The following is a 144,179-nucleotide window of genomic DNA, read 5'->3' as shown; positions in this document are numbered from 1 at the left end:
GCGCGGTAGAAAACAATATGCCACATTGAACGAACAAGTACAACTTGACCAGGCTTTGATGCCACGCTATTGTTATTATATTCTGGTATAAAATAATCTAAAGGGTTACTTACATTATAATTGCATTTTCCATTGTTCAAGTGTAGTGCAGTCCCAAAATACAACTCTGCGTGTGCCAACGATCTTTCTCAAAGTGATATGATATACAAAAGTGGTTTTGTTTCAGAAATTTGATCTTTATCGTGTCTTACGTTTTTGCTACACTTCTTCAAAAGAAGTCTTTCAGCACAATCTCTGTCTGTCAAGGTAAAAAAAATAATAGAACCTTATACTGGGAGTCGTGGGCCTCTCCGGGCCGCGAGAAAAAAATGGAAGCAGCTGACCTTCACTGTGAATGAGCATAAATGCTTACTTTGCAACATTCTGTGTAAAGCCATCTTTGAGAACTTGCTGTTTACACTACATCTTTGTATATTGTTTGCGTGCTAATAAAAAAAAGTTTGTTTAAGGGACGTTATGGTTCCAAGTAAAGCCGAAAAACCCCTGAAATTCGCCAGTTATGGTAAGCTAAGCAACCATAACTCGCGCCACCACCTGTTAGAGGATTCAATTCAACACTACAGCTAAGTCAAGCCTAGTCTGGGATACTGAATGGAAACCCTTATTGATATATCTTTATGTCCAGTTCATGCGTTCTGGATGACTACCCCTATATAACACCCCTCTCTTGGAATCCCCCTGACCCCACTGAGCCAAGAAGTAGTTCTGTTTTGCAAGTTAAAAGCTTTATTTGATAATTTAAACAATAGATATATATATCACACTTCATAATAATTTAATAATTGAATATCACACTGATTCTGAGCATTAATCAATAATGGATAGTCTGGCACTAGCACACTTCTTTATAACCAATGATGAGTGGTTATAGGATGGATAAGATAGCAACAATACTGTATGGTTTCAAATGGATGCAAGGTGGAATGAAAATGCAGTACAGAAAATACTCAATATGCTTTCAACAAAACAATGTAATCACTTTTCTCTGGCAATCCCCTCCCCCCTTTATGCAATGCAAGGAAATGGAAGGGAAGCACACAGTTCTCAGAAATGCAATCAAATGTAATTCAGTTCACCCCAGCAACTTAGACTACAGAAGTTTACAACACAGGCCCAAAATGCTTTTATATGTGCTGGCAATGAAGTGAAAAATACGCTAAAATGCTTTTACTTCCCTCTAGAGGTTCAGGGTGAGTGGTATCAAGTTAATATTAGTCCAGGCTCACTTTAGCAAGGATCTAGGAGTAACTAGCAGGTTAAACGAATTTTTGGCAACTGAAAGCAAGAAAACTGCTGTTTTCACACGTTGAGAAATTTGCAAATCGCGGCAAATTCGCGAGTGCGTTTTTCGCGATTGCGGCAAAAGTATCGGGGTTCGTACAAAAGCCACGATTCCCAGCTTTCAGAGGAAAGTTACTGCAAGTCTCTAAGACAAACGGTCACGGAGATATGAGCGATTAAATAAAGGTAGTTTTTCGGATTTGGAATGTTAAAATTCAAAGTGACAAATGACAGCTAGCAACTAGAAATGACAGGTGACAGCTTTACAAATGACAGGTGACAGTTAGGAGGCAGTTCTACTTAGATTAAAATAGATTGAATTATATTATTTTAACTAAGAGATTGGTTCTACACAGTCTGCTGGGTACTCACAATATATTTTTGAAATAGATGGGCCTCGCCACGGATCTGGTCAGGTTTTAGACTGTACTCTGGTCTGGTCTCTGCACTTCACAGTGATCTGGGTCAGCTCTCTGGTTCTGCTAACAGTGGTCTGGGTCAGCTCTGCTCTCTCTCTAGCCTCTCTGGATTCTGGAGATTGATGGATTTGAAGTCTGGATCTCTGGATGTGGTATGGTCCGGCAGAGCGCGTTGCAGCAAATGGAATTGAATGTCCCTATCTGTCCTGTCTGTCTGCTTTTATGTGTTTTGAAAATGGGTGTGTGTGCAGCATCACTAGGCTCTACCCCTCTCCACTTGTCATTGGCCACTTCATCCTCTTCCCCTTCATTGGGGGAATGAAATGAAGTGTCATCATGATGAGGTCTGTTTATGATACAGAGAACCCACCCCTGTCAAATTACACACAATCTATATTTTGACCCAAAAGACATATTTGCACAGGTACACATTTGTTTAAACTTACATGCACCCATCACATATCACAGGAGGTATACCCTGTCCAAATCTGCTCTTCCTGGGAGCTTGCATTCAGAAATGGCGACATTTGCACTTTTTAACTGGTTTCGCAATATCGGACATTACCCCAAATTTACACACATGTGCGCAAGGAGTATGGACATTAATTGATGAAGTGTCAGATTTTTAACTTGCATACATTTTAAGTAATACCCTCTTAACTGCTAGTTTGCCCCCAGATCATGCCACCGGTTCTAAAAACCTCTTAAAATGTGGGCAGAACAATCACAAGAATTCTGGTATCATTTAAATAATTATGACAAGTCCGTACTATGAGTTATTCATCTTTTTCTAAAACAATATTCTGGCTACAGGGGTGTGGTTTCCCCCCAGCACAAGGTTGAATTTCTGGTTTTTCCAGTTCTGCCAAGCCAGCTTGCTCTCACAGGCAGTGCTCCTCCCCTTTACTTCCAGGAGGAAGCCACTTTTTACGGTCCCCATAATAAAACATTTGCCTGAGTCAGGACAGGGCTTTGTTCAATTTCCTGCAGAGCCCAGGCAATTCAATCAGAGAAGTGTCATATCCCTTTTGGTGGGAGCAGCAAAAGGCAGATAGGCCTGGGAACACAGCTGTTGTGCAAGTCTCATCTCCTGTCGGGGGTAGCTGGTGGGCAGAATTCAGTTCCTTAAGCCAGGCCCCAGCTAATGTCACTTTTGTTCCCCAGTTTAAGTCAAGACAATTTTTTACATATGCAGCTAGGATGCTGATTCTAAGTTTAAAACTATGACATTTAAACAATTGCAACCTATGTGACACTCAAATGTAGGTCACTCAGTTAATTTAAACATTTTCGATTTTTGGTAGTTTTAAATCCAGTTTCAGTTAGGCTGCTGCAAACCTGCAGAGCTCAGCCAGTCTTGTTATGAACATTCAAGTCACTTCAGAATATAACTTTACATTGGATCCACCTCTCGGTAAGTCTTTCTTTGGCTTGCCTTGGGTTCATTTATTCAGTTTTAAACAAAATCTGGTGGTTTTAAAACGCCGGCTTTCTGATAGTGGTGAGTACTGGTACTGCACCCCTTTTTGGGATTTAAGAAAATGAATTCCCCACAATTCTAGGTTGCTTTTGGCAATCAGCATTGCCATTCCCAATGGTTTCAGACTACTGTGTGGGTAGTCCAATGGTGGTTTTAGGCAGTGCCCTTATGTGCCCATAACATCGGCAAAATGGGTGGCAGCCTATTCTTCATGGACTTCCCTGGGCATTTTCTGGGAAGCTCTGGCCATCATGATGTTTTCAATGCCAGTACTGCACAGTTTTTGAGGTAGGGCTCGGATGTATGGGTAAAAACATCCCACACACCGTGCACTGCTAAGACTAACACCCAGGACATCAAAGATGACATCGCAAATGTCATTGGTGACATCACTGATGAGATCACATGTGCATTGACTTTTCGTGAAATTTGTGTACTAGGGATTTTTATTATAATGTTGCGAAAAAAGTGTCAAGGATCATTGCAATAAATATCATACCTTAATTAGTGCTTTGAATGATGCATTGATATAAATAGCATTGTATTATGGGGTTCTATCTAGTATACTGAGCTACTAATGGAGAAACATAGCATGGTGTGCAGCGTACAAGATGAAAGTATAATATTTGTAATGTTAATATGTTGAATAATGAAATGATAATTGTCCTGAAATGTTCGAAAATAAACAAAATGGGGGTGTTCTGAGGACGTTCTTCGTATTGTGTGACTGCTTAGCTGTATGCAATGAGGGAATGGCACAGAGAGTAAAGTGGAAATGGTAGAAGGGGTGTCGAAGACATTTGTGATGTCATCTTTGATGTCCTAGGTGTTAGTGTTGGCAGTGCACGGTGGCGCGAGTTATGGTTGCTTATCTTACCATAACTGCCGAATTTCAGGGGTTTTTCGGTTTTACTTTGAACCATAACGTCCCTTTAACAAAGTTTTTTTCACTGAATATATACATATATATATTCAGTCTCTTTGCATACAACAACAGAAGTGAAATTATAGTCCCTTCAGAGGGATTAGCTGCGTGGGTGAGACAGGTTGGTACACGGGCTTGGCATATGTGTCTGGCACTTCAAACGGGGAACAAGGTTGGGGGGTTATCCACAACATGTGTAATAAATGTGGGGTCTGCGAGGAGACAAGACATGTTTATGAAGGTAACTTGTTTTTTTCATGCTTCAGCTTTGGGCCGATCATTTGCAGGTCACTGACGGACTGCAGAAGGTGAAAGGTACAGTGTTTGTCATGTAACTTGCTCACGCCTAATCTCCCATGGGAACAGGCCTGCAGCACGGCCGCTGAGGTGAGGGGGCCGAGGTAAGTGCTTGGCTTGTTGTGCGCGATCAGCAAGGGAGAGCTGCAACCATGCAGGCCACCTCTGTTTATGAGGCATGAGTTGTTGTGTTCAAAATGGAGTCTGGGCGTGTCACAAAATGGAGTCTGGTGCCCTGCTACGGGGTGTGCACTGCCGCCACATGTGTCGATCCGCAGCCGTCCCGTATCCCTGGCCATAGGTGCGGTGATGGCTGCTGGACGAGTCATAGGCTGCATGCTGGTTGGAAGGGAGGGGAGGGGGGCTTTGAAGACCTTTCCTTCCATTCAATATTTGCCATGTCAAAACATGTTTAAGGTGGAATGTACGCTTTTCTCACATCATATGCATATATATATATAGCACGCCTTTGTCAAACATTGTAACATAACTAGCTAACCTTTTCCCCCATTGACTTTTGTTATGAGTGGTTAAGTCTTGAAAGTACGTTTTCAAAATCCACAGGCAATTGTTTGCCTTCTACTGAATTGCATTCTGGTATTTATAGTCTTCCATTCAAGGTGGGGGGAGTAATGCCGCAATTGTAAACTTTTTTACAAGCATATTTCTATACGTATTTATATACTTGTGTGTACTTTACTATGGTTTGTGTACTTTTCAAGTTCTCTTTATAAAACAGAGTATTGTTGAAAGCCAAACGTGGGCGTGGGAAGGGTAAGGATGGGAGGGCTAGTGATTTGTAACTCTATGCCCATGAGGTGGCAAGAGGGGTTGCAAACCTAAAGATTGGGGGTGTTATAGTCCTGTGCTGATTTTCAGGGCACAAGTCGAAGATACATGTGGGTTGGCAGCGTCTACCAACTTTGTTCGGGGGCGGACACAAACCCGTTGTAGGTATTTAGTCCAGCATTAAAAAAAGGTTTGCGCGCTCCAGTGTTTGGCTACTAGGATTTCACCCAAGGTTGTCAGGTTTGCAGTGCAGATGCTTACCCACAAGACCACATAAAAGTGTCATCAATGCAAACATCTTTTGTTTGGATTGTGTTTTCCTTGGAATATTTCATTATGCATTGTTGGGTTTAAAAGGTGGGCCCCTTTTATACTTTGCCAGCATAGTTATTGGACATTCTCCTCTCTCAGGTCATTTATCAGTGTTGATTACTTTTTTTTGAAAGGCAAATACTCTTGTGCACTTTCTGCCAATTGAACTAACTATGAATATTTCACTTCAAGATACGTTAACTTAGTCTGCATATAATGGGTGGCAGCTGTAGATTGTTGCAGCAGGAATAGGAAAAGCATATGATTTACCAGAAGGTCTAAATATATAGCAAAGCAACAGTCACCTAACCTGCTGAGTTGTATTTGCAGCATTCTGCTTCACAATCCCGTGCTGCACCCACAAAGCAGATTTGGCCTGCCCATCCACTCCGATTAAAGCTCAGATGGTCCAATAATGAGACTCCTTTCCAATTTTGAAGAGAGCTGCACTTGCTAAATTTGCAAGATGCATGCTAACACGTCAGCAAGCCTGAACCCAGCAGGAGAAGAGAAATAACCCCTGTGATTTATATGAGTATGCCAAGGAGAACAGGTGCACCTAAGCCCTTTGCCCCATGTACTCAGTGCCTATGCATATATTTTGGAGCCCCCCCCGAAGCCCCCCACTTTTTTTTTATTTAGGACTTGAGCCCTGTTAATTTTGTTAAAATTTGAAGACCTGAAAAATGCTTAATTGCCTGCCTCAGACCTCCCAGGTAAATAGGCACTATTGCACTATAAGGCAATTCTCCTGTCTATGCAACCTGTCGTGACTGCCATCTGGTGGCCAATCCTTGCCCTGACATGACATCCTTAGAACCTGCTTGGAGTTGATTTCTTTTGACAGGAAAAATAAACCATATCTGTAGTTTTTGAAATAAAAGCATATTTCTAGTTTGGACAACATGGTCAAATTTATACACAATAAACATATAAACAATTTGGAAACGCCTGCAAAAACAGCAGTGAACTTTGGTTAGCAAAGTGCAATCGCCATATCTGTTCAATGCCTTCCTTAGGCAGATGCTGTTTTCAAACAAATGTTTCAAAAATTCCTTTTACAAATAATATTTTTACCAATTACATCTGGGAAGAGACGCGTTCAAGTTCCTGAATTACAGACTGTTCACAAATCCCGGCTTCTCCACTTAGCTAAAGTGTGTGCTCCTGGCCAAACACGTTTATCTCACTAGCCCTTGTCTGCCAAAATTAAAAGTCTGTTTTAGGTATTCAGCTCACACTGTCTACTACTTCAAAAAAAGCCCCACTCCTGATATGTCCACATAGGTAAACATTAACAGTGGCAATTCCCCTTCTGGAGCTCACATTTTATTTATCTCTTGTCCTACTCATGGCATTTTTTTTTATTTAACTTCAAATGATATGTTGTTTATTGAAGACTCAGTCTATAATATTTTCTGTAGTATCATTGATGTCACCATTTATGCAAATAAAGGGGGGCCCACACACTTCTGTCGCCCCAGGCCCAGCAAATCCTAGGGCCGTCCCTGCGTGGCGAGTTCTGCACATCATTAAAGAACTGACTGTCCTAGCCCTGGGAGCTGCTGCCGTCAGAGGTGAGGCGAAGCTTCTGCATTGGGCGCCATTTTATGAGGAGGGCACGCAGGGATTTACGCTGCTGCTGACAGCCATCACCGGTTACAACTGTAACTCAATTTACAAAAGGGCACCCCTTCAAGAAACAGCGCCGCCTCCAACTCCATGAAAGTGCGGAATCTGATTTCCATTCACGCTTTAAACGCAGATCTTGGTGCCAAACGCCCTTCCGGAGCCTTCTTCTTTAAGAGCTTATAAAAGGATTCCGATATTTAATGAGGACTCGTGAAATGTTATATGTCCTTGACTTGGTGCCCAGCAGCTCCTCAAGGTAGAATGACCGTGTGGCTGTCATTGAAAAGGAAGTTTCCTATACTGAATACATTGCATAGGCGGACAGATATGGCACAGCATACTGCTTGAAAACCAGGCGTTATTTTGTAGGGGATGCAGATCAGGGGTCCACTACCTTTTAAGGAAATCGGGGCGTCCGTTGATAGGCCAGTGATGCTAAAGAACTATTGGACTGAGGGATAGTCAGTTATATCAATGGGTGAGAATCTAGCTGGAGCACGGCAATAAGCCTTGGCCCCAATCCAGCAATGAGTTGATAATGAAAGCTACGTGAAGAGGGTGTGGCCACATTTATGTACAAAAAATCAGAATAAATCAAATATTATTTTGACCACATGATGGGGATGCCAGGACATCACCCTAGATCAGAGCCGATGGCCTGGAAGCATTTCCCAGGACCAGAAAGCCCTTATCCATGACCCCATAAACTTGAGATCTAGGTAGGATAGGCTTCCGCCCATTTAGGAATTCATCAAAGTAGTGTTTGCTTGAGGGTTATGGTCGACACTCAGGCTCCCCAATCCCTTGCGTCCACCATTGGGAAAACTTAGGGAATTGCCCAAAAGTCCTTGCCTGGTGGTTTTATGAAAAGGAAATCTCTTCTCACCCACAGATGGCACAGTTGGATGACTTGCATGGCTTAGGGTTGATGTCGGGCACCTAGCGGAGAGGCAACTAAGTAACGTACTTCCCGGGGATGCAGTCAGAGAATACAATCACGTGGATGCAGTTACAAGTCTAGAATTATATATAACACAACTGTTCAAGGGATGTGGAGAGAGGGGATACAAAGGGCCTGATTCACAGAACGTTTTCCTGTGGGATTGCGCCATTATAAAACACTTCCATGAATCAGGCTCAGAGTGTCACGGGCAGTGGACACTGCCGGGGTGAGGGAGGCTTTGAAGCTCTGCTCCCATTATAGGTGCATTTCTGTAAACATCAACAACCTGACTTTCCTAATGTGACTATGACTTCCATGGGTCTACATCAGCAATTCGCTCCCACCCCTTTTTCTCCAATGAAAGAGGAAGTCGAGGTGTTCCTTTTAAATTCCCTCAGTGTTCGTCGGCTTTATAAAAGCACTGCTCAATTAAATGGTTGACCTTTTCTCTCCAGGATTTTACACCTTGAAATATTGACAATTACCTCAATATGTTATTAAATTTTGATGTATATTACCAGGAGCAAATATCCACTCAATATAGAAGCGCACACACTGGGGATCCACTGTATAAATAGATCAAATGGGAAGTTTCAATCAAGGACTAAACCATACATGAAAACAAACCATACACAACTTCACCTCAACAGCGCATGACGCCTACGAACTGAACACGTACCTACGCTCAGTGACCGGTTTCTCTGAACTGAAGCTGCCAACAGCACATGACACCTACGAATCGAACACGTACCTACGCTCAGTGACCGGTTTCTCTGAACTGAAGCTGCCAACAGCACAGGTCAGCTCCATTGCTCGTCTCCCGCTCAATGCGACTAACACTTCCCACCACCCTCCTTGCATTTCGGATCCACCGTAGCACCAAGAGGCAACAGAGGTTGCAACAGTGTGCGGTACGAGAACCGTTAACATAACATAACTAAGCATCAAGGTAAGAAGGCCATTACAGGGGTGGACAAACAGAAGGTTATCAATATGGAGATTTTAGAGGGAGCTCAGTACATTTTGGAGTTTACCACCGGAACAGGTGTAGAGGAGCAGATAGACACTTTATCACTATTTCCCACTCCATAACCGCCATCATACTGGAATATTCAGAGAAGAGCAGTAAATGGAGCCCCCCTGTATTGCCCCCATACCGCATTGAGTGTGTGAGAGACGTTATGCACTCAGGCAGTCATACAGAATGTACCCTCACACTAAAAGTGTGGCAGGATGCCACATGGTAGGATCCCGCATGCCAGGGTGTCAGAACACACCTATGGTATATAGACAATTGATCAGGGCGGTCCGGCTTTCTAACAGAACACACTGACAATTTGACAGTGTTGAGAGCAAAAGGTGCCCTCTTGTGTATTAATACAGACACGTTGGTGAATCTAGTTTACAGGACAGCATAGTGAACCTAGCATATTCCTAACAAAAACAAAAAGATGTGCCAAACAGATTCATACATTTTTTTAACAGTACAGTGATTGAAAACATATAGCCCCTTGCATCTCAAAGGGAATATAATAGAGCAGTCTTGAATTAAACATACAATTTATTATGCCCAATGGGCATAATTAAACATTAAGAGTCGACAAAATAGTGTTTCAGCCTATAGCAATTTGAGAAGCTTTAAGTATCACACGCTTCATTAGGACAGGAATTGTGGTATTGGTTCTTCAAAGATTGCAGTGTAGATTGTGCTCAATTGTAGTAGCATGGGATGTTCAATGAAGCCACCATGCAGGCGGCGGTTACACTGGCACAGCCAAAGTAAGTGCACGTATAGGCACTTGTGATTAAGTGAATGACCCCCACTGAATGAAGATTGAAGCACCCAGCTAATCATCGTGCCATCAGAGAATCCTTCCGGGTGGCTGTCAAAACGGCCCATAAATGTGCCCGAATCCAACTAATGCCGGATGATTACAAATCCGTGTGGTGCACCTGTGCGTTGCTGAATAGCAGATCTTTTGCCAAACTTCTGTGCCATGGTTACTCCACGCTCGTTACCACAAGACACATTTAGGGATACATTTACTAAGATAGTAAAGGAAGGAGTACACAGTAACAATTAAAATAGTGCACAGTGGGGTTATAAAAATATCATTATAAATGTTTTGTTGTGTCTAGACTATTAATATAATACAATAGTAAAATAATTAAAGAGATTGACGTCAACCAGGAAGAGAAAAATCAAAGGAAAGTAAGATTTAAATAAAGAAGAGACTCTTAAAGTACTAAAACTAAAATAATGAGATAATAAAACTGTATAGAAAATGTAAACAAACAGGCAAACAGAATATCATCAGATAGATTTTTAAAATAAAAAGTGGGCAGTTAAAATGTATTTGGGATCATAAACAGTGATTGATGTTGTCTGTGCAAATTGACCGACGTGGTATATTTGATAAAATAGAGAATCAAATAAAACAAAACGGAGAAATATTGATGATCAAAACCGATCTGTCATCATGGGGGACACACCAATTTTATATCTGTGTAGGACATTGCCGAGAAACACAGCAAAGATACGGAAATATCATTCGGAATGGGTTTGAGGCACAAACAATTAGACACTCATGCCGTGGCCTCAGGAGTGTTCACTGTCAAAAAATGTATTGTGCCATATGTAAGTGAAAAAAGTTGCAGAAAGGGCTAGCCGTTATAGAACTTTAGAAAATTTACCAGAATAAGAAAAAAGATGCAGGCTATAGGGAGTGGATGTTTAATCAGCATAAAGGGGATGCTAAAAGTCTTTTGTTCCCCCTATCCCCTCCTGAAGAGAAGAGCGTAGATAAGGAGGAGAAGGGATTTTACCCTTTAAAGGAATTAAAAGCAGTGGTAAGGTATATTAATCCAACGTTTGCGCCAACCACTTACAGCAGTTTGGATAATGTGGAAGAGAGCAAGAGCAGAGAACATAAAGATATATCAGCACCCAATGATGAGAGAAAGGAGAGGCAATAAAGACAAATGGAGATAGAGGAAGAAGCAAAGAAACAGAAATAAATAAAGGATAACACTAAGGGAATAGCAATAGCAGAGAATTAATGGATGGGAGGTCAAATATTGCTTAAGCTAGATAATAAGGCCATTGACGGAGCTCGAGAAAGAGAGGAGAGAGAAGGACGGGAAAAGAAAGAGAAGGAAGAGAAAAGAATATACACAAAAGAGAGGGATACAGAATGCAAGCAAAGGGAAGAATGACAAAGATATGATGCAAGAAAAGGAGAGATTTGTAGAGAAGAAACGAGAAGAGAAAGAAGCCCAAAGAATGAAAGTATGTAGGTTTCATTGGGGGAGATTAAGACAAGAGAAGAATAAATCAACAGCAGTAGAGGATGAAATAGAATATTTATGCCATAGGAGCATAATGCCGATCGAAGCACGAGAACGATTGAAGAAAGAGACAGGGTCAAAACAGCCCTGCGGGGAGCTGCAAGGAATGCCGAGATCAGCATGAACGGATGGGCAGGGTACAACAGAAGACATAGCGCAAAGGCTGGGGAATGTATAACGGCAAACAAGGGACATGGAGAGGTACACAACCCAAGCGAATGCAGAGGGATCCCTATTGAAGGAATAGCGTGCTCTACTCCACGGATACACTGTGTGGAGCTGGAATCAATTACCCCCACCAAAAGCTCAGCCCCCATGCTGCCCATATGATGGGAGCTGGAAATTGCAACACATGAAAGAGAAGACTGGTGACGTCATGTGGAGCAGATGATGACGCACCTGGAAAAGATGCACGAGGCAGATGAACATAGACGTTTTATAAGCTCTGAAGAGGAGGTGGTAAAGATGAGCAATATTTCGGGCTCGAGATGACAATGCTCACGCTACAGAAACGATGAAGAATATGTAAATGAGTTTACACTCATACAGACGCAGTAATGCAAGTGGACAAAGTAATCTTAAGGCTGGCTTCGTAGTGAATAGTTTTGCGGCAAAGAACCATTGTATAATACATTGGAAAGTATAGAACTTGATTATTCCACAGGGCACATTAAGCAAGGCTGGAACCCTGTGGTTGGAAAGAGTTTTCAGGGTTGCACAGTTGGAAAATAAATAAAGGCGATGGAGAAATTCAAGAAAGCATTGGCTGGCCCAGCACCAAGAAGACAAGGCCACCGTGAGCCTGGGTGTCCATCCAGTAGTTACATGAACGTGAGAAAGAAACACACTTCTATTTGAAATGGAATGGAAAAACACAGAAGGCATCAAGATTTCACCATTTAATAGAATTAAATAGAATTAAATGCTACAAAAGGCTTGAAAATGCGGTCTCCAGTCACGTGGTCAGATACAAATAGACATTGGGTCGAGCTACACTGTAACCAAAAAGATACTCCCTTTATTTCCCAGGCACAGAGAGCTTCTACAAGGCCAAGCCCAAAGCCTAATTGACTAGCAGACTGCAAGAGTGATGATACATGTGGGGATAATTGTAAGGGGAGGCATGACCACACAACATTCCATGCACCTGGTAAGGTAGCCTGCGTGCTGCTAGCGTGTGGAATATTCCAGAAGGGTGCAAAGGTGTCAAACCAATGGTGGAGGGCCGTGTATCAAAGAGCCCTATAGTTTGTACAACCAATGAAGTGTCGAGTATTAGAGTGACACGAAAGATGATTTGCCCTAGGGATGGGCTTAGTTGCACCCGTCAGTATGGAACCTATACACAGATGTCCCCTGTAATGCTATTACACCCCCAAGTAGTTTTTTGTAGTTTGCCACGTAGGGTGAGGTCACTTATGATGAATCTTGATTATAAAAGTTGTGTTTTTTATGAGATGCGCTGAGAGAAATTGACCGAACATCCTTTGATGTTCATTGTAACTCCCTGTTTTAGACAACTGCAAATAAAAAAGCATTGAGTTTTTCCAACTTCCTGAGTCAGTTTGATTATAGATGTTTGAGTAACTTCTGCATCCCCATTGATCTCAAAGTAATGCTACCTCATCTTAAAAGGCCCTGGTCTATGGGTTCACGTGGTAGGAGATGATGCTTCGTGGTCTGTCAACCCAGTAGGCTTTTAAGGGTCTCGGAAATATCGGATGTTCTCCGCCATTTAGCTGGACGACCACGAGGATTCCTGTAGATAGCGGCCACAACAAAATCTTGCAAAAAAACGAAGCAAGTAGGACAGGTCCCTCTTTCATGGAAATCCCCTCCCGGTTTTTACTGGGAGCTAAGTGGACTGAAGGCTAAGGTTGCCGGTTGAGGAGGAGACGATCCTGAGGGTCAGGAGCTGTAAAGCGAATGGTGAGTAGATTAAGAGAGCTGGCAAAGCATAACTGTGTATTAAATGGGGAAAGTGATAATGGGGAAAGAGTAAGAGAGGATTGGAAGGGTATTTGAGGGTTGCAAGGGTATTTGAGGTAATGATGGAGAGCATCAAGTAGAAGTGTTCAGTTGTGGACGAGGAACGTTCCATAAAGATAAGCCCAGAATCTTACGTCCAGGGATGTCTAGGAGACATTTGGCTTAAAACCTGAGCCAGTGAAACTAGGTTGCGCACAAATAGTTTTTTGAGAGAAGACAATTCACACTCCGATAAGAGTCATTATTAGGGACAAGAGAAGCCACAAGGAGCATTGGCGGAGGTATATGTTGGCTGGCCAGTCTGTATGTCTGTGTAATTTTATATATTATATGTGATAAAGAAATGATGAAATGTTGAAAAGCGACAACCCACAGAGTGTGGTAAAAGGCTGAGAGTAGGTTATTTATTTATTTAGTTGATAAAGGTATTGACCAAAATAGGTAGACTGAAGTAAAGTGAGACATAGAGGATTGGAGCTGTGACGATTGGTGCACGCTCATATTGTGATATTTTTCTGAAAAAGTATTTTTTGTGTAAACCGACGGTAAATATTGACAGTCAACTGTGACTTGTCATGATGGAAGATGTTACTCCACTTATACACCTGTGAAAACAGATGCCAAACTACGCACCCAGGCTTAAACAAAATAGTACAGATTGGGTGAAGGGCATGGCAGATAAGAGGTTTGTGCCATGGCCACAAGGGGGATCACTGGCAAAAGCAGTTTTGCAACACATGACCACATACCTGCACGCAGCATAGACGGAAAGAAGTTAGAAAAAAGGTTAGCTAGTTTAGAGCTTTGGTAGATGAACCAGGAGGAAAGGGAAGACCCGTCACCTGAAAAATGGATGCATATTCAGTGTAAAGAGGGGGTGACAAGCCTTCTACACCCCCTTCCGCACCTGAAGAAAACAATGACAGTACAAAAGATGAAGGAGCATATCCATTAAGAAAGCTTAAGACAGCTGCAGGAGGATATAGTAATCCGACGCATGAGCCGTCTTCGTATACTAGTGATGAAAGTCCAGAAAAAACTCCAGAAAGGGATGTGATCTCTAAAGTCCCACGGGACAAAGAGAGAAGTGAACGACCGGCTTTGACTCTAGATATAGAATGGGAAATAAAGAGATGGAAAGGAGAAAAAGATAAAGCTGACCAGATAGCGCTCATTACAATATGATAGGCAGATGATGGTAGCCCATTGCGATTTTGGGATTTTGCAGTTTCCCTTGATAGAAAAAGGCGAGACCAGACCGCAGTATATCCCGTGGCCCCAGCTGGACAACGATAATCTAAGGTGCAATCTTCTGAGTTTGACTTCGGGTGCCGGAAAATTAATCTATGAATTAGAAAAAATGTCAGGGGAAACATAATGGCTATAGGGGACATCAAGGGTCTTCTAGCAGCTATCCTTAGAGACGGGGCTGATGACATTTGGACGAGAGCAGGGTACACAAGTTTGAAAGCACAGAACACAGTGCATGATGGTGCACCATTTAATAATTGTAGAGCAGCAGTCTGGAAAGCGCTACGAGTACAATATCCTGATACGTTGAATATGGGCGCTATAATGGCACGTAAGATGCAGGAATGGAAAGATCCACTTGCTACATTAAAAATGTTCAAGAGCGGTGGTCTTTGGAAACTCGGGAGCCGTGGGGAAAATTGATACATCTATGCTATCATATTTTCTGTCAGGGGTTGCCATACCAGGTACAGAGATAGCTCAAGAAGCTGGTGGGTATAGAAGCGAAACCATGGCCAGAAATACAACTGAGCGTCGAACAACATTGCTGATTGTTGCAAGAGAAAAATCGAAAGAGAGAGGATGCTAAGAAGCTCGAGGAAGCTAAGTTAGTGCAGAAGAAACTGTCAAAGTATGCTATAGAAGGGGCGATGCTTACCAGTGGAGAAGGGACAGGATCACAGCAACTATCATGTGTGCCGCAAGTGAATAACCAGCAGCAGTTTAATCAAGGAGGGAACAGATTTATACCGAGAGGCAGGGGTGGCTTCCGCGAAAGAGGAGGCTTTAAAAAAAATCAGGGAAACTCAGAGTCACCGGGAGCCAATGTCGTTTTCCCAGAATCGCTGTGGTAGTACAGAACCCGGAAGCACCCACTGCAGTCGGGTTGCCGACTTTTGCAGTACCTGATTCAAGACTTTACTTTTCTTTATGAACACTTGAAGAGATTGACTTCGGACAATCCTGAGAAAGGGATATACCCTGGACAGGTGAGGGTTTTCCAAGGTACTGGTTGTTTGGTAATTTCTTATTTGTGTTGTTTATAATTTACTTTGAATGTTTTTTTGTTTAGTGTGAAGACCAGCTTTGTGTATACTAGTAGATTTCCCCTCTGACAGACGGCGGCCCTGGCCATGAACATGAACAGATCCAACTTTGACTAACTTGCCACACGGCCGCAATTGAAGAACCTCTGGGACAACATAACCCCCCGATTACCATATTTTACCTGCCTTGAGAAAGACCCTCCGGGGTCGAAACACATGTTGGCTGACTACTTTTAAACCATGTGTCTACACTACGGAGAATAAAAGAAACACACTTTGAAACATTGCATCCAGCGAGAGAATCTTTATATTCACAAGATTCACCAATACTTTTATTTGCAAGGTAACCAGGACTTTCCACTGCAGATGACTTAACCCTCATGTAAACCGAATGTCAGTCAAATATAAATGATAACAATAGATCGTATTTATTGAAAATCACCATAAGTGGGTGCATATAAATATTGAACAGCAATGGAGAAAGCGTAAAACCTTGAAGTGTGGAATCAGAAAAATACAATATTAAGGCTGTTACACCTTTACCTTAACCTTAAGATTCCCAGAATCTTTATTACAAAAATGAACAGTATTGGACAATGTACACAAATAGCTATTTGGCTGTCAATATATCACAGAGACCACAAGCAGGGTTCAATGCGAGCAGTGAGCAGAATTTGCTAGCTGGACATCAGCGTATTTATACAGTTTGTTAAAATGATGTCCAGCCTCTTTAATTATACATTGGGCTAGGGTCATGTCAGGTTAATTTTCCTAATTTACATATCTCGTGCATGCGGTTTACTTTTGAATACATTTACTAACACACTCTATTATTCTTTAATTTAACGTTACACTCTTTACGTATTGTTTTAATACAGATAAAACAAATGTTTCGAATTTCGTATTTGGATAGCATTACTGTTCTTGTATACTTGTAGTTTAACATTGCTAATTCAAGTAATCCCCTGATCCCGAGGTCAACAAAGGACAAGGTCTACATGACCCTAACATGTAGCCTGAAGGCAGGTTGGACATTAACCCTCCTACAGAGGTTGAAGAGGTTAAGGCAAGTACAAGAGCACACGATACGGCCATTTTAGACTACAGGGTAACTTTGTACAATAAACTAAAATGGCGGTTCTAACCTAAAATGGAGGCTTGATTCACTTGAGGTCACGACCTTGTAATACGGGTTTCCTCACAAAGCGACTGGGCATAGCCCAACATATACGATGAGGACGAAACAATATTATATCAGTTCTAACAAACCTTTGTTTTGGCCTATGCCAAGCGCTAAACTACCTTCAATCACTTTGCGACTAACTCCACATTTCAACATCTATACATCCCAAATCATTGTCTGACATATCTATTGCCATTAGATCTGACACCAGAGTTTCTTTCAACACATACTCTTTGGAAACCTTCTCTGGGGCGTATATTTTATGCCATAATACACTTGTTGCTTGTGCGCAACATCCCCCTAATACTGAGCATATACCAGGGAGACACTGTATACAACAGCAAAGAAACAGAAAACCTCCCAAGATAATCAGCAGGGCCGAGAACAACTTCCATCCCCATGACCGTAGGAGGTCCCAAAACCATGCACTAAGTTCCCAGTTCCCCTCAGGAACATGTACTTCTGAACAAAGAACATGTAGATTTTGGATAGCCCTAAAGATCGTCGGAGAGGAATCTGGTACGTAAACGCCGCAAGCGGACACCACTAATTTACATACTCCTCCACGCTCGGCCAGAATGACATCTAATGCCATCCGGTTCTGAAGAGCCACTAATCTTATTGCTTTCTGTTCTAACGTCATATTATAGAGTATGTCAGTGGTCCGATTGATGGTTCTCTCCAATACTCTCGCTAGTCCCCTGATATCTTCTGAATTCGTAATTTGCCCAAAAAATGGCACAAAGGATTTCATGATATCTCCTAGAGTCTGCGCTGGAGTATCCCCTTTCACACCTCGTCATGGACAAGTTTTCGAAACATCTGCAGTACTGGCAATAAATACCCCAAGTAGTAGAATCCCTAAATAGCAGGTTCCTTGCCAATCCCTGGGCAACCATGGAAATGCCACATTACCGCAAACAAAATAGACAGGTTCGCCTGCGTACAGAGGTCTGTTCTCACTAGTCAAATTCGCAACGTTGGCACACTTCCTAAAATTAACCATTGACCGTGTTCCATTCCTCTGTATGCAGAAGGATACTAAATCGGGGCTATGGTTAACAGAATAAGATGGAGGCGTGTCATCCTTATTGCCTATAGGAGCCATTTTGAAAGAGATAAAAGACTGAAAAGGACGAGACAATCTATCAGAGGCCTATCAGAAGCAATGTTTGGCTTACTTCTATTTGCAAAAAGCGAGCATCCCAGGGGCATCAAAACATGCTTTTCAAAGCTATTTAAATTTGTACCATCAAAGTTCCCTGAGATGCTGTCATTCCATCTGCCAAAACATAGTGCTCAAAGAGAAGCGTAACAGGCTGTTGTCAAAGGTAAAGGACGCATATACCAACCTAGCCCCTTATCCCCATGTTGCGGTAGATGTGAACAGATCCAACAATTGGTCTTATTTAAAATTGCATGAGTGGCATTCATAATTAACAAAAGGGTATTATTCTGATAGTTCCGTCTATGCAAAGAATCTCTGGGTGATAAAGTATGCAATTGCACGGAAGGAGTGGGGACAACAGATACATTTTCAATAGGTAAAAAGTCCTCTAGCGGATATGCTTCCTCCAGATACCATAACCCAAAACCAACAGTTACTAAAAATCCAGTAATTATCACAAAAAGGCAACAATACACTTTGGGGGTCCCTTTACATGCTTGATTATTGTCTCTGCTAGTCACATTTTTATCTAAAAGTTCTGTACGAGCGGTAGTGGGTGCAGGCATTGTGGTCTTCAACCGAAAAAACACCAATTGTTTGTTTGCTGGCAACTCCAGACGCGCGTCTTCTTAATGTCTTTCCCACAACCCTAAGCCAACAGAATCTTCCCGTACAGTCGGGTCAAAAGACGAGCCCTCAAATTATTTTTTTTCCAATCACACAGACCATGCTGTACGTTTACTTCCTTGGATGCAAATTATATTTCACAGTTTCTGGTGAGGACAAAGTGTCGTCACTTCCTCCTGGAAGTGGCAAATGAACGGAAAGGGGATCAGAAAAGGATTGATCTGGAAGTTCCACTGTTGGGGAGTACGGAGACAAGATGGCCATTTTATCTGGCCTTGCAGATTCCGGAGTGGTCTCCGATTCTCCCTTGTTGGTTGTTGCTGTTTCAGCCACACTAGTTACAGCAGTGGGAAGCGATTTTGTATCTTCTGTATCATATGCCACAGGCTGTGGGATCCATTTGATGTGCGTCACATGGATCCAGTTCTTACGACCCGCTACCCGCACGGCAGTCTGAGTGACTAGCAGGTCTTGGTAGGGACCCCTCCACCGAGGTGCAAGGCAAGATGACCTCTCAAAAACCTTTGTGAGAATCCAGTCCCCCGGTCGTAGACTGTGACCGGGACCCTCGTAGTGTACAGGTAATGCCTCTCGCACCTGGTGATTAATTGAAAACAGATTTTTAGTCAACTGGTTACAGTAATCTGAAAGAAGCACATTTTCTACGTCCCGCAGTGAACTGCTTTTTGGCAAACCCCAAATATTAGCAGGTCTCCCCATTACCACCTCAAAGGGAGAGAGCCCAGTCTTAGTTTGAGGGATTGTTCTACAGGATCAAGGGTGGAGGAGTAGTAGCCGCACGGCCTATTCTTCCCTCCATGTTCCTGCGTTAATACAGCCAAAGCACATCCATCACGTTCATGCACAAACAATACAAAGGCCTTGTCATAATTCGGAGTTCCTAAAACCGGCGCTGAACACAGCGTGGGTTTGAGCAAATCAAATGCTATCTGGTGTTCCAAAGTCCATGGCAATGGCAAAGAAGTGCCCTTCTTTGTCAAAGCCAGCATTGGTTTAATCGTTAACGAAAAGTTAGGAACCATTATCTACAGTAAGAAGCCATACCTATCAGGGCTCTAACTTCCTTCTGCGTATTTGGGACAGACATGCCAGAAATAGTCTTTATTCGTTCAGGTGTCAACCGTCTTCCCTCCTTTGACAGAAGGTAGCCTAAATAGGCCCCCTCCTGACAACAATATTGGAATTTTTTAAGTGAAGCTTTGTGGCCATGTTTCGCTAGATGACAAAGCAACAACACGGTGCCTTCTTTACAGGCGCTCTCAGAATCAGCAGCCAAGAGGAGGTCATCTACATTCTGTAGTAATGTGCAAGTAGTAGGCAACTTGAGAGTATCGAGCTGCTCTTTCAATGCCCTACTATAAATACTTGGACATTCAGTGTACCCTTGTGGTGCACGAGTGAACGTAAACGAGCGTCCACCTAGGGTAAACGAGAACAAATACCTCCTATCCGTGTGTATGGGAATACTGAAAAACGCGTTTTTAAGAGCAACAACGCTAAAATGAGTGGCAGAAGCCGGAATCATGGTCAGTATCATTGTAACATCAGGTACAATAGGAAATTGAGGAGCCACAATTTTGTTAATAGCACGTAAATCAATTATAAAACGAAAGGGAATCACATTATCACCTTTTTTGTATACTAGCAAAATGGGGCTGTTACATAGGCTACCCGTAATCTCCTCAATTACTCCACGACGTACAAAATCAGAAACTATACATTTCAAAGCCTGTTCGCCTTCAACTGAGATCTTATATTGCAAGATGCGTGGCAATTTTACTCCATGTTTCAAAATAATTTTAACAGGTTCAATTTGAAGAACGCCCACATCATTATCATCAATTGCCCATAAGCATTCTGGAACATTACTGAATTCTGACGGTAAAGGTCGAGTCAAAAACTGAGAGGCGAGTGATTGCTGAGGTGAAATCGTTAACCGAACACCGTCCGGACAACAATGTATTATTGCATGCAATGCCTTCAACAAATTTAGCCCCAGCAAGTTCTCCCCACAGTTTGTAGTAAGTAGAAATGGACACTGTTCTGTGAAGGGACCCAGTGTTATCGGTACAAACTACAGGTGTGCCTGAAAACCCTATGGAAAGGTTGGACTGCCCTGGCAGGGGAATATTTGGAACCCGTGAATGATCAATGGAACATTTCTGTGCTCCCGCATCTACTAAAAATAGATGCTTCCTATTTCCCACCGCCATCTCAACGTAGGGGCCTTTCTGATGAATGGGAATAGGCGTAGGTTCCAAATCCTGCTTCGGGCAATCCTAGCGAAACAGAATATTATCAAAAGGAAGCTCTTCAGAGAGATACGCGGCAGAAGGGTGATTAAAAATGTTTCAATTATCAACATTCAAAACTTGCTTATCTTGTGAGGGAGGTTGCTGTGGTTCTGGTGCGAACTGACCTCTGCCAGGGCCCCCTGCACCTGGGCGACCTCTGGATCGTCTACCCATGTTCCCAAATGACCTTTGCTGCAAGGTCGGACATTGTGCGCACCAGTGGCCTTCCTGCCGACAATAGGCATACTGGTTAATGGTTACCGGAACCAAGGGCGCACTTCCCTGTGGAATGTACTGACCTCTAAATTGGTTACCCCCTCTAGGGCTTTTAACAATCTGTTGCAATAAAACTTTTGTTTTCAGGTCACCCTTTTTTTCTCTAGTTTTTCCTTTTCAATATTTACACGATTTACATAGTACTGAGCCATATGCAGTACTTCTGATTGAGACTTCGCCTGCCAAGCGCTTTCAGAAGACATAATATGTAACTGGATGTCAGGCAGCAATCCACGTACAAATTTGTCGACAAACAGCCTTTTCCCTGACTCTGTGCCTAAGTCTTGTCCACTGAAATCTGATAATACCTGCTCGAACTGATTAAAGAAATCGGTAGCACCCTCAGACTTTCCTTGGACACAGGCCGTAAGCTTGTCCCAAATGATTCTTTTTTCAGGAACTATAGTTTTCAATTTTACAATGATTCTATCAGGCAAGGTTAATATCACTTGAGGTGGTCGTTCGCCAGCTGGTCTTTCTCTATCTAGCCTAACCATGTTATCCCATGTATCTCCCAACCCAGGTATGTCATCTATAGTCCTAATATGTTTCCACAAATCGACTGGCAGGAGTACGGGAAATAATAGGTCAATATCACTTAAGGTGAATACCGACGACTGTAAGACCGACTCTATTTCTTTATAGAACCCGGTCGGATTCTTTCTTATATCGGGAATATATTGCTTTATGGTGTTCACTTCCTGTCTTGAAAACAGGACCTGAACAAACTGTGATACATAATGTGCGGGAATGTTCACAGCGAGTATACCCTGTGCAGCATTGGCCGCAACCTCAACCTTCGGGTCAAATGTCGGGGGAACCTCTCTCATAGGCAACTGAGATGTAGGCAACTCTGAATGTTTACTAAGCAACAGAGCCAAGTCGAGCGCTAAAGCAGTCGAAGAAGTATCAACCGAAAAAGTTCTCTTATAAACACTCAACAATTCTGCCGGACAACAAATCTTCCTATTTACGCACTCATTCTGCAGGTACTCTACCATTGCATTTCTAACGTATACTGACTATATGTGTCATATACTTCATCTGGAGTTATCGACATATCCGAAATCCAGCTTATCGCATCCTTTATACAAATTTGCACTTCCTCACCTTTTAATTCACGGCCAGGAGAAAACCGTTTCTGTAAGTACATAATACCTAAACTACCACCATCTGCTTCCTCATTCTGTACCCCTTCCAACTCCTTCCTATACTCAAAAATCCTCTCAACATGCTCATATACCTTCTCCGCAGTATCTCTGGACAACGCTAAGGCGTTCAAATCCCGTAACCCTTGTGGGAAATCTACATGATTTAATCTATTCCACATTATACTCAAATGAGTCCCTATTCCTTCAATAAAAACATTTTTCTCAGGAATACCTTTTAGATTTTCAAGTATGGAAAAAACATCAGCTTGTTCACCCTTCTCCATACAATGTTTAGCCCAAGCAATCAATTCACTCTTTTTGTCTGGGGACACAGTATTACGAGTCACAACCCTTGGTCTCGCTCCCTGGTCTACTACAAGCGATGCAGAATCAAATGGAAGAAGAAGAGTAAGCACATTCTGAATATCAACAGGTGGAGGCAAGGGGGCAGGCAAAGGAGCAACGGCTGGGAGAACAACAGGAAGAACAGCAGGGAGGACGGAGGAACTATAGGAGGGGAAACAACAACGGGAAGGGGCAAAGCGCCGGGAGGAGGGACACACGGGGGTGGCGCAGAGGCATCGGGCCTTGGTTCATGCAAAAGTTTATTATTCAATTCATCTGACGTATGAAAATCTTTTGAAGGGTAGATTTTCTGAATGCCTAATTGAAACGCCCTGTCCGTGTTCCTAACTGACTCCAATTGTCTATTTTGATCATATAACCGTGCCTTTTCGAAGCTTGTCATATGTCTACGCATATGTTTCTCTCTACTCTTTTGTTGCTGCAAAGCTTCTGTTTTCCAACTGTACAATGCGTCAAATGCTTCAGGTCTAGCCTTTTTCTTTACTAATACAGACTCTAAATATTCTATACGAGGGATTTCAAAACTACCATTGGTTGGCCACCGAAGATTAGAATTAGGTCTGGTCTATCTGTGCCAAATGTCATTAAATGCTATACTACCAAAGCCTTTCTTACAGTACATAGTACATGCCGGCGACCCCTCCTGTGGTGCGGGACAGCTATCTTCCAAAGATTGTCTGTCACTGCGGAATAATGCCCTAAAGCAGGCAATTTCCCAGGCATATCAAAGTTCTGGTGTTACCTGGTTAAATAATTGTGCTCGCGAGTACAATGCTCCAAATTCAAATTGTCAGGGTTAGATTAAGAATAGAGGCACGATTCACCTGACCAAAGGACTGGGAGGCCCGATCGGGTTACTAAGGACAATGCTAAGGACCCACGTGTCTGGTGATTTTCGGCAAATTTACCCACCTCGATGTATGGACCCTCATCAAGACGTCGTCTCGGGCTACAGCTCACCGTTCAGGGATCGGATCGTGCAGTTTCGTCGAGGAATTTGCTTCTCGTCTAGAGTGGCCATTTCTGTTGGCACCGTCCAATCCCGGTCCGATAGCCGAGCCAACCTTCAACGAGACAAAGTCAATCTTGAGGGTCCCTATTCGGGCGCCATCTGTGGAATCAGAAAAATACAATATTAAGGCTGTTACAGCAAGCAAAGGAAAATACACCGACACGGGCTTGTAAAGATTCCCAGAATCTTTATTACAAAACTGAACAGTATTGGACAAAGTACACAAATAGCTATTTGGCTGTCCATATATCACAGAGACCACCAGCAGGGTTCAATGTGAGTAGTGAGCAGAATTTTCTAGCCGGACATCAGCGTATTTATACAATTTGTAAAAATGATGTCCAGCCTCTTACAAGTTAATTATACATTGGGCTAGGGTCGCGCCAGGTTCACTTTCCTAATTTACATATCTCATGCATGCGGTTTACTTTTGAATACATTTACTAACACACTCTATTATTCTTTAATTTAACGTTACACTCTTTACGTATCATTTTAATATAGATCAAACAAATGTTTCGCATTTTGTATTTGGATAGCATTACTGTTCTTGTATACTTGTAGTTTAACATTGCTAATTCAAGTAATCCCCTGATCCCGAGGTCAAAAAAGGACAAGGTCTACATGACCCTAACATGTAGCCTGAAGGCAGGTTGGACATTAACCCTCCTGCAGAGGTTGAAGAAGTTAAGGCAAGAACAAGAGCACACAAGACGGCCATTTTAGACTACAGGGTGACTTTGTACAATAAACCAAAAAGGCCGTTCGAACCTAAAATGGAGGCATGATTCACTTGAGGTCACAACCTTGTAATGCGGGTTTCGTCACAAAGCGACTGGGCATAGGCCAACATATACGATGAGGACGAAACAATATTATATCAGTTCTAACAGAAGAACTCTGCAGAGAACTGGGATGGAATTCGAGGCGTGGCTCCCAATGTTAACACCTCGAGAGCGATTGATCCAAAAACACTGCAAGCACTTCAGTGCATGTTCAGAGACTCCAGCAAGCTCTGCCAGTCTAGAAACATAATATCTGAAGCTATGGTATGGAAGGCGAAGGATACTCCTAGCGTGATCACCAGCGTTGTGTCACCTTCATCTTAAGGCTGTCTTCCCACATCACAATCACTGCTCCCGGAAAAGGACGCTAGCCAGACTGAAACAGGTCCTGTGTCCATATTAAGATCGTGTTTATAGAACTAGTGCTAATACAGTGCAACTTTGCACTTCCACCAGTGCAAAGTCTCTGTAATCTGGCTGAAGTGCATACTATTAGAATGATATGATAGATTATGTATAACGCGCTTAATACCCAGAGGTTTCTAAGCACAGACCCGGGGATCCGTGTTGTTTTGCTTCCAAGACGAGCACATTGCCCCTGAGCTATCCTCCCAGGACAACAGGATGGGACTTGTGTGCAACTCGCCGAGTGATGGGATGTGTTGTACTCTGGATACATTATTTAAATGCTTTGAATTAAAGATGAAATCTCATATATAAATGTGTCTTACATTGTTGCATTTGGTCTAGGAACCTGTAAATAACTAAAGTTTGAACTGAACTAAAAGCAAGCTATTTTATATGTATTTTATTGGGCATTCTAAGGCGCTTATACATCAAGAAATTATGTATTCATGCAATAAAACATGCTGTTTGGCGTACCAACCCCCACCACTGGAGCTTGGCTCTGCAGTTGTAGTTTTCTTTTGAAAATTAAAAACAAATGGAATTCCGCAAGTGAAGTCAGCAGGCATGGATGGAGCAGTCCTCTCTCGGTGCAATTTCCATTCCGTGCTAGAGGCGGCGAACGGCCTCTGTGGCACCTGTGCCACTTGTTTTTTTTTAGAAAGTTGCACAATCTCTCCCGCTGTAATGGATGGTTACATCTGATATGCAAAATAGCGAAATTTGTTCCTGGTGCATTTCGAGCTGTCAGCGCAGTGGTGGAGAGATGCAAATATTTGCATATACATTAAAAACGGTGATAGGTAGGTTCCTTGATACATTGCAGATACATTCTGCACTGATTACGTGTCGGCCAAAGGGCTGACTTTGTGTTCTCGCGCCGCCTCCATTACTCAGCCTAACAGTATCGTGCGTTATTAGTTTAATGCACGGCGTGTAACACAGTGTGACAGATGGGCCCTCGAGATGCAGCTTCGATTCTCTGAAGAAGTCCCGCTCCCACGTTGATGCACGAACACCCATTTATTGAGGCTGGTTAATGCCAGTTTGCTTTCCCTAAGCTCACCCTGCGACCACTCTCCCATTGGCAAATATACTCTGGTTCAATAGAGCGTCTTGTGAGACGGGGTCATCTTCAAGGTGCTTGAGAAGAGGAGGCCAGTTCATCATCCAAGGATTGGTGGACGGGCACTGTGTTCTCTACGGCTATTGATGGGAGTGTGTGGGGTGTGGGTACTAACAAGTAAAGAGATGCCCACAGATGCCAAGGGTTAGCAATTGCCTTTCATTTTACCCCTAGTGTGTAACCCCTCTCCTCCATAGCGAGGTCGGTCCATTGTGGACGTTATGTTACCCTCACCGTCTGTTCTCATGTGGGTATTTTCGAAAGACTTTAATCTCCATTCTGAACACGTATGGGCAGTCAGATATGATATGATATGATATTTTATTAATATTGTGCCCATTCACAAGTGTTTCAGGGTGCGACGAGGCAACGTAGGGGTAGAGGGGAGGAGAAAACAACAGTCTTACTAGACCCAGTGACATTGAGAACGCGCAAATGCAGGGGAGTGGGGGGGGGGGGGGTGCAAGGAGAAGGAGAGAATTGGAAAGTTGAACACGTGATCTACAACACAGGTAGTGCAGCCAGCAGGTGGCAAGTGCAAGAAAAAGGCGTAGACAACGGGTGTCTGATAAGTGCAGGAAAGGGACTGTACGGTGGCAGATACAGATCCAAGTGCAAGGGTTGCCAGGAGGCAGTACGGGTGCGCGGCAGTGTAGGCAGGGATCTGGGCACGAAATCAGTGGGGAGCCAGGTGCCTGGTGCCGACACAGACAGAGAGGAGCAGGGTGGACGAAGAGAGAAGGCAGAAGCAAAGAGGAAGGTCTTGAGGTGCTTCCAGAACCAGAGATGGTTCTCAAGTTTCAGGGAGGCAGGGAGGCTGTTCCAGAAGGAAGCCCCCGCCGAAGACAGAGATCTACCCACAACTTGTTACTTGGAGAAGCAACTGACCGTGAGGGAGTTGGAGGTGGAGGAGCAAAGAGCTCGAGTAGGAATGTACTTCCGAAAGGGAGAGTTGAAGGTATTGCGACCCCAGGCCCCAGATGGACTTGTGGACAATGCAGCGGTATTGAACTTGATACTTACAGCAACTGGGAGCCAGTGAAGAGATTTCAGGACTGGAGAGATATGATCCTGGGGCTTGAGGCCAAGGACAAGTCTTGCATTCCGGTTCTGGATGAGTTGCAGAGGGCTGAGAGTAAAAGAGCACCAGAGCTCTGGAGACAGTGAGCTTCTGGATTAAGGAGAGGAAAGGAAGAATATTTCTGTGGAGGTGCAGTTGGTAGTTTGACTTCTTAGAGACATCAGAGATGTGTGAAGAAAATGAAAGCATGGAGTCGAAGATGACTCTGAGGTTCTTAACCTCACGGGTGGGTGCAGGGAGAGGGGGCCAAGGGAGGCCGGCCAGAGAGTGACAGGAAAGAAAGGTGGAGGAGTGCTGACAAGGAGGATCTCTGTCTTATTGACATTAAGGCAGAGGTAATTGCAGGCACACCACTCCTGGATTGCAGAAAGACAGTCAGAGATGAGAGAGAGAAGAGGTGGCAGAGGGGAGCCCGAAATCTAGCTAAGTATGATCCACATTGCACTGAAAATTGGAGCAGAGAGGAGCAATGCAGTGGGCGAGGGGTGCCAGGTATTGGTTGGAAAGCCAGGGAGAGATGTTAGACCCCTTGGGAACACCTCAAGTGGAGAGTGACATAGTCGAAAGGAAGGACCCAAGTTGGACCTGGGAGGGTCGGTTGGAGAGGAAGGAGGTCAGCCAGGCCAAGGTCTGATCAGTGATACCCAGATTATCACAGAGGCGGTTGAGAAGGATGGCATGGTGGACCGTATCAAAGGAAGACAAGAGATTGAGTAGGATGTGGACAGAGGGGAGATTAGAATCAAGGTTGGAGAGCAGGTCTTCACACATGCGCGGAGAGCAGTGCCTGTACATCTGGCTGCTCTGAAACAAGAGTGATCTTCATGGAGACAACCTGCAGAATCAGTGTGAAGATTAAGCTGGGAGATGGCCAGCTTTTCCCGGAGTTTGCCCAGGAAAGGAGTGATGGAGATTGGGCGATAGTTAGCCGGGCAGGAGGGGTCGGCAGTGGGTTTCTTTAGAAGAGGGTGCACAAGAGTGATTCAAAGGGGAGAGGAAGGCACCAGTGGAGAAGGAGTGGTTGCAGAAGTCAGCCAGGACAGGAGCGAGGGTGTCAATATGGTCCTTGAAGGTTTTGGACGAACAGGGAAGAACCTGTTTTGAAGAGACTTTCATAGATCAGACTTGTCTGGAAATCCCATTGGGGAGAACAGAGGAAAGGAAGAGAAAGAAGGAGGAGAGGGGGCTACAGTAGGGCCGGAGGTAGTGGAGAGAGCGGAGGGTAGAGGCGGAGAGGAGGGGAAGGTGGACAGGAGATCCTGGGTTTTAGAAATGAAATGAGAAGCCAGGGCCTGGGAGGGGACAGGAGAAGCAGAGACTGCAGCAGGATTGGCCAGCTCCTTGCAGATTTTAAAGATTTCGGCAGAGTTGTTAGATGCCGAAGAGACATGGGCTTGGATGTAGGCTCTCCACTCTGTGCAGACAGAGAGCCGGTATTGCCTTTGGAGCAGGCATCAGGCCAATTTGTCAGAGGATGCGCACGATACCACCATTGAGTGATGAAGGCCATCCATCCATGTTCTCCACAGACTGTTGACCTCAGGGCCTCAGGAATGGGTTTCCACTCACAAGTGTCCTCCTTTGTCCACCCTTCATACTTGACTAAGTACCCGCCTCCTCCCAATAGTAGAACTGCGTCATTTGGTGCACCCTATTGTGTGGCTATGACATTGACCGCTTGATGTCTGGCAACAACCTTGCAAATTACAGGACAGGTCACCCCTATAGAACAGGAACTGGGGTAGGGAAAACCTTAGACTACAAAGAGGGTGTACCTGTTCAGAAGCTATCTTTAGAAGGTTTGAGACCAGCAATTTGAATGTCAATTAATGAGCATAATTCATACCAACATCATCAGCCATGGTCATGTATTTAGAGATCATAACAATGTAATCAACAGAAGATATATTGAATCTATTGACGTCAAAGACATTTAGGCACCAAGTTGTTCATGCGCCATCCTCAGCCCCGGGCATTAGGCAATATAGACCCTGTGTGGGCAAGGGGGGAGCATGGGTCTATGAGAGGATGGTGTGGAGCAAAGCCAGAAGATTTAAGGAAATATTAAAATGGAAGTAACAATCGAAAGAAGCATGGGGCTCACCTCTAAAGAGGGTAGAAATCCATCTCGTTATGCAATGTCTGGATGACCAGTCAAACGGCTCAACAAGAGAATACTGGGAATTGGCAAAAACCCTTGCCCCAACAGCTGAAATCTATATTGAAGGGCCTTCAACTATTCCACTGACAATTTATTTCCTGCCATTAGGTAGTTCCTGTAATCGAGGGATTCACCAATTCATGATGGGTGTGAATGTCCCAAATAAAGTGGGGTGGACCCAGCTGATGTCACCAAGAACACTCACCACTCTGAACTCAATGGGAAATCCTATCTTCAACTGGCTGTTCCAATGAAGAGCAGACTTCCTCCCTTTAGAGAGATCAGGTATTTGACCGATTTGACTGATTTCCAACCATGCTTAGGAACATCAGGCTCGTCCAATGGTGATGATCTAGTAGCTAATGAGTATCCTACCATGCCATGCTCAGTGGAATGGTGCTGTAGCATCTTGGAGTGTATTTTACATTAGATGGAATTACAATAATGATCACAAATCCAGTAACCGGACAGACTCAAGGATTGTGGCAACATACTACTATATTCTCAGCTTAATAAAGCAGGGAGACCTAACAAACATTGGGCTAATGCATCCACACTCACATCTAGGTTTGAGTAAGCGAAGGTCTTATACCCCAATGTACGTCATTTATGATGTCATACTAGGTGACAAAATACAAAACCTATGAAGGGTAGGGATTGGTAAAAGGAACATATCTACTTATAGAACATTTAAGGATTAAAGCTTCATTGGGTTCCCCTTGTCTGTAGGGCTCACATTGAACTACCTCTCAATGCATACAGTAGTGATTATAGTGGACAAAACATCAGGGTATTGGCTCTTGCAATGATATGTGTTAGGTTGTCCCACAAACCCACTGGTTGGTTAGCATACTATCCCAAACTTGGACTTACAGCTGCTTAGCAGCACATACGTGAAACAAAACTTAGGTGTTTGAATCCCATCAGACTACTCCCAATTTTCTCTTCATCTTTCATTGGTAGGCCACAAGCCAAAGTCTTTTCTTTGTAGTCTGACCTTGTTGCTTGGTCACTGTCTTGGAGCACTCAATGGCAGTGTGAGCACACCAGTATCTCAACTTGAGAGTCTAATGAATAGTCTTTGTTTTTCGACTTCTGAGTCACTTGTGAGTGGACCACGACTTTTTCAATTTCTGCCTTCCATTTACTGCTATTTGATTTCATTATGCAGGGTGCCATTGCTCCCTCTGCCCTCTGCCCTCTAGGGACTTGCTCACGGTATCTTATATGAACTTGGCATGCTTTTAATTGACCAGCAGTTTGGCTCTCACAGATGTTTTCATCTTCCTTCATCTAAGAAGAATGGCCTACATTCAGAGAGTACTCTCCTTGTGCTCTGCTCTTATCCCTCAAAATAGCATCTTCATTCTGGGCTAACCCTGACTCATCATCGGGTCTGCTCAGAGCGGTTGTTTTTTCCACGTCTCCTGATTCTTAAAGACTCTGCCTGTTTCTGAGGTAGCTTGTTTACATTCACAGGAACTGTCATTCATTTTCCTGTTATGGCCATCCTTGCCACGTTATATATTCCTCTGTAGTAGGCTTCTAGACGTTGTCTTTCTACCTTGCGTTACTATTTATTTATAGTTATTGGTTAGTAAGTTACTTCATCTTCTTTTATATTCATGTTTACTTTATCTTCAGGTTCATGTTCACTTTATATTCAGGTTCATGTTACACTTAGTGCATCAGTTACTTCATTACTGAGTATTTTCATTAATTTCAGCATAGGTTGATATATCTTTTTCATGACATCACTTTGTCCTTGTCAGATTTAATTTAAAGTTTATCCACAATATTTGCAGATGAATTCTGACATATTGGCGAAAGATATCCTTTCATGCAACTTTCTTCCATGCAATATGCTTCCACACTTTCGATGTGGGGGTACATTCTGTATGGCTGCCTGAGTGCATAACTTCTCTCATACACTCAATGCAGTATCATAACGATACAGGAGGTCCCTATATAGCTCTTCTCCGACTGTTCCAATAGGACAGTGGTGAGGGGAGAGGGACTACTTGCTCCTCTACATTCCCCCCACTAGTCAAACCTTCAATCAAATTCACTTTTCCAATGGTCCTTGTCTCCTTGTCATTATTTATCAGAATTTTTTCTTCATCCTGCTTTTTTTGCGATCCAAATCTTTCTCGGCCCTGTAGAAGAGCAGCCGAATGCCTCTGCAGGAAGAGCCGCCCCCCTACTGCCTTTATGTTGGAGGCCTGATACTGCACCATGCTTGACACCAGTAGTTGTGACCATACAGCGATGAATATTCCAGAAAAGGTATCCATTAAGAAAGACATACCAGATGTATGCCCAAAGAGATGACAATCTCTTGGAAGAGGTCCCCAAAGGAATATGAAAACAAGAGAAACAGAAGCTGGTTATGTCACAAGAAGTAAGAGTGATGCAGTGAGAAGATAAGAAGATTTACAGACCTTATATAAACTGAGGACGAAATAAGGAATCAAGTGAACATTCTTATGCAGAAAAGAAGATTGCACGTGTGGTGTGCCACATATTGCAGAAAATTGAAACCGTTCATTGAATGTACAGGCACAGCAATGCAAGTAGACTTAGTAATCATAGAAGCTAGCTATGCATAGTGAATAGACTGCAGGCAAAGCTGCCATTGTATAGTGTCTGGACATCGGTGTCACAATTTTTGTAAGTTCAAACCCACAGAGAAGAAAGGATTGAGAGCTGTGTGTTGCAACATAGAATTAGCTTGAAATTGCGGACTTGAAGGGTGAAGCTGTTTAGCTTGATATCAAAGCTGGAGCAAGCCAAGGCCGGTTATCTATCCATGAAGAACAGAAACCGTGAGACACTGAATCATCCCTTGTTAAGGTGCAAAGAAAGAACACCATGAGTGCCAAGTTTATTAATTCAAGACAATTAATTACTGCAAAACAGGCTGATTTGCAGTCTCCTGTCACGTGAGCCAAGGATGGAAATAGGAGTTGGGTATTCAGATCAGAACTATGATAAGCGCATGCCTGTACTCCATTGTATTCCCGATAGAAGAGAATCTACTGTAAGACCAAGTTCAAAGACAGCTTTCGTGGCTTAAGGAATGGGCGATGAGAGATGTGGGACTAATTGGGTGGGAAGCAAAGTCATGTCCACCTCCAGGGAACCTGGGCATGAGTTTATATGCTGCTAAGGAGCCAAATGTTACAGACATGGCACAAACGTGCCAACCAGTTATAGAGGGCCATATAATGAAGGGTTTTATAGTTTAAGAACCAATATATTCTGTGTACTTAATCAATGTTGACGATGACTTGCACTAGATGCAGGTCTAAGTTGTCCACCTGACAGTAGATAGCCAATAACAATCCCAGCCCTTATAGAATAGAAATTATATGTAGATGTTCCCCTTGAGCCAACCACAATCCCTTGTAGGTTTTTATTATTTGCTATGTATTATGACATCACTTATGACAAATTTCTAGTATTTAAGTGTGTTTTTAGGTAAAATGTATTGAGAGCTCGAGCGAATGTCTGTAGATGTCTGTTGTAACTCTGTGTTTTAGACAATTGATATTAAAACAGCCAAAGTGGACTTTGCCAACTTCCTGAGTTGGTCTGATTATTTGGTGTAAGAGTTACTCTGCATCTCATCCTTTGCATAACAGGTTACTAATTAAAAACCATATGTTCATCCCTCACTGATGACCCGCATTCTTCATATGTTCATCCACACTCCAGGTCATTCGACAGCATGCTCCAGATGGTGAACATAATATCCAATGTCCCACATATCTTGTCCAATCCTTAGGATAATACAACTTGGTTCCTGGAGGTGCAATAGTACTTTTCTTTATATTCTCATGGGTACTGACTTCATTTATCATCTGCTCTCCTTTTCCAGTGTCAATGTCAATCAGTATCTCCATCCCAATAGCTTTTTGGCTGTCTTCTTACATTGTCCCAAGATGATCCTTATGAGACAGAATCCTAGCAACGCAAACACTAGTATTGCTCTAAGCATTTTGAAAGCATTTGCTTGCCAAGTTGCAATCCATGAGAACAGGGATGTAAACCAAACATCATTTTTAATTGTGTGTACTTTCTCCACCATCTTTGTGTGCAACATTGGCAACATAGGTATTGCTTCTGTCAGGGTTCAATTCTCATTATTATGGGCAGAAATAATCTACAGCAAGAAGTCCCCATCTTGGCGCACACACCTCTTTCCATTGCTGTCATCAAGTTCAGAATGTATCTGTTCTGGAGGGTCATGAGCCTTATCGCCCTCATTTCTTCTCAAATTGCATTAAATCCTTTTATTGTTGTGTTTATCATTTGCAGAAGCTCACAGCTGGTTATTTGTAACCATTTGGCATTTGTTGCAGCCTGGAGAACTGTCATAAAGTTAGATGTAAATATCAGTACTGTTCTGCTAAACAGTGTATGCACCTCTGGAATGTCATAGTATGCATCTCCTGGTTTTTCTGAAAAGTAATTATTTGTGACCTTTTCTTTCTCAGGTGTGCATCCATTTTTGGGAAATATATTGGGAAATATATTGTCTGCAAGTCACTTTGTGGTACTACCAAGGCTAGTATACTTATTAGTACCAATGAACACACTCCTCCCCACTTTGGCAATAGCTTCCTATATGCTCTAGATCCGCAGACCCAATAGTGATCCATTAGTACTGCTGTTCCCTCCTTCATGTCTGTGACGTGAAAAACTCAACCACACTTGAGATGTTCTCTTACTTTCATTGTGCCATAGTTTCTGAAACATTAGGATGCTTCTTTCAGACGTAGTATTTGCAGGGGTCCTCCCTCATCATCAACCCATGTCAGTAATCCTGCAGTTTTAGGCCGCTGGTCTTTTTTTATATTCTTTTTCTGCATTCATCACAATTGCGTTCCATTGTCCTTTTAAAGAGAATCTGAGAAAACACCTTCAACATGCTTTTGAGTATGCTCAGCGGAATCTAAAAAGATCTGCAGACAGCATGAAGACCTACTATGATCTAAAGACAACCAAAAAGGAATACCAAGTAGGAGAAAGCATCTATTTGTACAATTTCCAAAGGAACCAGACCAAAGAGCGCACATGTTTGCCTACCTGGAGGGGACCTTTTGAAATTGTGGACAAAATCTTACCAATCGCCTACAGAATCTGCATCCCCAAGGGTGAATTGACAGAAGAGAAGAGGGTCCACATCAATCAGCTAAAGAGTTGCCACCCCAGGCACACTTTGCAGCGGATAGAGGAGTCCATAGAAAACCCAATAGGGGATCCATCTGAAGCAGAGGAATATTTCATTTGTCACTGAATACATGTGTATCCCACTGCTGTCATCCCGATTGGAGGACAGTTTGTTTGAAATTGTCATAACCGGTTTGTGTTCTCTTTTATAGATTTGCACTAATTGCATCATCATTGCCAAGGAAGACCTCCTCGGGGACCCGGAAAAGAAAACCCAAGGAAATCCAGGGTGTCTTTCCACACCAGAATAGAAAACCTAAGAGAAGGCTGCGGTTATCATTCCACATTCCAACCAGAGGCAGTGAGGAGAGCGTATCGCATCATTCACTGATGGAAGAAGGACTCATACCCGACTGAACGTGCTTTTTTAAAGATAAAAAATCCCACTTTCCCGACTCCTCCACGACTGGAAGTCCAGACGAAGTCGGGGGGAATCTGTGGGATATTTTCATCCACACAGCTGTGCTATGCTACATCACTTTGCTGCAGTGGTGCAAGAAACAGCAAAATGGCTTCGCCGACTCCTGGACACACCAAGATCTCTAAACTGTGTTTTTGCAACAACCAAAAAATGGCTGCACCACCCTGCCAAACACATTCCAAGTGGGGTGGAACAGAGTACTCACTGCAGGATTGTGCCAGTGTGCTCTGCAAAATTAAACATGGAGTCAAGTGAAAGAGGCAGTATTACTTTGCTGAAAACCCAAAATGCCTCTTTACAATGACACCTTTTTCAATATTAAAAGTGCTGCTTGGCGCTAAATTCATCAACTTCTCATGAACCACTGTGGTTAAAAAAGCCCTGCAATGTCCTGGATCATTCATTATGCCTCAGAGGATCGGGCCTCATTTGAATGCCAGCTCCAGTAAAAAGTATCTTTGAAGAATCAACCATGGGCTTTGTTTACATTTCACATGGGAAACACGTCTATTTTCTTGGCAAAAGTATCAGAAATCTGCTGTTCAGAGAAAGACTCTAAATAGATGCCTGCAAATGTATCCATGCTGCAAAAGCACTCCAGCACTCAAGAAAATACCTATAGCTGCAGAAGGTGTGTATTTACTGGAGATCAAAACCGAATTTAAAGAAATACTAAAATGTGCTTTTTCTGACTGAAGAGAGAAAATCAATTATTTTAAAGTGCATTGTTGTGTAAAGGCCTGCTAATTTAGCAATGTAAAAGGATATGTTGCTGGTAAAAGTGCACCTATAAACTGTTTTGATTCCATAGGTTTAAATCAAGATGTAAAATGTAAGTTGGCAAACTATATATATAAAAAAACTTGCTCAGCCAGTTGCTAGCCCTGAGAAAGGGTGACACCTCATACGCTTCTGGAACAGGAAAGCGCTAATTGCTAGATTGGAGGACTTTGAATGCACCGGGACAAAGGAACTTCCCCAGCTCATCAGAAATTCATCTTTGCTCCAGGCTGGGACAATAGCAGGCTGAGACTCTCACCTGTCAAGTGTGAGGGGCAATAAAATCTTCAATCCACAGAGAGGCCCCTCATCCTGCTTCAAAGGAATTGACAGCTGCTTGCATTTGGGGGAAAGAAAAAAAAACTGATCAAGTGACATTTGGTTTTAAAGGTTATTTTGTAAATGAATTTTAGAGACATTTAACTTTACAGCAAGAATGAGGAAAAATATGAAACGTTTGAAGTTCTAAATCTAATTGTGTGCTATTTCTTTGTAAACTTGATAGAACTCATTACTACACAAGGAACAAAAGTCATAATAATTGACCGCTTACGGGAAAAGTATTGATGTTGCGAACATAACATTTTGTACATACATCCCAGCGCTAAACGCGCAACTGTGTATAAAAGTGGGGAATTTTAGGCCACATCTTTCATGGTTAAAACTGCCAAAATGCAGCAGAAAGGCAAAACCAAGTCCCAGAGACTTGGGATTTGGATTGAAATATTACGCACACAATATGTAACCTGGATTTCTGATTTTCCCAGAGGTTATAACTGCATAAATATGTATTTGTGGCAATATTAGATTTTGGATCCAGTAGCTATGGGAGGTTTCTGGACACTGTAAAAGTATCCCCATAAACATGACACCCATTTTCTGTGATCCAATCAGCTGTAGGCAAGGCGGAAACTATGCTCTGGCCCAATCCTAGAATTATAGGTGTGGGTAGTAAGCCTGCCCTACCATATACTGTAGTGATGTCATCTGGCAGGATAAATAAAGGCACTTGACAGTTCACAAAAAAGAAACTGATTCCTGATTTTCTTCCTGAATTCCTGCATGGCGTCCTGTTCCTGATTTCTTCATCCTGCTTGATCCTGATTCCAGATTTTCATTGCAAAGCCAAGGCCTATGCATTGCTGACACCATTTTCAGCTAAGCCTCAAATTCCAAAAATCCCCAAAACCCTAAAAACCAAAAAGAAGCATCCTGATCCAGCCTGGCTTGCTACTTTTAGATGCATGCCTGCTCCAAACTTGCCATCCCAGTGATCTGTAGTATCCAGTAACCAGAAGTGCAGTCCAGTGCAGTCCTGTGACCAGAACGGCCCAGCTGATCCTGTTCTGCCAGATTTGCCCAGCTGTCCTTGGTTAGACCCGATACGTGTGATGACCAGAACTCTTGACAGTCTAAAATCCTAAATTAAAGTGGACTGTAGGTATTTATAGGAATAATAGAAAACCATAGCATACCTTGCCTTGCCTTGTCCTATCCCAATCTCTAAACCATCCTATCCTTACCTTAATAACTTATAACAGTGTCAGAATCCTTATTGCCATCCTGTTTTGACTTATTTTGCTAAGCACCATTTCTTTAGTCATTTTATCTTGTGTAAATCCTAACCTATCAATCCTATTTCGAGTGGTCGGTCTGGTTCCGCCAGAGCGGGCGCTGGGGATCTGGGGTTGAAGTCATGAATCAACTCCGGAGCTTACTGTGTCCCTCTTTGGTATTCTAGCCTGCCTGCTCTAGTCTAGAGTAAAACTATAGTAAATATTTTCTTGTCCAAACAAAGTTTCTTTTCTGTTTTCACCACCCGATTTTTCTTAAAAAGCCTCTCATTCAACATTGCATATCTCCATCCGTTTAATAGCTAGAGACCTCTTTTCAATTACAAAGTGTATCTAAGACCTATAGATACATCCCAACCAACTAAACATCAGTGAATTTCACATGTTTTTCTTAAAAAACATTTGGTTAATTTTAGGCAGGAGTCAACATTTTTGCAAAGTTTTACATGAGTTATTTTCATTCTTAATTATTTTCAACCTTCCATTCAAATTCAAATTGTTTACTTTTGCTCAAACTATTGCTTGTGACTGCTAGTATCTTTCCAATGTTGCTCCCATAGAAATGCGTTCTGATTTAAGGATTTTTGCACATTTTCATTGTTTTAGTCAGCCATTTCCAAAATGTCATTTTAAATAGTAGGATTTCAAATCTGTTTTTCTCTCTTGTTTGGGAAGGGGAGGTTGGATTCAAATTCTGATTATTATTCCTCATTCCTGGTTACCTGCTGCTTCCTTATATCTATTTAGAATTGCTTATTTGTCGTTTGAGGGATATTGCAGGGGGACATCCTAACTTAAGTGCTATCTTTCCAAAGAAGCCAAAAGTGTTCCTTTCTCTGGTGCTTTCCATCTGTGTTGCTAAAGAGTGAGTTTAAGTGCCTTACATACATTCTTATCTATTATTGTCACTACATTGGTGATTGCTGCTCCCTATTAAAAAGTATATGTTTGATTTTAATTTTAAAGAATTAAATTAATATTACCTTTACCAACCAGCCTGATTCCTGGTCCATCGTGACCTGGGGTATTTGAAAAGGGGTGTGATATGAGTGGTGTATCACTCAAAATATTGAACCTATATATAAAATAAAATAAGCATTTTGGTTGTGTGCTGCATACTAGGCTGAGATCAGGGTACATCGCCTGATTGAAATACTTAACAGCGGTGTGCAACAAACATCTTGGTTTGCTTATCACTCTCTGGGATATAGTTACCAGCTCAGTCTCTATCCAGGGATAGGGAGTTCATCTTGCACAGTACCTTCAAGGATATATTGCCCAGCTCGCTCTGTCTGCAGGTGTAAGTCACCAAAATCACGGTGCAACTTGCATAGTTCCATGATTGATATAGTGCCCAGCTTGCTTGATCTCCAGTGATACAGCACCCGGATCACAGTGCAACTTGCACCGTACCTTCAGGAATATAGAGTCAAGCATGCTCTGTCTCTAGGGATACAGCACCTGGATCACGGTGCAACTTAGACAGTACATTCAGGGATATTGCGTCCAGCTCACTCTGTCTATAGGGATACAGCACCTAGATCACGGTGCAACTTAGACAGTACATTCAGGGATATTGCATCCAGCTCACTCTGTCTATAGGGATACAGCACCTGGATCACGGTGCAACTTGCACATTGCCTTCAGGAATATAGGGCCCAGCACACTCTGTCTCTTGGGATACAACACCTGGATCATGGTGAAACTTGCACAGTACCTTCAGGAATATAGAGTCAAGCGTGCTCTGTCTCTTGGGATACAGCACCTGGATCACGGTGCAACTTGCACAGTACCTTCAGTAAAATAGTGCCAAACTCGCTCACGCTCATGTTTCAACACCAGGAAAACGGTACAACTTGCACATTATCTTCATAGATATAGTGCCCAGTTTGCTCTCTCTCTAGGGATACAGCTCATGGGCCATAGTGTAACCTGCACAGTACCTTCAGGAATATAGTGTGCAGCTCGCTCTGTCTCCAGGTATACAGCACCTGAATCATGGTGCAACTTGCACAGTATTTTTAGGGATATTGTGCCCAGCTTGCTCTGTCAATAGGAATAAAGTTCCTGGAAAACAGTGCAACTTGTAAATTACCTTCAGGGTTTTAGTGCCCAATTTGCTCTGTATCTAGGGATACAGCACACAGATCATAGTGCAACTTGCACTGTACCTTCAGGGATAGTGTACCCAGCTCACTCTGTCTCTAAGGATACGGCACATGGATGCACACTGTTCAGAGAGGTCAAGCAAAACAAAAGACGTCACAGGACTATTGAAGAATAAAATCAAATACACAAAAAGGTTCAATTTCATGGTGTCCAGTCACGTGATAGAAGGAAGTTGGACGAACGAGATGGGCACACCTACGCACAAAGGCCGGCTGGTGTCCATCCTCCTTAAATATTCTCAGAAAACAGTACAAACTCAAAGCCAACTTCAAAGCACTAATTGACACTGGACCATTGAGGTGATGATGGATGATATGCTAATTGCTGGGAAGCTGGTATTGAGACGAGCTCACCAGCACCATGTTGTTCAGTCTGCATGCTGCTAATGTAGGTGGAAAAGTTCTGACGGGGGTTAGACGCCAACCAATTGCAGGAGTCCACGTAGTTGGGGGGTCCTATAGCTTGTGTAGCCAATGGGATGTCACACTTTTAGTGACGTTCAGAGTGTCCATTTTGAAGGGAGGGGTAAATTGCCCCACCTGATGTTAACTATCCAATTACCTTCTTTTGTTACTCTATACAGATATGGAACCTATGCTTAGTTTTTCACTTAGAACCAATCCCACCTCCCGTTAGGTTTTTGTAGTTTGCCAGGTAGGATAACATTGGTAATGACGCAGGTCAAAACGTCAGTGACGACCAGTTATGGGTATAAGAACCCCATTGTTTATGAAGTAGAGTCAGAGTATCGAGCGATTGCTGATGTTCGTTGTACTCCCTGTTTTAGATACTTGACATTAAAACAGACGAACTTTGCCAAAATATTTGTGTCGTCTTGATTATTGTTGTATGAATAAAATCTGCATTCCCATCAATCTCCAGGGTATTGCTACTCATCTTAAAGGGCTGTTTGGGAACACCCAGATCACAACCCAGCTCACTCTGTCTCTGTGGATACAGTACCTGGATCACTGTGCAACTTGCACAGTACCTTCACAAATTAGTGCTGAGCTTGCTCTGTCACCAGGGATACAGCACTTGGAAAATGGTGCAACTTGCACATTACCTTCAGGGATATAGTGCCCAGTTTGCTCTTTTTCTAGGGATTCAGTGCACTGATCATAGTGCAACTTGTACAGTACCTTCAGGGATAGAGTGCCGAGCTCACTATGTCTCTAGGGATACGGCACACGGATCATGGTGCAACTTGCGCAGTACCTTAAGGGATATACAACCCAGCTCACTCTGTCTCTGGGGATAGATCACCCGCATCATGGTGCAACATGCAGAGCACCTTCAGGGATTAGTGCCCAGCTTGCACTATCTCCAGGGATACAGCACCTGGATAAAGGTGCAACTTGCACAATACCTTCATGGATATAATGCCCAGTTCGCTCTCTCTCTAGGGATAAAGCTCGTGGGTCATAGTGCAACTTGCACCGTACCTTCAGGGTTATAGTGCTCATCTCACTCTGTCTCCGGGGATACAGCACCGAGATAATGATGGAACTTGCATAGTACCTTCAGGGATAGAGTGCCAAGATTGCTCTGTCTGTAGGAACACAGCAACTGGATCACAGTGATACTTGCACTGGACATTCAGTGATATATCATGCCCAGTTTGCTCTCTCTCTAGGGATACAGCACACGGATTATGGTGCAACTTGCACAGTACCTTCAGGGATAGAGTGCCCAGCTCACTCTGTCTCGGGGATACAGCACCCAGATCACAGTGCAACTTACAGAGTACATCCAAGGATATACTGCCCAGCTTGCACCGTCTATAAGGATAAAGCACCTGGAAAAGGGCACAACTTGCATAACCTTAAGGGATATAGTGCCCAGCTCGGTCTGTCTCCGGGGATACAGCACCCAGTTCACAGTGGAACTTGCACAGCACATTCAGGTATATCGTGCCCAGTTTGCGCTGTCTCTAGGGATACAGCGCACAGATCATAGTGCAACTTGCACAGTACCATCAGGGATAGAGTGCCCCGCTCAATCTGTCTCTAGGGATACAGCACACGGATCATGGTGAAACTTACACAGTACTTTAAGGGATGAACAATCCAGCTCACTCTGTCTCTGGGGATATGGAACCTGGTTCATAGTGCAACTTGCACAGTACCACCAGGGATATAGTGCCCAGCTCGATCTGCCTCCAGGGATACAGCACACAGATCATGGTGCAACTTACACAGTACCTTCAGGGACATAGTGCCAAGTTTGCACTGTCTGTAGGATTAAAGCACCTGGATCACGGTCCAACTTGCACTGTACATTCAGGGATATCGTTCCCAGCTTTCTCTGGCTATACGGATACAGCACCTGGAAAATGGTGCAAATTACAAATTACCTTCAGGGATATAGTGCCCAGCTCGCTCTGTCTCCAGGGATACAGCACCCCGATCATGGTGCAACTTGCACAGTACATTCAGGGATATTGTGCCCAGCTTGCTCTGTCTATAGGAATAAAGCTCCTGGAAAACAGTGCTACAGGGTTATATTGCCCAGTTCGCTCTCTTTCTAGGGATACAGTGCACAGATCATAGTGCAACTTGCACAGTACCTTCAGGGATGGAGTGCCCAGCTCACTCTGTCTCTAGGGATACGGCACACAGATCATGGTGCAACCTGCACAGTACCTCAAGGGATATAGTACCCAGCCTACTATAGGGCGAATTGACAGAAGAGAAGAGGGTCCACATCAATCAGCTAAAGAGTTGCCACCCCAGGCACACTTTGCAGCGGATAGAGGAGTCCATAGAAAACCCAATAGGGGATCCATCTGAAGCAGAGGAATATTTCATTTGTCAATGAATGTCACCTTTCATCAGCCAGCCTCCATCCCTGCCCTAACTCCAGAGGGGTCACTCTGTCGCCTGTATTTAGAGACACCACTCGAGAGATAGGCAATGAGAGACGTCACCACAGATGCTGGAAGCTGTCCTGGTATTGGCTGGGCATCAGGATATCCTGGTCATTGCTTTGCTGAAAATTGATATCTCATTATTTTAACATTGGGGGAATTTCAAATAGCTCTGATGATGTCACGGTGAATGCGCCCTCCCAAGGCCCTTCTTTCTTAATGCTAAGCCACTTCTGTCTGTAAAGTTTTCTTTAGCAGCTTCTGTCTATAAAGTTTTCAGCTTCTGTCTGTAAAGTTTTCTTTAGCCGCTTCTGTCTGTAAAGTTTTCTTTAACCGCTTCTGTCTGTAAAGATTTCTGCAGCCACTTCTATCTGTAACGTTTTCTTTAGCCGCTTCTGTCTGTAGCGTTTTCTTTAGCCGCTTCTGTCTGTAACGTTTTCTTTAGCCGCTTCTGTCTGTAAAGTTTTCTTTAACCGCTTTTGTCTGTAAAGATTTCTGCAGCCGCTTCTATCTGTAACGTTTTCTTTAGCCGCTTCTATCTGTAACGTTTTCTTTAGCCGCTTCTGTCTGTAACGTTTTCTTTAGCCGCTTCTGTCTGTAACGTTTTCTTTAGCCGCTTCTGTCTGTAAAGTTTTCCGCTTCTGTCTGTAAAGTTTTCTTTAGCCGCTTCTGTCTGTAAAGTTTTCTTTAGCCGCTTCTGTCTGTAACGTTTTCTTTAGCCGCTTCTGTCTGTACATTTTCTTTTAGCCGCGTGTGTCTGTGGAGTTTGCATGGGTGCATTTTTAATTGAGTGGAACATAGATTGATAAAGGCAAAGGCTGATACCACTTCGCCCACATGCCCCGGCAATACATCATGTGAAAGGTTTGCATAAATTACAAGCGCAGGTCGAATTCAAATGCAGTGCCAGTGATAGCAGCGTGATATTAACATGTATTTTGCATATATTGTTTTTTCATGGAAGTGTGAAAACGGCCATGAACACAGATCTAATGCTAGTAGAGACTGTATGATATTATATGATATGATGTTTTATTTATAGCACGTCAATACACACGTGTTTCAAGGTGCGACGAGGCAAGGGAGCGGAACAGGGGAGGACAAGACAACGAACTTACTAGGCCTAGTGAGACTGACATCGGGCAAGTGCAGAGGAGAGCCAAGGGCGGGGGAAAGTGCAGGGGGCAGGGGAGGAGTGGAAAGTGCTGAACACAGGATCAAAACAAGTAGTGCAGCCAGCAGGTAGCAAGTGCAAGAGTTAAGCACAGACTAGTGTCTAACAAGTGCAGGTAAGGGGACTGTAGGGTTACAGATACAGACCTTAGTGTAAGGGTTGCCAGGGGCAGTGCAGGTGTGCGACTGGGTGGTCAGGGACCTGGGCCCAAATTCAGAGGGTATCCAGGTGTTTGTTTGTTTGTTTGTTTTATTATTTATAATGCGCAAACATACCCTCAGGTAACAGGGCACAGCAATTACATGTATATGCGAAGCTTAGTTACAACAGCGTAGTTATATACATACAAACAAATATGAGTACATTATATATTAAAATACAGTACAGGAAGAAGGAAACAGCTTACTGGCAGTGGTGGTATATACAAGTGTGAATGAGATATAATATGTACATATAAACAATGTGAAGGGGGGGTGGTGCTCCTCGTAATAGAGTCTGGCTACTTGTTGCATTAAATGATCATTCGCTTTCAGCCATAGGATAACGTTAGTCCGGAAGTTATGGTAGGGGTGGTCCGTTCTCAGAGTGGGAGGTAGGGAATTCCACAGTTTGGCTGCTTTCACCGGGAAGCTGTTGCCACCTAATATGGATCGATTGAAATTAGGGATAGAGAGGCAATCTTTGTAGGCTGTTATGGAATGTCTCACGGAAGTCTGTCTGTGGAGTCTGTCGACCGGATATTTGGGCGCTGCGTTGTTAAGAGATTTGTGAGTCAGTGACAGAGTTTTTAAGAGAATTTTGTCGTTGATTGGGAGCCAGTTATTCTGACAGCTGCTCGCAGAGATGTGATCTCTTCTGGAGATGCCTAATGCCTCTCTGAGAGCATTATTTTGTAGGGTTTGGATTGTTCTGGTGGTAGCTTTAGTAGACCCTAGATAGAGGGCATTACAGTAGTCCAAACGAGACAGGATGAGGGCTCTAGCTAAGGTCGTGCAGCTAGTATCGGAGAGAAATGGTTTAGCTGTGTGGATCAGTTTACACGTGTAGGCCGTGGAGGATGCTAAGGAATTAACCTGTTTAGTGAATGAGAGGTTTGAGTCCAGGTAAAAGCCCAGCGTTTTTACCTCTTGTCCAACTTTGATGCTGTTGCCATTGATTATGAATGAGGAATAGACAGGACCAAGTTTCTTTAGGCTAGAGGTGGTGCACAGGATGATGAGTTCAGTTTTGTCATCATTCAGGCATAGTCCGTGGGTGGCCATCCATGCCTGGATGATGATGTACACTCTATTCACCAAGGCCAAATCCTTTCCATAATCCCCAGAAAGCTAGAGGAGGATCTGGCTATCATCTGCATAATTAGTATAGGTGATATAGAGATGATCCAGATCATCGAAAAGGGGCTTGGTAAAAATGTTGTACAGTGTGGGCGAGACACATGAGCCCTGTGGCACGCCGCAAGTGATAGGTATATGGTCTGCCGATGCTGTGGGCGAGAAGACCCTCATGGTTCTGCCATTTAGGAAGGATCTGATCCAGGTAATGGCTTCATCGGAGAAATGAGCAGATGTGTTAAGGTGGGAGCATAGGATAGTGTGGTTTACCAGGTCGAATGCAGCCGAGAGGTCTAGGAGGAGTAGTAGGGCGGCTTTAATGTTATGTCTGAGCTCATCGACTTGGGTCTTAAGGTCAATGAGTGCTGTCTCGTTTCCCTGTTGGGGACAGAGGCCTGATTGTCTAGCTCCTAATAGATGGTGTGCTTCCAGATGCTTCTGGATTTGTACATAGGCAATCTTGTCCAAGATTTTTAGAACAAAAGGTATGGTTGTAATTGGTCTGTAGTTGGTTGGTGTGGAAGGGTCAAGGGTGGGTTTTTTTAGGAGTGGAAGTACCCAGGATTGTTTAAGATTGGTGGGGATGGTGCCAGTGGAAAAGGATGCATTCATTTGTTTCGTAATAAAAGGGGAGAGGTCTCGGGCAGCATCCTTGGAGACTTTGGTGAAGTTGAATCGGGTAGATTCATTAGCTGTAGTACTCTTGGTTGGTTTGGGTGGGGGGTCATTTAAGGAGGCTTTTTTTACAGGAGATTTTGTTTTGTGGAGTGGAGATCTTATTGGCTTGTGCGTTTTGGATCTCTGAGCACCATTTTTTGTCTTTGATGCACGTGTTAGGTGATGCTATGGGAGTCTCTATTTCTTTGAGGATCGAGAATAATTCCTTCATATTAGATTTAGCTTGGGATATACGTGTGTCGAAGGAGATTCGTTTTGCTAGGCATATTTATTTTTTGTAGAGGGCTGAGAGTTTAGTGAGTTTAAGTTTGTTGGCTGCTGATGGTAGTTTTTTCCAGGCGGTCTCGCAGTTTCTTTTTTGCTGCCTTAGGTTTTTGAGGAATGGTGTAAACCATTTATTCAGATGCATTTTGGGCTTACTTGGTCTGAGTTTGAGGGGAGCAATCAGGTCCAGCGAGGAGGAAATTATTTTATCGTATTCATTGACCAAGGTCTCGGGATCCGAGTTGTCAGGGAGGGTGTTGAGCATGGGGAGTAAGTTCGGGATAAGTCTCTCCACAGTAATACTCTTTTTATTTCTGGTTAGCGTAGGTGGGCCCTAATGGCTGATGGGGGTGTTAGAAAGCATGAATGACACAAGGTGGTGGTCAGTCCATGCTAAAGGTGAAATAGAGAGGATGTTGGCTTGACAATTGTAATCGGCAACCCAATCAAGTATTCTAGCTTTAGCATGAGTAGGTGTTTTGCTTCTTTGGGTGAATCCTATTTCTTCGAGGGTGTTAAGGGTAGTGATAGCAGGTTGGTCAGATGGGTCTTTGAAGCCAATGTTGAAGTCCCCAAGAATGAGTACTTGTGTGGAACTTTTGAGGTTAGTGGACAGAATGGTGTTAATGTCCTTGTTGAATGTTCCAGGGTGGCCAGGGGGGCGGTAAATCAAGTGGATATCGAGGGTTTGGGCGTTAGTGAGTGGAACTTTAACAGAGAGTAGTTCACAAGAGAGGACATTAATAGGAGTAGCTAATCTCATGGAGAGGCTGCATTTGTAGATAATAGCAATCCCACCTCCTCTGGATTTTAGTCTGTCTTGTTTCTTGTTTCAATATGGAATAACTATCCGGGACTGCAAGCATGAGTATAGTGCCAGCTGCTGGGTGTAGCCTTGTCTCTGTAATGGCGAGGAAGTCAAAGTCTTCTTTAAAGATCAGGTCAGAAATTTCTGTGGCGTCTGCCACTAAAGATCTGGCGTTGATTAGAGCTCCCTTAATTTGAGGACTCACGGTAATTATGGTAGGGTGGTAGACTTGTACCTTTTTAGGTTTACTATACTTGGCTAGGCTATTTAGGGGCCTATGGTCGGAGTTACGAGCTAGGTTTGAGTTTAAATTGGTTTGGCCGAGCCGGGTTGGCATAGTCCTTAGTCTTGTTGTAGTGGAAATGGAACTGATAGGAGGCTCATGAATTTTAGCTAATCTAGCTCTGAGTCGAAGGTTCCTAGCTGAGGTTGGGCAAGGATTACTTGATGGTAGTCCTCGGATGTCGTTCATATCTGAAACTGATCTGGTAATTGACATGTTGTGGAGATTGGGAGAGTGCATGGGGGTGGATGAGTGTGGTAGCATGCTGTATAGCATGATGCTTGTTATAAAGAGTAAAAGGTAGGCAGTCTGGCTGGTGGCTAGGGGGAGCATGCTAGTTGGTGATGGCAAAAACTTTCGTGTAGAGCTAGTTAGTTAACCCTCAAGCCCAGTGCAGAAACAGACAGAGATCAGCAGGGGAGAGGAAGAGAGAAAGCAGAAGCAAAGAGGAAGGTCTTGAGGTGCTTCTGGACCGAAGATCGTTCTCCTCAAGTTTCAGCGAGGCAGGGAGGATATTCCAGAGGGAGGCCCCAGCCGAAGAAAGAGATCTATCACCAACTTGTTACTTGGAGAAATGACTGACCCTGAAGGAGTTGGAGGTGGAGGAGCGAAGAGCTTGAGTAGGAAGGTACTTCCGAAGGGAGAATTGAAGGTATTGTGGACCCAGGACCCAGAAGGCCTTGTGGACAATGCAAAGGGTCTTAAACTTAAACCTTGCAGCTACACAGGGAGCCAATGAAGAGATGTCAGGGCTGGAGAGATACGATCCCTGGTCTTGAAGCCAAGACAAGTCTTGCAGTCCTGTTCTGGTTGAGTAGCAGAGGGCGGAGAGTAGAGGCAGGCAGATTTAGAAAGAGGTTGTTGCAGTAGTCCAGCCTAGAGAATAAGGTGATTAAAGGAAGAATACCTCTGAGGAGGTGCAGTTGGTAGTTTGACTTCTTAGAGACATCAGAGATGTGAGGAGAAAAGGAAAGTGTGGAGTCAAAGATGAACCCGAGGTTCTTAGCCTCACAGTTGGTAGCAGGGAGAGAGCCAAGGGAGGCCGGTGATAGAGTGACAGGAAAGGAAGGTGCAGGTGTGTAGATGAGGAGGATCTCTATCTTACTGGCAATAAGGAAGAGGTTGTTGGCGGCGCACCAGTCCTGGATTGCAGACAGGCAGTCAGAGATGGGAGAGGGAGAAGAGATGGCAGCGGGGAGCCTGAAAACGAGTTGAGTGTCATCCGCATAGCACTGCAAGTTGGAGCAGAGATCAGCAATGTGGTGGGCAAGAGTTGTCAGGTATTGGTGGAAAAGCCAGGGAGAGAGATTAGACCCATGGGGAAAACCACAGGTGGAGAGTGAGATGGAGGAAAGGAAGGAAGCAAGTTGGACATGGGAGGGTCGGTTGGAGAGGAAAGAGGTCAACCTGGCCAGGGTCTGATCAGTGATACCCAGGTTATCACAGAGGCGGTTGAGCAGAATGGCATGGATGACCGTGTCAAAGGCAGAAGAGAGATCTAGTAAAATGAGCACAGAGGAGAGATTAGAATCAAGGTTGGAGAGCAGGTCTTCATGGATGTTTAGGAGAGCAGGTTCCATGCTTCTGGCTGCTCTGAAGCCAGACTGATGGTTATGGAGACAACCAACAGAATCGGTGTGGAGGGTAAGCTGGGAGGTGGCCAGCTTTTCCAGGAATTTGCCCAAGAAAGGATTGATGGAGTGTGGGTGATAGTTAGCCAGGCAGGAGGGGTCGGCTGAGGATTTCTTGAGAGGAGGGTGTATGAGAGAGTGCTTCAGGGGGCAGGGGAAGGCTCCAGTGGTGAAGGAGTGATTGCAAAAATCAGCCAAGGCAGGTGCAAGGGTGTCAATATGGTCCTTGATGGTTTTGGAAGAACAGGGAATAACCTGTTTTGATCAGACTTTCATAGATCAGACTTGTCTAGAAATCTTGTCAGGGGAGAAAGGAAGAAAGGAAGAGAAAGGCAAAGGAGAGGTGGCTGCAGGAATTCCAGAGGTTGCGTGGAGAGAAGCGGGAAGAGGAGGATAGGACAAGAGGGAGAATAGGATTTTAGAGTCCTTGGTTTTAGAGATGAAACCTTACACAGAAAACCTAAATCATCTGCGTCCTTGTTCCGTGACGCACGTTCACCGGAAGGCGTGAGCCAGCCTAATCAAAAGGGCGTCACTAAGGGTGCTGCCTGTCTGCCCCGGCACACCGTGTTCGCCATCAGGAGGGCAGGAGCCCCCTGATACTGCTGCCGAGTCCTGCTGGTGCGGGAACCCCACCGGAGCCACGCTGCCCATGCCTGTGCCCCTGGGTAAGCATATGCATCTCGGCATGCCCCCATCCTGAAGCCACATCACCCAGAGGGCCCCATCTTGCCCTCCACACCTACCGAGGTGCTTAATTTGCACTGAGATCGCCATTCCCCACAAGGAGGATCAAAACATGGCCGCCGTCACATTGTTTACTATGTTGCCAGGCAACGCCTTCCTACGCCGATAGGCTGCTCCATCCTTCTTCCGTGATGCAGGGTCACCGGAAGGCGTGAGCTGGCCTAATCACAAAGGGCGTCACTAAGGCTGCTGCCTGTCTACATCTGTGCACGTCCGGTCTGCTGGGGCATAGACCTTTGGACTGTGCTATCTCATCACAGCCACTGGAAAACACATGAACGCTCTGCAGGTATTATCCCAACACCCAAAGGTACTTTTGTTCAGCAGCCCCAGCTGGTATCACTACCACTATCCAACCTACTGGCACTGTTTTGCCTGCTAACACGCTGCCTAACCACTGCTAAGACCGTTCCTAGTCAGATTCCATGAATACACCTCCCCAGAAGTCACAGCCGTGCACTTAAACTGTCATGTTGAGTTAATGCACATACAGCAGTCGCTGCTTCATTCATCTGTATATACACGTATATACATTGTTACCCGGCATTTAGCTACCCTGCTACCACCTTATACACATATATGCCCACAATGAAGCATGCTAATAGTAATGCTGCCAGCTTGTGCCGACAATTGATTCTGAGCCACCCTGAGTCTGAAATGGACTGTGCCTATAATTGATTGCCCCCACTATCCAAAATTGATTGTGCCTATAATCCATTGCTGCCCAAATTAATTGCTACCACTCCTCTATCCTAATCTGTTTACTGCACTTAATTAACTGCTGCCACACAGTGATCACTACTGCACAAACTGATTGTGCATATAATTGATTGTTGCCATAACTATGAATTACCACTCCAATGCCTGACTCCCCTAATACTAACCATTTGTCATGCCACTGTGAGGGGGCACACGTTGTACCACAAGCAGGCACCCACCAGAACCCTGAGGGCCTTAAAACCACTGCAAAAGGACTCCTGGTCCAACTAGGTCCCATTTATGTATATCGGCCTTTAGATCCAGCATGGAAGCACCCACTGAGCCTAGTTCTAAGAACCAAGCCATGCAGTCCAGTGTTTTGGGTGTGGCAGGCATGGAACTACTTTCCCTGGTACTAGTTTACCTGGGCTATATAAACCACACCCTGACTGCAGAACATGGTGAGCGTCACGCTGCTGATTGCAGAATAATGCGAAGCATGTTCTGCAGTCAGGGTGTGGTGTATATAGTGGTCCAGATCCTGGTCTTCTGCGTCTTCCTGTAGTCCTGCAAAAACAAGAACAAGATTATTCTGTCTTACCTGAGAAAACACCATCCAGCACTCAGCATCTCAACCGGGCTGCAATCTGTGGAAACCGAGAGAAGAAGAAACATCACTCACCTGTGAGTACTAGCTTAAGGACTTCGGCGAACCGCTACCACAGCTGCTGCTCGAACATCGCGACCTGCAATAACGAGAAAAGGAAAAACGCATGCTTCCAAAACATCGAATTCCATCAGTCTTACCTGAATTCCATCGCGCTACGCTGCACTTCCATCCGGAGCACCACAGCAACATCTGCAAAGGAAAAAGAGACATATTCAGGTTCGCTTTCAATATTAAACAACTGCACAGCACTGTACTTACCTTAACGGATTCCAGGGGACTGTTTTTCATCGCGCTCTCATCCACTTGCAGCACCACAGCGGCCTGTGAGGAGAAGAAGAAGAAAACACAGGTTAGCTTTAAAAAACAATAAAGGCGCTGCGCTTCGCGCTTTCTCTTACCTAGAAACGTGCCTCTCCATCCGGCACGCCAGCATGTAAGAGGATTCAATTCAACACTACAGCTAAGTCAATGCCTAGTCTGGGATACTGAATGGAAACCCTTATTGATATATCTTTATGTCCAGTTCATGCGTTCTGGATGACTACCCCTATATAACACCCCTCTCTTGGAATCCCCCTGACCCCACTGAGCCAAGAAGTAGTTCTGTTTTGCAAGTTAAAAGGTTTATTTGATAATTTAAACAATAGATATATATATATCACACTTTATAATAATTAATAATTGAATATCACACTTAATCTGAGCAGTAATCAATAATGGATAGTCTGGCACTAGCACACTTGTGAATAGGAACAGAAGAATAAGGTGGTAGAGAATACTTTATATAAGTTCAGGTGGATGTAATGTTGAATGAAAAATGCAATACAGAAAATACTCAATATGATTTCAACAAAACAATGTAATCACTTTTCTCTGGCAATCCCCTCCCCCCTTTATGCAATGCAAGGAAATGGAAGGAAAGCACACAGCTCTCAGAAATTCAATCAAATGTAATTCAGTTCACCCCAGCAAGCTTAGACTACAGAAGTTTGAAACACAGGCCCAAAATGCTTTTACATGTGCTGGCAATGAAGTGAAAAATATGCTAAATGCTTTTAATTCCCTCTAGAGGTTCAGGTTGAGGATTAGTTGGTTTAAATTAGTTCAGGCTTACTTTAGCAATGTTCTAGGAATGATTGGCAGGTTGCAAACGACTTTCTAACAGTTCTAGCAAGAAGCTGCTGTTTTCACACGTGGAGGAATTTTCAAATCGCGGTAAAATTCGCGCGTGCGTTTTTCGCGATTGCGGCAAAAGTATCGGGGGTAGGAATGCGGTTCTAGGTTCCTTGAAAAGCCAAGATTCCCAGTCACGGAGATATGAGGTCACGGAGATATGAGCGATTAAATAAAGGTAGTTTTTCGGATTTGGAATGTTAAAATTCAAAGTGACAAGTGACAGTTTTGCAAAATGACAAGGTACAACTTCTAGGAGGCAGTTCTGGTTAGATTAAAATAGATTGAATTATATTATTTTAACTAAGAGATTGGTTCTGCACAGTTCTGCTAGGTACTCACAATATATTTAGAAATAGAATGGGCCTCGCCACGGATCTGGTCAGGTTTTCTTCACTGGACTCTGGTCTGGTCTCGGCACTTCACAGTGATCTGGGTCAACTCTCTGGTTCTGCTAACAGTGGTCTGGGTCAGCTCTGCTCTCTCTGGGTACAGCACTGCTTCTGGATCTTTCTGCACAGCTTTCTCTGGAGATTGATGGATTTGATGTCTGGATCTCTGGATGTGGTATGGTCCGGCAGCATGCTCCGCAGCAAATGGAATTGAAGGTCCCTATCTGTCCTGACTGTCTGCTTTTATGTGTTTTGAAAATGGGTGTGTGTGCAGCATCACTAGGCTCTACCCCTCTCCACTTGTCATTGGCCACTTCATCCTCTTCCCCTTGATTGGGGGAATGAAATGAAGTGTCATCATGATGAGGTCTGTTTATGATACAGAGAACCCACCCCTGTCAAATTACACACAATCTATATTTTGACCCAAAAGACATATTTGCACAGGTACACATTTGTTTAAAATTACATGCACCCATCACATATCACAGGAGGTATACCCTGTCCAAATCTGCTCTTCCTGGGAGCTTGCATTCAGAAATGGCAACATATTTCACTTTTTGGTCAAGTTACCAATATCAGATTCTTACTCAAATTTACCCAAATGTGTGCAAGGCATGTAGGCATTGATTGATGAAGTATCAGACTTTTCACCTGCAGACATTTTAAGTAATACCCTCTTAACTGCTAGTTTGCCCCCAGAACATCACACAAATTGGAGTTTGGGCTTGAATTGAAGGTACATTTTTTAAATTAAGGCTCTCAAAGTTATACATTTATGTCATTTGATTACAAAGAGTTATCAGGGTTTCTGTAAAATATATATTTTGCTTTCAATTCAGTTCTCAGAGTGTTGGAGTCCGCCTCCAAGACTTGGGTGGGTCAGTCACATGTGTCTTCTGGCAGGCAGGCCTTTGTTGACAGGAAACAGTCAAAATCAACATATCCTATTCAATTGCAAGAGCCTATTGTGTGGTCTCCAGGAGGCTCCCAGCCAGTCTGCCTTCTATCAATCAAGAGGTCATGTGAGATTCTAACTCCTAGTGTGAATCTCTAGAGGTGAGAGGGTTTCCCAGGCTTCAGGCCTCTGGGAACAGCAGGTAGCTAATTTTTAATTAAAATGCAGCCTTTGAAGTCAGCTGAGTCAAATTCCTTTGTCAGCAACTGCACTCAGTTCTCCTGTCAGAGTTTAGACCGCTAGCGCCGCCTTGAGGATTTTGTTGGTACTGCATGCAATTTTGGGATCTTTCTTGGATTAATGCATTCTAAACAGGAATGGTTCTTACATGGTAGTAAATCCTTGCTTAACATTGTTTTGATGGGGCTCCTTACAGTAAGATGGTTATGTGGAACCCCACAAAAGGGTTGAATCTTTAAAGTGGTCCAATGAGCCACGATTTCAGCAACTTTCTGACATCAGTAACAGTGGATTTTGGTAACAAAGATCTTTCTTTACAGTGGTGGGTGGCAAGTTAGGTAACCATTTTGGTGTGCGCACAAACTGCGTGGTTCTCCTGGATTCTGGCGCACTTGTGGGCTTTTTGGCCATCTTGGATTTTCTAAGCCCACAGCACCAAACGTTGCAGCACGATAGTCCAAACGTGGGTCAGGACACCCCACAAGTCCCCCCACGTGACTGCCCTTTGAATTTGAGTCGATGGGGAGTCGGGTGCACAAGGGTTTTGACCCACGCACTGGTCTGTCCGCATAATCTTCTTCCAATTCTGCAAATGGCACAGTTCAGCATCTTTTCCTCCATCCAGTACTGATCGATCGGTTCTCCTCGCCGGTCCTGATGGGAATATTGGGCGGTACACTGGGCCCCTTGCGTCTCTGCTCCCGGTATCCGGATCGTCCTCCTTGGCCCGTCTCCAGGTTTTCTTTCTCCTAGGACGACAAAGGAAGAGCGGCAATACCTATTCATAGACATTTTTCCCCCACCATTGATATAGTGGGGTGGCATATACATTTATAGTCAAAACATATGAACATGCACATTTCTTTTTGCATTCAAAAATGAAAACACCCACATTGAGAAACTCAGAATTTGATAGGCGATATGTAGGATATTTTAAGTTAGAACTGAATTAATCTGAGACAGTACCCTCTAGGATTCCAGAGGATTCCTCCAGTTGTTGCAGAGTTTGCCTGGGATGGCAACACTTCAACTGGTTAATGTGGACCCACTTGTCTTCCCCCTCTGCCAAACCGCCTTTGGGGATGCGGATCTTGTAGGCCACAGGGGAGATTTTGTCTATAATCTCAAAGGGTCCCTTCCATGTAGGCAAACATTTTCGCTGTTTGGCCTGGTTCCTTTGGAAATTGTATAGATAGACCCGGTCCCCCACCTGATATTCCTTCCTGGAAGTCTTCAGGTCATAGTGGGTCTTCATGCTATCAGCTGATCTTTCTAGATTCCGCTGAGCATAAGCAAAAGCATTTTGAAGGTGTTTCCTTAAATTCTCCACATACTCATGAGTTGTGGAGGCATTTATTAGTGTCTGCTCTTGGGTCCTGTAGAGCAAATGCTGCGGAAGCACCATCTTGCGCCTAGTCATCAACTCAAATGGTGACATTTTGGTTGCAGATGAAGGGGTAGATCTGATGGCCATTAGGACCAGAGGTAATCGGATATCCCAACTTGGCCCAGAATCCGCCACAAACTTTTTTAATATGCTCACAATGGTTCGGTTATATCTCTCTACTGCCCCAGAAGAAGCTGGACGGTAAGCAATATGCAACTTCCTTTTGACCCCCAGTATCTCCCACATCTTTGTCATTACTTCACTGTTGAAGTGGCTACCTCTGTCTGACTCAATCCTTTGAGGTAGACCAAAACGGGAAAAGATGTGGTTAATCATCAGGGCAGCTGCTGTTTCTGCCTTGCAATTTGGGGCTGGGAGACATTCCACCCACTTGGTAAACAAGCATGTCACAGTCAACATGTACTTATTCCCCCTAGCAGAGCGAATCACGGGGCCTACGAAGTCGATTTGTAAATCTGACCATGGCAGTGTCATCCCCCTCTTTTGGAGAGGCGCACGGTGCGTGAGGGATGATGGCTGAAATTGTGCACACACAAGACACCCCTTCAAGTATTGGTCGAGGTCCTGCCCCATGTGTGGCCAGTATGAACCTCTCTTAAGATTTCCAATGTTGTGTGAAACCCCCTATGACCGGCGGTGGCCGCATCATGGGCGTGACTTAACATCAGGCTTCGGAATGAGGTAGGAACCACCCACTGATAGTGGCCAGCTTTGGATTTCCTTACCAGCAAACCGTCTTGGATTCGGAACATTTTTGGACATTTCATCAACACTCTTAGGTCATCTTTCCCAATGTAATCGGTATCCGTCAGGGGAAAGTTCTCAGGGTCCTCAATGTGCTGGTAAAATTTACCAATTATTGGATCCCCCTTCTGAGCGGTAATCAAATCAGCATCAGGGGTCTCCTTACTCCATTGTGCGATTGAAAGGTCATTGTGAGCATTTGTCTGGGACCTAGTGATAGCAGTGACCTGGATTTCCCCCAACAGGGACTCAATCTCAATTAGATCCCCTTGGATGGCCCCGGTTTTGGCCAGCTGATCAGCTAAGTCATTTCCAGTTTTGTCTGGTCCCTCTACTTTGGAATGACCCTTGATCTTTTTCCAATGGATGGTCATCTCATTCGAGGTGACCAGATCGTCAATGTTTTGGATCAACTTCCCATGTTTCAAGGGTTTGTTGTTAGCACATAACATGCCTCTGGTTTTCCAATTAACCAGGTGCTCCACGAACCCGTTCCGTACATAATCCGAATCTGTGATTATGACCAGTTCGTGGAGTTGATGCTGGACAGCGGTGAGGATGGCCTGATGCACAGCCATCAATTCTGCCACCTGACTACTTCGGGGACCAATTTTGTATCTAGCGGAGGGTTCTGGGAACTCCTTCACCCATGCATTCCCTACGCCAGCCACCAGTTCTTTCTCCCCGTTGTTGTCAACATGGTAAGAGAATCCATCCACATAGACAGTGGGCATTCCCTCACACTTGTCTTCTTCAAATACTTTGTGTGGGGAATTAAGGTATGCCTCCGTGTTGTCCTTGATTTTTAGACTTTCGTCCTCGAGACAGTTTTCTCTGGCACAATCATGCAAGTCAGCCAGACCTTGCGCGAGGGGACTCTTCTTGTTTTGGCCATATCTGACCTCCACAGGAAAGCCTTGCATTGATAGAATCCAGGAAGTAATTCGGGAATTACTCACATTTCCGGCCCGGATTCTGTCACTTTGGAGATATTGCAGAGGCTGGTGTGGAGTCTCCACTATGATGTGTTCCCCCTGGATAAACGGGCGGTAATTCTTCAATGCCCACACCGTTGCCAGGAGTGCCTTCTCACAATCATTGAATTTTTCCTCCACAGAGGATAAAGTTTTGCTCACATAGGAGATTACTTTATTGACCTTGTCATGCTTTTGGTATAATACTGCCGGCAAGCACGTATTAGAGAACCCCGTCTCCAGGAAGAACTCCTTGTTTCTGACAGGGTAAGCTAGGCAGGGCGCTTGTGAGAGGCTTCTTTTGAGTTGTCTTACTGCCTCGGCTTGTTCTGGACCCCATTCCCACTTGACCCCCCCCTTCAAGAGATGAATCAGGGGTCTGGTGATCTCTGCGTAGCCCTCAATGAACTTTCTGCTGTAATTAGTCAGTCCAAGGAGGCTCCTTAGTTCCCGCAGAGTTGTGGGGTCCTTCAGTTTCTGAAGTGCTTCCACTTTCTTTTCCTGGGGACAGAGACCCTGAGGAGTAATCTCATGCCCCAAGAAATTAACACGGGTTCTACACCACTGTGCTTTCTGAAAGGAAAGTTTTGCTCCGGCGGCCCTCAACTGTGTCAGAACATAACGGATCTCCGCTATGTGTTCCTCAACAGTTGAGCTTTTGATGAGGACATCATCTACATAAGCCAGGTTACCCCTCGCACCCAGGTCAGGCATGGCCTTATGTAGGAAAATATTGAACTCATTACCGGAGTTAAGGTATCCGAAGGGAGACCGGGTCCATGTGTACTGCTGGCCCCCAAAGGTAAAAGCCAGCTTGTATTGGTCCTCCCTACTGACCGGCACGGTCCAGTATCCATTGGTCAGGTCTATTGCAGTGAATACCTGTGACCCCTGAATCTGGGCCAGCCCTTGGTCAATGTAGGGAAGAGGCCATCGGGAAGTATGGACCGGTTTGTTGAGCTCCCTAAGGTCAGCGCAGAGTCTCCACTGGCCGTTTGGCTTTAATATTCCCAGCACCGGATTATTGAAGGTGCTGTGGATGAGACGGATTATTCCCCTGGACTCAAGGTTCTTAATTATTTCAGTAAGGGACTCCATTGATGCGAGAGGCAAGCGATATTGCTTCACAAACACTGGAGTCATGCCAGGGTCCGTGGGGATTGTTGTTGTGTGGATGTCGGTGCGGCCACAGTCATATGAGTCTACCGCAAAGAGATCTTGGAAATCCAAGAAAACTTGTTTCAACTTTTGCTTTTGTTCCAGAGTCACACAGGCATCAGCTAGGTTGACTCTCTCTTCCACCATCTGCCTGAAGCCCGGAAAGACTTCTGGTTTGGCTATCTCAGCGGCCTCCTCCAGCTGGGTGGAGAAGTCCCTGGTCAGAGTGCTGATTTGGACTGGAGGCTTCAGGTGGGAAAGGCAACCCTCATGGACCTGGAAAATCACCTCATCCCTCCTGAAGTCACAAGTCACATCTTCCTTACCATAAGGGCAGGAAGTGTACACCAGGAAGTTCCCCCCATGCCGGGTAAAAATCCTGTCTGGTGTTGTATTGTCATCACTGTTCTGTCAAAGCAGTCCTTGGGGATTGGCCCTAACAGTTCATTACCTAAATCTATGGAAAAATGTCGGTCATCAACCGCCATTCCAATAATGGTGCCTGCGGCTAGAGTAATACTCTTTAAGTCGCTGTTATCCACCTCTATTGGAATGGTGTCATGTTCTATGTTGACTAATGGAGTTGGGTTTACCCCTAACCCTTGCTGTTGGAGAGAAGCATTTAGATGTATGTAAGCATCAGGGTTTTTCAAATGTTGTCCTCTTTTAACTTTCACTTCCAGGGAGAATTGTCGGGTCCTTTCTGGGATGGTGACTTCCTCTTTAATCTGAATTTCAACTGCATAAGGTAGCAATTGAGCTGACCTAAATGCTTTTCCCGGATCATCAAAGCCCATGGGATTATCCGCTAATCGGGACCAAGCTTTGAAGTTTATTAGGTCCAAACTAATGGCAAAGCGATTGAGAATGTCACTGCCTAAGTAAAAGGCGGCAGTGACGTCTCGCACGACCCAACAATTATGGACTATGTACTTGTTGCCAATGGAGATTTTGAGCATACACCTGCTTGGCAGGAGCTGTTTGGAATCAGGTGCTTCCAGGTCCATTTCCCATTTGTCTATCAGTTTGAATGTGGGAATGGCTAGATCTTTTGGGAGTTGGCGGAACATGGCTTCGCTGATGAAGCTCTTACCGTTGTTCACACACACTCGAGCGAGAACAGAGTCCTTCCCATCATTTAATTGGACAGGGATGAACAACTGCTCTCCAATTTGCTGAATATCAGCCAGGCTCTGAGCTGATTTCACCACTTTCTGGACTATAGGAGTGGGAGTTTCTGATTGTGGATTAGTATAGAATCTCAGAGTGTTTCCTTCCAGCGTGGAGTACCACTTTAGACTGGAAGGAAGGTTGATTTTCAGAAATAGAGAGGACCCTCCATCAGCAGTCTGTTGTCCTACTGCTATTACTGTCACGTCTGGAATTTGGTTGTTCTGGAAGTGAAATTCTACTTGGTCAGATTTTTGCTCAACCATGTGGCAGGTGCCGTTTAAACTAACATGGTTGACACTCTGTTTTAATTTTATTGGTCGGCTAGTCTGGGTCCAGAGGACCTTGTTTACGCAATCTATTAAGGGTGACAACCTCCTCAGTAGGTCATTCCCCAGTAAACAAGGGGTGCCCTCTGGAGTCACTACTATGACCGGGTGTTTCACCTTGTGTCGCCCGATCTTAATGTCCAAGTCTGCAGTCCCCTCAATGGGAATTTCCTTCCCGTCAAAGTTCTGCAGTTGTCCAGGAAGGGAGGTGAGAGGAATTTGGTAATTCTCTCCCCTTCCTGCATTCAGTTCGTCAAAGGCCCTTCTGGACAGAAGGGTAGCTTGAGATCCAGTGTCCACCAGTGCCAAAATTGTACCCTGCCCCTGTACTTGTACCGGGGCATAGTATCTTCCCTCCTTCTCCTCAAGGGGGCACAGATAATGCACATTTTTGGACAACTGGTGGGCTAATTTTCTGATTTTGGACATTGCTAGCGAAGAGATTTGGGCAGAATTCTGTGGAGAGCCTTGGGAATCTGAAAGAAAAAGTTGGCAACTGGAGATCAGAGCCATTGTGGGTTCCCCTGGCTCCAGTTCTGGGGCGCCCCCCCCTTTTTGGAGGCAGTCATCAGGATGGGTTTGAACCAGGGGATTTTCTTGCTGTTGGTTCTGGGATGAGATGGTGGGCGGCGGTAGCTCAGTCTCCCCATCTCCCCAGTCTGGATTTGCATCCCTAGGGACCCATTTTTCTTTGGGAGGAGTTCCCCCCACTCTGAAGGACATGATCCTTTTCCCAGGATCCTCTGAGGATCCCTCTCCCTCAAATTGGAAGATCTGTACCTCCTCCTCAAACTGAGTCTGTTTGGGTCTTTTGTTTCTCCTACCCCCCCTCTGCTCCTTAGGAGGCAGACTTTCAGGGGCAAGAGATTTTGTTTCCGGTTCCAGGGTTTCCAGGGGCTGATTACAAGTGAGGAAGGAAGCTTCCTCCAAGGCTTTACACCCCCCTTCCCTTTGTGCCTCCTCCCTGGGAACCGGTGAGTTATCGGGGTGCTGCCCCCGTCATTGTTCTGGAGCACCAGGTCCAGAGTTGGGTGCGTTCTGCGCCGGCATGCCGATCTGAGGGTTCTGCTGAGCCCTCAGTATGTGACCCAGATCGCGCGCCATGTTTTGAACCTGGCGCTCTAACTGGGAAACCCGCTCAGGCTGATACGGGGCCCTGTTTTCTCCCCTGGGCTGATCCCGAGAAGGGTAGCTATCCCTTCTTTGGTAGTACCCCTGGTTGGGAAGATTTGGATACTCCACCCTTGGCCTCCCCTCTCCCGGATTCGGTTGTCTGGGCTTAGGGAATTGGGGAAAGAAGGGTGGAGGATTTTGGGGCTGGAAGTTGGGTGGATACCTGGGGAAGAAGTTCTGCCCAGGGTTTGGTGAGTTTCTGCCCTCCTGTGAAAAGTTGGGAGGGAAGTTCTCTGGGTTTGGTGCTTGGCTGGATCCCCCCCTTGGGCTGGAGGAGTCCACACATAACCCAGGATGGGTCTGTTTCCCTTGTAACGGGGGCTTACATAATCAGGAGAGCGAGGGACCCCATTTGTGGGGCTGCCTCCCTGGCTCCCTATCTGTGACTGGCCCGAGGACCTTCTGGGCCTAGCATTATTAGGTGCAGGTAGGTTTTTAGGCCCCCCCATCTCCAACTCTAAAACGGGGGTGACCTTTACCTCTGCCACCTTGGCAGCAGCAGGGGTGCTGTTGACTTTGGGGTTTTTGGGCGCATTTTTTTTATTTTCTATTGGCTTCTGCACCTCATAGATCCGGGTCGCCTGTTCAATGACCCAGTCTAAAGATCTTTTCTCGTGAAAATTCCTCACGAGCTTGGTCATTATGTATTTGGGCAAGGCATGGAAAAACGTATTAATACATTCTCTGCTATCCGTGCGCACCCTTCTTGTGGTCTGTGCAAAAGCTCCCTTTAACTCCTGCACAAATTCTTGTGGGGCCTGATCCTCCCCACATTGCAAATTGTAGGCTGCCTTGCAAGCCTCTTGAGGATTTCTATGAGTAGAAAAATGTTTCAAGATGGCCGCCTTATAGGTGGACCTTCTTAAATGATTGGGGTCCTCCAGCCCCGCAAAGAAACTGGAGTATTCCGGGGTGAAGGTCCACTTTACATATTGAATACAGCTTTGGTTGTCCTTCAAATGGAAAGTCTCCATCATTTGCTCAAACAACTCTAAGTGCTCCCAAACAGAATACTTGGCGTTCTTATGATAAGGCGTGATGACGCTCCTGATTGCCTTAATCTGCTTTAAGGGGTCCTTAAGCAAGGCCCTTTTTGTCTTATTGGCCCTTTTGGTCTGGGTAACCCTGGTCCATTCATCTTCTGACTCAGAGGCACTGCTCCCAGAGGTTCCCGTCTGTTCTTCCAGGTTTTCCCGGATTCTGCGAGCCTGGGAATGGCTGGCAGAATGTGGGGACCTGGTCTCCTGTGTCCTGTACCCCTCAGAGGAGTCTTCAGATCCCTCCTTGCTGCCAGGATTTGACGGGTACCCCCCCCACTGACCTACTTGGGCAGAGGTTTTCAGGATGCCCTTAATGGGCCTACTCTCCTGGGGTTCCCCATCAAATTGCACTGTGCTTGGGTGCCCATACCCGGATGCCCGCCCCTCCATTCCTGGGTGGTACTGGCCTATGAGCCCCAATGCTTCTGGATGGATAGTAATCTGCCATCCCTGTGGCCCTGTGCTCATGTGCGCCAGGGGACATGGGGGTGGCAGAGTCCAGGGACTGAGAGAGATAAAGGCCTCTGGTACTAGGGCTCCTGGGGTTACGCTCAGGAGTTTCTCTTTCCCAGCGAACCTCATCTCTATCCGCCCCTGCTCCCTGTTGCAATGCAAGAGCCTGCACCTTCAGTTCCTCAGTTAAGGCCTTACTAGACTCTATCAGTCTCTCCTGCATCGCCACCTGTTGTTGGAGTCTATCATTGTGCTGGCAGAGAGCCTCATTCTCTCTCTGTGCCTCCTGATTGGTCCTGGAGCACTGGGCCAGTCTTTGCTGCAGGAGGGTTACCTCCTGAGCTGTGTCCCTATTGGCCTGCTCCTTTCTTGCCAGAGCATCCTCCACCTTGCTGGTGTGCTCTAACAAGTTATGGTGTTCTTTTTGGAGGTTACCCAGTCCCTGGAGGGCCAGGTGATTTTCTTCCATTTTCCTTTTTAAGTGGCAGACTTCCTGGCCTAAGGTATCCCTTTCCTGACTAAGAGCCTGCATCTGTGCCGCCAGGTCGTCCCTTTGCCTTTGGAAGGCACCAGCTTTCTGGCGCTCCTGGTCAAACTCTGCCTGGGTATCCAGGTCTTTCAAAATCAGTTTATTGCTCTCTGCCTTCTCCCTATCTAGGTGGCTTTGCAGGGTGACTACCTGCTCAGCACATGCCCTATTAAAGTCTAACTGTTGCTCCAGCTTTTTCTGGCTCTGCAGTAGGGAGTCCAAACCTTCGTGGTACTCCTTCTGCAAGGCCAGAAACCTGGTATCCTGGTCCGCCTTTTCCTGTTGCAGCATATCCATGTCCTCTTTTATTTTAATGATATACTGCCTACTATCATTTTCTGACTCCTGGCTCCTCTGCAGCCTCTGCTCAGAAGAGTCCAGATCAGCTTGGGCCTTCTGTAATGCCAGCAGTTGCCTACTCGCCAGATCTTGGCCTTCAGCACATTTGTCCTGCATGGCTCCCATATGTAAATATAAATATGCCGCTACCCTGGCAATCTTGTTGTGCTCATCCTTGGCCTTAGAGGACATATATAGTTCACTCAGGGCCACATGTAAGGGACCCTGGTCTCTCCATTATCTGACCCTGTTTCCGTGATCTGGGGTGCGATTGCTTGCAACCAGACCGTCTGGTCCTGATGAGTCCACTCACCTCTCACAAATAGCTTATGTAAGAAGTGCTCTCTGGCTATTTTCATATCTACCAAGGTCGTCATTCTGGAATTTGAGTTCCTTCCTGACTTACAGAAGTTTGTATTTTATTTTTGCAAAACAGACCTTTTCCTTAGAGCGTTCCTTTGAGGAGTGCTTTACAGCGTAACACAGCGTGGTGATCCGACCGGATATGTGTATCTGGTCAGCTGGCACACTGCATTAATCTGCACAAATGGTAGATCCAACCCAAACGTCCTGCTCGAGCCCCCAGAAGAATAAGGTGGTAGAGAATACTTTATATAAGTTCAGGTGGATGTAATGTTGAATGAAAAATGCAATACAGAAAATACTCAATATGATTTCAACAAAACAATGTAATCACTTTTCTCTGGCAATCCCCTCCCCCCTTTATGCAATGCAAGGAAATGGAAGGAAAGCACACAGTTCTCAGAAATGCAATCAAATGTAATTCAGTTCACCCCAGCAAGCTTAGACTACAGAAGTTTGAAACACAGGCCCAAAATGCTTTTACATGTGCTGGCAATGAAGTGAAAAATATGCTAAATGCTTTTAATTCCCTCTAGAGGTCCAGGTTGAGGATTAGTTGGTTTAAATTAGTTCAGGCTTACTTTAGCAATGTTCTAGGAATGATTGGCAGGTTGCAAACGACTTTCTAACAGTTCTAGCAAGAAGCTGCTGTTTTCACACGTGGAGGAATTTTCAAATCGCGGTAAAATTCGCGTGTGCGTTTTTCGCGATTGCGGCAAAAGTATCGGGGGTAGGAATGCGGTTCTAGGTTCCTTGAAGATCCAAGATTCCCAGCTTTCAGAGGAAAGTTACTGCAAGTCTCTAGGACAAACGGTCACGGAGATATGAGCGATTAAATAAAGGTAGTTTTTCGGATTTGGAATGTTAAAATTCAAAGTGACAAGTGACAGTTTTGCAAAATGACAAGGTACAACTTCTAGGAGGCAGTTCTGGTTAGATTAAAATAGATTGAATTATATTATTTTAACTAAGAGATTGGTTCTGCACAGTTCTGCTAGGTACTCACAATATATTTAGAAATAGAATGGGCCTCGCCACGGATCTGGTCAGGTTTTCTTCACTGGACTCTGGTCTGGTCTCGGCACTTCACAGTGATCTGGGTCAACTCTCTGGTTCTGCTAACAGTGGTCTGGGTACAGCACTGCTTCTGGATCTTTCTGCACAGCTTTCTCTGGAGATTGATGGATTTGAAGTCTGGATCTCTGGATGTGGTATGGTCCGGCAGCATGCTCCGCAGCAAATGGAATTGAAGGTCCCTATCTGTCCTGACTGTCTGCTTTTATGTGTTTTGAAAATGGGTGTGTGTGCAGCATCACTAGGCTCTACCCCTCTCCACTTGTCATTGGCCACTTCATCCTCTTCCCCTTGATTGGGGGAATGAAATGAAGTGTCATCATGATGAGGTCTGTTTATGATACAGAGAACCCACCCCTGTCAAATTACACACAATCTATATTTTGACCCAAAAGACATATTTGCACAGGTACACATTTGTTTAAAATTACATGCACCCATCACATATCACAGGAGGTATACCCTGTCCAAATCTGCTCTTCCTGGGAGCTTGCATTCAGAAATGGCAACATATTTCACTTTTTGGTCAAGTTACCAATATCAGATTCTTACTCAAATTTACCCAAATGTGTGCAAGGCATGCAGGCATTGATTGATGAAGTATCAGACTTTTCACCTGCAGACATTTTAAGTAATACCCTCTTAACTGCTAGTTTGCCCCCAGAACATCACACAAATTGGAGTTTGGGCTTGAATTGAAGGTACATTTTTTAAATTAAGGCTCTCAAAGTTATACATTTCTGTCATTTGATTACAAAGAGTTATCATTGTTTCTGTAAAATATATATTTTGCTTTCAATTCAGTTCTCAGAGTGTTGGAGTCCGCCTCCAAGACTTGGGTGGGTCAGTCACATGTGTCTTCTGGCAGGCAGGCCTTTGTTGACAGGAAACAGTCAAAATCAACATATCCTATTCAATTGCAAGAGCCTATTGTGTGGTCTCCAGGAGGCTCCCAGCCAGTCTGCCTTCTATCAATCAAGAGGTCATGTGAGATTCTAACTCCTGGTGTGAAACTCTAGAGGTGAGAGGGTTTCCCAGGCTTCAGGCCTCTGGGAACAGCAGGTGGCTAATTTTTAATTAAAATGCAGCTTTTGAAGTCAGCTGAGTCAAATCCCTTTGTCAGCAACTGCACTCAGTTCTCCTGTCAGAGTTTAGACCGCTAGCGCCGCCTTGAGGATTTTGTTGGTACTGCATGCAATTTTGGGATCTTTCTTGGATTAATGCATTCTAAACAGGAATGGTTCTTACATGGTAGTAAATCCTTGCTTAACATTGTTTTGATGGGGCTCCTTACAGTAAGATGGTTATGTGGAACCCCACAAAAGGGTTGAATCTTTAAAGTGGTCCAATGAGCCACGATTTCAGCAACTTTCTGACATCAGTAACAGTGGATTTTGTTAACAACGATCTTTCTTTACACTGGTGGGTGGCAAGTTAGGTAACCATTTTGGTGTGCGCACAAACTGCGTGGTTCTCCTGGATTCTGGCGCACTTGTGGGCTTTTTGGGCATCTTGGATTTTCTAAGCCCACAGCACCAAACGTTGCAGCACGATAGTCCAAACGTGGGTCAGGACACCCAACAAGCATCAAGACCTTCGCACCTGAAAAGAAGGAGATAAAGACATTAACGTATTCCCACCATAAACAGAACAAAGACTTACAATTAACAAACCTACCTGCCTACCAGCAGATTCGGGGTCACAGCAGGCCTGGGCCCAAGGCCCAGGCCTGCACTGGTGAAGCAACACGGGCAGCTCGACAACTAACGTCAACCGCCCCTGCACAAGAAACGCAGGACGGATAGCTCACCTTACAAATAACTAAGATTCATTATTCAGCACTGGGCCACTATGCATACAGGGTTCCAGATCTCAGAGCCTTCAAGACGCCCCCGGGGATATCAGGTGAGCCGAACAGAACGCAAAGCCTTTAAACCATATCCACCTGTGCGTCATGGAGACATCTGCAACTGACCAGTTAGCTGAGCTTTTGGGACGATTACGCACTGATGTACATGCAGCCTGGCAAGAAACCAATGCTTTAAGACGAGAATTAATAGTCACGAACGACCGAACTGATGAACTAAGCAAACAGCTACTACAAACACAGGCGGGGCAAGCTCCATTGCCTGGATTTGCCCCATCCGTCACTATACTGTCATCAGTCAACCCAGTACAGATAAGGTTTCTGGGAGCAGTACCTCTGGCACCACCAGAACGATTTAATGGAGACCCCAGAAGGTATGCAACATTCATGAACCAGTGCCGTCTCCATTTTCTTTGCAGACCTGGGGCTTTTCCAAATGACCAGGCGAGGGTGGCCTTTGTGTTATCATATTTGAGTGGAAGTGCTGCAGACTGTTTGGTACCTTTAGTGAGCCGGGATGACCCGTTACTGCAGGACTTCAGGGGTTTTCAACAGGAGATGGAAAAGCTATTTGCCAGACACTTGCATGGACAAGCTCTTGATAACAAACTCCTGTCCCTCTCCCAAGGAAACAAAGATTTGCTGACTGATATTGCTGCCTTTAATAGACTGGTTGTGGAAGCGGGGTGGCCTGAAGACAAAAGAACCATGTTGTTTCATCAAGGCTTACGAGGAGACCTGAAGGATGTCCTTGCTCAAGTGGTAGACCCACCTAAAGACTGTGCAGAGTTTATCAACCTTGTAGTGCAGTTGGACCACAGAATACAGGATCGAAGAACAGGCCGAAGTCGACTCGAAAACCATGGCATGTACGTACATTCAAATGACAATGTTCAACGTCCATCAGAAAGTACTACAGAACCCATGCAGATTGAAGGGGTATGACACCCTTTAACCAAGTTTGAAAGAGACAAGAGGAGACAGCTACAGTTATGCCTATATTGTGGTAAATCATGTCACTTCCTCAAAGAATGCCCAGTGAAACCTCCAAGGAAGGTAATAGGTGCTATAGAGAAAGAAGATGATGGAAAGGAATCGGAAAACTACCAGGTCCGGCAAGCATAGAGGTCTGCTTGTCGAGCGAGAAGGATGAGTCACATACCTCACATTTCGCCCTACCACTAATCTTGATCAATCAACGACCGTCGTGGATGATTGCCATAGAGGCATATATAGACAGCGGAGCAGTTGGTAATTACATAGATCGAGATCTGGCAACAGAAATGTGACTTCCCTTATGCACAAAACCAACAACTGAAAAGGTAACTACTGTTGACAGTACAGAAATTGCTTCAGGACCAGTAACCCAATGCACAACAGAATTAACTCTTCTGTGTCAGGATGGACATCAAGAAGCAATCACGTTTGACCTCATCAAAGCTCCTCAGTTCTGGTTGATCTTAGGGATGCCATGGTTAGTAACTCACAATCCCCACACAGACTGGCATGCAAAGAGACTGACCTTTTCCGACGAATGCGCCCATGCTTGCTACCCGAAATCTATACCACAGCCAAACCTTAAATCTGTTCAAGGAATAGCATCGGGGATCGCGGAACCAATGGACATCTTACCAAGCAAATATCAGGATTATCAAGATGATTTTCAGAAGGAACAGGCTAACACATTACCGCCACATTGGCCCTATGACTGTTAGATTGACCTGATACCTGGTGCACAGGTTCCTTGTGTTCGAATGTGTGCACTTAAGGAAACTGAAAATCTCCATTTGAAGTCCTATCTGGGTCAATACCTGGCTAATGGGTTTATCCGCCTGTCAAAATCACTGGCAGTCTCTCCCTTATTCTTCGTACCTAAGAAGGAAGGAGATTTGAGGACTTGCATCGATTACCGCTCACTTAATCAAATCACAGTAAACAAATGCTACCCTTAGCCCTTTAACCCAGAACTGTTGGACCAAGTCAAGGATGCCCGAATCTACACCAAACTGGACCTCAGAGAAGCATACCACCTTGTACGTGTAAAGAAAGGGGATGAATGGAAAACCGCATTTCACACCAAATATGGCCTGTACGAATATAAGGTAATGCCTTTGGGGCTGTGCAATGCTTCCACAGCGTTCCAATACTTCATGAATGATGTATTCCGGGAATTAATTGATGTCTGTGCCCTTGTCTATATTGATGACATCCTGGTGTATTCCCCCTCTGAAAGAGATCATGTGGAACATGTTCGCTCAGTGCTTGCAAAACTTTGCCAGCACAAACTGTACGCTAAACTCGAGAAATGCTCCTTCCGTGTCACCGAAGTTGAGTTTCTCGGTTTCGTTCTCTCGCCAAAGGGAGTCAAAATGGATTTACACAAAGTAGATGACATCCTTAATTGGCCGTCACCTTCTTCACTTAAAGGAACCCAAAGCATGCTCGGCTTTGCAAATTTTAATCGCAGATGTATTCCAGATTTCTCACGGATAGTCCACCGAATCACATCGTTACTGAGAAAAAACAACAAAAAATTCCAATGGACTGACGAGGCGGAACAGGCCTTTCAAGAACTCAAGAAAAGATTCACCTCTGCGCCAATTTTATGACATCCTCGCCCAGATCTCCCCTATGTAGTGGAAACTGATGCTTCCAGCGGAGCCATGGGAGCAGTTCTCTCTCAGAGAGATCCAGACACAGGCCAATTACACCCTGTGGCCTTTTGGTTACGTAAATTCTCACCACCAGACTTAACTATGCAATTACAGACAAAGAATTCTTGGCAATAAAATCAGCCGTCAAAGCCTAGTGGGGCAGTATCTATTAGGTGCCAGACATACCATCACAGTAATCACAGATCACCAAAACCTTCAATACCTAAAGTCAGCAAAAGCCCAATCGTCACAACAGTTGCGGTGGTCTTTATTCTTCGCAGAATACGATTACGTAATAACATACCGACCGGGAGTTCAGAATGGGAATGCCCTGTCTCGTATGGGTGTTGAAGAAAAAACCAATAGTACCCTGGACCCTGTTTACATCATCCCAAGTGATAAACTACTTGGACTCACCACCACATTGACTCTGAGTGAACTTCAAGATAAGATTTGAACCTTAATGAACACCGAGATCTTGCAGAAATGGAATTCCCAAAATGAATATCACACGGTTCTGGACGGATTACCCTTCTTCAGGGAATGACTATATCCTCCAAGTAAAGATCTGCAATAATTGGTCATGTCTGGTTATCACGATTCCCTGATCGAAGGCCATCCCTGAATTGCTAAGACTCTAGCCAGGGTTAAGCAGAATTATTGGTGGCCAACCTGGCGTAAGGACATTGCTCGATTCGTTCTATCCTGTGGGATAGGTGAACAGAATAAATCACAAAAACAGAAACCTGCTGGCCTCCTACAACCACTGGATATTCCACCGGCTCCTTGGCATACTCTTTCTCTTGATTTTATTACAGACTTGCCTCCCTGTCAAGGTTTTAATACCATTTTGATGGTTGTAGACCTGTTCTCTAAAATGGCACATTTCATTCCATTCAAAGGACCTGCTAATGCTACCAGTCTGGCAAAAGCATTTCTTGAACAGATTATAAAACTGCATGGTTTCCCCTCAGTCCTAATCTCAAATCATGGAAGCCAATTTGTATCCAACTTCTGGAGGAAATGTTGTACCATGGCATAAATCGATGTTCGATTATCCACTAGCCATCACCCCCAAACGGATGGACAAACAGAAAGAACAAACCAGACATTAGAACAGTATCTACGTTGAATGCTGCATCAAGTGGAAGAGAATTGAAAAGACAAAGCCCATCTACACAATATACGGAAGACATCCACGTACCTCTGAACTAGACTCCCCCACGACCTTGGAAATGCCAGCGGTAAAGACTCTACACACAAGCATAACCCAAGCCTTCAAAAAGCCTTCAAAAAGGCAAATTAACATTTACAGCAAGCCAAAGACAGACAAAAAGAATTCTCAGACCGGCATCGAAAGAAAGCTCCCGATTACCAAGTTGGAGACGAAGTCTGGTTGGCCTCAAAACATGTGCCCATAAAAGGTACCCGGACCTTTCGTCCAAGGACCCTATGCCATTGAATCAGTGACAAATCCTGTGGCCGTCAAATTAGCCTTACCACCAAGCATGCAAATTCATCCGGTGTTCCATGTGTCACTTATAAAACATGTACAACCAGGAACCCGAATCTTAACACCACCAAAACCTGTGCTAATTGATGGAGAGCCTGAATTTGAAGTTAAAAACATCCTGTATTCAAAACGTACCACATCTAAGCTATACTATTTAGTGGACTGGAAAGGGTACAGGCCTCAAGACAGAACTTGGGAACCAGGTGAACATATATACGCACCACGTCTGATTAAGAGGTTGCACCTGGATAACCCCACCAAACACGGACCGGACAGGAAGGATACCATGAGAGAGGCCTGGGGGGGAGTGCTGTCATGACCACTGTGAGGGGGCACAAGTTGTGCCACAAGAAGGCTCCCACCAGAACCCTGAGGGCCTTAAAACCACTGCAAAAGGGCTCCTGGAGCCAGTCCTGGCGCCTTTGGCACCAGGCTCATATAAAGGAAGGACGGGTTGTCCAAACTAGGTCCCATTTATGGACATGGGCCTTTAAATCCAACATGGAAGCACCCACACAGCCTAGTTCTAAGAACCAAGCTGTGCGGTCTAGTGTTTTGGGTGTGGCAGGCCTGGAACTACTTTCCCTGGTACTACTTTACCTGGGCTATATAAACCACATCCTGACTGCAGAACACGCTTCCCGTTATTCTGCAACCAGCAGCGTGACACTCACTGTGTCCAGCTCCTGGTCTTCAGCATCTTCCTGTAGTCCTGCAAGAACAATAACAAGATTATTCTGTCTTACCTGAGAAAACACCATCCAGCACTCAGCATCTCAACCAGGCTGCAATCTGTGGAAACTGAGAGAAGAAGAAACATCACTCACCTGTGAGTACTAGCTTAAGGACTTCCGGCGAACTGCTACCACAGCTGCTGCTCGAACATCGCGACCTGCAATAGTGACAAAAGGAAAAACCATATTAGAACGCGCATGCTTCCAAAACATCGAATTCCTAAAGTCTTACCGGACTTCCATCGCGCTACGCCGCACTTTCATCCGGAGCACCAGAGCAACATCTGCAAAGGAAAAAGAGACAAATTCAGGTTCTCTTTCAATATTAAATAACTGCACAGCAAACAATCACACAGCGCTGTACTTAACCTTAACAGATTCAGGGGGCCTGTTTTTCATCGCGCTCTCATCCACTCGCAGCACCACAGCGGCCTCTGAGGAGAAGAAGAAGAAAACACAGGTTAGCTTTAAAAGACAATAAAGGCGCTGCGCTTCCTCTTACCTAGAAACGTGCCTCTCCATCCGGCACACCAGCATCAATACCTTTGCAACTAAAAAGAAGGAGATAAAGACATTAACGTATTCCCACCATAAAAAGAACAAAGACTTACAATTAACAAACCTACCTGCCTACTAGCAGATTCGGGGTCACAGCAGGCTGGGCCCAAGGAAGGCGTACTGCACCAGTGAAGCAACTGGGGCAGTTCGCCAACAAACGTCAAGCGCCCCTGCACAAGAAACGCAGGACGGATAGCTCACCCTACAAATAACTAAGATTCATTATTCAGCACTGGGCAACTACGCATCCAGGGTTCCAGATCTCAGAGCCTTCCAGATGCCTCCGAGGATATCAGGTGAGCATAACATCATTGTTGTCTCTCATGCATCTCACCCAGCTTCAAGGCCAACATTGCACGCCCACCCTCTGCACTCATCCGTCCTACGCCCTTCCTTCCATCCTTCTCCACCAAACCCACAAATCCTAAACCCATCACACACTCGACACGCCCTAGAACAAACGCAAGAAACCAAATACTAGGCTTCCGCTCCAGATACCCACCTCAAGCTAACAGTGAAAATAAACAAACCACTGAACGCCTCAAACTGACCGCTATCTCAACCAGTCACTGCACACCCAAAATGAATCCCACTTCAAAGCAGCCAAAAGCCAAAACGTGATCTCAACCCCCATGCCACCCCCGGACCTACAATGTGCACTGATCAATGCCAGATCCCTCCCTGCTCACGCTACAGAAATTAATTACCTCCTATCCAACCTCAACCTTGACATCCTTGCCATCACTGAAACCTGGCTCCACAATGCCGCCGGCCCTGCCATCTCCCTAGCTATCCCACCAGAATACTCCATCCTTAGACAACACAGAACACTAACCACAGGCGGGGGAGTAGCCCTTATAGTCAAGGATCAAATTGGAAATAAGACAACTCTCCTCCGAACTCAGTGAGAACGTTGACTCCCTCACCGCCAATATCTCACTATCTCCTAACACCACCATCACCTTTAATCTAGTATACCGTCCACCAGGTCCTATATCAGACTTCCAGGACAAACCACACATCTGCTAGCAGAAAACCTCAATACTACCACCAAAACTATCCTTCTAGGATACCTTAACCTTGGACTCCATGACCAGAAAGATAGACCTTCCACAACGCTAGCACGAGCACTCCAAGAATTGGGCTTTGAACAAAAAGTACACTCCCCACTCACTGCAAAGGATACACACTTGACTGGGTAATGGACCACAACTGCGGCGTCGACATCAGCTCCATAACACTTACCCCATGGTCCGACCACTCCCTCATTCACTTCCTCATCCCTAGACTCACTAACGCAGTAAAAAATCTCCCACTACCTAGACACCCTCACCACCAACCCCCCCTGCCACCTCAGACCCTGCCGTACTGGCAGATATCTACAAATCCACCATTAGCTCTGCTATAGACACCCTCGCCTCCCTCCAAAAGAAAAAGTAAAAAAATACCAAACACTCCCACTAAAAGAACTACAAACCAAAAAACGCAAAGCCTGAACATATGGCAAAGCACTCCCAGCGCATCTTCACTATCCTCATATAAATCACTAGCCACCCAAAACAAAAACGCCATCATAGCATCCAAATCATGCATCGTATAATGATAGAATCTCCAATGCCTCCTCCGAATCCAAAAATCTCTTTGCCATCTTTAAGGAACTATTCACACCGGCCACTAAATCTCTGGAGATTGTCAAGGATCAAGCATTGTGCAACACCATACAGTCCGCCCTCCTAAACAAAATTGAGCTCCTTCAAACAAAAATCCTAGTCCACCACAAAAATCTCACTCAGCACATCATATGAGCCTCCCACACTGTAACAGTGACTGAGAACAAAAAGAAAAATCCCATTACACCATTCAACTTCAGAGAAGTCTCTGAAACAGAGGTCATTGATATTGTTAACAAAATCAAACCTTCCAATTGTAAAGGCGACACCTACCCCGCTAAACTAGTTAAAGATACTGCATAGAAACATTAACACTGTTTCTCAAAATTTCCATTAATGCATCTTTCAACTCTAACTCAGTCCCAACCAACCTAAAAGAAACCTGGGTGCGCCCTCTTCTCAAAACACCTACCCTAGATCCCAAAAACACCAACAACTATAGACCTATCACGACCGTTCCCTTCTTGCTCAAGATTCTGGACAAGGCGGCCTACTCGCAAATCCAGTGATACCTGCAAGAACACCTCATTTTAGGGAAAATACAATCGGGTTTCCTCCCAGGACACGGGACAGAATCAGCCTTACTAGATCTTAAAATCCAACTCAATGATATTATGGACAAAGGCAAACCAGCACTCCTGCTCCTACTGGACCTATCCGCGGCTTTTGGCCTGGTCAACTATGACATTCTAGGCACACAACTCAAAAACAAAGCTCACTTCTCGCCGGAAGCCATCTCTTGAGTCACAACCTTCCTCGAGGGTCGACTCATGAAAGTTTTTTCTGACTCAGCAAGCACCACCCAAACCACTATCCACTGTGACATCCCACAAGGCTCCTGCACTGCCCCAACCCTATACAACATCTTCACCCTCCCACTATTCAATGATCTGGATCGTCGCCACATAGCCTACACCAACTATGCTGACGACACACAAGTCCTGCTCCCCCTCACAGGGATCTTTGAACAAGATGACGTGGCACTAACTAAGATCTACAAAGCCATCCAAACCTGGATGGCAGCCAATGACATCTGCCTTAATGAGGACAAAACAGAGATCCTACTAGTTGGCACCAAAGAACCGCTAAACAAACATCCACCACAATACAAATCCTTTAAAATTGATAACTCCACCATCACAGTCTCCTCCGCAGTAAAAACCGTAGGAGTATACCTCGACTCCACACTACCCATGACACAGCAGGTCAATGCCATAGCCTCCTCTGCAGCGCTTACCGCTAAGGTAATTAATGCCGCGAAACCCTTCCTATGCATAAAAAAATGCCTGGCAATAGACAGAGCCAAAATAGGCACTACATTGGACTACTGCAATGCCCTCTTCCTGGGCATGTCTGCAAAAAACCTAAAAAAAAATGCAAGTCACACAAAACAATGCCCTGAGAGCAGCTCTGAACATCCCAAAAAGGGAACGCATCTCCCAAGCCAGGAAAGAGGCCCACTGGCTACCAATAGAAGAACGTATCCTATTCAAATCCATGGCCATCACCCACAGACGCCTCTCTGCCGACGCCCCGCCCTATCTTTTCGAAAGAATCACCCTCAATACACCCACCAAACCCACCAGGTCGCACCTGACTAACCAGACCTATGTTCCCACATTCAAAAGAAGCAAAGCTGGAGGGTCCAGCTTCCAACACCTAGCACTAAAAAACTGGAACACACTCCCACTACACTAAAGAGCGAAAAATCATACCATGCTTTCCACAGACTACTCAAAACCACTCTGTTCACCTAACCCACTCCACCCTCCTATTCTTCTACTGTATATGACAACTATATGTATCTATGATATGTCCTCACAAAACTACTGTACCAATGTCAGTAACACCCCCTACTATTTACCTACTGTAATCTATGCACCATGTATGCTATGTACCAAGTAAGACTACTTTCAGCGCCACGATGCCCCCGGGCAGATGTGCGCTATACAAATTCAAATAAATAACTAAATTAATAAATCTTTCATCCTGTAAATGCTCCTCGATTTGCCACGGTATGCAGCACTTTCTTTATGGTAGTGCAGCGTATATGTGCTCAGAAGCTGCAACTTTAGGGAACTGAAACACAGACAAGTAAAACTGGTTGTCCCATGGTCACACTGTGATACTGACTTTGGGGTCTTCAGTGGGTTGTGGGACACAGGGAACCATAACCACCAGACCAGGTAAAGGGCAACTCTCATGAATCATTCTTTACAACATTAGAAGTAATCACCAGTGTCACCAGGGGCGCCATTTGGGCGTTGCCAGGAGTCGCAAATGCGATCCCTGAATTATCCCTTGCTACCACTGAGGTCTTCCTTGCTACCCCTGATGTCTCCCTTGCTACCCCTAAGAAAAAAAAGAAGACAAAAAGTTTGTTTAAAAAGAAATTAAATGGAAGATCCTGGGCTGTGGCCAGCACCATGTGGCTCTTTGTTTCTAGAGTGGCTGCCTTTCTTGTTCAGGTCTCTTCCACAAGTGTAACACATTGAGCAGTGACCCTAAATAAGAAAGAATAGGAATAACAAACAATTTGTCTTTCTGGAATTCTACACAATATTTACTCATTTTAGACACACTTCAGGGGGTGATTCTCTGATTTAGTCTGTTCCCAAACACCTCAAATCAACAATGCAGACACAAATGTCCAAAAAGCATTTAGAGTAGAATAAGCATCAGTTTCGGACTATGTATTTTGCTTTTCGCAAGGTGCAGTTATAAAAAAAATGTTAATATCATCACAAGGCATTCCATCTCAGTGTCCTCAGTCACTTGACAAAATCCTTGTGCCTTTAAACTTGTGTACATTTTAAAAATGTTTGTCCATAGAACATAAAGTTGCCATTGATTTCATTGTGCCACAATTAATGCTTTGTTGCAATGTGTCCATCTTTCCTATCTCCTGGCATGCTGATCAGGATGGTTGTTTGCATGTATGAGGTAACGAGTGCCCAGAGTACGGAATGCTGTGTGGGTGTGCTGCTTTCCCAGCGCTACTCTAAATTCTTCAATACACAGTTATGAACCCTCCCAATGGTATTTTGCCAACGTCTGAAGCCTGAAAAGTAGATCCACACAGGATTGACATGTGGCCAGCTTTGCACCAGACCTGCAGTTGAACTGGCCCGCTGTTAAATCTCAGTTACCAGTTTAATAGTATCCACTACAGAGTGTCATTTGCTTTTTGACTTCAAGAACATTCAGACATGCAATTGCTCATTTTACTATAGCCTTTAAGCTAGCACAGTGTGTTCTGAGCGCTCACTGCTGCAATGTGTGTCGGTGATCTGCAGGTTGCAGGCTCGGAACCTGGCATGGCCAACTCCGCCTTTCATCCTTCCGAGGTCGATAAATGAGTACCAAAACAGATTTGGTGATATTATATATATATATATTTGTTCTATATAAAGCACTTAAGACTAAGTGCAAAATATTAGCACATCATTATCATTTGGCCTTGGATGTCTCACAGTCATTTGGAATATGGGCCAATACACACTGATATTAACGATACATATAGTGATTCATTCTTGTATGAAATGTCTATCACATTAAAAGGATATTGTAACCATATTTTTCATAGTTTACTAAAGAACACTGCTATGAGATGTCACTTCCTGTTTTTGGGGCGAAAGGTCATGTTACATCGCTGCCAGTGATGTCACTTCGGGGTGGGCCAAATTACATCGTCATCAGAGGTCAAGTGTTGTGTGATGTCACTTCCGCTACCCCAGGCATTTTGGTGAAACAACGTCCCTGAGTTTCACCTTATAGAATGGCAACAAACCTGCAAGGATGTGTCAAATCGCCCATTAAATGAGCCCATAAATTGGCTCCTGGAGGCATCTGTTCCACCAACGTGGAAGCGGCCATGGTTCCTGTTACAAAGTATCAATAAAAGATTTTACTGATGACTTTAGCATGTCTTCTACACCTCCAAGTGTACACAGCTGCTGCTGCAAAGTATCTGTAATGGACTTGACTGCAAGAAACATTTTACAACACTGAAGAACAGAGATACTTCCCTGAAATGGACTAATTGAAAACTAATACATGTCAAATACTATTTTGAATTAATATATTAACCCTCTTCCCAAGTGCATTTTCTTCTTGGTTGTTCTTTCAATGATTGTCCCTTTCTTGCTTAGACTTATATCCATCATTAGCACCCTGGAACAGGGTGCTGGCCAATCAGGATGCTAAGAGCATGGCTATATTCACAAATACAAGCCTGTGTTCCAATCATCCCAAGCACTGCTCAGCCTGCACCTCTCATTCCCATTTTTCCTTGACCCTCGTGACCGTAATGTGCTGCTTTGAACCACACAGAAAGGAAAAAAACAAACTTCCCTTTGGGACCCCTCAATGAGTGGATTTTCCGTGGTCTCTTTACCTTGTTGATGATTTATTTATTACATGTGTAGAGAGCACGAAAACTCGAAGGCGTCAATGCGCTGTGGTCATAGAGGAATGGCTACAGATGTCAGGTATGCACAGGGGTTCCAAGTCAGATCAGTTCAGTTAAACAGGACTGTTTTGCATCTTTTTCTGAAGATAGTCAGAGAGGTCTCCATTCTGAGCTGGGTTGGGAGGGTGTTCCGAGTGTGGTGGCTTGGATGGGGAAGCTGTATCCTCCTGCTCTGGTTCTTCTGAACTTAGGTGTGTGCAGGAGGTTGGCATAGGCAGCTCTGGTGGGTCTGGAAGAAGTTGGTTTAGTGATACGCTTTGAGAGGTATTGGAGAGCAGTGTTATTGATGCAGTGGTGGGTCAAGGTAAGAATTTTGAAGGAGATACAGTCCTTCACTGGCAGCCAATGGGCATCTCTCCTGGCTTGAGAGATGTGGTCAGATTTGTTTAGGCCCAGGGAAGCACGGTGGGCATTGTTTTGAACTGTGTGTAGTTTATGTTGGTTACCTTTGCAGGTGCCAGTGACGAGAGAGTTGCAGTAATCCAGTTTGGAGCTCATGATAACTTTGGCGATGTTGATGCAATTGCTGGTGGAGAGGTACGGGCGGCAGCCGTCGATGAGTGTGGTGGAATATGCTGATGAGGAGGCAATGGAGTTCACATGCTTGGTGAACGAGAGAATAGAGTCCAAGTGGACGTGCAAGGTTTTGACTACTTGGGTGACTGGAACAGTGCTGTTGTCAATGGTGAAGTGAGAGTATTTGGGTTCTGGGTTGGCTCAGTGAGCTGGGTTGCCGACGAGAAGGAGCTCAGTTTTATCGTCATTCAGACAAAGCCCATGGGTTGCCATCCAGGATTGGACAGATTCATAGATGCAGTTTATTTTGGCGGTGTCTTGGTGATGGATGCCAGATAGGGTTGTGAGTTTATGGCTTTAAATAGGTAGCATATCATGCAGTAGGTGGGATGCAGAGTAACTCTTACACCAAATAATCAAACTGACTCAGGAAGAAGGCAAAGTTGTTCGCTGTTTCATTATCAATTGTCTAAAACAGGAAGTTACAACACACATCTAAGTACGTTGCACAGCATAATTTCACTCAAAGTATTTCATAACAAATTACACTTATATAGTAAACATTTGTCATACATGACATCACACTACGTGGCAAACAAGAAACACCTACACAGGGTTATTATAGGCTAAAAGGGAACATTTGAGTATACTTTCTATGCAGGAACGGGTTGTGATTGGGTCTCTACAGTCAGGTGGAAACCTTATGCCCACCCCTAGTGCAAGTCATCTTCAACAGTTATTTCACACACAGCTAATAATTGGCTATCAAACTACAAGGCTCTTTGTTATATGGTCTTCTATAATTGGTTGGCACATTCGGCTCACTAGCAGCACATAAACTGGTACCCCAGGTGTCAGTGGGTGGACTTTGACCCTGTCTCTGCACCCAATTAACGCAACATCTCTCATCGTCCATGCTTTCTGCCATGGAGTTTGCCTTTGAACCTGGCCTCTCAATGAATTCTCACTCCAGGGAATATATGGGAGTGTGAGCACATGCTATCTTAATTCTAGAGCTGCATGCTCCACTTCTATTTCCATCCATAGCCCACTTGATAGGAGAACATTGAATTAAATAAATACATCTTGACACTCATGGTGTTCTTTTTTTTGCACCTTAAAAAGGGATGACTCAGCTTCTCACATTCACTGTTCTTGACAAACTTTCTAGGTCTTTCCTCGATTCCAGCTGCTTTCTTGCTGCGACACAACTTTCAGCCATCTTCTCCATGGGCTAAAGGCTATAAAAATTGTGACACTGAAGTCCAGGTTCTATATAATGACGGCACCGCCTGCGCTCTATTCACTACATATAGCTAGCCTCTTTGATTACTTAGTCTACTTGCGTTGCTGCATCTGTACAGTTATAAAACGGCTTGCATTTTCTGCGGTGCTCTTCACACGTGCACTCTTCACTTTGCATATGAAAGTTTACTCAATTCTTTACTTTGTAATCAGATTCCATATACATCCTCTTCTTCAGCCACTCTTCTCAGTGCATCACGCTTATCTCCTGTGATGTCACCTACTTCTCTTTCTTTCGTCTTCATATTCCTTCGGGGATCTCCTCCAAGGGTTTTTCATCTCTACAGGGATACATAAGTGCCAGGCTATTATTGAAGTCTATGCAAAAAGGACGAGCATACTCGTCCTTGGCACTTAAGGGGCAGAATAGTCATAACCACTGGTGTTGTGCATGGCGTGATTTCATGCTTCCAGCATATAGGCAGGAGGGGGGCCGGACTTCCTGCAGAGGCATTCGGCTGGTCCTCTACACTCCCCTCTCTGGTTGTTTCATCGACCACACCTTCATTAACCTCCACGTTTTGATATCTTCTCTTGAATAAGTGCTTCTTCGGGGTCCAAAACTTCACTACTCTCTTCAGGGATCCTGCAGATTTCACATGTTCATCTACACCTCAGGTCATGTAGCTGCACTGTTCATTCAGATTACAATAGATCCATTGTCCCACATACATCTTATGATTCCTTGGATGCAGAAACTTTGTTCCTTCAGGTTCTAAGATGCTGGCCTCTATATATTTTCTGATATCGTCTTCTGTCAATTCCTTGGGTCCAGACCCTAATTCGATATCAATCATGATCTTCATTCCTGCTGCCTTCTTTGCTGTCTTCTTGCACTGTTTAATTATTATCTTGATCACACAGAATCCAAACATCACCATTACCAATATTGCTCCAAGAAACTTGAAGAAGTTTGCCATCCCCTGTGGAACCCATGAAAAGATAGACACAAACCAACCGTCATCTGCAATGGTCTCTGTATCATCTTCCATCCGATTGTGTAGTTTGGTCAGCAACGTTATGGCCTCTGTCAAGGTCCCATTCTTGCCGTTGTGCAAAAGTATGAATGTGCAACATGATGGCATGATTTTGACGCAGACTCCTCCATCGCCGTGATCATGTCAAGGACATACCTGTTCTGCAGGGTCATCAGTCGTATGGCGAATACAGCAACCAGGGCTGAGTGGCATCCCCATGGATACCAGGTGAGCGTAACAGAACGCAAAGCCTTTATAACATAATCCACCTGGGTGCCATGGAGACATCAGAAATAGACCAACTGGCTTAGTTATTAGGACAATTATGCGCCGAAGTTCATTCGGCTAGGCAAGAGACTAATACCCTACGAAGGGATCTAGTCGTCACCAAGGATTGCAGCGAAGAAATCAGCAGGCAGTTACTACAAACACAGGCCGGACAAACTCCATTGCATGGAAATAACCCACTGGCACAAGCATCCACGTTATCCACTGCTCCAGTGCAGTTTACTCTACCCGTAGGAGTTCCTTTAGCACTGCCAGAACGGTTTTCAGGAGACCCCAGGAAGTATGCTGCATTCATGAATCAATGTCGTCTTCACTTCCTCTGCAGACCGGGCGTGTTCCCCAACGATCAGGCACGGGTAGCCTTTGTTCTGTCATACCTGAGTGGAAGTGCAGCAGACTGGTCAGTGCTGGTTGTGAGCTATGATGATCCTTTACTACGTGACTTTGGGGGCTTCCAAAGGGAGATGGAAAAGCTCTTTGCTCATCATACCCAAGAATAAGCTGTAGACAATGAACTCCTGTCACTCCGGCAGGAAAATCAAGACTTATTAACATACATTGCAACCTTCAATAGGTTAGTTGCTGAAACTACGTGGCCTGAAGACAAAAGAACCACATTGTTTCACCGAGGACTTCGAGGGGAATTGAAGGACATCCTGGTCCAGGTGGTTGATCCACCTAGAGACTGTAGTGAATTCATCAACCTGGTTGTGCAACTAGTTCACCGATTGCAAGATCGAAAGGCATATTGGTCCAGGTCAGACACTCGGGCCATGGATCTGCGGACTAAGGATGCTGCTCCACGCATGTCAGACAATACCACAGAGCCCATGCAGATCGGTGGCATATGACCACCGTTAACAAAAGCTGAAAGAGACAAGAGAAGGCAACAGCAGTTATGTTTGTACTGTGGAAAACCAGGGCACTTCCTAAAAGACTGTCCAGTAAAACCTCCCAAGAGAATTGTAGGAACCATGGAAAGGGAAGAAAGTAAGGAGTCGGAAAACTGCCCAGCTTGACAAACGTAGAGGACAGTTTGTCGAGTGAGAGTGAGAAGTATGAGCCACCGACCTCACATTTTGCAATAGCAGTGATCCTAATCAATCACCAACAACCATCAAGGATGCACACCGTTGACATACATAGACAGCGGAGCAGTTGGGAATTATATTGATCAAGACCTGGCAGCACAGATGGGGCTTCCACTATGTTTCAAGCCGAACACAGAAAAGGTAACCACGGTGGATGGAACAGAAATTGCTTCCCCAATGTACAGTAGGGGTAACCCTGCTGTTCCAGGATGGACACTGGGAATCTATTTTCTTCGATCTCATCAAGGCACCTCAGTTTCGGCTAATATTAGGGATGCTGTGGTTAGTTTCTCATAATCTTCGGATAGATTGGCGTGCAAGAAAACACGTTCTGTTATTACCAGGAAGAAAAATCTAGTTTCAACATCACTAGGAATCCTAGAACAGTTGCATCTATACTTGGTGCAACCAGTACTATCCCAGAAGAATACCAAGATTTCCAGGATGTGTTCCAGAAGGCGCAAGCTAACACACTACCACTGCACAGGCCCTATGACTGTCAGATTGACCCCATGCCTGGTGCGCAAATCCCTTGTGGCAGAATCTATGCACTCACAGAACCAGAAAACCAGCATCTAAAATCCTATCTGGACCAGTACTTGGCAAATGGGTTTATCCGCCCACATAAATCACCGGCAGCCAGTCCCCTATTATTCATACCGAAGAAGGAAGGGGACTTGAGGACCTGCATCGACTATCGCGCATTAAACCGGATCACCGTGAAGAATCATTACCCCCTGCCACTTATTCCCGAAATGCTGGACCAAGTCAAAGCTGCCCAGATTTATACCAGGTTAGACCTCAGAGGAGCATAACACGTAGTCCAAGTTAAAAAAGGAGATGAATGGAAAATGGCTTTCCGTACCAAATATGGGTTGTTTGAGTACCAGGTAATGCCTTTTGGACTCTGCAACGCCCCCACAGCGTTCCAATACTTCATTAACGATGTTCTGAGGGAATTGATCGATGTTTGCGCCCTTGTCTACATAGATGACATCCTAGTGTATTCAGCCTCGAAACAAGACCATGTCAAGCACGTCCGCTCCGTTCTCGCCAACCTTCGCCAACATCGACTATATGCAAAACCTGAAAAATGCTTTTTTAACTTAACCAAAGTAGAATTCCTTGGTTTCATCCTCACTCCGAAAGGCATCAGAATGGATGTACACAAAGTGATGCCATTCTTAAGTGGCCTTCTCCAACTTCGTTAAAAGGGGTCCAGAGCATGCTGGGCTTTGTGAGCTTCTACCGTCGGTTCATTCTAGACTTCTCTCAGATTGTACATCCGATCATGTTACTCCTACAAAAAAACAATAAAAAATTAATGTGGACAGAAGATGCCGAAAGGGCCTTCCAAGAACTTAAGAGAAGGTTCACTTCCACCCCGATCTTACAACACCTTTGCCCGGACCTCTGATGCCTCCAGCATGGCTATGGGGGCTATTCTTTCTCAAAAGGACCCTGAAACCGGCCAGTTGCACCCCGTGGCCTTCTGGTCATAAAAATTCTCTCCTCCCGAACTCAATTAATGCCATCACCGACAAGGAGCTTCTAGCTATTAAATCCACCTTCAAGGCATGGGGACATTATCTCTTGGGGGCCAAACATACAGTCACAGTAATCACAGACCATCAGAACCTACAATATTTGAAAACAGCAAAGGCACAATCCTCAAGCCAACTACGATGGGCCCTTTTCTTTGCCGAATATGACTATGTGATCACTTATCGACCAGGCGTAAAGAAAGGGAAAGCTGACGCATTATCTCGGCTGGGCATCGACGAGAAAGGGGAATGCAACTGCAGATCTGGTGGCCATCATTCCTGAAGACAAGCTCTTAGGCCTCACCACAGCTTTAACACAAACCAAGCTCAGAAACTAGATTCAACATGAAATAACTCCTAATACCTTACTGGAATGGCATAGTAGAGGAAAACATTATACCATTAAGGACCAACTGCCATTTTTTGGTGAACGTCTATATGTGCCTAAAACAGAACTACAACAGCAAATAATTTCGGATTATCACGATTCCCTGATGGAGGGTCACCCAAAACACTAGCCAAAGTGAAACGCAACTATTGGTGGCCTACTTGGCCTCGCAACGTCATCCAATATGTCCAGTCATGTGAGGTGTATGCACAAAATAAGTCGCTAAAACAGAAACCAGCTGGCCTTCCATTGGAAATTCCTCCTGCACCATGGCACACACTTTCTCTTAACTTTATCACAGAGTTGCCTACCAGACAAGGATTCAACATTATTTTGTTAGTAGTAGACTTATTCTCAAACATGGCACACTTTATCCCTTTCAAGGGCCTCCCGGATGCATCCCGCTTAGCAAAAGTGTTCCTTGAAAAAATTATTAAACTACATGGTTTCCCATCAGTCTTGGTCTCTGACCGAGGAAGCCAGTTCTTGTCCAACGTTTGGAAGAAATTCTGTTCTATGGCTCAAATCAACATCCGATTATCCACCAGCCATCACCCCCAAACAGATGGCTAAACAGAGAGAACCAACCAGACTCTCGAACAATACTTGCAGTGTATGCTGCACCAGGTAGAAGGAACTTGGAGAGACTATTATGGATAGCAGAATATTCTTACAACAATTCAATGCATTCCAGTACTGGACAAACCCCTTTCTACACCCTCTACGGCAGACATCCACGTATTTACGAACTAGACAGCCCTCCCTGTTTAGAAATGCCAGCAGTGAAAACTCTTCATGCAACCATCTCTCAGACCTTTAAAAAGTAAACAGAGCATTTAATCCAAGCCAAGCACAAGCAAAAGAAATTTGCTGACCAACATCGGAAGAAGGCCCCTGACTTTCAAAGGTGAGATAGGGTTTGGCTAGCAGTGAAATACATACCCATAAAAGGAACCCGGACTTTTCGTCCTCGCTATTTGGGACCTTATTCTGTGAAAGCCATCATCAACCCTGCAGCTGTTAAACTAGCACAACCAGCCAATATGCAAATTCACCCGGTATTGCACGTCTCATTTCTAAAACTGGTACAACCCGGTACACAAGTTAAGCCACCACCAGAACCTGTAATGCTCGATGGTGAACCAGAATTCAAAGTAAAAGAGATCTTGGATTCTAAATATACCAGGTCAAAACTATACTACTTTGTCGATTGGAAGGGTTATGGCCCTCAGGACAGATCCTGTGAACCCAGCGAGAACATTCATGCACCACGGTTGATTAGGACATTTCATCAGAACTTTCCAGCCAAATCCGGACCAGGCAGAAGAATCATCTTGGGAGGGGCCTTGGTGGGGAGTGCTGTCATAACCCTTGACCCAAAACCCCACTGGCATGCCCATATGCCAGATAATGCCAGGACTCAATTGGGGCCTCAGGTGCCTTGCACTATCTTCACGGACTCTCCTTGAGTCAGTCCTAGCGCCTTTGGCACCAGGCTCATGTTCAGGATGGGAAACCTCCTTGAAGGGACTACTTTTTCTTTGGAGGGCTGCAGCCAACATGGAGGTACCCACACAGTCTAGTTCCTAGAACCAGACTGTGTGGTGCAGTGTTTTAAGGTGTGGTAGCCTGGACTACTTTCCCTGGACTACTTTACTAGAGGGCTATATAAACCACACCCAAGTTTCAGAACCTGCTTCGCGTTATTCTGCAACCAGCAGCGTGACGCTCATCGTGTCCAGTGACTTGATACCGGCGATCGAACAACGGACCTGCAGAGGAGACAAAAATATCATTTTTAGTCTTTACTTACCTGCAAATTCCATCCTGCCTCTGCCCGTCGATTGTCCATCCTTCTGCAGCTCACGGTCATCCATCCAGTCATCAGCATCTTCGGGACACCACAAATGCACCAGAACGAAGCAACCTGGAGGGAGAGAAAGAGAGAAAGACAACGTTAAAGCAGTCATCACGAGAACCTCACCAGGTTGGGCATTTCTAGGCCGGTATCATTCTGGAACTCTTCGCACGCCAGAAAAGACCATCTCGACCTGAAAAGGAAGAAAGAATACAGGTTAGCAAGTAAAAGAAAACACAGCGGCGCACTTCGCACATTACCTACCAAATCGTTGGACGCTCTTGCGTCCTCCATTCTGGCAGGAGCCCGATCCAAGCTGCGCATTCCCCAAACCTCTGTGAACCTAACTGGGAATAAAGAAAAGACATTAATCACAAGAAAGGAAGGCAAGGTCATATAAAGACTGCTGCAATCAGACTTACCTCCCTTAAAAGACACTTGAATGGGCTCGCACCAGCGAAGTTAACTTGGTCGCTCAAGCCCGCAGAAGACTATGCACCCCTGCGCAGAAGGCAGGGCGGAGAGCACGCCAGACATCACAACAAGGTGAGGAGAGGGCCATCGGGTCGAACCCAGGGGCAGGTGGGAGGAGACTGAATCTGATCCTAAATCCAGTCCTCCTGTGCTTTCAGGCCCGACTTCCATCGAAGGCACCATACAGGATCGGGAAGGTTCCAGGGCGAATCCAGCAACCAGGGCTGAGTAGCGTCCCCGTGGATACCAGGTGAGCGTAACACCTTGGCAATTTAACATCTTGTTTTCTTCGATCCTGATTCCTTCTCCACTTATTCCAGGCTGTTCATATTTTATTATTTGATGCCTTGTTTCTGGCTTCTCTCTTGTCTTTAAACTTTGCACATCATTATTTGCTCTTTGATTTGTCACTTTATTCATCCACACTATGGATGCTGTATGACCCTGGAGCTGTCCTCTTGTCAAGCAAAGTGCAAGATGCGTCAGGCAATGGGCTTTCTTCACTGGTACTTCCGTAGCTAAGAATATTTTGGACATTCCCATAGCATAATGTATGAGAGCGCAGACGTGACAAGTTTTCTCCTTAGATGTACTCTCTCCCACCTTTTTCATGTGCTGGTACCACATGTTATTACCCACATTACCTTCATGGATATAGTGCCCAGTTCGCTCTGTCTCTAGGGATAGAGTGCATGGATCATAGTGCAACTTGCACAGTACCTTTCGGATATACTACCCAGCTCACTCTTTCTATGGGGATACAGCACCCGGATCACTATGCAACTTGCTTTTGGAAATTTGCCAATGTTCAGGTCACTCTGTGGAATCACTAATGCTGGCACATGAACGAGCATCAAGGAACGTGTGCCTCCCCAATATTTGGGCAGCTTCATGTAAGCTCTGGACCCACAAGCCCAAAAATGATCCATCAGTACGGCTGCCCCTTCCTTCATGCCTGGTACATTAAAGATTCAGCCACCCTGGTGATTCTCTCGGCCTTTCCTAAGGCAGTTACTTCTGAAACATAAGGACACAATCTTCAAAGCTAGTATCTGCAATGGTCCTCCTTTATCATCAACCCATGTCAACAATTTTCCAATCTTTGGCCATTGATCCTTGCATTCCTTTTCTGCATTTTTCACAATATTTTCCCACTGCTGCTTTGTACACAACCAATCCATCAACCAATCCTTCCTAAGTCAGCAATGTTCCTTTAATTTGTAATTGTCCTCTTTCCCAAAATCTCCATATTTCTTCTTCATACTTGCCTTGGCAATTTAACATCTTGTTTTCTTCGATCCTGATTCCTTCTCCACTTATTCCAGGCTGTTCATGTTTTATTATTTGATGGCTTGTTTCTGGCTTCTCTCTTGTTTTTAAACTCTGCACATAATTATGTTCTCTTTGATACATCACTTTATTCATCTACACTATGGATGCTGTATGACCCTGGACCTGTCCTCTTGTCAAGCAAAGTTCGAGATGCGTCAGGCAATGGGCTTTCTTCACTGGTTCTTCTGTAGCTGAGAATATTTTGGACATTTCCATGGCATAAGGTATGAGAGTGCAGACATGACAACTCTCCTTAGATGTTCTCTCTCCCATTACCTTAATCTCATTACCTTCAGGGATATAGTGCCCAGTTCGCTCTGTCTCTAGGGATAGAGTGCATGTATCATAGTTCAACTTGCACAATACCTTTCGTATATACTACCCAGCTCACTCTTTCTCTGGGGATACAGCACCCGTTCACTATGTAACTTTCACAGTACCTTCAGTGATATAGTGCCCAGCTTGCTTTGTCTCTAGGGATACAGCACCCAGATGACGGTGCGACTTACACAGTATCTTCAGGGATATAGTACCAAACTGGCTTTGGCTCTATGGATACAGCACCTGGATCATGGTGCAACTTGCACTTTACCTTCAGGGATATAGTGCCCAGTTTGCTCTTTCTCCAGGGATACAGCACCCATATCACCGTGCAACTTGCACAGTACATTCAGGGATATCACACCCACTTTCTCTGTCTATAGGGATACAGCACCTGGAAAACAGTGCAAATTGCACATTACCTTCAGGGATATAGTGCCCAGTTTGCGCTTACTCTAGGGATATAGCGCATGGATCATAGTGAAATTTGCACAGTACTTTCAGGAATATAGTGTACATTGTCCAGCTCGCTCTGCCTCTGGGGATACAGCACCAGGATCACAGTGCAACTTGCACTGTGCCTTCAGGGATAAAGTGCCAATCTCGCTCTGTCTACAGGGATAGAGCACCTAGAACATGGTGCAACTTGCACAGTACATTCAGGGATATGGTGCCCAACTCACTCTGTCTCTTGGGATACAGCACCCATATCACAGAGCAGCTTTCACAGTACATTCAGGGATATTGCGGCCAGCTTGCTCTGTCTATTGGGATACAGCACATGGAAAACGGTGCAAATTGCAGCATACCTTCAGGGATATAGTGCCCAGCTCACTCTGTCTTCGGGGATACAGCACCCAACACCTTCCGTGAATGTCACCTTTCATCAGCCAGCCTCCATCCCTGCCCTAACTCCAGAGGGGTCACTATGTCGCCTGTATTTAGATAGAGACACCACTCGAGAGATAGGCAATGAGAGACATCACCACAGATGCTGGAAGCTGTCCTGGCATTGGCTGGGCATCAGGATATCCTGGTCATTGCTTTACTGAAAATTGATATCCCATTATTTTAACATTGGGGGAATTTCAGACAGCTCTGATGATGTCATGGTGAATGCGCCCTCCCAAGGCCCTTCTGTCTTAATGCTAAGCCGGGTCTGTCTATAAAGTTTTCTTTAGCCGCTTCTCTCTGTAAAGTTATCCTTAGCTGGGTCTGTCTGTAAAGTTTTCTTTAGCCGCTTCTGTCTGTAAATTTTGATCGGTCTGTCTGTAAAGTTTTCGTTAGCCGCTACTGTCTGTAATGTTTTCTTTAGCGCTTCTGTCTGTAAAGAATTCTGTAGCCGCTTCTGTCTGTAATGTTCTTTTCAGCCGCTTCTGTCTGTGGAGGTTGCATCGGTGCATTTTTACTTGAGTGGAGCATAGATTGATAAAGGCAGAGGATGACACCACTTGTCCCACATGCCCCGGCAATCTATCATGTGAAAGGTTTGCATAAATTACAAATGCAAATGCAGCGACTGCGACAGCAGCGTGATATTAACATGCATTTTGCATATATTGTTTTTCCATGGAAGTGTGAAACGATTTGTGGAACTCAGGTAAAAGGGCCATGAACTCATATCTAAACTGCTAGTAGAGACAATATGATATGATATGACATGATCTTTTATTTATAGTGCTCCCTTACAGAACTGTTTCAAGATGCCTTGCCCAGACCGCCCCAGCCTACCTCGCTCAAAGAATACACCAGGCACCTGCCCATAGGCCAAAACGTGACCAATACTCACACCGACTATCAGTCCCAACATTCCACAGAGCTAAAGCGGGCAGAACAAGCTTTGAAATACTAGCCCCCAAAGCTTTGAACTCTCTTCCGCTCAGTTTAAGAAATGAAGAATCACTCACAACTTTCAGAAAAGTTCTAAAAACAACGCTGTTTAATTAAACCATGACTAAACCATGACCATACTGCACTGCCCCCATCGTTGTCCCTCTGAAACCTTGGAACAACTCTCAACACTGTAATTAAATGTCCTTACTTGCTTTTGTAACAAATGTTCATAACATGCATCTGTAACAGCGCCACAATGCCTTTGGGCTGCTGGGCGCTTTATAAATCCAAATAAATAAATAAAATAAGGCAGCAGGGGAGGGAAACAGGGTAGGACAAGACCATGAACTTACTAGGCCCAGTGAAATTGAGATTGCGCAGGTTCAGGCGAGAGGGAAGGAGGAAAGTGCAAGGGGCAGGGGAGGAGTCGATAGTGCAGAACACTGGATCTAAACAAGTAGTGCAGCCAGCAGGTAGCAAGTGCAAGAGTTAAGCACAGACAACTAGTGTTTAATAATTGCAAGTAAGGGAACTGTAGGGTTACAGATACAAACCAAATTGTAAGGGTTGCCAGGGGGCAGTACAGATATGCAACTAGGTGGTCAGGAACCTGGGCCCGAATTCAGGGAGATCAGCAGGGGAGGGGAAAAGAAAAGGCAGACGCAAAGAGGAAGGTCTTGAGGGGCTTCCGGAACTGAAGATGGTTCTCCTCAAGTATCAGAGAGGCAGGGAAACTGCTCCAGAGGGAGGCCCCAGCCGAAGAAAGAGATCTACCACCAACTAGTTGTTTGGAGAAAAAACTAACCCTGAGGGAGTTGGAGGTGGAGGAGTGAAGAGATTGAGTAGGAAGGTATTGCTGAAGGAAGAGATGAAGGTATTGCGGAAGCAGGCCCAAGAAGGCCTTATGGACAATGCAAAGGGTCTTAAACTTAATCCTTGCAGCCACTTAGAGCCAATGAAGAGATTTCAGGGCTGGAGAGATACAATCCTTTGGCTTGAGGCCAAGGACAAGTCTTGCAGTCCTGTTCTGGATGAGTTGCAGAGGGTGGAGAGTAGAAGCAGGTAGATTTAGAAAGAGGCTCTTGCAATACTCCAGCCTACAGAGAACCAGAGCTCTGGAGACAGTGAGCTTCTGTGGAAGGAAAGGAAAGGAAGAATACCTCTGAGGAGGTGCAGCTGGTAGTGTGACTTCTTAGAGACGTCAGAGATATGAGGAGAGAAAGAGAGTGCGGAGTCGAAGATGACCCCGAGGTTCTTAGCCTCACAGGTGGGAGCAGGGACACGGCCAAGGGAGGCCGGCCATAGAGTGACAGGAAAGGAAGGTGCAGGTGTGCCGATGAGGAGGATCTCCGTCTTACTGGCATTAAGGCAGAGGATGTTTGCAGAGCACCACTCTTGTATTGCAGACAGGCAAGCAGAAATGAGAGAGGGAGAAGAGGTGGCAGAGGGGGGCCTGAAAATGAGCTGAGTGCCATCCACATAGCACAGAATGATGGAGCAGAGAGTAGCAATGCAGTAGGCAAGATATTGGTTGAAAAGCCAGGGAGAGAGATCCGACCCCTGGGGAAAACCACAGGTAGAGAGTGAGATAGAGGAAAGGAAGAGCCCAAGTTGGACCTGGGAGGGTCGGTTGCAGAGGAAAGAAGTCAACCAAGCCAGGGCCTGATCAGTGATACCCAGGTTATCACAGAGGTGGTTGAACCATGGTATGGTTGCCCGTGTCAAAGGCAGAAGAGAGATTTAGTAAGATGAGTACAGAGGGGAGATGAGAATCAAGGTTGGAGAGCTGGTCTTCATGGATGTTCAGGAGAGCAGGTTCCATGCTTCTGGCTGCTCTGAAGCCAGACTGATGGTCATGGAGACAATCAACAGAATCGGTGTGGAGGTTAAGCTGGGAGATGGCCAGCTTTTCCAGGAGTTTTCCCAGAAAAGGAATGATGGAGATTGAGCAATTGTTGGCTGGGCAGGAGGGGTCGGCTGAAGGTTTTTTGAGAAGAGGGTGCATAAGAGAGTGATTCAGCAGGGAGGGGAAGGCTCCAGTGATGAAGGAGCAATTGCAGAAGTCGGCCAGGGCAGGTGCCAGAGTTTCAATATGGTCCTTGATGGTTTTGGAAGAACAGGGAAGAACCTGTTTTGATGAGACTTTCATAGATCAGACTTGTCCAGAAATATCATGAGGGGAGAAAGGAGGAAAGGAAGAAAAAGGGGAAGGAGAGGTGATAGCAGGGGGACCAGAGGTAGTGAGGAGAGAAGCGGGAAGACGAGGATCGGACAAGAGGGGGGACAAGATTTTAGAGTCCTCGGTTTTAGAGATGAAACCTTACACAGAGAACCTAAATCATCTGCCATCCTCCAAATGCTCCACTATTTCCCACAGTAAACAGCACTTTCTTTATGGTAGTGCAACGTGTATGAGCTCAGAAGCTGCAACTTTGGGGAACTTAAACACAGACAAGTAAAACTGGTTGTCCCATGGTCATACTGTGATACCGACTTTGGGGTCTTCAGTGGGTTGTGGGACACAGGGAACCATAACCACCAGACCAGGTAAAGGGCAACTCTCATGAATCTTTCTTTACAACATTAGAAGTAATCGCCAGTGTCACCGTGGAGAATGGCCACAAGCTTGCAAGGATTTATCAAATATCCCCGCAAAGGAGCCCATAATGTGGCTCCTGGAGGCATATGTTCCACCAATGTATCAATTAAAGATTTGACTGATGATGTCAGGGTGCCTTCTACACCCCCAAGAGTGCACAGCTGCTGCGGCAAAGTATCAATAATGGACTTGACTGCAACAAACATTTTACAACACTTTACATTACAAGAGCAAATATACATCTCTGAAAAGGACTAATTGAAAAGGAATACGTGTCAAATACTATTTTGATTTAATATATTAACCCTATTTCCAATTGCCTTTTCTTCTTGGTTGTTCTTTCAATACGTGTCCCTTTCTTGCTTAGACTTATCCATCATTAGCACCCCGGAGCAGGGTGCTGGCCAATCAGGATGCTCAGAGCATGGCTATATTCACAGATACAAGCCTGTGTTCCAATCATCCCAAGCACTGCTCAGCCTGCACCTCTCATTCCCATTTTTCCTTGACCCTCTAGACCGTAATGTGCTGCTTTGAACCACACAGAAAGGAAAAAAAAAAAAAAACTTCCCTTTGGGACCCCTCAATGAGTGGATCTTCCTTGGTCTCTTTACCTTGTTGATGATGTATTTATAACATTTGTAGAGCGCCCGAAAACCCAAAGGCGTCAAGGCGCTGTGATCATAGAGGAATGGCTACAGATATGTACAAGTCAGGTATACACAGGGGTTCCAAGTCAGATCAGTTCATTTTAACAGGAATGTTTTGAGTCTTTTTTCCGAAGATAGTCAGAGAGGTCTCCATTCTGAGCTGCGGTGGGAGGGTGTTCCGAGTGTGGTGGCTTGGGTGGGGAAGCTGTATCCTCCTGCTCTGGTTCTTCTGAACTTCGGTGTGTGCAGGACGTTGGCATAGGCAGTTCTGGTGGGTCTAGAAGAAGTTGGTTTAGTGATACGCTTTGAGAGGTATTGGGTAGCAGTGTTATTGATGCAGCGCTGGGTCAAGGTAAGAATTTTGAAGGAGATATGGTCATTCACAGACAGCCAATGGGCATCTCTACTTGCTTGAGAGATGTGGTAAGAGTTGTTTAGGCCCAGGGAAGCTCTGTGGGCGTTGTTTTGTACCTTTTGTGGTTTATGTGGGTCACCTTTGCAGGTGCGAGTGACGAGAGAGTTGCAGTAATCCAGCTTGGAGCAGATGGTAACTTTGGCGATGTTGATGCAATTGCCGGTGGAGAGGTATGGGCGGCAGCCGTCGATGAGTTTTGGGGAATATGCTAATGAGGAGGTGATGGAGTTCACATGCTTGGTGAGTGAGAGAGTAGAGTCCAAGTGGATGTCTAAGGTTTTGACTACTTGGGTGACTGGAACAGTGTTGTTGTCAATGGTGAAGTGAGAGTATTTGGGGTGTAGGTTGACTAGATGAGCTGGGTTGCCAACAAGAAGGAGCTCAGTTTATCGTCATTCACACAAAGCCCATGGGTCGCCATCCAGAACTGGACAGATTCATAGACGCAGTTTATTTTGGCAGTATCCTGTTGATGAATGCCAGAGAGATTTGTGAGCTATATGGCCTTTAACTAAGTAGCATATCATGCAGTAGACGGGATGCAGAGTAACTCTTACACCAAATAATGAAACAAACTCAGGAAGAATGCACAGTTGTTTGCTGTTTTATTATCAATTGGCTAAAACAGAGAGTTACAACAGACATCAACGGACGTCGCACAGCATCATTTCACTCAAAGTATCTCATAAAAAAATACACTTATATAGTAGGAATTTGTCATACGTGAGGTCACCCTACGTGGCAAACAAGAAAACCCTACATGAGGTTATGATAGGCTTAAAGGGAACATCTAAGTATACTTTCTGTACAGTAATGGGTTGTGATTGGGTCTTTACAGTCAGGTGGAAAACTTATGCCCACTCCTAGTGCAAGTCATCTTGAACAGTTATTTGACACACAACTCATCATTGGCTATCAAACTATAAGGCTCTTCATTATATGGCTTTCTATAATTGGTTGGCACATTCGTACCCTTCTGGAACATTCAGCTCACTAGCAGCATGTAGCTGGTACCCCAGGTGTCAGTGGGTGGACTTTGACCGTCTCTCCGCACCCAATTAGCCCAACATCTCTCATTGTCCATGCCTTCTGCCTTGGAGATTGCCTTTGAACTTGGCCTTGCAATGTATTCTCGCTCCTGGGACTATATGGGGGCGTGAGCACACGCTATCTTTAGCCGTGAGCTGCATGCCTCTCTTCTATATCCATCCTAGCCCACGTGACAAGAGACCGCAATTAGACTCATTTTCTAGCATTTAATTGTAATAAATGAATCCAACTTGGCACTCATAGTGTTCTTTCAGCACCTTAACAAGAGATGACTCCACTTCTAACGTTTACTCTTCTTCAAGGATAGATATCCAATTATTGACTGCTCCAGTCTTTATCATCAGGCCAGGCAGCCATTTTCGGTCTTTCCTCTATTCCAGCTGCGTTCCTGCTGCGACACAACTTTCAGCCATCTTCTCCATGGGCTTAGGTTTACTAAAATTGTGACTACGAAGTCCAGATTCTATATAATGGCAGTACTGCCTGCAGTCTATTCACTTCATATAGCTAGCCTCTATGATTACTTAGTCTACATGCATTGCTGCATCTGCACAGTTATAATCCGGCTTGCATTTTCTGCAGTGCTCTTCACACGTGCGATCTTCACTTTACATATGAAAGTTTACTCGATTCTTTAGTTTCTCATCAGATTCCATAACGTCTATAGATCCTCTTCTTCAGCCACTCTTCTCAGTGCGTCACGCTCATCTCCTCTGACATCACTTATTTCTCTTTCTTTCGTCTTCATATTCTTTGAGGGATCTCTTCCAAGAGATTGTCATCTCTACGCGGATACATCTGATAGGATTTTCTTAATGGATAACTTTTCTCAAAGGCTCTCTGTGGAATAGTCATAACCACTGGTGCCGTGCAGGGCATGATTTCAGGCTTCCAGCAAACAGGCAGGAGGGGGGCAGGACTTCCTGCAGAGGCATTCGGCTGCTCCTCTACAGAGGGGGTGAGGATCTAGGTGTCGTTGGCATAGTTGGTATATTTAATTTGGTGGGAGTCAAGGAGGTCAACAAGGAGCTTGGTAAATAGTTTGTAGAGGTTGGGGGAGATGCATGAGAATTGGGGACCCCCACAGGTGATGGTACTGGTGGTGGAGGAGTGGTCTCCGGCGAAGAAACGTGAGATGCAGTCGGACAAAAAGATGAGAGCCACTGGCAGGCTTCGGGGAGAATAAGGCGGCTGTGGAGTGGTGGTTACAGAGTATGGTATGGTCAACCAAGTCAAAGGCCGCATATAGGTCTAGTAGTAGGAGGAGGGAGAGGTTGCCAGAGTCACGGGCATCATCTAGTTTATTTTGATAGGTCCAGGAGGTCAGACTCAGTGCTGTGACCAAAGCGAGAGGCAGATTGGCGGGGGCTGAGGAGAGGGTGTTTTTCTAGGTGATCTTGGACCAGGATTTAGGCGGCACGGTCTATTCTTTTCAAGAGGAATGGGACGGAAGTGATAGGCATGTAGTTAGCAGGGAGGGCAGGGTCCAGGGATGATTTCTTCAGGATGGGGTTAATCCAGGCTTCTTTGATGGAGGATAGGATGGAGCAGGAGTCGAATGATGCATTGATTTTGGCAGTGATGAGAGGGATCAGGGGCTTGCAGCATTCTTCATCAGGATCTGGGCAGATGTCTGCTTTGCATATGGAGGGCTTGAGGCTGTTCAGGAGCGATCCAACCTATTTGGGGTTGATGTGGCTGAATTTGAAGATGGCGGTGCTGTGCAGATGTATAAGAGGGGGTGGGGGTGGCTGAGGCGGGGGCATTGAGGGAGGCACATTTTTGCTGGATTTTGGTTTGAAGGGGGGAGATGTTGTCTGAGAGGGCTTGCTGCACGCTATTGCACCAGGCATCATCTTTGGAGATAGTGGAGGGGAGAGGGGCTGGGGACTTCAGCTCTCTGAGGATTTGGAAGAGTTCACAAGAGTCCTATTTTACGTTAGAAATTCAGGAGGAGTAGGTGAATGATTTGGCAAGGTGGATGGCATTCTTATAGGCTTTGACATTGGATGCAAATCTGGTCTTATTCCCAATGGATGTGCATGTGAGTCAGGCACGTTCGCTGGCCCAATTTTTGGAACTGAGGGTGTGGAGCTCAGGGGTGTACCAGGTATGGTTAGGAGAGGGAGATTGTAGGAGTGTTCCTTTAAAGGTGCAAGGGTGTCCACAGCAGTGGTAAGGCTGGTGTTGTATAGGGTGACAAGTTTGTCGATGTCGTTGCTGCTGATGGTGGGTGGGGGCTTTGCATGTGGTCACTGGTGAGTTTGTGGGTGCAGCAGGAGTAAGCGGGTTTGGACAGGAAGGGTGTGTGTAAGGGTGTCATTTTTGCTGGTCTGGATGGAGAAGAGGATGAGGTGGTGGTCTGACCAGGCACATGGGGTGTTGGTGATGATGAGGGGATGGAAGCTATGGTCAAGCAAGCAGTCCATGGTGCGGCTGGTGATGGTGTGTGGGGTTGGGGATCATTTGAGAGAGGTTGAGGGAGTCCAGAGTGGAGGAGAGGGATGTGGCCTCTTTATAAGATGGGTCCTTTTAACCCAGGTTGAAGTCGCCTAGGGCGCGGGACTTAGTATGGGGATTGAGGTTGTGCAGGAGGATGTGGGAGAGGTCATCCTGAAAGGTTGAGGTTGCGCCTGATGGGTGGTAGATCAGATGGATGTTGATGTGCTGGAGGTGGACGAGGAGAGCTTGACAGATAGGGATGGCAGTTCATAAGGGGTGGTGTGGCGGTGTCATGGATGTGGAGAGTGTCTATGAGGATAAGTGCGACTCCACCCCCTGTTTTGGAGACATGGGGCCTCATTATGAGGTGAACGTAAGGGTTAACGGGCACCGGTAAGGAGACCGGTGCCAGTAAACCCTTACCACCCTATTCCGAGGTCCCTTAGAGGCTCCCGCTATGGGCACCTGGTTTTACCAGGCGCCCTTAGCGGGAGCCGCTAAGGGACCAGCGAGCTAATAACGGGCCCGTTTTTAGCTCCATCCCCATTCCCACTGAGCCCTATGGTGGCTCGAATGGGAATGGGGAATGGTTCTTAGAATGGGGACTTAACGGGTCTTCCAAGGTTGGAATGACCTGGTAAGTCCCCATTTCGAGAACCTGGACCCGGAATGCGGTAAGGGGGTAGCCATGGTGCTAGCAGCACCATGGCTACCTCCTACCTCGTAATGAGGCCCATGGTCATTGTGAAAGATGGTAAAGCCTGGGGGATGGCAATGGAAAGTGAGGGGCCTGCAGCTTCATGGAGCCAGGTTTCAGTGATGGCCAGGAGGTTGAGGTTGTGCAAGATAATGAGGTCATGGACGTCAGGGGCATGTGCGATGGCAGAGCGTGCATTGATGAGAGCAAAGGAGATGGACAGGTTGTTGGTGGGAGGAGTGGGGGTCGGGTGATGAGGAAAGGTGTTAGGGGTCCAGCGGGGGGGGGGGGGTCGTGTGCATAAGCGGCATTGCACGATGCTGGAGTAGATGGCTGGGAGCTACTCAGGAGTTGTGCGAATAGGCAGGCATTGCTTAATGCTGGTGTAGGTGACTGGGGGCCAGTGGATGGCAGGGGTTGCGCGATGCTGGTGTACGTGGCTGGGAGCCAGTGGGGAGTCGTGTGCATCGGCGGCATTGGTTTGAGCAATGCCGGCATAGGTGGCTGGGGCCCAGTGGTGAGTCATGGCCACTGGGGGCCATTACGCAAAGCTGCCGTAGGTGGCTGAGAGCCAGTGCGGAGTTGTGTGCATCGTTGGGTGTTGCGCAATGCTGGTATAGGTGGCTGGGTGCCAGTGGTGAGTCATGCCCACTGGGGGCCATTATGCAAAGCTGCAGTAGGTGGCTGAGAGCCAGTGCGAAGTTGTGTGCATCGTTGGGTGTTGCGCGATGCTGGTGTAGGTGGCTGGGAGTCAGTGGAGAGTTTTGAGCATAGGGAGCATTGGGGGAGGCTGGCAAAAGTGGGGGCGGGGAAGAATTTGATGAACGGGGGTGCGAGAGGTGTAGAGGGGTGGAGGGGGGAAGGAAGCGGGTGAACGCTGGGAGGTCGATAAGGGAAGTGCCAAATAGGCAGACGAAGAGTAGCGAGCCAGCACGTAGGGGCTTACCTTGGGCTTAAGGCGGATAGAGGCAGGTGCGAGCGTCTGGGCTCACCCAGTGCCTGCAATGGTTATGGTGGATAAGGCGGGCATTGTCATCAACATGGAAAATTAACTTTTAAACTTTATTTCAGCTTTAGGGATCCTGTAAGTTTTTTTTATTTTTTTTATTTTAAGAAAGAGACCTTATCACCTCTGTGTGGCTTTCATGTGAGCTGTTGGCGATATAAACACCGAGGGGTGTCGGCAGGCTTCCTCGTGCTCTTAACTAGAGAGGTGGGTATATCGCCATATTGATTTCCTACTGTTTGGCCAACTGCTTCCTGATGCCAATTCTTATTTTACAACAGTCTTACCTGATCCTGCTGCACAGATTCTTTTTAAATCTCCTCACATTATAATCCCAGTGATATTCTTGTTTGCAGAGGCGATTGTTAGTTGTGATTCTCTGATAATCTTTTCTCTTGTTTGGCCTCTTTCCATTCATCAGACATCTTCCTCATTTATTTTCCTGCTCACCAATTTATTTCTTCAGAAACATATCTATTTTCCCCAAAACATTGCTTCTTTTCTACTCCCTTTTTCGATCCATTTCCTAGTCAAGATGGTTAAGAATCTTTCATACCTAAAGAAAATATCAAGTACAATCTCGTAGGAATGTTACCTAGTACGCCATAGTCTTTCTTCCTCCTCTATTAATCGCTTGTCTGATCATGCTATAGTTCTTAATGTGTTATATGCTAAACAAACTGCTGCCATGGGTGCCATCTGAGCCCCTGTGAAGGTTGCTTCTGTGCATATAGCTACAATCTCCTAAAGTTACTTTAACCTCTAACCTTACCCGTAATGCTTAGTGAGGTTTGGAACTTAGAACGTACCTGATGGAGAGAGCATGGACCCAGTGAAATAGCTGCGTGTCGTCTTCTGCCACAGAAGGCTAAGACAGTCTTTTCTTCAGGTAAATTGTAGAGGCTGGAATCTCTGCGTGCCAGTTGTATGGAATTGTACAGGTCCAGTGAGATGATTTCAAGGATGTCTCGGTGAAGCAAAAAAGGCAGCTGTTAAAATACTATTTTAAAACAAAACCGGGACTTTTCTGATGGGGGTGGGGCTGGGCTGTGATCCCGGTTGACCCACCAGCAGTCTTTGCACTGTTGGCTATCGGCTACTTCTTACCTATGTCCACGAAACTGGGGTCTCAGACATGGCGCATGAGTGGGCTTGATTGAGTCTGACTCTGACAAATGGACGATGGTCCTAGTGGTGCTGGGTGGTGCTATTTAGCAATGTTTAGGTAGACTAGAGAGTTGTAACCATACATACCTCCCTTCTAGACCCCTACGGTCTTCAAGCACCAACTCTATGCAAATCAGACGCTTCTCCAAGCAGAAAGTGGGGGTAGATCTCTCTCCTCTGCAGGTGCCTAGCTCTGGAATGGCCTCCCTGCCCTTCTCAGACTTGAGCCAGATCTCCTGAAATTCCATAAGCTTCTCAAGACCTGCCTTTTCTCTTGCTCCTTCCCTCTCCGTGTCCCCTGCTAATGCTACCCCTCTGCCTCTTGACTGGCTGCCTGGTTCCTTCACAGTCTTACAGGGCACCTGGCCCTCCCTGATCAGTCTACCCTGCACTTGGTCTCCTCTGACCCCCAGCACTTGCCCTTCTGGGCTCCCCCCCTGCACTAGCCGTGCTGGGCTTCCCCTGAGTCCCTCCAGCCCCGTTCCTCACAATTAACTCGTAGCCCTTCTCCCCTGCACTCTCTCTCCCCAGGCTCTGTCTAGATGGCCTACCCTGGCGCTCCTTATAACCCTCTGGCACTTCCCCCCTCCTCTCTCCCCTTCACTTCTGTTTACTGCACTGTGGGAGGAACTGACACCGCAGGGGTACAAGGATGTCGGCGGCGCACACAGGAGTGTGCCACAGTAAAGGTAAGTGTGGGGGTGGGAGGGTCCAGTTTTCAGAATTGCGGGCTGGGGCAGGCGGGCAGAAGTGATCTATCTGATCACTGCGCCGTGCCATAAGTGTACTTGACATTTTCATCTGCGGAATTATGAGCGGCGCAGTGGTCACCATGGAAAGAGAGAAAGGACTACGCATAGTTCCTTCTCCCCATTCCATGGCAGCTATCTTTTTTTGTTCTTTCTTTTTCTCAGTAGCGAAACATTGATGGTGTCTCACAACTTCAAAAAAGACTCTAGTAGTACCCTGTTTTTACGTGTCGGAGTTCTAATAGCAATAAGGTCCTCACTGTTATGTTTTCTTACTTCCCTCCTGTCCATAATGTAAGAGTACCTGGTTGTAACAGCGCCTTGATGCCCTCGGGTTTTGTGCGCTTAATAAATCTAAACACAAATAAATAAATAAGATATTCGTATGCTATGTTATTGTATTGTTTTTTACTGATTATTTGTCATAGCACTTGCTGACTCCAAATAAACTTCCACTTGAGTTCCCCCAATGAAGTCCTCCATTCAGTTGCTCAGCTGTGGGGTACCCCAGGGTTCATCTTTATCACTCTTATTATTTAAATGAAGGAGAGGAGGGATGCCGTCATGGCTCAACAGTAGCGTTGTCATGGTCCTCCTTGTTCTCGTCACCATGTATGAACACAGCACCCACCCGGGTGGGTACCGTAAAAAATGCAGGGGCAAAACATGGCACCAGTCTATCCCTCTAACAGCAAATGAATAGCGCTGAGCAAGCCAATTCTTCCAGCTACCTTTTCTAAGTCGTGTCCTCCACTAGTTTACTTTGGTAGAGCTTCGTGATCATAACCAGTTCTGTTTCATGAAACGTCGACTTTTGGTAGGACCCTTAGTTGTTTCTATCCTTCAGCTTCAAATGAAATAAGACGCCTTTTGCTGGATCTAGGATTTGAGGGGCCTGGGCTGCAACCTATGTGGCTGGCTAATTTTAATATGTTGTTACATCACAGAAGATGATGTCACTGAATGACTCTATAATAGTCGAGGGGATCGTGACATTACATGAAGTTTCCAGGAGTAGGCCAAGACACATTATAAGAGTGGCCCCTGCTGTAATGGCACATGTGGCGCTATCATGAGTCGGGCTCTTGGGGAGGACTGCACAGTGTGATCTGAGTCAGTTCTTGGGACTGGCAGATTGGGCACAGTGAGATCAAATGAATTGCTCAGGAGCAAACACTTTGGTAATGCAGAGAGGCCCTGAGATTTGAGACCAGTTTGCAATCCAGGCACTTGAACACGTATCTCCCCAGCTGTTGGCAGAAATATTGGTCTTTTGAAGATTTGGTTTGAAAACATGACTGGGGGTGCAGTGCAAAAACAAACTGTATGCTTTGCTCACTGAAGTCGGCTGTTGTTTTCGCAGCAGTTTCATGGTTGCTTTTTGTATTTTTGCGCAGTTGCCCATGTTGTGCAAGCAAGCAATGTGATCTTCATTCAGAAACAACAGATGAGGAAAACGTTGACTGTCAAAAGAAATGACTCTCCACGCAGCGCTTGAAACATTTTGTTTAAATATGGGGTGAGCTGCCTACCTAAAGATCGCCCCCTGTTGTGACTGCAGGCTCTATGGACATCTGGAAGGGGATTGGTCTAGAGGTAGACAGGGCAAAGTGCCTCACCGGAAGGATTGAATCACCACAAGCAAGAGAAAAGAACATCTCCAGTCTCCAGGACAGCACCCTCTTCCATATGCCTAGCTCAACAACATGGCTGGCTCACCGCTCTCTCCAGTTTCCTCCCTACCTCGGTGTTTGACTTTCAACAATACCCTGTTTAATAAAGATAACTTGAAAAGTGCACAAATCATGATAATGTACTCAGACACATATATGACTCCTTGTACATTTGTGTGAAGCAAAAAGAGTAGGATTGTTGTGTTATTTCCACCCATCTTGACCAAAAGACTACAAATACCCGAATGCAATTAAGAGGAAGGCTATAAAAATGTCCTTCAAATTTACTTTCATGACCTAAAGACTCACAACAAATGAATGTGTGTGAAAGGGTAACCCGTTGCTTTTCTTTGTCTGATAAAGGCATGCTTCATGTATGATATGAGGACAATGTAATTTTCTATAACACAAATGAGCGCTTCTTGGTGTGTCCAAAAAGAATACAAGAAAATAAGGGGGACAGTTTAAAGGGGGACAGTTTAAAATGTTTTTGTTACTGATTTTATTTATCTTGGCTGAAGGCATGTATTTGGGCAGCTAATGGGTGCTTCATTTATTTATTTATTTATTTATTTATTTATAACACGCCGAAAGCTCGCAAGCATCAGGGCGCGACAGAGACACAAGGACAGAGAGTTCACAGGACGACACAGGTAGAAAGATGAAAGACGAAGAAAGAGGAGCATAGCCGGAAGGCTAGCACAATGAAGACATTTATTATTTGAAGAGTATGGTCTTCATCTGTTTCCTGAACGAATTGGTATTTCTTTCCAATCTGATACTGTAGGGTAATTTATTCCAATGGGAAATTGCCATGCTAGGAAAGGATCGACCTAGGCCTGTGGATTTGCCAGGGAAACTAGATTTAAGTAATCCTTGTTTTGTGGAACTTAGGCTCCGGCTAGGCTCATACCAGCTAAATTCCTTTTTTAGGTATGCTGGGCCCGTGCCGTAAAGACAGCGGTGGACCAGAGTCAGTCATTTGAAAGTAATATGTTCCCTCACTGCCAGCCAGTGAAGGTCGTTTCTGTCCTTTATGATATGATCATGTTTAGACTTTCCTGTGATGGACCTAACTGCGTTATTTTGAATGATCTGGCACTGTTTTATGCAGTTGCTACTAGCGCCAAGCATCAAGGCGTTGCCATAATCCAAACGAGACAAAATGGTGGCCCTCGTGATCGTGGTACTATTTTTGGTGTTTAGTAAGGGTCTAATATGGCAGAGGAGCCTCTGATAGTATTGACAGTTTCACTTCAAATAGGTGGTTTGGGCCTCTGCTCCTAGTGAAGATTGTAGGTAAATACTGAGAGTTTTGACCTTGTTTGACACTGTGATAGTGGAGTCTTTTATACAGAATGAGGAATAGTCCGAGCCTAAGTTATTTAAGGCTTTAGCGGTGCCAAATGTCATAAGCTCCGTTTTGGAACTATTAAGCCACATCCAATGTGTTATCATCCAATTTACAATTGTATTATAGATAGCAGATAGCTTATCACTGTCGGTAGAATGATTGCCACTTAGCTCCAATATGAGCTGTGTATCGTCCGAGAAGTTGGTAAAGAAGATCCCGAGCTGTGATAAGAGGGTGCAGAGACAACGGATACATAAGTTGAAAAGTAGAGGGGAAAAACTGGCTCCCTGAGGGACGCCACAATCCACTGGTTTAGAAGAGGTTGAATGCCCTCCCCAAGTGATTTTTGAGTTCTTATCTTCCAAAAAGGATGATACCCAGTCAATAGCGTCTTGAGAACAATTCCCAGCTGAACCTAGTGCCTCTTGGAGCTTCCTATGATCTAGCAAAACGAAAGCAGCCGAGAGGTCCAAAAGGATTAACAGTCCTGCTTTGCCTTTGTCCAAGATACTCAGCATTTTTGTTTGCAGATCTACCAGTGCTGACTCTGTGCAATGAGCACCTCTAAAGCCTGATTGTTGTGGGTGTAATAGGCTATGCTGGTCTAGGTATTCTTGTAGCTGTTTAGTAGCATTTTTGTCGAGTACTTTTAATAGGAAATTACAGTTTGTAATAGGCCTAAGGTTTATCGGATCTTGTTGGTCTAGTCCAGGTTTTTTTACCAAAGGGGTGACTGTGACTGTTTTGATTCCTACCGGGACATTCCGGTCCTTAAAAGAGGCGTTTATCATGTGACATAAAAAGGGGGAGAAGATGTCTGCGTTGTCTAAGATCAGTTTCGGAGGTAAGATGTTTTCGGCGCAAGTAGTGCAGTTCATAGATGAAAGAATATCCTGCATGTCTTCGATTGAGACTGGCGAGAATGTAAATTTAGGAATGTTAGGCTCAAGGTTCACAACCTTGGATTGAGGAGGTGGTGATGGATCTATTACTTTTCAGTTTATGATGGTATCTCTAGCTTTTTTGATTTTATTCGAGAAAGCGGTTTGGACTGCTTCACAGTCAATCAAGGTTGGCTGGAAAGGCGAGAAAAGGGTTTTTCAAAAGATTTAAAAATTTGAAACAGTTTGCCAGTAGAATTTGAAGCACTAGTGATTTGATTATTGTAGTAACCTTTTTTAACTTCTGCCAATTTGGTTCTGTAGGAGAGATCACATTTCCAATTTTCTTTGTTTTGTTCGTTAGGGGTTTTGTGCCATATTCTCTCTAATTTCCTTTTTGCTGTTTTGAGAATACTGAATTCATACGTGTAACAATTTTGGTGGTTAGGATTTGGACGGACCTGTTTGTTTTTGAGAGGAGCGTGTTTATCAAGTAACTCCTGGAAGTGGTTGCTGAAATTGGGAGTGATAATATCGCAGGGATCATTATCTGTGGTGTTGTTCATGACATGTGTGAGTCCTTCTTTTAAAATGTCTGGTGTAATTTTCTTGAGATTCCTACTTAGGATGGATTTGGGGGAGTTGTCAAAATAGTCAGATTTGAATTTGAGTGAGAGTGTGGCTTCGATTGTATAATGATCTGTCCAGATGCAAGGTAGGGTATTTGTCACTGTCAGTTGAATGTTATTAGTGATAATTCAGTCAAGCTGGTTTCCAGAGTGACTAGTAGGGCCCTTATTAGCAATAAAGTAGTTGATGTTTTCCAAGCTGTTTTCTAGGCTTATAGCATCTTTGTCGCTGCGGTTTCCTCAACCATCTATTTGGATCACCCAGAAGGACAGTTCCTGAGTTAGTTCCCTTTAGGTTATTCAAAATATGACAGAGTTCATCATTGAAAAATGTGATCAGTGATGGGGGCCTGTATATAATGATAAGATTGATGCAATGATTATTAGAGGGCGTAAGTTTGAGATGAAGGACTTCACAGCCAGTGCAAACAATCCTGGTGGTGAATAGCCTCAAGTTCTGTTTTGCTATTTTAGCTACCCCTCCTCCCTTTCCTGATGTCCTGTTTTCATTGTATATGTTGTAGTTGGGAGGGACAGCACTATCAATGGTTGGGCCCGTTGCTTCTTGTAACCACGTCTCTGTGAGAAAGAGGATGTCCAGTTTGTCGTGCAGCATATAATCGTGTACATCCTGAGAGTGCTTATTCAGTGATCTCGTGTTTAAAAGTGCAATTTTTAAGTTGTCACTTTCGGGGCAAGAGGGTACTGGTAAGATGGTAACAGGTTCAATTTGTCCTAAACTGATATGAGAGTGCGTTTCTGTCAATGAATTGGCTGTATTGTGTTCCTTGTCAGGGATGGAAAAACTAGGTGATGTGTCTTTGTTGTATAAAAAACTTTTGACTAATTGTTCATTTTTTCAGTTTGTTGGGATCAGTGAGCAGCTGCAAGAGATTAAGAAAACCCATTTCTTACCTGTCTTGTTTGCCCTGTGTGGACGGAAATTGGGCAGATTGGAGAGTCGACGACAGCCGATGTCCGCCGGGACTGGCGTAGACTGGCTTCGTCGCCTGACGTATCCTTATCAGTAGCACAAAGGCTGCTGGGATATGAAGTTTCGAGTTAAGTGATAAAGGTATTAAATTCACCTAACGTTCAAAGCGATGAGCTGAATATAGTATTTGTTCAGTTTGCGGTTAATTGTACATTGTGGAAAATATTTTGCACAAAATCACGCAGTAAATTGAAAAATCAAACACACACGGCTGAAATGTTACAATCTGCTCGAGTAATCAGGCAAAACAGTTGAGCGTTGTAGTTTTACTGTTTCCTTCGTAAGGCAGCAAGTTCAGGCACTCCGCAATACATACAAGTAAAATAAATCAAGTAACAAAAACTTTCTAACTTTCTAACTAGTGGCGAAGCTAGAGCCAAACGTTCTGACTAACCACCTTGTGTGTGATTTCAGAATAAAAATGCCCCTTTTGCAGTTCTGATCACGGAAAGTTAAAAAATGCCTTCAACAAAACAATGATTACTTAAAAAAAACATCACTTATAAATAACAGCTTCCTCTTTATATGTACTGGCAAAACAAAGCAAGGGTATTTCACAAGGCTATGTTCTCTGAGCGCTACTAGTGTTCATGGTTTCTAAGTTTAAAACTTAGGGCCTGAGTGATAGAATGTTTTGCGTGCTGAATAGTAACTTTGTGCACTGTTCTGCGCACAAAACTCCTTTTGTCGATTCATGGAACCCACTTTGCATGCCTATCCAGGACGTTGCGGGGACTCTGCACAGGTCAGCCACCGCTTTGCATGCAGTTGAGCACTTTTTGTGTGGCACTCCATGCGAAGCGTGGGAAGGGCCTATGCGGAGAAATAAATATGGGGTGGGACATGTATATTCCCCATTTACCCGGCAAAATGAGGAAGAACATGGGCATATCGAGGGACGGGCCACACAGTGTAATCGCAAACCCAGTCAAGTGCAGACCAAACCGAATTCATGGAACCCAACGCGCAACCTCGTGATGGGAAAAGTTACATGCAAACCTTGTGGACTCACTGCTACATGAAAGGAGGTGCAGAGATCTGTGCGATTAGGATCCACTGCACAGAGGTAGGGTTCACATAGCAATTTAGGGGTGAGGGCACATAGTTGAGAAGTCAATAGAATTTATGGGTGCACGTAATCAGATTAGCAAGATAGCACCATCATTTACGGAGTTCACACGCAGATTTACCGGGGAACGACTTGAGTTATGTGACATGTAACGCATTTTTTCAGGGTGCAATTAGGAGTTATGGGGGACCGTATGCAGTGTCATGAGTGTGCTGACTTGATCGCAGGGGGGCGTCCCACACTATTGCTGTGGTGCAGGACTTCACGGACGAGGAGGGTGTAAATGTTGGTGTATGTGGATGGGGTTGCTTTGCGTGGGAGACTGTTGTGGGCGTTCCGGCCGCTAGTGCTATGCAGAGGACACCCAGCTCATCTTCAGGCTACCCTCAACCTCCTCCTCCCCTTCCCTCATCTCTGACTGTGTGTCTACTATCCAGGAGTGTTGTGCCGCCAATGACCTCTATCTTAATGCCAGTAAGACTGTGATTCTCCTCATCGGCACACCCGCTCCCTCCTTTCCTGTAGCTCTCTGGCCAGCCTCCCTTGGCCCTCTTCCTGTTCCCACCTGTAAGGCTGAAAACCTCAGGGTCATCTTCGACTCTACACTCTCCTTCTCTCCTCACATCTCTGACATCGCTAAGAAGTCACACTACCAGCTGCACCTCCTCAGAGGTATTCTTCCTTTCCTCTCCTTCCTCCAGAAGCTCACATTCTCCAGAGCTCTGGTTCTCTCTAGGCTGGACTATTGCAATAGCCTCTTTCTAAATCTGCCTGCTTCTACTCTCCGCCCCCTGTAACTTATCCAGAACAGGACCACAAAACGTGTCCTTGGCCTCAAGCCCAGAGATCGTATCTCTCCAGGACTGAAATCTCTGCACTGGCTCCCAGTGGCTGCGAGGATTAAGTTCAAAACCCTCTGCATTGTCCACAAGGCCTTCTGGGGCCTCAATACCTTCAACTCTCTCTCCCCAGATACCTTCCTTCTCGAGCTATTTGCTCATCTACCTCAAACTCCCTCTGGGTCAGTCGCTTCTCCAAGCAACAAGTTGGTGGTAGATCTCTTTCTTCGGATGGGTCCTCCCTCTGGAACAGCCTCCCTGACTCCCTGAAACTTGAGGAGAATCATCTTCGGTTCCGGAAGCACCTCAAAACCTTATTCTTTGCTCCTGCTTTTTCTCTCCCTCTCCCTTGCTGACTTCCTGGCTGACACTGAATTTGCACTGGTTACCTGGTCACCCTTTGATCTCAAGCCCAGGCCCCCTTCGCTGCCAGTCACACTCCTGCACGTTCCTCCTGGCAAACCCCACACTAGGGTACTGTTTATGTATCCCTACAGTCCCACTACCAGCACTTGACACCTGGTGTCGGGACTTATCCTTGCACTTGCCACCTGCTGTCCGTACTTTTACTTATTGTTTAATTTTGTTTTTTTTTCTTAACCCATGTACTGCACTGTCCTCTCTCCTTTCTCCCCAGCACTTCTCCTTCCCCTTCCCATGCACTTGCAAGATCTGAATGACACCTGGCCTGGTAGGATCGCTGTCTATCCTCCCTCTGTTCCCCCTCCCTTGTCTCGTCGCCCCTTGAAACACTTGTGTATAGGCGCGTTATAAATGCCATATCATATCATACTTGCACATATGATTACTTTGCGGTTATAATTCCATGAATATGCGCAGCGCTCAGGATATCCTTGGCACGCAGGGACGAGCAAATTCGATTTTGGTTTGAGGGACTATATACGCATTTTCTATGAATCGGGGCCTTATTGTCTTGCAAGAGCATGACCTGGGATGGGTGAAAATCTGCCTATTTGGACTATCCCATCGAAGAGGAACTTCTTACACTCACCAGCGACATCTCCTCTAGAATTCATTCCTGAGAGAGCTCCATCTGACACATAGAATGTCTATCTTCTGGCTATCAAGATAAAAAAAACTAAACTGGGAGTCTTCCTCATAAGGTGGGTCCGCAGGCAGTGAAACCTCTGGGATGGGGCAGGGTAAGTCTTATTCCAGGCCCACAGGGGTGGGGAGAATAGAAAATGCACACAAAACATTCAGGAAAACTTGCCACCCTCCTGGAATGCTTTTTAAGACAATTTCACTTTCCATTCTTTTCCATTTGTCTCAATCTTAAATCTTGGAGGGGGTGTTATGAAAGGCCTGGCAAGATCATTGGCTCTCAGAAAGCCACTTGTAAAGCCTAGCTCTAAGCAAATGAGCCTTGTAGAGAGGGAATTGCATCAGTGGTTGCAAGGCAAAACTGTTGGCTTTGTCAATGACTGTGTTTAACAGGACTTCCGTGCAATGAACAGATGTGAGCGCATGTATACTGCTTATAAATCAAGTAGCTGAAGGCACACTTGGGTAAGATATTTTTATTGCCCGAGTAGCACATTTGCAACTGCCTTTAAGCAATGAAATCTCAGAAACTGTTTAGAAATAGCATGGGCAGGCCCTATGCAGCACAACATTTTATATTACTGCATGATAGAGCTAGCTCAAAGAGATCCTTCATGGGTGTGTTTTGGGTGGGAGAAACAGGAAGGTAGTGGAAATGGCCATAGAGATAAGCATGGCCATGGCAGTCAACGGGTGGCCAAATAACCACACACCCACAAGCTGTCTGTCCTTCCTCACATCACAACTCCCTCCTATCCAAGTGCTAATTAACAGACCAAACTAAAGAGGATGACAAGAAGCTGTGCCTGAATTCTGGTGGTACCAAAATAGGGGCCCCGGAGCATCTTAGAAAGATTCCACTGTGGTAGAAGCATGTGGGCCCAAATCCTGCAGCAGTCTAGAAGTTACCAGAATGTGAGGTTCGGACGCCTCAGGGGTCCATCACAATACTGAGGATTTGCACGGGTGCAAATTCCCAGTTTGCACGGTGTAAGCACTACGGGCTAAGTCTGCCCTATTTATAAAAAAAGATGCATTTTCACTAGATTTTTGCACCAGGGCAAAGTTTGCCCTAGTGCTAATACGCAATGGTATTAGCACTAGGGCAAACTTTGCCCTGATGCAAACATGCATACTTTCTTTTTTCTTTTTAGCACTAGGGCAATTCTAGCCCTGGTGCTTTTAATATGCCAAACTGCTCTTCTCGAGGTGCAATGGTTCTTTAATGTGTCCCACTGTTTTTAAAAATATGGGAAACTTTGCCCTAGTACTAATACCGTGCAAACTTTGCACCAGTGTAAAGTTTCTGTAATCTGGCCCCTGAAGGTGTTCATGTAATCAAATAGGTACACAGGATCCTATTTATATGTACCACATCTTACTCCACCAATAGGAACATAGATTATATTATAAAAGAAGGATGAGATGGTAAACTTTCTCTACTTCCACCCCTCCTTCTTCCCCAACGATTAGACACCTCTGACAGATTCTCCGGCACCACGGTATTTGAAAGACAAGTGTTGGCTGAAGTTCTAAAGTTAGAATCCTGTGAGAAATCTCATAATTCGAACTTTAGTAAACCCCAGAGAGATTCTGTTCTAAAACTTGCAAAAGATAAGAATCTCATTATCAGACAAGCAGATAAAGGGGGAGCTATTGTCTTGATTATGTTAAAGAATGTGAGAGACTTCTTTCTGACAGTGTGAGCTATTTGAAACTTACTTGTGACCCTACTGCTCGGCTGATGAAGATCATAAAAGAAAAAGTTACTTTGGCATATGACTCAGAGATGATTAGCAAACAAGAATTTGAATTTCTAATAAGGGAACAAGGCAGGGTACCTGTGTTCTATATTTTGCGTAAGGTGCATAAGAGATTGGTAGACCCTCCCGGACGTCCCATAGTCTCTGGGGTCAATTCCATTTTAGAACCATTGTCTAAGTTCGCAGATTTTTATCTGCGCCCATTTGTGATGAAAATGCAGAGTTATTTGAGGGATACTACCATTGCCATCAATAAAATAGAGAACATAGATTTTGTTCAAGGCAACTCTTTATTGATAGGTTTGGATATTCAATCCCTCTATACTATGATACCACAAAGGGCGACATTAGAGGTTGTTGAAGAAATTTTGCTGGGCAAAGAGGATGGACACCCTGTGAGCAGTGCCTTTATTTTGTGGTGTACTGAGTTTGCCCTTACCCAAAACTTTTTCCAGTTCCAAGGAACTTTTTTCCAACAGATAGAGGGCACTGCCATGGGTGCGGCCATGGCCCCTAATTTAGCCAACCTCTATGTTGAATATTTTGAAAAAATGGTGATATACTCAGCCACTAATCCTTATATCCATCAGTTGAGGAAGTACCTGAGGTATATAGACGATATACTCATTGTATGGGATGGTACGAGAGAAGAAGCTGAGCGCTTTATGACCTGGTTGAACCAACAGAATCTTTTTCTGAAATTTACGGGATCCATATGTGACTATGAGACTCATTTTCTGGATATTACCATCTTTCATGAAAATGGAGTGTTAAAAGTGAAGCCCTACACAAAGACTACTGACAAGAATTCTCTTCTGCACTTTAACAGCCATCATGCTAAGCATTTGAAAAACAACTTACCTTTTTGGCAGTTTTTAAGGTTAAAAAGGAATAGTAGTAGAAAAGAGGATTTCCGTCTAAGTGCGGACGCACTTACTCAGAAACTGCGAAACAAAGGCTATCCACCTAGAGTGATTAAGACTGCTTCAAAAAGAGCATACAATAATAATCGGGAGGCTCTTTTGGAGAAAAATGTGAAAATAAAGAGAAAGATTGGTACTGTTTTTGTTAATACTTTTTCAAATTTATCGTACAAAATTAAATCTATTGTGATGAAAACTTGGAAAAAGGTATACAGAGGAAAAGAAGCCTTGCCCCCTTTGGTGGCCTTTAGAAAAAGTCAAAACCTAAGGAACATTTTGATCAGGAATGATGTAACTGAGAAAAGTACACCACTGGTGAGACAAACCAGGTTATGGGGTTTACCGGAAATAAAAGGGCATTTTCCTTGCGGTAAATGTAGTATGTGTGCCCAAACTAAAGAGATTAGATATATACAAATTTTACCTAATCTGAAATGGGTGTGTAATGAAATGACCAACTGTAACACATCCAATGTTGTGTATTTAATCACATGCCCCTGTGGCCTACATTATGTAGACAAGACTAACAGACAATGTAAAGTCCGTATGGTGGAACATCGGAGCTGCATCAGAAATCAAGTGATTGCAGCTCCTTTAGTGAAACATTTTCTTGATATGAAACATGGCTGCAATGACTTTACGTGGTTTATTTTGAAAAAGGTGCATGGCCATAGGAAAGCCGAGACAGACCAGAAATTATTGAACCTGGAACAAAAAATTATTTTTAAATTGCAAAGTAATGTTCTGGGGCTCAATGAGAGTATTGATTGGCATCTGGTCAGCCAAACATAAATGTTTTCTGCTATCTGACTATTGTTTACAATTTTGGCTGTGTTTTGAATTTTTTTGAATTTTCCTTATTTTGTGCCATCTATATTTGCAAAAATTTGCATATGTCTGTTGCTTGATTTTTGCAATGCTGTGTCGATTTCTTTTGAATGGTTTTGTGCCCCCCAGTGCACTTTCTTCTCAACACTGCGTCCCCTTGTTGTTGGGTGGTTTGATGCAAAGATGGCCGCTAGTTTTTTCTTACCGGCTAGTACCTAACTGAAGAGTGTAGTCCTTCCTTAGTGTTCACTAGGAAGATTGCATGTAAAAGATGGCCGCTGTATTTTCTTGCCGGCTAGTATTTAATCGAAAAGTATAGTCCTTTCTTAGTGTTTACTAGGAAGTGGTGAGCGTTTTGCTGCACTTGGTGAAAACACATGCTGGTGCTGCACGGTCTTCTTTCAAACCCCGCGAGTCATTAGCGAGGAGTTTGTTTCTCCTAATCTAGAGGTGAGCATGTTGTTCTTGAACTTTAGTAGCTACATTACTTTTAGTGATGTTGGTGGCTATTATCCCTTTTCCGTAGTTTTTTACTTACTGAACATTGAGGTGTTGTGTACTATCTCCCACTACTTGGTCACGTTCAGCATGTTTTTACACATTTAATGGCTGTGAAGTCCGCTGGTGTATGACACTACTGTTTGGAAGCATGAGCTCTAATGCACGACCTAGGCTGGGCTTGAAATGGTTTCTTTTCTTCCCTTTTTTTACACATTTGGGAGCCGTGGTGTATCGGTGCATTTTAATGCTCTTTGAGATGGTTGGTGACCGACCTTCTTATATTACAGATTGGTTCTGCGTCCTCTTTTGTAATCATCTGCAGGGATTTCCTCCCCTTGCCCCACGTTGTGGGTGGCTTCACTTGCGTGAAGGTAATTTTTATTTAATATATCCTGAACAATTCATGACTGTTGTCCTGTAGTGATCTGTGGCTCATTGGTAGTGTGATGTGTCCTTTCTAGGTGTGACGATATTTTCGGCGGATTGAGACGCCTTTTGAAGTATCTTGGTTTTTCAATGAAGAAAAATTTGCCTATCTGTCATTTACAGACGTGCGTTGAAGATTCACCACATTAAGGTAAATCTAATTGGTTTAATTTCTAAACCTTTTTGTGGAATTGTTCTCTTGACTGAGTCAACTCCACTTTTACATTTGGTAATACCCCCTTCCCTGGGGATCTGATTAGTTTCCTCTGTTTCCCTTCTTTGCAGGCTGGTTGCCTGAAACTACCCATTCAACACGGTGTTGAGAAGAATAGTGGATGTTTTAAAGGTTCCCCTGAAGAATGTTCGCCCGAAAGGGGCTTTAAAGAACAGAAAAATGTTGGGATTATATGTTGATTTAGTGACACATTTAGGTTTTTTCTATGTACTGTGATATGTGATTTCGTCTGTGTCCATTTGTAAGTGGTTTATTTGAAATTTAGCTTTTTAGATTTTGTAGGTTTTAGTGGTAGTTTTGTACACTGTGTTATGTGTGGGTAGTATCTTATGTTTTAATTTAAATATTCTGTATTAAACACAAATGTTTTTTGAAATTTGGAATGTTGCACGCAGTCTATGTTGTCAAGACCTGTAGTGCCGGAGAATCTGTCAGAGGTGTCTAATCGTTGGGGGAGAATGAGGGGTGGAAGTAGAGAAAGTTTACCATCTTACCCTGAAGGTGTTCAACAGCGCAGAGAGCACGTTCACAGGACCATGGTTTAGTATCCCTGCAGAGACATTGTACACAGAAATATATAGAATTATCCAGGATGGTCTGTCGGTATCTTAAGCTCACAGTACAACAAGATGGTGAAAGAAAACACAGCTTTGTTTTCCTGAGACAGCAGATCAGCATTAGGCTTTCTAATAAACAGCGGGGATATCCTCCAATGTACCCCCCTCCATCCTCCAAAAACAGCTGAAGAAAGAGACTCTGTTCAGATCTCTCCGCCCCAGGTAACATGCAGAGGGAAATTGTTTTCATTTGATCGGTGAATGCCTTTTGTTTTTGGGGTCTGTGTGAAAGACGGGCACTTAGCCGTAAGCAGAGACTGCACGCCTCAAGCTTTGTTAGAAGCCATGCATCATGTACTAAGTTTTAGCTCCAAGCAATAATTGAAGAACATTGATGGTTACACCAGAGAATTCCATTATGTTATACATCTGGAGAAGGTGCGTTTATTTACAGTATGAACCAGATTTTTTTGTAACACCTGTCATTTCCCAACATTATTGCTGTAAGCGCCGAACATTAGGGAGTTACAATAGCCCAATTTTGGCAGAACTGTGGCTCGGGCGATGCTTGCTTCATTGTCTTTTGTGATGTATGGCCGGATGTTTTTCAAGAGGTGAAGAGAGTAGTTGCAGCTTTTGGTCATTTGATTGACATATGCATCAAAGTTGAGAGAGGCTTCCAATTGGATGCTTAGTGTCTTCACCTTGTCAAGAACCGGAATGCAGCTTGTGCCTATCTGAAATTTGGTGTACTCAGTGCCCAATTTGGCATGTGTACATTTTGAGCCGAAAATCATCAGCTCTGTTTTTCGCCATTTATGCACAGCCAGTTTGTCTACATCCAGTCCTCCACAAGATGATAGATCGATGATAGAGTTGTGACATCGTTGACATACACCCCTGTTATTTCAATGATTAGCTGAGTATCGTCAGCGTAGTTGCTAAGGAACACACACAGATCATCCAGGAGCGAGCAGAGGGGTCTGATATACAGGTTGAAAAGTAATGGTGAAACACTTGCCCCCTGCAGGACCCCACACCAAAGGGAGCTGTGGGAGATTGCGCTTTGCCCCATTGGATTCTTGCCTCCCTATCGGATAGGAAGGAAAGGAACCAGTCCACCACTTTGTCTGAGCAGTGACCTGGGTGACCTAGTATTTGTTTAAGAATACCATGGTCCACCGGTCAAAGACCGCAGATAAATCCAAAAGAGTCAGGATGCCCACTTTGCCTTCTTGAGTGATTTGCACCAGGTGTGACTGAAAATCTACGAGGGCAGTTTCAGTGCTATCGTGGAAAGCATTGGCTCTGCCAACATTTGTTTCGGCCCACTTCCTCCTTGCTGGAAGTGAACACTTAAGCCAGAACAGATGTAAGATCAGTAGTTGTAAAAATAATAAGTGTTTGTAGTTTTGTACTACATGTGTACATTCATGTTTTTCTTTATGCATGCAGAGTGCAAAAGAGGTTTGTGTCATTCTGTGTATATGTATGTGTATGTTAGTGTCAGCATGTGTGTGTGTGTGTTGTGTGTTTGTGCATGTGTGTCAGGCTGAGTGTGTGGGAGTCTGGCTACGAGGGTGCACATACATGGAATGTATTTTATGTGTTTTTGCATTGTAGGTGCAGATATTGTGGGCTCAACTTCAGAAAAGTGATTGATTTACAGTGACCATACTGACAGAGATAGATTGTGGCCACAACTGAGCTGCATGGAAGTGATTTGTAGTGACCATTAATGCCATAGGGTTTTGGCTATGGCCACAGCTTCATAAAAGTGATTTAAAGTGACCATTACTAACATAGATACATTCTTGTTGCATCATTATGGAAGTGATTTACAGTGACTATTAGATTGTGGCCGGATCCAAATGCTTATGGTGTTGACATCTTGTGGCTACAGAATTTTGCAAGTGATTTATAGTGCCAATTAGTGCCATAGATAGATTGTGGCCGCAGACTCAGGCAAGTGTTTTACAGTGAGCATTACTGTCATAAATTGGTTGTGGCTGCAGTCTCATGCACATGATTAAGATACTGTAAATCACTTTCATGAAGCTGCAATTACAATCTAGCTAGGGCTGTAATGCATGACCAGCACGACTGTGGCAGCACCTTCATGGAAGTGTTCTACATTGATCTGTATTGGCATATGTAGACTGTGGCAGCAGTTTTATGAACATTTTGCTAAATGCTCCTGTGTACTGTTCATGGCAGGGAATGTTATGGATTTGTTCCTGCATTACCCCAGAAGACCAGTTGTACATTTTATGGCTGTATACAACACTTGTTTTTCAAAAAGTGTTGTAAAATGCACCAATCCAAAATATTACTTCAAAACCACTTCTCTCAAGTACTCACTTGTGCACCCTCTGCTCAAAATACCCTCTGTCGACCCTTTCATTCCTAAAACTACCGCCCAATCTCTATCACTCCTTTCCTGTGAAAACTCCTGGAAAAGTTGTCTATCTATCAGTTTACCCTCCACACTGAATCTGTTGGTTGTCTCCATGACCATCAGTCTGGCTTTAGAGCATCCAGAGGCATAGAAACTGATCTTCTAATCACCCATGAAGACCTGCTCTCAAATCTTGACTCTAACTCTCCCTCTGTCCTCATTCTTCTTGACCTCTCTTCTGCTTTTGAGGCAGTAAACCCCAACATTCTGATCTCCCATCTCTGTGACACCCTGGGATCACATATCAGGCCCTGGCATGGCTTGCCTCCTTTGTCTTTGATCGTCCTTCCCAGGCTGTACTTGGGTTTTTTCTCTCCGCTATCACTCTCTCTACTTGTGGTGTCCCTTAGGAATCTAACCTATGCCACTGGTTCTTCATTGTCTACATGGCTCCTCTGGCCCACAGGATCTGTGCCTTCACCTCCAATTTTCAGTGTTATGCGGTTGGCGCACAACTATCTTTCAGGCTACCCTTGGCCTCCTCCTCCTCGCTAATTCCTGACTGTCTGTCCTCAATTCAGTCGTGGTGTGTTGCAAAAAATATCTGGCTCAAAGCCAGTAAAACAGAGATTTTCTGCATCAGGACCTCTGCTCCTGCTTTCCCACTTTCACTCTAGCCGGCCTCCCTTAGCCCTGCATCCTCACCCACTAGTGAGGCAAAGAATCTAGGTGCAATCTTCAACTTCACTCTTTCCTTCTGTTCTCACATCTCAGACATCTCTAAAATGTCCCACTAGCAGCTGCACCCCTCCACAGGTATTCTGCCTTTTCTCACTTTCCCCCAGAGGCTTACTGTCTCCAGAGCCCTGGTTCATTCTAGACTGGACTACTGCAACAGTCTTTTTCACAATCTTCCTACTTCTACTCTCTGACCTCTACAACTAACCCAGAACAGAACTGCAAGACTTATCCTTGGCCTCAAGCCCAGGGACTGCATCTCTCTGGTGCTTAAATCCCTCCACTGGGTCCCCAGGTTGTAAGGATCAGGTTCAAGACCCTCTGCAAAGTCCACATGGCTTCCTGAGGCTTTCTTCAACTCTCTCTCACTAAATACTCTCCTTCTAGTACCCTCCCCTTGTCCTCTTCCAACCCACTGCGGGTGAGCAGATTTTCAAACAGAGATTTGGGGGTAGATCTTTATACTCTAGATGTACTACCCTCCGGAACAACCTTTGTGAATCCCTTCGTCTTGAACCTGCCTGATCTCCTTAAGTTCTGGAAACTCCTCAAGACCTTCCTCTTCTCTTCCTCTTTCTCTCTCCCTCTACCTTGTTAACCTCCTTGCTAGTCTTGCCTACTTCCCACCAACCTCTCTCCCTAACACCGCTCCATTTGCTGACTGGTCCCCAGAAGCACTTCCAGAGCAATACAGGTCTCCCCACAGTTCATGCACTTGCCCATAGGCCGCTGCACTCTCTCTGCTCACCACTACTGCGCTTCTGGAATTCATTCCATGGGAAGGCTAACCTCTCTGCACTTAACCCAGGGCCCTGCTGGACTGGGCGCACTTGTGCCCTCTCTCTCCCTACCACTTCCTGTCTGCGCACTTACATTACCTTAGAATGTATTAGGCCTAGTTTGCCAGGTCTAGTACGGTAGTATTTTGTTTCTGTGTGTCTTCTCCTTCCCCCTTACCACCTGCATGTTCTTCTCTTTCACCCCTTTATCACCTCACTCTCTGTCATGCACTTGAACTATCTGAAATGTTGTTGGCATTGCATGATTGATTAAGGATTGTATGCCCCTCTCCCTCTCTTCTCCCCTTTTTCACCCCACTTCTTGTCATGCACTTGCACTAGTAGTAACGCCTTCAGGCTTAGTTTGCTAGTCTGTTGCTAGATCATTCAGAAACTTCAAGGCCTAAGAATGACTCTGTATTCCCTTGTTCCCTTCCCGCTTGACGTGTTTTGAAGCATAAGCGGTTTAAAAATAAACAATTACAATTACAATAAATATTCTGATCCCAGAGGGTGAGTGGCCGACATCTCCCTGTAGGACAATGGACCAGGATGACGTGCAATCAGTCTCATAGCAGAGCTGGTTGACAGCCAGCGTGGATTTCATGACAGCAACAGTCCTGAAAAGTTATCAAATTATATCGATCTGTATTATGGTTGTATATGTGTCTAAGAGAGTAATTACCAAAGTATTTACCCCTTCACAACACCAAGAAAAGGAAGTGTTCTGTTGAGGGAGATTGGTCCATTCATTACTGGGACGAAAAAGATATTCCAAGTAAGGAAGAGTGCTCAGAAGAACCAAAACTAACAGTCCAGTTCTTCTAGACTCAGTAAGAGTATTAAAACTGTTGTAGGACAAATGAAAGAGACGGCAAAGGAGCAGCAGCAAATCCATGTGAGATGCCAAGAAACCCAGGAAGTCCAAAAGGGAAACTGGAAAAGACGAGGGAGAATGGAAAGCAGTCTCTTACCAGTGTTGGCTGAACACCAGAATTCCTTTCCCAGGAGGGGAAATCTGTTTAATCTGGCCGGCAGAGCAAGGCTACCAAATGCCAGTGTGAATGACAGGAGTTACACCAACGCCATCCAAACCACAACAGAGTGGGAGAGCTGATCGAGGCAAGGGTCAGGTGACAAAGATGCCACACTTCACCCAGAGAGCAAACCCTGACCGCAACCGGCTGAGCACTAGATAGACAATAAAGGTACTGTGAGTTGCTCAGGGTTTGATAGTGGCAAACCAACAAGGGATGTGGGAATGTGTCACAGGTATAAGGAAGCAAAATACCCTCTCCTCCATCACAGTACTTTCCAAAAAGTGTATCCAAAGTACTGTAACGATAAAAGCTGCGGTTTGTGACACTGAAGTGAGAAGTGCGAGAGAAGAGTGCAAAACAGGACGTTAAATATTTGACTTGGCAGGAGAGTATACCAAGTCTGTACCAGAGTGAAACCAGTGTCTGGGACCCACAAGTTAGAAACCGATACAAACATGGTCTGGGACCTGAGATAGACAGAGAGCCAAATCCGAGGTACCTGGAAGCAAAAAGAAAACCATTAACAAAGGAGTCTGAGGCCGTAAAGAAAGGAATACCTGGCAGGAGAGTATACGAGTTAGACTGTACATGCAGGTTTGGGTCCCACACCCATTGAAACACCAGCACCATTCCTCATATTCGAATTCCTGGCAGGTGAGTGCACCAGGTGTACTATACATACAGGAGATAACGTGTGAGTCTGGTACCCACACCTATAATAATACCTCAGTGCAACTTGGTTGATTTTCATAGTCACAGTACCTGACAGAAACGTGAGTAAGCATTACTCTGAGTCCATGAACGAAAGGCCAGGGGAAGGGAGCTATGTCCCCAGGCATTTGTGAATATTGAATGGAAAGCCAAGGGAAGGAAGTCATTCTCTTGGCATTGTGAGAAGTCCAAATATGACCAGAGGAAGGGAGTCATTCCCCCTGGTGTTTGTGAACATTGTGAGAACACTCAAGGGAAGGGCATTGTTGGCATTGTGAGAAGTCTGGGAGAGATCAGGGGAATGCAGTCATTTCCCCTGGTGCTTGTGGACATAAAAAGAAACGCCATGAGAAGGGAGTCATTCTCTTGGCATTTTCAGAAACCCGAGGAAGGTTAAAGGGAGAAGGCCTCCCCCTTACTCTGAAGTTACAAGGCTTTATTTTCTATTTACCTTGGCAAAGAGCCACTCCAAGGAATCCATTTTGAAACATTTTAGGTTGTGCCCTTTCAAGTAGAATACTTCCTCCTTCTTACAAGTGAACTTTGAAGTGTTGTCAAGAAGAAAGGATACATTCTTCTTGACCAAGAATATCACCCCTTTTTCCATAGTTGATTTAGAGTGTAAGGTAAGGAAATAGGTTTGGATACGATGGTGGGCTATTTGCTTTTGACAGGACCTCCTGACATAATCCTTAGTGTGTTTGAGGCAGGGAAAGGCCTCTTAGAAATATGGACAGGTAGGGATTTCCTTTTTCACTTTTCGGTTTAAATAAAGGTTTAGAACCAAAAGCATGCCAACTGTTTGTCAGTCTCCTACTTCTGCGCCCTTTCATTTGGTGTTAGCTGTGGGACCTGGCCTGGTTGACAAATACTGGGAGACCTTAGATTCACCAAGTTGAGCGAGCGAGCAACAAGCCCCTCTGTTGCCACTAAGTAGTCTATACTATTTGACCTATCCAACAGCTAAGAGATTACTCTAGAACCCAGAGAGAAGCAGTTAATACCTAGATTTAGTCTTGGTCTGCCCCCCGGTACTTACATAAGATTGGATTCCAAGTTGGGGCTTGCTTGGAAACATGGCCTAGATGTGATGGCTGGAGTGGCCGACCCAGATTATAGAGGGGATGAAAAGGCACTGCTACAGAATAACAGCAAGCATTCCTATCACATTAAACTAGGGGAAAGGTGACACAGTGTATCCTCAAGAATGCCTTTTTTCCAAGTTTTATGGAGGTGTTTAAGACCAATACCAGTGGGAGAGGAAACAAGGGTTCTGTGGAAGCTGACCAAGAACCTGACGCCATCCCTGACATCCTAAAACCCACCTCTAGTGATGATGACCCCAAGATCATCCCTGATTTGGTCTTTACTCAATGTAACAACCCCATGTTAGTGGAGGCATTTCTCAGAAATATTTCTAAGGAAAAGGGGAGAAAACAAGAGGGATCATTCTTTTTTTTCGAAGACAGGCGTTGCTATACCGGGGAGGCAGACATACAGAAGGGACCCCTCGCTCTGAAATAATGGTGCCCAGAAGCCATGTAAGGATGATGTTAGAAAACGCCCATGCCCATCTTACATCGGTACATCTGGGGACCTCTAAGACCCAAGGGCAATACGTAAGTAGGTTTTACTGGCCAGGAGTCCTTGCCAATGTTAAAAATGTTGTTTTAACATGTGTCCTGTGTCAAAAGACCACTCCACACAACACTCCTACAGCTCCCTTACAACCCCTCCCAATTATTGATGTACCATTCTCCCGTATTTGGGTGTATTTTGTGGGGCCCTCAGAACCTTAAAATATGGGTAACCAATACATATATATTAGTACAATTGGATTATGCCACATGATATCCCATAGCCTTCCCTATGAGAAACAAATCCTTGCAACAGATATTCAAACATCTCATACCATTTCTATCTCAGGTAGGATTCCCCAAGGAGGTACTCACAGATCAAGAGACAATGTTTATTAGTTGATTAATGGCTGAGGTTAAGCAAATCATTCGGATTAAAACTCCCTGGACGTCTGTTTATCATCCTCAGATGGATGGTCTAGTAGAATGCTTTAACAAAACACTAAAAATGATTCTTAAGAAGTTGGTAGTAGCCGACGGGAGGAATGTAGATACCATGATCCCCTGGACTTTGATTGCTATCTGAAAAGCTCCCCAGGCCTCCCTAGGAATTTTGCTTTTGAACCTCTTTACGGACAAACGCACAAGAAGTTTTGGACATGTCGAGAGAGACCAGGGAAGAAAGGGCGACTACCATATTATCATTGTCTCAAACTACCCAGCCTCTAAAAGAGCATATGACAGTTTGATTGATTGATTGATTGATTGATTGATTTATAGAGCGCTTTACACCAAGGCGCTGTACAGTGGAACAACATAATACAAGATAACAACAACAAAATAACAGTGGGAGCAAAATTACATCATGAATCATTCGACAAAACAGTGCAAAGAGCAATTAACTGAAGGTGGGGGGTGGGAAAGGGGAGTGGGATAGGTGTGGGGGGGTGGAGATGAGTTGGACGAGGGAAATGGAAGGGAGAGAGAGGAGGTGCAGGAGAGGGGAGAGAGAAAATCAGAGGGAAGGGGGAGGGGGGAAGTAGAGAGGGCAGAGGGGGAGTTTTCAAGGAGGAGAATAGAGGAGGAGGGATTTAAGGGAAGTGCGAAATGAGGTGAAGGTCGTGGTAGAGCAGATTGTGAGAGGGAGTGAGTTCCAGTGCAGAGGTGCAGAGGTGCAAGGAGTTGGAAGGAGCGGAAACCGGAGGAAGTGCAAGGGGATGGAGATACAGTGAGAAGGAAATGGTCAGCGGAACGAAAGGAATGGGAGGGGGTGTAGAAGGAGAGAAGGGAGGAGAGATAAGGAGGAGCACGACCATGGAGGGATTTGAAGACAAGGCAGAGAAAGTAAAATTTTAGCTGTAAATGAAATGGTAGCCAGCCAAGGTAAGAGAGCGAGGAAGAGATGGATTCATGGGAGGCAAGGAGACAAAGGGTACGAACAGCAGAGTGGTAGATGGATTTAAGAGGGGCAAGATGAGATGCGGGAAGTCCAAAGAGTAGAGAAGAGCAGTAGAAGAGGCGGGAAAAGATGAGAGAGGGAATTAGGAGTTTGGTAGCATGGAATGTGAGGGAGGGACAGATTTTGCGAACATTGTAGAGGTGGTATCGGCAGGTGCAAGAGGTGAGTGAAATGTGTTGGGAGAAGGTGAGAGAGGAGTCAAAGAGAACGCCTAAATTATGAGCTTGGGGAGAGATAGGGAGATTGGAGGGAGGAAAGTGAATGAAAGGGGGTGGAGAGGGAGTGGGAAGAGAATTAGAGGGGAAGAAAATGACTTCGGTTTTATCAGTGTTAAGAGAGAGAAAGCGGGAGGACATCCAGTTCTTGATAGCAGTGAGGCAGGAGGAGAGTTTAAGGTGAAGGTCAGTTGAGAAGGATGAGAAAGAGAGAAAGAGTTGAGTATCGTCAGCATAGAAATGGTGGGAGATGCCAAACGAGGAGATAACAGGGGCAATGAGGGAGGTGTAAAGAGAGAAGAGGCAAGGACCAATACAGAACCTTGAGGAACACCGTAGATAAGAGGGAAGGGAGGAGAGGTCTGGCCGCCCCATGATACAGCGAAGGAACGGGAGGAGAGGTAAGAGGTCAGTTGTAAGATCCATAGTCCATTCTCACCTGATTAAGACACAAGAACTACATAAAACTAACTATGATAGAAAAGCTGCCACTCCGTCCTTTTCTATCAGCCAGAAGGTCCTTGTGCTGCTTCCCAACTCAGAGTATAGCATGCTGTCCCACTAGCATGGACCATATGAGGTTTTAGAACAAACTGGCCTGTGTAATTACTTCATCTCCAAGCCCGACAGACGAGCCAAAATCCAGAATTACCACATCAATCTTTTCAAAGAGTTGAGTCCACATCAGTGGTAATGGCTAGTCTGTTGTCTGAAGAAACTGGAGAGGTCAATCTAATACCAGCTGACCAACCCCAGTCTGAAAAGCAAGACCTCCAGGAGCTCTTAGATCCGTTCCCGGATGTCTTCAGCTGTGAGTCTGGATGGGTAAAATGGGTCCACCATCACATGCATGCTCCCCTAAGGCATCAACCTCAAACCATACAGGATCCCAGAGGTGTGCACAAAAATAGTGTGACAAGATGCGGAGATGCTGCTGGCCACAGATATAATAGAACCTCCTCTCAAAGTCTCTGTTATCACCAATAGCCCTGGTGACAAATCCTGATCAATCGTAGAGGTTTTGGATAGATTTCCAAACATTAAATTTTGTTTCCCAGTTCAACATTATCCCTTGCCTAGGATGAATTACCTTATTGATCGACTGGGCTCTGCTGTATACCTCTCCACGATTGATGTGCTTGTGGGCTCTTGGCAGGTGCCATCAAATCAAGAGGACAAAGAGAAGACCGCTTTCTCCAACCCTGTAGGACTATTTCAGTTGAATGTACTACCATTCAGGCTTCATGACATCCCTACAATGTTCCAAAGAATAATGGACCAGGTTCTACGTCCATACTCCAGTTTTTGTGGGGCCTACCTGGACAACATACTCATACACAGTAAGACTTGGAGGGAATATGTATTACATCTTTATGAGATCACACAAGGTCTAAAAAGGCAGGTCAAGCAGCGAACCCTAAAATGCGCCATCTAGCCCATTCGGCTGTTAGATATCTAGGTTTCTTTGTTGGTAATGGGCTTGTCCAACCCCAAACTGAAACACCCATTCAAAAGACAGAGTGGGTTTTAAGAGATTTCTTGGCCCTAGGAGGTTTATACCCACCATTCCACCATTACCTCCTGTCTGAAAGGTAGTCAGGTTGACTGTGAGTCCAAGAACGAAGGTCCAGGTGAAGGAAATAATTCCCCCTGGCATTTGGGAGCATTGAAAGAGAAGTCAAGGAAAGGGAGTCATTCTCTTGGCATTGTGAGAATTCTTCTAAAAGTGAACAGAGGATGGGAGTCATTCCCCCTCGTGATTGTGAACATTGTGGGAAAAGCCACGGTCAGGGACTCATTCTATTGGCATTTTGAGAAACCTGAGGAAGGTTAAAGGGAGAAGGCTTCCCCTTGCTCAGAAGTGACAAGAGTTTATTTTCTGTTTGCCTTGGCGGGGAGCCACTCCAAGGAATCCCTTTTGAGACTTTTTAAGTTGTGCCGTTTAAAGAAGTCCACTTACTCTTTCTTACAAGAGAACTTCGAAGTGTTGCCCAGAAGAAGATCCCCACTTTTCCCTTAGGGGATTTAGAGTGCAATGGAATGAAATAGGTTTTGACACAACAGTGGACAATTTGCTTTTGACAGGACCTCCTGACAGAATCCTTTGTTTGTTTCAGGCAGGGAAACACCTCTTAGAAATACAGACAGGTAAGGTTTTGCTTTTTACTTTTGAGTTTAAATAAAAGTCTATAACGAAAAGCATGCCCCCCTGTGTGCCAGTCTCCTACTTCTTAACCCTTGCACCATTTATATGAAGTTAAGCCATTTTATATTCTGAGATTTTACTGTATTTGTTATATTTTGTAATGATGTCTAGTTGTGCGTCACGGTTCTATGGAATTTATTTTGAAATAAACATACATTAATTCATTTAAATATGGAAAAAGATACCGTTTTAGTTGTGGCCATTAGATGGTGCTGTAATAGCGGCCTGCAAGCCAATACTATTGTCATGGAAAATGAATATAGGTGTGAGATAGGGTGTGAGGAAGTACATACAGCATGTGGGAGTTGTTTGACTTTGTAATCCATTGATTGAGTGCCCATGGTGAAGTTCTTCTCTATGCTCATTCCCGCAGACTGCCTGCCGATCCCTACCTAAAACACAGCCATCAGGATGTCATATAGTTATCTCTGTGCCTTTAAGGGGATGTCCATGTAATTTCAAAACAGCCTTCCCAGGGGATGGCTTAAGTGCAACTGTAAAGCAGCTCCTGTTGTAAACATAAATATCTTAAACAAGTGTGCCTTCAGCCACTTGATTCAGATTCAAAATTGGGTCCTTGCATGTTTACCTTGCAATGAATTCCTGCATAACACACATACATTAGCACATACTACAGTGCTTTGCTCTTGTATTGGCGTTTGATACGCATGTTCCAGGCACTGACATAAAATGCTGAGGTACTAGCACTGTATGTCAGCTGTTGCCATCTTAAAACCAGCTAGTACCATTATGGCAATGCTTGGAAAGTACCTCGATAAAAAGCCGAACTGTTGCCTTTGCCAGTGATTGTTTAAGGACGAACTCTGGTGCTGTTGCATTTCGCAACCTTTCCTCACAATGTAGCTCTTTTTCAAGACATTCTCAAGCAACTGAACACGATGGTAAGGACGAGAAGGTTTAAGCTCAAAATGTGGATACAGTGCATGCTACAATTGGTCGAAAGGAAGCATTGGGGAACACAACTTTGATAACCACAGGAGATATGTTTTTGTGCCAATTGGTACCACCCAGCAGGGCAGCACCGGAATGCAGGTTGATTCCAATATGTTTGAACATTTGGAGGTCTGCAGGGTCTCACACTAGGTTATTAGGGGTTATTCGGGCGGGCCCCTTCTCTGTGTGGCTAAAGAGACACAGCGCCACAGTAACACCTCGCGGATGGTCCCAGCGATGCAGAAACACGTGTCTGCGGTTGTTGCTTGTATGCTCAGAGGAGAGATGGCTGGCACTTCGGAGGTGGACTAGCCTTTTGGATGAGTCCAGACTGAAATGCAAATGAATGCTTCTCCTCTGGGAAGGTAGAGTGACTTCAAATGGTGAACCATGCTATAGAACAGATGGTTTGATATCAGAAGAGGCCCTTCTACATGTTTGCAAATATACATCATACGTATTTGCAAGTCAAAGATGCGGTCTGGGACTGTAAAGCATAGCAGGGTGGGAGACCGTTCATCAAGTGTTTCAAATGACAGGTGGTCCCATCCCTTTACCATGCCCCTGAACCCCTCCCTATTCATTTGATTGAACCTCTATAAATGTAATGCCCCCCAAAAATGCTAGATACTTTTTATATAAACATGATAAGAACCCTGCTGTAGTGTATAACACATTTGATAAAGTTGTATCTGAACCCTTATAAATTTAATTGAACCCCTATACATTTGATGACCCCCAAACATGTTCATATACATTTGACATACATTTTATATACATTTGATAAGAATCCCAATACGTTTGACAGATTTACCCAAACCCCTATACATTTAATTGAACCATAATAAATGTGTTGACCCCCAAAAATGTAACATACATTTTGTGTTCATTTTATAAAAATGTGATAAGAACCCCAATAAATGTAATGCCCCCATTTATTTTATATATAAAATCAATATACATTTGATAAAATCCCAGATACATTTAATTGAACCCCAAAAAATGTAATGACCCATATACATGTTATATACATTTGATAAGAACCCCAGTGGATTTGATGAACCCCAACATTTTTTATATACATTCAATATACATTTGAATGAACCCCAATATATTAGAAGACCCCCAACTTGTTTTTGTATACATTCAATATGCATTTAATTGAACAGCAATACATTTGATTACACCACATTTTTTAAATATAAATTACATATACATTTAATAAGAACCCCAATAAATGTGATGGCCCATACCTTTTTTAAATATACATTGAATTCAAATTTTATTGAACTCAATACATTTCTTCAGCCCCCCAATGTAATTATATAAATTCAATATAAATGTAATAAGAACTCCAATACATTTGATGAGCCCCAAAAAAGGTATATAAACTCAATATAAATTTCACACAAACCCCAATAAAGAACCCCAATACAGTATATATAATATAATTTCAGTATAAATGTAATTGAACCCCAATACATTTGATGACCTGTTGGGTGCCCTGACCCACGTTTGGACTATTATGCTGCAACATTTGGTGCTGTGGGCTTAGGAAATCCAAGATGGCGGAAAAGCCCACATTTGCGCCAGAATCCAGGAGAACCGTGCAGTTTTGCGCACACAAAAATGGTCCCCTGACCTGCCACCCACCAGTGCAAAGAAAGATGGTTCTGTTCAAAACCCGTTTTTATTAATGTCAAAAATTGCTAAGATCATGGGCCCGAAACCACCAAACAAAAATCCAACTATGGTTCAGTGTTTTACTTTACTCTACTACAGATCCACATCAATGCCATGTCAAGCAAGGATCATATACTATCAAGTAAAATCCTTTCTTTTTGAAATGTATTTATTCAAGACAGCTGTCAAAAATAGGTGCAGTACCGGCATTGGACAATGACCAGCGCTGGCGCTCTATAAATCCTGACAGGAGAGCTGTCTTGCAGAACTGTGCACCCCAAAGACCCACACCAGGAGGCAGGATATCACATGGCCCTGTTGATTGCGAGGGAGGGGACTTCCCTGCAGCCTGCTGGACCCAACACAATAGACCCTTGCAATTGAATGAGGTATGCTGATTTTGGGTGTGGACTGTAATCAGAGCTCTGCCTGGAAGGAGAGACATGTGATCCCTGACTTCCCCATTTCCTAGAGGCGGGCCAGACAGGACTGTGGATTCATATTGCAGCAAATATATGTTTAAGTTAAATTGCTTCTAAAATCATGTATTAAGCTCACAGAAATGTACAATTTGGGGATCATGAAAATGAAAAATGCCCTCACGATTTGAGCCCAAATTCCACTTTGTATGGTGTTCTGGGACCAAACCCTGCTATTTATTAATATTGCAGACACTGTGTTTAGGATAGAGACATAGTCATTTCCCGTAATATGCTCAGGGAAGGGGTGCAGGTCTGTGTACATTTTGAGGAAAAACCAATATGGCAAAAGTCACTAAAAAGCACAAAATGTTGCCATTTTTTAATCCAGGCTCTGAGGGGGATCAGAGTTGGGCGAGTGTGTATCTTAAATTAATCTGTGAAATGTGTATGTAATTTCAACGACGTGTGTATCTGGGAAACCTGTTAGTTATGAAAAGTTCATTTTCTAAGTAAAAGCAAAGGGGCGTTTCTTCAATAGACTGTAAGACTCTGACTCACTCTGACACACTATCCCTTCTCAAATTAGGTGACAGAGAATCCTTGACCTATCAAATCATGAGAGGATTGGGCATGCAGAATGAGCCGATCCACCCACTTTCAAAACACATAAAAAGAGACTGCTTGGACAGGCAAGACATTCACTTTTCATTTTCTTGCAGAGCATTTTGTCGGACAACACAACATCTAGATGGAACATCCAGAACTTAGACTCCAGATAGACTACAGAACTTAAAGCAAAGGCCTAACCCACAAGCTGAGAACTCTTCTCAGCAGGCCTTCAGAATCCAGCAATCCAACCAAACTATTCTACAGCCGGGCGAGCTGTTGGATTCTTTGCCAAGAACTTTTGCCAGAACCGGTAGCAGACCCAAAAAGCAGTGCTGTATCCAGAGAGACCAGAACCAGCAGAACCACAGACCAGACCGCTGTGAAGTGCCGACAGCAGAACCACAGATCAGACCAGAACCAGAGAACCAGTACCAGAAACCGCCCGGAGCCCAGCCAAACCTGCTGACCAGACCCTGATGGCCTATTTCAAATTCATAGTATGAGTACTCAGCTAGAACTGTGCCAGAACCAATCTCTTAGTCTAAAATAATTGGATCCAAACCATTTTAACCTGTCCAGAACTGCATCACAGAATCGTGTGTCCAATCTCCAATTTTAAACATGTAAAGTGTCATTTTGTCATTTTGAATCATTATTTAATTTCTGAAAAAATACCTTCATAAAATACTCCTTATAGTTCCTCTGCAATCGCGATCGGCGCACTTGGAAAAAAGTGACGCGAATTGACAGTTTGCTTCATTTCAACCACGTGTAAAAATATCTGTCTTTTGCTTCCATTACTGAACCCCGTTTTCAACCTGATAACCATCCCTGAATCATTGGTAGGGCTGACCTGAACTGATTTAAAGTATCTCTCACTCACCCTGAACCTCTAGAGGGAATTAAAAGCATTTTCAGCATATTTTTCACTTCATTGCCATCACATTTAAAAGGATCTTGCCTGCTTTAAAATCATACCTGTTTTCCTCTAAGCTCGCTGGGGGGAACTGGAAACTTGTAGTGCATTTTGTATTCCTGAGAATTGTGTGCTCTCCTTCCATCTCCTTATCTTGCATAGGGGGGGGAGGGAATTGTCAAAGAAAAAGTGATCATATTATCTTTTGTTGAAATCATATCAAGTTTATTTCTGTGCTGCATTTTTCCCTCATTGCTTTCCTTGAAACCATAAAAGTATTTTCTGCTACCTTATCCTTCCTATACTAACTCCTCATTGATTGTAAAGAAGTGTGCTAGTGTCAGATTATCTATTGTCGATCAACATTATATTCATATGCCTAAGTGTGATATCAAATATTAAGTTATTATAAAACTGTGATATATATATATTGTTTAATTTTTCCAATAAATATTTTAAATTGCAAAACAAACCTACTTCTTGGCTCAGTGAGGTCAGGGGGATTCAAAGAGAGGGGCGTTATATAGGGTTTATCATCCAGAGTATAACTTGTCATAAAGATATATAAATAAGGGCGTCCCTTGAGCAATCCCAGACAAGGCACTGACTTAGTGGGAGTGATTGATTGGAGTCACTTGACAGACCCCAATACATTGTATATAAACTTGATGAGAACCAAATTAAATTTGATTCTCCCAAATTTATGACCATATATTCGATACAAATTTGATAACAACCCCAATCAATGTGATGTCGAAATACATTGTATATCAATTTGAATATTAAGATACAACTTTGAGACCAACACTATCCGTTTGAAATCGAACTATAAAATAAAGAAGCACACATTAATGCATACTATTGCTATCCTAAGACACATTTCACAGTAATATTGAGCGCTTTGGTCGCCCTCCACCACGTTTAGGATGTTATATATATTTACGCAGACTAGATAGAACAGCGGACAGCTATATTTATGTATTTCACAAAGATCAATACTCTTTATACTGAAAAGCACTGTTTGGGTGGCTTATAACTTTGGCACCGTTTGACAAATCCTCACCAAATGTTGCAAAACAAGTATATGGCCACCACCAAATGATTATACAAAGTTCGGTACGGTTTCATCGGGGGGGGGGGGCAAAGTTATAGAGGGGTGCCAAAACGTTTGAAATCCTCATATACATAATGGAAAAACATTTTTGCTCACACTTACAGCCCAAACCGCTGGACAGATTTGCACCAAGGAGGAGTGGCGGCTTGGTCCCGAAAGTGTGCTTTTACAAATTTGGTATAAATCCGTCCGGTAGTTTTTCTATTAAAGGGCCAAAAAGTAGTTCAAACAAAATTAGTGGTATCTGCATCCGGTATGTGGCTTCATTTCCTGGTTCAGAGTTCGCGGACACCTCTGGACCAATGAGAGAGCAACGTAATGTTTGAGGACATCTAGCACGCACGCTGATTGGTCAATTAAAATCGTGAGGTGCGTCAACACTTTTGAAATAGACGTCATGTTGGATTTGAGGACTGTATCCGTAGTCCGCGAACATCACAGTAGAAATATTTTTAAAAACACAACATTACACTTGTCAAACTAATTAAACAATCTCTGGGGAGGTGAAAGGTGATGAGGATGGGATGCGATACGGCCATAAAAAGTCAAAGAATTTGTGTTTTTTCCTTCTCCGAATTCCGCAAACATCTCAGATTTTTGGCGACATTGCTGGGATGTTCACAAATATGACAAAAGTTCAAGGACACCCATGCATATTTCTGCATTATAGGGTCAGTGAAGAGCAGTTTTTGGATGGATCATAACTTTGGTTTATCCAGTGGTCATACCACTGGATAAAACTACAAGGAATTTTTTAATATCATTGTAGACATGACCCCTAAGAGTTCTGCAAAATCATGCTCCTGTTACGCTTAGAGGCGGCAACATTAGAGTGGAGGTCCCAAAATATTTTGAAAGGCTTATAAATGTGAGGCCGTTGGACAAATCTAGACGTAAGTTTGCAAAATGATTTTATTCCCAGATTTTTGTAAAGTTTGTTGGGATTTTATCAAGAGGGGAAAAATTAGAGGGGGGGGATTCAACATTTTTTTAATGGGTTATAACTTTGGTGCTGTCTGACAAATCTGTACAAACATTTACACAAGGGTTATATATCCAACATTGAATGTTTGTGCAAAGTTTGAATGGATTTTGTCAAATGGGGGCTAAGTTATATGACTATTTGTTTTACGTACACTTTACGTACACTTTCACACTTTTCCAAAAATATAAAATGAGCGGATTTGCAGCAAACTCGTGCATGAGTATTGGCAAGCACCAGAAAGCATGGTTTTGCAAATGTGTCTGTGTTTATTTTTTGCAAAGTGTTATAATGTAGGTACAACAAATAGTGATATACCTTTGGTGACAGAGGTCTAGCCTGTGGCCATGGCCACAAGGGACCATCAGTGGGGTTGAAGTGGGCATGAGCACCAGGGACCAGCTATGTCGTAAAGTTTTCGAAATTGGGCTAGGTTTCAATGGGGAAAAAAATTCTGCTCGTGGCTACAGCCCAAAGTGCTGGACGGGATTGCAGCAAAGTTGCACGGGGAACATCAGCAAGGACCTCAAAGCATGGTTTTGCTAATCTGTCTTATGTTTTATGTTTTCCAAAGTGTCAAAATGTAAGTACAAAAAATAGTGATATAACTTTGGTGCCTGGACAGTGGGCCTGGCCCTCTATAAGGATGAATGCCTACTCTGAATAACTTTTTGGGGCATGCCTGCTATTAAAAACCTTTGAAATTCACTGACAAAAACATTGTTAATGGGGCGTTATGGTTAAGTTGCACTAATAAAAAACCATCAAATTCAGGGAAAAACTTTATTAAAGGTACATTATGGTTACAAGTAAAATAAAAATAAAATAATAAAATAAATTTGCCAGTTCTGTAAGCTATACAGCCATAACTCACACCACCACCATGCACTGATAAACTGACACCCAGGGCATCAAAGATGACATCACGAATGACACCCCTTGTGGTTAGTAAATAGCTAACACCTGAAAACAAAATGGCTCATTACAAAACAGGTGCATCTTTTAAATAGCCAGAAACCCGCTAGAGCATGTGCCCATTTAACCAGCACCTGATGTAAGAGGAGTGATCAAACGTGTGAAGTTGAAAACACAAGCTCTATTACAGTTGGTATGTCTCGACAGAGTGGGAGTGGATACCCAGTTCTGAGGGACCGTAAAGACAATAAACCACCCTTGAAACGGTCTAGATCCAGAGACCAGCGACGTTGGTTATTTAAAAACTTCAAAAAGGCTACGTTGGTTACATCCAGACCTGATGGTCCTATTATGCCACTAGGACAATCCCCACAGTCTGATGCCCCTGTGTAGTTAGAAAGGGTGGAGACATTTAACAGGTGTATGAATCATTTGCGGTCATTGAGTATGAAGCTTGGATGAGTTACACACCTTGGGACATGGGCTAGCAGTTGTAAAAGAAGCCATAGAAACACTGGTTAGCCGTATATTAGAAACTGTTGGGCTCAACCATTTCATCCAGATACGCATGGGCACTGATATTTTAACAAGGCCCTTATTTACAAGGCGATCCATGCACAATGGGTTTGGCTTTTCACACTTTCTGGAAAATATGAGGCGGCTCATGCTCAGTAAGACAGAGAGTATTTGTCTTGCACCATTAACAATGGTTGTGGTAGTTGTCAGGCACCTCTCTAGAGGAATTTACAAACCTTTGAACACATTAATTCACAGTCATATTATAAAATCTAAAAGCAGATGGCTATTAAATTTCAATCACGGCCATTAAATCTGTGTCTAGCATCTAGTCTCATAGGTTTAATCAAACTGCTGAGCTGTACAGACACAGATATATGTGACAAAGCATTGAAAGTCCATAGAGAGATGGGTATTCCGTTAGGCACACCTGTAGCTTTTGGACAGTAGGAACTCTTTGAGCGGTATTTCACTAGATCTTTCAAAATACTGTACTATAACAGAGGCGTATGGCGATACTTTACACTAAAGGCTAAAACAGCAAAAACACGATGTATGTTTTACATCCCGATGACCATTTCTATGGTACAACAAATCTACAAAACTTCCTGCGGGCTAAAAACCTCTATAAGAATTCTCACCTTGTTTTCAACAACAAAAATAAATGGAGCTGTCAGTATCATTGCCGTCTGTGTTTAAGAGACAAGTGCAAAACGCTTAAGGAGAGACCTTCAAAATGTCTGCAATGTTACACCCTTGCAAGGTCGTGTGTTGGTCTAAACATTCACATTGAGAAAGTGGCTGTGGAGACTGACGCTTGTGTGTCCCATTTTGACTGCCCCACGTTTGGGAAATGTACCCCCAAGAGTCACAAATGTACTGGGTTAATTTGCCCTGTACGCAAAGTGCCTGTTTTCAACATGTCTGAGCACCTGTGTCATATGACACCTGGTAGACCTCAAAAGAAAAGCGAGGATTCTATTGTGTATGACATGGAAGCCAGGCATGAGGATACAACGCATCAGCCAAATTACATTTTTGGCAGACATCTAACAGGTGATACTTGTTGGGAGTTCGAGGTTGATTCTTTTGGGAAGTGATTTTGTGGCATCTTTCTAACAACTAAATTCACAGGCTACACGTTTTTAGTTCATAATGCCAAAGTGTACGATGGCTACTTTGTACTCAAACAATTGCAGAAGGAGTAAATCAGAGTGAAACATATCACACAGGGTGTTAATCTCATATCAGTGCTTGCCCTAACATTCAGAATACGTTTTATCGACTCCTTGAACTTCCTACACATCATACTCAGTAAACTCCCAAAGGCTTTTAGTTTTCCCTGTTCAAAGGGCTCTTTTCCACATCTTTTCATCACAACGGCTAATCAAAACTATGTAGGTCCGATCCCGGCCTCCGAGCAATATGGCATTCAGTACATGATGCCTAGCAGAAAAGACCAATTCATGATGTGGTACAATGCAAATGAGCAGAGCGTATTTAATTTTTGCAAGTAATTAAGGGCTTACTGTAAAGAAGATGCCAACATTGTAAGACAGGCATGTAATTTGTTCAGGGACAAGATCATTCAAATGTCCTGGCAGGAAACACCTATACAGAGTGGCTCACACGTCAACCTTTTAAACATGTCACGATGGCTAGTTGCTGTATGCAGATCTACAGACATTTGTACATAAAGCCTGAAATTATTGCACTGGTACCCCATTCAGCTAGTGGTGAAAACCGGTACGGTAAATACTGGCTGGACATGTATGATTTGTTCAGGGTGTGGAAACAGCCTATGAATTCAACGGTTGTTTTTACCACAGGTGGCTTGAATGCTACCTAGCCAGGGGTTTCAACACTCTGACAGGTACCACTTATTAGCAGTTGTATAGATGCACCCTGTTGAAACAAACATGCCGATACAGTCAAGTAGTTTGCGTTGTCAGTATTTGGGAACATGAGTGACATGCAATGGTACAAAGCAACCCAAAAGTGGGTAGTTTTCTTAAAGAGAAGAAACTGCCTGACTTTATGAAACTCCGAGATGCATTGTACAGAGGTTGTATACATAATATAAAGTTATACCAGTGCATCTCAAAGGGAGAGCAAATACACTATTTAGATTTCACCAGACTATACCCGGTTGTGAACAATGAAAAAACATATTCTCTAGGACACCCCAAGATCATCTGTGTGAATTTTTGCAAATATAGACCAGTATTTTGATTTGGTCAGGTGCTAGGTCTATCCACCCGAGGCCTTTACTTGCATGTGCTGCCCTGTAGATGTGGTGGCAAGCTAATGTTCCTGCTTTTTCGTACATGTGCCGAGACCAAACAGGCCGGGTGTAAACACACAGATGAAGAGCACGTGCTGACAGGCACTTGATATACAATGCCACTCTTCTGTGAATATATTAAAATGTTCCTGCAGCAGAAACAAGGGGCCTCTGGCCTTCTGTCATGGTGTGTGACTGATGCCACTAAACAGGCTTACGTGGATGATTATTGCAAACATCAGGGCATGCGTTTGTGTAATTAACACATTGAGGACAACCCCACACGGCGGCTGTTAGCAAGCTATGTCTTAAATTGTTATGGGGCAAGTTTGCATAAAGAGTTAATTTGTCAAACACAGTCATTATCACAGAACCAATGACCTTTTATGCTTATTTATTCGATAATTCTTATGACGTGGGTATCTAGATTATGAAACAGCTTCATTGAGCTGAAGATACGCCGAGGAATACCCGACAACTTCTGACCATACCAATATATTCATGGCCGCATATAACCGATGCCTTTTCCCATTTCTGTATTAAATAAAACTGTTCAAGTATAACTGATGCCTTCTTTCCTTTAAATAGGTCTATGTTATTCATGCAACATAAAACTAAATAGAACACACACATCTGCCTTTCCGACACAGGGTAATAAGAAAGTGAGATCTACACATCCTTTGTAATGTCTTATTATTATTAACGAATGTCATCACCTTTGATCATTTTGCTTGCGATTGCTCAAGTACATTTTCAAAACAGCCAACAGCGATTCTCATTCTGACATTGGACTGATAAAGAATATACAGTGTTGCCCTCATGTAATAGCTTTAGTCTTGGACTGGCACAGTGGTATGACATAAATACTTTGCAATGCTTTTTCGCATAAACCATTAAAACACTAGCGTATATGGGGTGTTGCGGAAAGTGTGCCAAGCTGTCAAACACCATTAGTATATCCCCCAGCAGCCACAAAGCTATCCAATGTGTTCCATGAGATGCCTGCTGATCGGTGTTCACCCCCAAACTAACAGGGCTACTGTGGGGTACGTGCATGGGCCATTTATCACTGGCATACACAGCGTAAAAGGTTTTCAAAGCATGCCTATTGTTACTCAGGAATCCTGCTATCTGCCGACTATCCATTATATTTCAAATAGTATCAAAAGAGTATGTTTCACTGCGTGTTGGTGTGGAGAATGCTATTGAAAATGCTCCACAGTTGAAGTGAGTGCTAACTCCTCCATAGGTCGAAATTTCCTGATGATGCGTTGTAGCATGCTAGCGTGGATATAGTCATTGACTGGCAATGCAAATGCTGCATCACACATGTGTTTCCCCGTAACAGACACCAGCCACATTTACTCCCTGGTTATGTTTGGAAGTCCAAAGTTAGGTGTATGCTTTGGCTGGAATCAAGACACCATCCTTATGAAACGCTGCATAGTTCATGTTACAGTGCTTGTAGTCAAAGGGGTTTCGATCGTATGCGCCTGCGAACAACGCTGTTTCAACAATCCCCATGATGATCATTTTTGGTAGTTGCCCCAGGAACAGGTTGTCTTGACTGGTACCCCAGCTACCGCTAGGAATGCTGAAGACTTTAAGGGATACCCTCTCAACCGGATACTTCATGTTTGATATTTGCAAATGCTTTGCATGTGCTAATATAACGGTTGGGGAGACGCTCACATGTTTAGGGAACAAACAAGTCGATATGACTAGCTTGTAAAGTTCGGCCTCCCCGCTGATGAGAGAGAAAGCATCCATGTCTCGGGATAGTTTCACTTCAAGGTCAATGCCATTGAGCAACAGTTTATCCTGGAAGAAAAGGTCTGATTGTAGGTGTCCTGTTAAATAAAATGTTCTACCTAGCATGGCGTAGCAGGCTCTCTTCACAAACCCTTTGTTATCATCAAGAGCAGTGGCATTGAACTTCCCTGCAGTGTCTCAGTGAAAGAGACTAGCTGAGAGCTGCTTTTCCAAGGCATCAAGGTCATAATTTAATATGCGCTGTGTATATGCCTTTTAGGCGTACATATTATCACTATGTTATCATTCTATCCACCAGTGTTACGTCCACCTGGTTCAACATTGTATCCAATCGGAGCCATTTGTGCGCCAACCAAGAGGTTGGTTCCATTGGCTTTTGTTATTTTACAAGTTAGATGCAGCAATATGTCTTTAAAATCCAGATACATGTTGGTCAATCCTGATACAAAGAATTCTATGGGGTTAGCGCTGATAGCGCTGCTAGTGGTGACAGCTCCATGAAAAACTATTCTCCATGCTGGTTTGGGTCGGTGGTACGCTGAGGAGATCAAGCTTCGATTTCCCACAGTAATCATGAGAGAAAGCCATTGTTCTTTAGAAGATATCACTGCCCTTGTGCCTTTTAGGGCTAATGTGCTTCTTCTTAGTTTGATGTCTGCATCAAGCCCTTGACCTTCTTTTCTTGACAGGTTTGGGAGTGCCACATAGATGTGATGTGGACCTCTTCCTTTTAACACTCCTATGAGGTCTATAAATGAAGCCTGATCTGTACTGCCCCTCCTTTTTCCGTTTTTACGAGACGGCTGTCAACTGGTCATTTCACACTCCCCATGACATCTTTTGCAATACTTGTGGCACCCCCTTCACATTTGGTTTAGCTAATTCGAAGACGCTGCATAGGAGGGGCATTGCGTATCTAAAAAGACTGCTAAATTTAGTGCTGCGCCCCGCTCCATAATTTACAGGGATCCCTATAAAGTATGGCTGATCGCTGCATCCATTGCCTTCAGATTCCACTTCACCATGTTGCATATCTAAACATGATAGTTTGGGCTCTACCCCTATGGCCTGCTCATGAACGACAGTGCCAGCACTGTTAGCGATTTGCAAATGAGCCATATCTTCGGCTTCACTCACTAGAGGGTTTTGAAGGCCATCTCCAACAGACCGCCCCATGACAGTGGCGAATAGAGGTGGCTGACTGACCACAGAAAGTGTAGACATGTTCTCACTGAGCTTCCAATCTTCACGGTCCACCATCAAAGCCTGTGAGTCGTTCACTGCATCAACTCTGCTGTATTCTCTCCTAAGGCAATAAGGTAAATTACTGTAATTGGGATTGCCGGGATGCTGGGGTCTGTTTTCTCCTCATCATATCTGTAGCTGTTCATACTTACAATTTCCTTGACACCACGCTGGATAGCCCTGAGAAGTCTGAAGAGCGCACATATTTACAAGGCCTACAATAACAGCTATACATTCCTATTGTGTGACCCCACCCCTAATAGCATCATAGCCTTTGAACGCCCATAGACATGTTATGTTATTGTGATTTCTACTGCCATTTTGATGGTCTCCAAGCGCCTAGAGGGATCTTGGTAGTTTAGTTAGTCAGATTAAGAGAGAAAAGTGCAAGAGAGCTTTAATGTGCTGTTGGTAGCTTCAGTTAGCAGAAAACGGTCACAGTTTGCTGGTTTGTTTTTAGTTGATCAAAGTTTTGTGGTGTTTGGTGTGTGGTTGTGTATGGGAGGTTTATGTGGGTCTTGGGTATTGTGGAGAGTCAATAGTGTGCTTGTAGTTTGCAGAGATTTTGATTTTTTTGCGGCAGAGGTATGTGTTTGGTTTCTTCAGTGTTGGAGGGCAGGTATGCCGAGTATTAGAACGTTTATAGTAGTGTTAGTCGACGGTCATCTGAGTATTTTTCTGTGGGTTCGGTTGATCCATTGGGTTCATCTTATGGTATTTGGGGTTGTGTGTTTTATTTCTCTGGGTTATCCAGTTTTGGAGTTTCTAATTGTGTTGTGCTGGTGTATTTCCTTCGCTGGTTTTCTTGCTATAGTTTGGTGAGTTAAACAGCCATGTTTTTAACAGTTTCCTGAAGTTTAGGTTGTCCACTTTTGTTCATATTACCTTTGGGAGTGAGTTCCAAAGTCTCACCACTATGCACAGGGACGTCATTTCATCAACATCCCAGGGGTAGCGGAAGTGACATCACATGAACTTTGACCTCTGACAACATCACAGGGAGTGATGTCATTTGACCCCCCCCTCAAGTGACATTACGAGAAGAGATGGAACACACCCTTTCACCCATTGACAAAACAGGAAGGGACATCACATATTGTTCCTAAGTACACTACGAGAAATATGGTTGCGATATCACTATAATGTTATATACATTTCATAGAAGAATGGATCACCATGTGTATCGTTAATATCAGTGTGTATAGGACCAGACATCCATGGCCAAATGATAATGATATGTTAATATATAGCACTTACACTTAAGCGCTTAGACATACAATATCACCCAACCTGTGTTGGTTCTCATTTATCGACCTCAGAAGGGTGAAAAGCTGAGTTCAGGTGTTTACGAACAGGCTAAATCAGTGACTCACCACCTGAAGTGTGCCTGGAAATAAACATTTATGAGTCTATCAATTCTTTTCTAGAATTCCAGAAAGACAAATTATTCGTTTTTCCTATTCTTTCTTTTTTAGCGTCACTGCTCAAAGTGATGCACTTGTGGAACCCCATTTTCTTTTTTTTGAGAGGCCTGAACTAGAAAGTCAGCCACTCCAAAAATAAAAAGCCACATGAGACTGGCCACAGCCCAGTAGCTTACATTTAAAAAAAAAAAAGTTAAAGAAATAAAAAAGGTTTTTTTTAAAAAATCTTTTTTTCTAGGGGTAGCAAGGGAGACTACGGGGTGGCAAGCGGGAGCTCAGGGGACGCAACTGTGACCCCTGGTGACCCCCAAATGACATCCCTGACTATGCAGGAGAATGCTGATCCTCCTCATTTGTGCTTTGCGTTTTTTCGGTTCGAGGCAAATGTCATTGCTGGACCTTAGTGTTCATGTTGGTTGGTAGACAGAGATGTGTCCTTGTATGAATTCTGCTCCTTGGCCATTGATTGCTCTGTGTGTTATGCAAAGTGTTTTGAAGAAGGTTTGATTTTTGACTGGTAGCCAGTGTCGTGTTCTCATTGCAGGCGTTATGTGTCCTCTCTTAGTGAGTCTGAGGAGTAGACTTGCCACTGCCTTATGATATGATATGATATGATATGATATGATATGATATGATATGATATGATATGATATGATATGATATGATATGACATGATGGGTTATTTATAACGAGCTTAATACCCAAAGGACCCAGGAATTGAACCTGTATTGATCCGTGTCGTCATGCTTCCCCAGCGAGCACGTTGCCTCTGAGCTATCCTCCCGAGACTTTTTTCTGTTTTCATTGTAGTTTTCTCATAAGGCATTCCGAGCTAGATGCTGTTGGCATAGTCTATTCTTGACATGACGAGAGAGATGATGGTGAGTGTTCTGTGTGGGAAGATGAAGAAGGGTGTATCCTCCTGATTGCGTGTAAGTGGAAGAAGCATTTCTAAACTACTATGTTGACTTGTGATTCTAGTTTTAGTTTGTTGTCCATTATTATTGTGGGATATTTGACCACTTTGGATGCTTCTGGTGGATTTCCCAGTTCAGTCTGCCATGGAATGTGGTGATTGTTCGACGGGTCATTGTCATCGGGCGCGATCATGATTTCTGTTTTGTCCGGATTGAGTTTTAGGCTGTTGGTCTTCATTTAACCTATATCCATTTAGTACACCGACCCATCCAAACTGTAGCAGTGCCATCAAAGTCGAATTTGATATATGTAAAATATATATAAAAAATGTTGGGAGGTCATCAGATTTATTGGGAGTCAATTAAATGTATAGCGTTTTGGATACATCTCTATCATGTTTTATGCACTACAGTGGAGGTCATATCGAGTTCATACAAAATGTATACAGCATTTCTGGGGGTGCATTACATTTGAAGGGATTCAATCAAATGTATAAGGCTTCAGAATGTACAGCGGTTCAGGGTGTGGTAAAGGGGCGGGGCCACCTGTCACTTGAAACATGTGATGAAAGGTATCCCACTCTATAACATAGCGCAGCATGAAGCCACATGGCTAGTGTCTTTATGATATGATATGTTATTTATCACACGCTTAATACCCAGAGGATTCTAAGCGCGGACCCAGGGATCGCACCTGTGGTGCTCCGTGTCTTCTTGCTTCCAAGGCGCGCATGTTGCCCCTGAGCTATCCTCTCGAGACACTATAAGGGCACTGTTGTCATAGGGTGTTTGCCATATCTTTTTACGGTACAGTTGAGGCACACAGGACATGGGTGGGAGGGGGTGGTTCTCTCCCTTCCCTTAAACATGTTAAGCTTTCATCTCACCATCTTTTTTTTGTTTTGCTGCAGCTTTCTTTGTCTAATTAATCTTTTTCCTTTTCTCTTACTTTTTTCCTCTATTTTAACCAGTGAAGTTAAAAAAAAATAGGTTGTTTGAGCGATGATAACTGTATCATGCTAACCCCATAGTTTTTTTTTCTGCTAGCTTTCAAGATCACGTGGTCTCAACCTAATTATTGCCTATTGAATGCTACCAAATAAACATGTCCAAGTACACATAACATGTTTACTGCACATGGTCCCAATGTCCTATATGAAAAATCAATTGGCCTGTGTGCTGGTAGCTTCGTATTGCCAAGACTATTCAAGCTGACTTTCCGTGCCCTTGAATATCACTCCTGGGGGTATTCGTTCCATTCATATTATTTGTGATCGAAAATAAACACTGTGTTCTTGGCATGGTCTTGTTGGGAAACTCCCAGAGTAGGAGGTGTGGACAGACTAGTTTTGATTCCAACTTTCTACAACCTGCTTGCACAGGACAGTCGGTCAGGAACAGCACAGGCTGTCCTGCCCTCATTATAACTTCCCCAGTTCTATTATTCATTAGAATGGAAGTGCACTTCGCTTTCAAAGGGACCTTGGGGCGACGCATAAAATTCATAAAATCCACACGTACAGAAAAATAATTAAAGGCAATAAAAGCTATGTCTGTGTGAGCCGTGACCGCCCCGTCTCAGTGCCAATCAGTGCCAGCCAGCCCTAGCGAGAGCTTACCCTAGAAGAGCACTGCTGCCTAAAACCTCATATTCCTAAAAAGGTGCCTTATTTCATTCATAGGATCAGGCCATTATCTCCACGCTGTTACACTAAATTGGGGTCAGCCCGATGAGAGAGCAGTCGCTGGCAAGGTTATCTGAATGTGTAGGCAACACCTGCACAGGTCTGATAACATGAGGCAGATGCCACTGTGGGCATGATAGTTCACCCGCTCCTTGTGCCATGCCTGCTGAGTACATTGGTTTAGTGTCACCTCCTGTGCTGATGTGACTTCAGTATGGTTGATCCCTAATAAGGGTGAGACTTATTTGCAGGTGTCTGAATCCTTCACAGCTGTCTTGGGTTGAAAAATGCTATGCATACATTAGCACTGCCCTATAGACAAAGACATTTTCCTGGAGCACATGTTTGGCATTCGAGTTAATGTCCAAACCCGCAGTATCGTGCAATGCATTGCCCATTTGGCACTAAACTGGAGGTGCACTGCTGGCGATGAGCACCTGGAGACTTTCCCTGGGTGGTAGCGGTGCACGGTATACATCTGCATAACGTAGCATAACATGGCTACTGGTTGGCACTGTGTTGGGTGTGACTTAGCTTAAATGGCTAATTCTTTTATATGTTTACTTCTCGAAGGATGTCTGTGCATTGATGGCTGAGCATGTGCTCAGCCCCACACTCTCAGCTCATCCCCTTCGATTCAGGTGGGAGAAAACAAAGCAATCCCAGAAAATGAGGGATCCAACAGTCATTTTGGCAATACCTCCAGATCCTATGCCTTTATAAGCTAGAACCAGATGGCCCACACAGTTCATGGTTACAAACACGTAATGTTAGGGCAAATGTTATGGAAAATTAAATGTGCACTGTTGGGATGAAAAGGAGTATATCCCACCCCACTAGGCTCGTTCAGGTGAGGCGGACCTCATATGAAGTGATGGCGTGTACAAGGGGGGAGAAAAGCGCCCAATTAAACACAGCATAGAAGTACTGCAGCACCAACAGTAGATGCGCAGCACTAGAAAACACATAGAACAAAACTCCATTTTGCAGGAGGCCAAAAAGCACAGGCATGTATGATCGCGCTGCACCCGCCATACACCATGAACCCAGTTCACTAGGCCCAACTTCATTAAGGCAGAATGAATCCACGCAGCCAGTTCTCACGGAAGTTCTCTTCCCCTTTGTCCGTCTACTGTTGCAAACATTTAGTATCTGTCAGAGGAATGCTCCCTGCAAGAGCGTGCGACAACACCAGGCTCTGTGCAGTGTCCATTCGTCTCCACTACACTGCCAATAGGCCTTTAACCCCCACCCAGCGAGGGCGCGAATACAAGGCCAACACCACTGAATCGACCCCCACACCTCTGCATTCATGACAAGCAAACAACCCTCCTGTCCTAACACAAATCAAGTGTCCATAAAAGATCCAGGTGTGCACGACTATATTTCCGCCAGCATAAAACACAGCCTTTGTAACACAAGGTACAGGGAGGGATAAATTAAGGATTTTACCCCAGGTGGAGACCTTTCGTGTGGAAAATGTGGTATCA

Source organism: Ambystoma mexicanum, chromosome 10, assembly GCF_040938575.1.
Source record: "Ambystoma mexicanum isolate Mex_15411 chromosome 10, UKY_AmexF1_1, whole genome shotgun sequence".
Classification (NCBI taxonomy): Eukaryota; Metazoa; Chordata; class Amphibia; order Caudata; family Ambystomatidae; genus Ambystoma; species Ambystoma mexicanum.
This window is presented reverse-complemented; position numbering follows the sequence as displayed.